The sequence below is a fragment of the Petromyzon marinus genome, chromosome 44, assembly GCF_048934315.1.
Source record: "Petromyzon marinus isolate PM22_M1 ecotype Great Lakes invasive population chromosome 44, UKy_Petmar_22M1.pri1.0, whole genome shotgun sequence".
Taxonomy (NCBI): Eukaryota; Metazoa; Chordata; class Hyperoartia; order Petromyzontiformes; family Petromyzontidae; genus Petromyzon; species Petromyzon marinus.
Genome location: NC_133710.1, coordinates 6,218,042 through 6,358,090, shown reverse-complemented (window position 1 = coordinate 6,358,090; position 140,049 = coordinate 6,218,042). Strand labels below are relative to the sequence as shown.

Sequence of the window (140,049 nt, the reverse complement as noted above, 5' to 3'; positions counted from 1 at the left end):
TGCTGCTACTCCTGATGCCGCTGCTGCTGATGCTGCTGCTGCTGATGCTGCTGCTCCTGGTGCTGCTGCTGCTGATGCTGCTCCTCCTGATGCTGCTGCTCCTGATGCCGCTGCTCCTGATGCCGCTGCTGCTGATGCCGCTGCTGCTGATGCTGCTGCTGCTGATGCTGCTGCTGCTCCTGATGCCGCTGCTCCTGATGCCGCTGCTCCTGATGCCGCTGCTCCTGATGCTGCTCCTCCTGATGCTGCTGCTGCTGCCACCGTTCACCGCAGGCGCTGTCAGCGCCCGTCACGCTGCTCGTCTCCTGTGATTTTAATAAAAAAAAAGCGCCGCCACCGCTGTCTTCGCTCCCTCTGATCCTTTCCGGCCCGAATTAATCAAAGGAAGCAAATGCGGAAGGATGAGATCAGCTCGGCTGGCCAGGCAGGGCCACGAAGATCCCCGTTTGAGTCGCCCCCCCCCCCCCTTTGCCCCCCTTTTGTTGCTCCTTTCGCGTGTGTCGGAGCACAATGAAGGGATTTTTTGTTTTGTTTTGCCGCGGTGCTCGACTGCGTTCAATGTGTCGGGCCGAAAAGGAGGAGCACAAATTTTTGTTAGTTGGCCCTGGTTACTCCGCGGCCCGCGCGCGTTGTGGAAGAGCGGCTGCCGATCGGGAGCTGAGCGTCGTCTTCCCGGCACCGATAGCGGAGACGGGATGGAGGGGGTTGGGGAGAGTTAATAACACTTCTCTCCGGCTCTTTCAGCTCGCGAGTAATAAACGCGATGGGAGATCGAGTGACCTCAAGTCTGGCTCTCGGCACGATGTGCATCGCCGCACGAATTCTGCAATTGCAAGTTTGTACCCAAGCGGGTGCATTTGCGTCGTTCACATTGCGGGGGGACTGAAGGACTTCAACCGGACGTTTATTGGCATCGATTTTTACGACGGCAAGGTCTGACAATGTATTCGGTAGTGGTGCCATTGGACGAGGGTCATTCAAGGTGAACCTGCATGTCGTCAAAAGATTTTTTTTTAACGTGAATTAAACAGACCCTATATTTTTGATCAAGGTAATATTATTCCCCGACTGCACGATCCGCATTCGTCCTATCCGCGTTATGACGCCTTGCCGCCAGGAGGGCCGATGTTTTAAGGAGAGGTAACGCACGCATTTCAGGATAAACTTTTGAACCGTTTGCACCGCCCGAATGCACCCGTTGAAAGGCGCGCGTCGCCGAAGCGTACCGATAACCGGTAAATTTCCCGGAAACGCATTTAACTGGATGCACGAAGCCTGTAAAACTAAACTATGTTTGACAGCTTTTTTTTTAATCAAAAGCGACCTGGCAACAAATGATTGCTCAACGAAGTGGCTTATCGTGTGTGCATTTCTAGCAGCCAAATATTCTCTACAGTACATGTTTCTAAATGTGGAGGTAAAAACCGGAGGACCTTGAGAAAAATCCACGTGACCACAGGGAGAGAGAGAGACACGCAAACTTCAAATATACAGCAGCAGGCTTCTGGGTCGAGATTGAACCCACGACCTCCTGCATACCAGGCGAGGTAGTTAACATCCCGCCACCGTGAAGCCCTGTATGTTTGGTAGCACGGGTAGATTTATGCACCCATTTTATTTCGGCTGCTCTTGACCGTTTCCTTCAACAGAAACTTCACCATGCGAGCACGTGCCACCGTTTACTACCATTTTGGAAATACCCAGATTGCTTTGCGCAGCCCGTGACATCACAAACACGCTGCTGTATTTGCCACTACCACTGCATCGCTGTTATAGTTTGAATAATTAGCATTTTTATTTATAGTTGTGTTTTTATAGCATTTTAACACTAAGATTATATCGCCAGACGCTGTACAGGAATAACTATTTACATGATGATGTGTCGGAAACATCAATTAGTATCACTGCAAGGACCGAACACACGACAGGAACACGTACAATAAAAACACGGTTCAAATGTATAACATTTTAAAACCAAAACATCTCCAGAGATCTGTCATTATAGAATCATCTAGAACAGAGTGCAGGTTATCCTCGAATGACCCCTGTTGCTAGACAATGGGACGCTACCCCCCCCCCCCCTCAACTCTGAGAGTCGCCACCTCTAAGGCATAACAATAACAAAGCATCACGGGAAGAATATATATATAATACCGGATAAGGAGGAAAACTAACTTGTAAACGCATTGTCTTGAGTGGTGCATCATCACGCACATTACAGAAGCTGGGGGCTTTCAATGTCCCAGGAAGACGTTTACACTTTTCACAACCCACCACCCGACAAAGTAAATTAGTAAGGTTTGTCACATTGACAAAACGTGTCCAATTAGTAACTACTTCGGCCCACCGGTGTGTTGGAGAGTAAATCCACAACATTTACAATTTGAGTACTGTCACGTTTCGCTGGTAATTACATCCAGCATCATCGGGTGATACTGCCAATTCTGGCAAAAACATTTGACAATGGGCTGAAGTAGTGACTAATTGGCAAGTTTTGTTAACGTGACAGACCTCATTGGTTGGCGGTGTCGGGTGGTGGCGGGTTCACGACACATTTATACTTACGCGAACTAACGCCAAAAAAAACCCTTTTATTATGAATAATATTGGTTGCGAAAGCCTACTAGGTGTCAAAGTGATATTTCTTCAGAACCGCTGCTGGGAGAAAAAACAAAACAACAAAGGACGATCATGGGACCTCCTTTGCCAGTACCAACATATAAGAATAGGTTTTCCCCTTTTTTTCTGGCAACAAAACAGCTGTGTTGAGATGTTAATACGCCAAACTGAAACCTTTTACAAGGAATCATGTCTGCATTAACCACAATACTTGTGGTCAAAATGCAAACAAAACACATGCCCTGATAGCATATGAAAAACATACTCAGATAGCATATGCGATCAGAGTGTTTTTTTATTGCATTCTGACCACAAGTATTGTGGTTAACGCAGACGTGATTCCTTGTAAAAGGTTTCAGTTTGGTGTTTTAACATCTTAACACAGCTCTTTTGTTGCCAGAAAACAGGGGAAAACCTATTCTCAACAAAGGACGATCCTTTGAGAATCTGTAAAAGTGGCAACCGCTCCTCATTTACATTTCATAGCACAGATGCACATACAGCCTCTCTATTTGGCAGCACTGATCGGCATAAACCCTTTACATTTCGAGGCCAGCGATACACGCCCCACGGCTGGGCCGTGGCCTCTGTACGAACGTGCGAAGACATCCACGAGATCAGTGTTCTTCATTCGTTTTGAGAGGGGGGGGATCACATTCGCCCATAAGACATCATCGGTGTGAGGGCCACCACACGTGTGAAGTCATTTGGTGTTTGACAGCAGCACGATGATGACGGGGGGGGGGTGTTTTCACTCTTTGTGTATTGTCGGGCGTGGGGGGGCGCACGTCAGGGGCCACACGAAAGGTCACCAGGGGCCACACGAAAGGCCACCAAGGGCCGCCAAATGGCCCGCGAGGACCTTGCAATGAAGAAGACTCCGTTAGAGGGACAGCTGCAGGAAGCTCGCCCCGGGCAGGGTGGCGAACTGTTCCTGCAGGAAGTCGCACTTGACTTGCGCGGCGGCGGTGCAGCCTGCATAGGTGTCCCACGGAGTGACCGCTGGGTAATGATGCAGCTGACGTTGCTGCTCGTGATGCTGATGAATCTGCTGCTGCTGCTGGTGCTGTTGATGTTTGTGTTGCTGAAGTTGCTGCTGCTGCTGCTGCTGCCGATTCTCACCCACCTCGAGCTCACAGCCCAGAGTCGGTCCAAGCCCGGCGCCGCCTTCGCCACGCAGAGCTCCGGCAGACGGAGCCCGCCGCTGGTGCCGTGCTGGTGCCCAGGGTGCGGTGACGTGCGGTTGCTGTCCGGCGGCAGCGGTGGCCAGGAGAGTTGGCGCGAGTGAGACGGCGATGGCAGTGGAGCTGGTGGCGGCGGTGGCGGTGGTGGTGGTGGTTGTGGCAATGCCAGTTGCGGGCGAGTTCTCCGCCTTCAGGCTGAGAGGCAGCTGGAAGGCGTAAACGTTGCCACTGTAACCTGGAAAGTGGGATTGAAAACGATCATCGGCTCGTATGTACCACACGGAATTCGCCCGATCTCATCAGACCTCGGAAGATAAACAGGGTTGAGTCTGGATGCTGCTTCGATAGGTGACATCCATTGCTCTCCAGGTTGTCACGGGGGGGGGGGGGGGCTGCGGGGCTCTACTACTTCGTGGGCAGCAGGGGCATTGAGGCAAAATGCATTGGAGTACGTACTGGACTGTGATCCTGTGGGGTGGAGTGGGTGAGTGAGTGGGTGGGAGAGTTAATGGGTGAGTTAATAGTTGAGTTGCTGAGTGGGTGGGTGAGTGAGTGGGTGTGTGAAAATATGGGTGGTGGTAGTGCAGCATGCTTGACGTGGGCCCTGCTGCACAGGATGAATTGTGAGCCCCGTGTAAATACACGTTCCCCCCTCTTTGCGGCTCCGCCACCTGGACCTTTCTTGCCCGCGGTGATGCCCGGTGCAGGTGCACCGCCTGCACACTCGGTGGCTACGCCCGCCTCTCACCCGTCGGCGACGCAGCAATTGTGGCGGAACCGGTGGAGGCGGCGGTGTCGTTGCTCCGGATGGGAGGGCCGGAGGAGCACGGTGTTGCGTACCGGTCAGCACGGGCGTGCGCCACGTGGCACGGGCCGAGCCGGTGCGCCGGCGTTTGCGGCACAGCCGAGCGGCACGTCGGAGGCATCGCCAACTGCTCCGTCCTGTGAATTGTGAACAATATTTTATCCCATCTGGTATTTGCGTCATGCTCACAGTGCAAGGCTGTCATAATAAAAATAAAATAGTTTAGCGTCAATATATTTACTTATGTATTTATGTTTAGTGATTTGTTTACCCTTACTATTACTTTGCACTCCAAAACTTTCTGACCCCGTGCCCCCTTCCTGGAACATGTGTGAAACAGACTTTGTAACTCGTCGGATTTCTCCTGCAGGATAAACGAAATATTCTAAATTCCATCACGACGGCGTGGCGTTTCACAGACGCGTACGCAGAGGAGCCTGCCTTGCGGGGGGCCGAAATTGTCGCCGATTGTTTTCGTTTTACACAATTAAATAATGAGTTTTTTTTTTGTTGTAAATTGGGAAAATTTGGACCGTGACTCCGGCACACATGGCCCGCTCTTCTTCGCATTGCCTCACGGGATGTTTATTGTTCACTGGGAAACCGATGGTTTTACTGAGTAGGAACAAGATACGTATTTGTATGTATGTTGAACTTCTTCCGCACCATACATGGCCCAACCGCGCTAATCGGAGGTGCGGGGGAAGGACGACAAACTAAACACAAAAAGCAGTTCTAAAGAAATGAGTTCGTCAATCTAGATTGATTTAAATGTGCATAGCTCCAGTGGCTAGCTAATATAGGAAGGAAGAGGCGTTCTAGACGGCCGCAGAAGTGCAACTGAAAGCGCTTCAAGGTGATCATAATATACAGGGTGGCCCAAAAGTCAGGACACATCGAATTGCTTCATTTATTTTAACACTGGCATTAAAACAATTTAATTAGCTCTTTAAGTTAATATTCTATCTATTATCATTAATATCAAAACATGATTGATGAATCATCAAAGGTTACACCTGTATAATTTTTTAAAGTCCTAAATTAATTTCAAAAGAAAATTCATGCGTGCATTCACGTCAATGGAAGTCTGTTTGAATGTTTGTTAAGCTAAATTAAGTAACCCTACGCGTCCTGACTTTTGGGCCACCCTGTAGAACATCGGCTGGCCTACGTCAGACGCCAGCATTCGGCCAGCAACGCTTTGCAGTCAGTTTCTGCAGAGGCCTCGAGCACGCGAAGTGAGACGTCACACTTCTATGTATTTAGTCCCAAAACATTATCCCCAATCGGGCCTATCGGCGGCAGGCCACGAGATGAATCACTCATTTGCATCTCTCGCAGAGCAGTGTGTGAACCTTCGTGATAGGGAACGGCCCACGGAAGTGGATGCCACGGAACTACCTCCGAAATACCTTCAAGTGAGCTACGGTCCTCGGGGTAAGCGGGCAGCACTATCCCACCCACTCTGCATATGAGAGCAATGCTCCTTGTATGCCCTTCTCAGCTTAGTCTTTTTTTAACGGAGTCAAGAGGTTTACTCATTGCTCTGCTCAGAACATTTTTTGTCCGTCCGTCCCAAGACACTTGATTTTACGAAAACTACAAAACCCCTTAAAACCATAGAAATAGGTTTTACCCTTTTAACTGGCACAAAAACTGACACCTTTATTCAAGGCATCATGTTTACAATAACCACAACACAAGCAGTCAAAATGCAAACAAGAGACAACTCTGATAATAATATTGGCACTGTCCTTGAAATTGTGCCAGTTAAAAGGGTAAAACCTATTCCTATATCTTGTTACTGGCAAAGGAGGTCTCATAATGTAAATGCTCACCCCGAGCCCTCAATACTCTGATAGTGCGCTGTTTTTGAGTTGTATGCCTTTTGGCGTCTTCTGGTCCAACACCAATGGAGACTAGGCTCTAAGAAATCTATCGGGGCCCGCGCATTGCCTCGATAAAAACAAAATAGATGTTGACTGTTGCGTTCAACTGCTGCGCCCGGGAGATTGAACCGGCGACCTCCGGATCGTAAGTCCAGTGCCGCGACCCATTACACAATGGGTAGCATCCCCCCAGCAACACGGAGGCTCACTTGATGGACTGGCTGCGGCCAACTTGGTTTGTTGTTATTGTAATCTCCCTCGAGGTAATTCACCCTTTTCACCCCCCAGGGCATTATGAACGTAAAATCTGAATGCGCAAATACTCTGCGGGACCTGTGTGTGCGTGTTTCTGGGATTTTAACATCCCCGAGGGGGGTTGGGGGGGGGGTAACGTTTCTGAAAAAGCGACGCCAGGCCGGCTTGTCGGCACAAAGTCCGCAGAGACCCGCGTCAAAGCGTCGGCGCTTTTTTCGCGAAAGCGTGGATTTTTTTTTTTAAAAAGTTAAAGTCTTCAATCTTGATTTGAAGCTTTCGTGACTGCAGGAATCCATACTCTTTGGTTCTTTCGGTAAAGTCACCCAAGTAGGTAGTAGAAAAATAAAATAAATCACGACGTTTCGATTGCAACACGAGCAATCGTCATCAGGTGGGACAACCACAGTAGGCCTAGCTCAGCAGTTTCTTCTTGCTGTGGTTGTCCCACCTGATGACGATTTGTTTGTGTTGCGATCGAAACGTCGTGATCTGTTATTTTTCTACCTACGTGACTTTGCCGAAAGAACCAAAGAGTATAAAATCTTCTTTGTTCATCACAAAGCAATCCTCGTTTTTCATTAAAGGTGTCGTGCGTTGATGGCCTCGGCACAACCACCAAATGATTGCTACCACAACAAAAAAGTACGTGGGGTTCTGCACTTCATTTGGCAAAATGTCAGCGCTGGGAATGAGATGGATCGGCTTGACTGACGAACATTTTTCTTGGCGCTGACTCCCCGCTGCGTGGACCAGAAGTCACGTTTTAGGTAATATACAAGGTAGCTCTGTGATATCCGCTTCTCCAGGCCTCGTGACATTACGCCGATATAGCACGACCGGGATAGCGTTGGGGGATGGGGGGAAATACCAAAAAATAAAATACGAGCAGTCGAATCCATCGATCCCGGGGATGCGTTGGGGAGAGTGGACAGGCCACTTGTGTTTCACAGAATCTCAGCGGGGACCCGGGTGTGGAGTTACGGCGCTGCGGTCTCTCGAAAACGTTTGACGCCACACACGGAAGAAAAGAAAAAACACGAAAAGATGAGAAGCCCCTTGACGATGAGCGAGGGGGTTGCGGGGTGGGAGCGCTGGCGGAGCGGCGCGCCGGGGCGATTTGACGGCGGCGCGAGTTGGGAGAGTGATGCAAGAAAGCGCGATGCCACGCCATGTCGTAAATTGTGCGGCGTTCCGGCCACGGTTGCACCACCACCACCCACCCCAGCTCCCCGCCACCACCACCACCCACCCCAGCTCCCCGCCACCACCACCACCCACCCCAGCTCCCCGCCACCACCACCACCACCACCACCACCCACCCCAGCTTCCCACCACCACCACCACCACCACCCACCCCAGCTCCCCGCCACCACCACCCACCCCAGCTCCCCGCCACCACTACCACCACCACCACCCACCCCAGCTCCCCACCGCCACCACCACCTACCCCAGCTCCCCGCCACCACCACCACCCACCCCAGCTCCCCGCCACCACTACCACCACCACCACCACCACCCACCCCAGCTCCCCGCCACCCCTTCCTGCCACCGCCACCTCCCTCGCTTGAATCACGAAACAGATGAGGTCCACGGGTAACGTTAACCGGCATTGTTGTTGTTGACACTCGGGCACACGATAACGCCACTTCGTTGAGCTATCATTTGCGGCCAGGTCGCTTATGAAAAAGAGCTGTACAGCTCAGTGAGCCTTACCTGGTAAAATAAACAAAAATATCTTCATTTATGATGATTATAACGGAGGGGTGCAATGGCGCACAATGGTTGCGACGATGATGATGATGATGACGACGCACTTGATTTTTGGATACGGAAACCCTAAGTTCGATTCCCGGCCACGGCTAACATCAGTGGCAAGTGGGGGTCCCATCCCCCTACCAAACCTTTTCACTGGCTCGCACTGACCAGCGTGGTGAAGTATGGTCAAATAAACCCCCGTAATTAAATCGACGTGCAGAGAGAGGCCTTCAATGCGAGGAGTCGCGTGACAAATCACTCCCATTATCCGCAGGTTTTCCACGAATTATTATTTTTGACCCCACGGGTCAGATGAGTAAAATAGCGGATAAGATACCGGCCCGCCATATCACTGCAGACAAGAGGCATTCTCCAGCAGACGACACCTTTTGTATTTTGAAGGGAAGAAAAAAAACGAGTAAAATAAAGATAAATATTAACAATGTGTGACGCTTTGTTCGCGTTATTCGATACAAAGAGACGTTCACGTAGAGCATCTGGAGATGCTTACAGCACACTATGCCAAAAGTATTCAGAGGCTTAATAGGGACTCCTCTACTTACGAACGAGTTAGGTTCCAGAGGTCTGTTCGTAAGTCGATATGTTCGTAAGTAAAACTTTACTCCTGTCGATTCCAAACGTGTTGTACGGCGTGTACACTTAACATGGGGAATGGCTTTAAAAGTTGCATAGTCTCCTTTAGATGTAGATACCACTGGTTGTACATGTCCTGCAGATGTAGATGCCACTGGTTCTTCACGTTCTGTAGATGTAGATGCCACCACCGCCATCTATTGCGCGGCGGTTTAACTTACGACTCTCGGTCCGGGCAGGCAACTGAACATACGGACAGGTTTGTTCGCGTCTCTGAAAGTTCGTAAGTCGAATGTTCGTAAGTAGAGGAGTCCCTGCATGAATCCACAGCCGCTGTTTCAAAGAGAGGCGTCCGCTTACCTCGCTGCGCCGTCTGCGACCGTCCGATGTCTGGCTGCATCGCGCGACCGCTCCGTCTCTAATGGGGGGGGGGGGGGGGGCACAGGGGGACCCCCCCCCACCGCGGGGCAGTCAGCGATGGCGGTGGAAACGCGACGGGAAACGACGTCACTTTTAGCTTGTCAAAACGGCGTCAACGTCGCGTCCGACGGAACACGTCTCCGAACGTCGTGTAAGTTTCCACCCCGTCCATTGCGCGCACTGTTTGCCGCTAATGAGCGACTCTTTCATTTTTTTTATGAACGAAAGAAAACAGCGAGAGAGAGAGGAAGGGTTGTGGGGATTGCGGATTTTGCGGGGGAGGTGGAGACCAGGGGTCAGGATACGATTTAGTTTGGCGGGGGGGGGGGGGGGGCGCCAACTACAAGCGGCGCAGAGGACAGGTAAAGCCAGAAGCTTGTTATCCTGAAGCTGATGATGCGGGCAGTAATGGTCACTGGGTTTATAAACTAAATATTTTTTTCCGAGGCAAGGCACGCCGAGCTCCTCCTGAAACAGGAGGAGGATTTCTCCACAGCTCTGGCTGTCGCCTGATGACGAGGCTGATTGTAATTACCGGCGAAACGCCACGGCAACTCGAATTGTACATGTTGTAGTGGGTTTACTCTCCAACTAGTAACGAATTGGCATTTTTTGTTTACGTGACAAACATTACTAGCAGGTTTAACGACGCATTTATATATACACGATCTAACCTGTTTAACACGTAGGCTTTCGCGACTAATATCATCCATAATAGAGGTTTTGTTGGTGTTAGATCGCGTAAATATATAAATGTGTCGTTAACTAGCTACTACTGGCCAAGACTAATTAGAGATTCTATCGAAATTGAAAGAAATAAAATTTATTTTAACCGCTCGGATAGCTACCGACTTAGTGCTGCGTGGAAGCGAATAATCAAATAATACATTGTTTAAATGCATGCCTATACAGGCCACCATACTTCAATGGGGATTACCATTGCTACGGTTATTTTAATACACACAATGGACAGGAAGGACAAGATCAAAGGGCTCGCAAAATGCGCATGCATCATGTACGTTGACTCAAGAGCGCAGAAGTGTGGTCACCACATCTACACCTCTATATAAGGAACGAAACAGGAGGACTTCTCCACAAATATGGCTGTCGCCTGATGAAGCTAGTTGTAATTACTGGCGAAACGTCGTACTCAGATTGTAAATGTTGTGGCTTGGCTCTCCAACACAGCGGTTAGTGCTGTACTAGTGACGAATTGGCCACGTTCTGTTTACGTGATAACCCTCACTAGTTGGCTGTGTCGGGTGGTGGCGGGTTTTAACGACATATTTACGCGATCTAACCCAAAAAAACCTCTATTATGGACGATTTAACCTAAAAACATCTATTATACACAGTGAGATATATAGTTTCTTTTTCAGAAGCGACCTGGCCACAAATGATAACGAAGTGGCTTATCATCAAGTGCACATTTATAACAGCCAAATACTCTAAATGCATGTTTCTAAATGTGGAGGGGAAAACCGGAGGACCTGGAGAAAAATCCACGCGACCATGGGTAGAGAGGCATGCAAACTCCAAATATACAGCAGGTGTCAGGGTCGGGATCGAATCCAAGACCTCCTGTACACCAGGTGAGGTAGTTAACATCTCGCCACCGTGGCACTCCCATTCATAAACGGGGACCAAATGATATGGTGCCATTTATGAATGAGGACCATATCTTTTTTTATGAATGGGGACCATATCTTTTGAACATCCAGTGTTTTGTTTCTATGTCCATAGTAGCTGAGATGCTCGAGCGATGCCAGACGGGACACGATCATTTTATTTTGATACCGAAATGAGGGGATCTTTCCAAGTACTCAGAATGGTCAAGTTCAGCATGACTGTGAGCCGGCTCATTGGAGCCAGAGCCAAGGCTCACAAATACGGGTCTAAGATTACGAGTAAGGAACCAATGGATTGTTACGCTGCCCAGCCACGGCTCCCAGTGCCCTGCCACGTCCCCTCCTGCCACCAGACCCTTCACCTGTAAAGAGCTCCATGCATGTGGATGCAGCGGAGGTCCCGTGCTCTGGCAGTGGGGCCCCTGGGTCGGGACAGAGCTGCACGGAGAAACAACGGGGAGCGAGGGACAGTGTTGAGATGATAGCGACGGTGGCAATTATCATATTGATGATGATTAAGCGTGGCGATGATCACTGGCGGTGCCAGTGGGGGTGGGATGGCATGTGCCCCCTCAATGGTCCGATCGAAATCCCTCATTTCAATCGGATCATTGGGGTTTATTAGTAATAAATCGGCATTTTGCGACCCCCACTGCCACTGTGTAGCATATTATTACGTGCTGATGATAGGACAATAGTCTGAGTCCATAATTGACAATAAGTAACGGCAAAGCAGTTACAAGTGACTCACAGAAAGCGCGATGCCGAGACGATGATGACACTGGTTATGATGATGACAGCCTTGATGATGACGCTGGTTATGCCGACGACGATGATGACGGTGTTGACGATCACAGCCACGACGATGATGATGCTGGTTATGACGATGACAGTGACGACCACAACGACGATGATGACGGTGATGACGACAATGCCGACACCTCGTGCCCTGGAGGCGCCTCTCCCCGCGCCGCCGTCGCCGTCGCCGCCGCCGTCGCCGCGTGTGCCTTGACGTGCTTGCGCAGCGAGCTGGGGTCCGTGTAGCGCTTGCTGCAGCCGGGCACCTGGCACACGTACGGCTTCTGTGGCGCACGTACGGAGAGGGGGGGTGCAGGTTGGGGGACAGGAGGCGGTGGTTGACGTAGGTCAGCAGGAGACCCAGTAACAGCTGATCCGAACTTCCTCGAGTAGCGTTTCTCAACTCAATTCATCGCAACCCCCCCCCCCCCCCCGATCCCCCAGAGTGCACCTGTGAATAAAAAAAAACCTCTTGTCTATCCACTGCTGGATGAAGGCCTCCCCATGCCCTGTCGGTCATTGGGGTTGTTTGACCATACTTCACCACACCGGACTAGGCAGGCTGGTGAAGTGGGAGCCCGGCAGGACCGACCGGTTGGGGTAGCGCTCCCGAACTGAAGTTAGTCGTGGCTGCGGATCAAACTCAGGTCCGCCGGGTTGTTCAGAGTGTCGTGATGACTACTGCGCACCACTGCTCCAAAATCTATATGTACGTACACATTCGCCGTATATATACTGTGAATAAACAAATAAAATATTAACTATAGGGGCTCCTCTACTTACGAGCATTCGACTTACGAACTTTCAGATATACGAACAAACATGGCCGTATGTCTAGCTGCCTGTTCGGACCGATAGTCGTAAGTTCAACTGCCGCACAATAGATGGCGGTGGTGGCATCTACATCTGCAGAACGTGAAGAACCAGTGGCATCTACATCTGCAGAACATGAAGAACCAGTGGCATCTACATCTGCAGAACGTGAAGAACCAGTGGCAGCTACATCTGCAGAACGTGAAGAACCAGTGGCATCTACATCTGCAGAACGTGAAGAGCCAGTGGAATCTACATCTGCAGAACGTGAAGAACCAGTGGCATCTTCATCTGCAGAACGTGAGGAATCAGTGGAAATCTACATCTGCAGAACTTGAAGAACCAATGGCATCTACATCTGCAGAACGTGAAGAACCAGTGGCATCTACATCTGCAGAATGTGAAGAACCAGTGGCATCTACATCTGCAGAACATGAAGAACCAGTGGCATCTACATCTGCAGAACGTGAAGAACCAGTGGCATCTACATCTGCAGACGTGAAGAACTAGTGGCATCTATATCTGCAGAACGTGAAGAACCAGTGGCATCTACATCTGCAGAACGTGAAGAACCAGTGGCATCTACATATGCAGAACGTGAAGAATCAGTGGCATCTACATCTGCAGAACGTGAAGAACCAGTGGCATCTACATCTGCAGAACGTGAAGAACCAGTGGCATCTTCATCTGCAGAACGTGAGGAATCAGTGGAAATCTACATCTGCAGAACTTGAAGAACCAGTGGCATCTGCATCTGCAGAACATGAAGAACCAGTGGCATCTACATCTGCAGAACATGAAGAACCAGTGGCATCTACATCTGCAGAACGTGAAGAACCAGTGGCATCTACATCTGCAGAACGTGAAGAACCAGTGGCATCTACATCTGCAGAAAGTGAAGAATCAGTGGCATCTACATCTGCAGAACGTCAAGAACCAGTGGCATCTACATCTGCAGACCGTGAAGAACCAGTGGCATCTACATCTGCAGAACGTGAAGAACCAGTGGCATCTTCATCTGCAGAACGTGAAGAACCAGTGGCATCTACATCTGCAGAACGTGAAGAACCAGTAGCATCTACATCTGCAGAACGTGAAGCACCAGTGGCATCTACATCTGCAGAACGTGAAGAACCAGTGGCATCTACATCTGCAGAACGTGAAGAACCAGTGGCATCTACATCTGCAGAACGTGAAGAATCAGTGGCATCTACATCTGCAGAACGTGAAGAACCAGTGGCATCTACATCTGCAGAACGTGAAGAACCAGTGACATCTGCAGAACGTAAAGAACCAGTGGCATCTACATCTGCAGAACGTGAAGAACCAGTGGCATCTTCATTTGCAGAATGTGAAGAACCAGTGGCATCTACATCTGCAGAACGTGAAGAACCAGTGGCATCTACATCTGCAGAACATGAAGATCCAGTGGCATCTACATCTGCAGAACGTGAAGAACCAGTGGCATCTATATCTGCAGAACGTGAAGAACCAGTGGCATCTACATCTGCAGAATGTGAAGAATCAGTGGCATCTACATCTGCAGAACGTAAAGAACCAGTGGCATCTTCATCTGCAGAACGTGAAGAACCAGTGGCATCTTCATCTGCAGAACGTGAAGAACCAGTGGCATCTACATCTGCAGAACGTGAAGAACCAGTGGCATCTACATCTGCAGAACGTGAAGAACCAGTGGCATCTACATCTGCAGAACGTGAAGAACCAGTGGCATCTACATCTGCAGAACGTGAAGAATCAGTGGCATCTACATTTGCAGAACGTGAAGAACCAGTGGCATCTTCATCTGCAGAACGTGAAGAACCAGTGGCATCTTCATCTGCAGAACGTGAAGAATCAGTGGCATCTACATCTGCAGAACGTGAAGAACCAGTGGCATCTACATCTGCAGAACGTGAAGAACCAGTGACATCTGCAGAACGTAAAGAACCAGTGGCATCTACATCTGCAGAACGTGAAGAACCAGTGGCATCTACATCTGCAGAATGTGAATAACCAGTGGCATCTACATCTGCAGAACGTGAAGAACCAGTGGCATCTACATCTGCAGAACGTGAAGAACCAGTGGCATCTACATCTGCAGAACGTGAAGAACCAGTGGCATCTACATCTGCAGAACGTGAAGAACCAGTGGCATCTACATCTGCAGAACGTGAAGAACCAGTGGCATCTACATCTGCAGAACGTGAAGAACCAGTGGCATCTACATCTGCAGAACGTGAAGAACCAGTGGCATCTACATCTGCAGAACGTCAAAAACCAGTGGCATCTACATCTGCAGAACGTGAAGAACCAGTGGCATCTTCATCTGCAGAACGTGAAGAACCAGTGGCATCTTCATCTGCAGAACGTGAAAAACCAGTGGCATCTACATCTGCAGAACGTGAAGAACCAGTGGCATCTACATCTGCAGAACGTGAAGAACCAGTGGCATCTACATCTGCAGGAGATTATACAACTTTTAAAGCCATTCCCCGTGTTTAGTGTACACGCCGTACAACATGTCTGGAATCGACAGGAGTAAAGTTGGACTCACGAAGAAATCGACTTACAAACAGACCTCTGGAACCTAACTCGTTCGTAAGTACAGTCCCTGTATAGCCTTTCGAATACTGTTGGCATAGTGCGTTGTAAGCATCGGTAACGTCTGTGAGAGAACCCCTCTTGTCCATGGTGATATCTCAGCATTGGGAGTCTGGCCAGTTGGTAGAGTGAGCAGCTCACAAAACGAAGGTTGTGACCTCAAATCCTAGTTGGCGGTTGACTCAGCCCCATCATCCCTCCGGGGTCGATAAAATCAGTACCACTTAGTGGGGAAGTCAAACAGCGGTTGTCCTGTGGACAGATCTCGCCCCCGCCATAGGAAGGTGGAATTTCCAGCACTGCTGCAGGACATCAAATGACCCCCACGACCTGTAAGGCACGGGGAAGCCCTCCTTATACTCAGAGCATAACACGAGCTTATTCTATGTGTGTATTGGTCCTTGCCATATGAATGTGGAATTTCCAACACTTACCTGTTCCTTTCACAATGATAGCTTGAAACAACAATAAGCAAACTAGAGGTTATTTACTCACATGAGCACGGTTTGGTTATGCACGGTGTGCATACATTTCAAGATACGTACATACAGTACATATTAGCACGGTAAAGTAAAAACGAAACGAAAATTAAACTATTTTATATTTTACCAGGTAAGGCTCACTGAGCGACCTGGCCACAAATGATAGCTCAACGCAGTGGCTTAGCACATGGCAATTTATAGCAGCCAATTACTCCAAAAAAGAAAAAACCTGAGGATCTGGATAAAAATCCACACAACCACGTGGAGAATATGCATACCAAATATGCACGCGTCAGGTTTGGGTTCGAACCCACGACCTCATGTATACCTGGAAAAGTAGTGAACATCTCGCCACCATGGCACCCCCAAGTTAAAATGAAACAAACAATACCCACCACACAAGGCACTCTTTTCTCACGCCTCTTGGAGCACGGGGAACCCAGATCTAAGCCCGGGCACTCATCCCGGGCCAGACCTTGGCTGTTTCCGGTCTACCAAGTCTTTCCACTGGCACATCTGAGCTGAGCCAGCGCAGGGCCCTAACGGTCTGAGTGGTTTCCCACAGGTTACTTGCCAAGCCCGCATCTCCGATTAGCACGGTGGACTACGTTCAGTGTGAAAGAAGTTCACATACGTACACACAAGCCGAGCCAATACTGAAACGTGTTACGCGGGCCTCCCAAGACATTTGATTTTAATTTGGATAGGGGCCAAGCAGGGCCAGGGGCGGTGCTAATGCCGCGCTCATTACATGTGACGTCAGTCAGGCCCCATCGGTGTCTCGACCCCTTCATTGCATGCGATGGCTCCAGCACGGCTCGGCTTCTCCAGTGGGAAAAAAAAAACAACCGAACCACACCGGGGCCGTGGCGAGGCAGCTCAGTTAGGATGTACAGTACGTACAGTGGAAATCAACTAATGAATTACACTTTATTTCCTTAAAAGTAGCCTTTCAGAAAACCCAAGGCTCCTGTACGTAAAAACGATCCTCAATTATAACATTAAAACCCACGCGATTGAAATAACACTTGGGCTGACCTGCAACGGTACATTTCGTATAATGTATTTACAGTGAGGGAAAAAAGTATTTGATCCCCTGCTGATTTTGTACGTTTGCCCACTGACGAAGAAATGATCAGTGTATAATTTTAATGGTAGGTTTATTTGAACAGTGAGAGACAGAATAACAACAACAAAATCCAGAAAAATGCATGTCAAAAATATTATAAATTGATTTGCATTTTAATGAGGGAAATAAGTATTTGACCCCCTCTCAATCAGAAAGATTTCTGGCTCCCAGGTGTCTTTTATACAGGTAACGAGCTGAGATTAGGAGCACACTCTTAAAGGGAGTGCTCCTAATCTCAGCTTGTTACCTGTATAAAAGACACCTGTCCACAGAAGCAATCAATCAATCAGATTCTAAACTCTCCACCATGGCCAAGACCAAAGAGCTCTCCAAGGATATCAGGGACAAGATTGTAGACCTTCACAAGGCTGGAATGGGCTACAAGACCATTGCCAAGCAGCTTGGTGAGAAGGTGACAACAGTTGATGCGATTATTCGCAAATGGAAGAAACACAAAAGAACTGTCAATCTCCCTCGGCCTGGGGCTCCATGCAAGATCTCACCTCGTGGAGTTGCAATGATCATGAGAACGGTGAGGAATCAGCCCAGAACTACACGGGTTTGCCAATGAACATCTGAATGATTCAGAGGACAACTGTGTGAGAGTGTTGTGGTCAGATGAGACCAAAATGGAGCTCTTTGGAATCTACTCAACTCGCCGTGTTTGGAGAAGAAGGAATGCTGCCTATGACCCCAAGAACACCATCCCCACCGTCAAACATGGAGGTGGAAGCATTATGCTTTGGGGGTGTTTTCTGCTAAGGGGACAGGACAACTTCACCGCATCAAAGGGACGATGGACGGGGCCATGTACCGCCAAATCTTGGGTGAGATCCTCCTTCCCTCAGCCAGGGCATTGAAAATGGGTCGTGGATGGGTATTCCAGCATGACAATGACCCAAAACACACGGCCAAGGCAACAAAGGAGTGGCTCAAGAAGAAGCACATTAAGGTCCTGGAGTGGCCTAGCCAGTCTCCAGACCTTAATCCCATAGAAAATCTGTGGAGGGAGCTGAAGGTTCGAGATGCCAAACGTCTGCCTCGAAACCTTAATGACTTGAAGAAGATCTGCAAAGAGGAGTGGGACAAAATCCCTCCTGAGATGTGTGCAAACCTGGTGTCCAACTACAAGAAACGTCTGACCTCTGTGATTGCCAACAAGGGTTTTGCCACCAAGTACTAAGTCATGTTTTGCAGAGGGGTCAAATACTTATTTCCCTCATTAAAATGCAAATCAATTTATAAAATTTTTGACATGCCTTTTTCTGGATTTTTGTTGTTATTCTGTTTCTCACTGTTCAAATAAACCTACCATTAAAATTATAGACTGATCACTTCTTTGTCAGTGGGCAAACGTACAACATCAATAGGGGATCAAATACTTTTTTCCCTCCCTGTAGTTTTTAATCTGTGAACGCCAGACTCAACACGTACGTTTTAAGTTATTTTTTCAGCCAATAGCCATTCGTATTTGGGGGGGTGTCCCACCACCGGCTCCAATAAAGGGCCCCCCACCACCACCACAAAATCACCATCGATCCCTCCACGCGATGGCCTGTCGTGGCGTGGGGTCGTTGGGGTCGTCGTCGTCGCCGCTGCTGCTGCTGCTGCACCCACCGTGTCCTGGTGCGTGCGCTGGTGCTTGGCGCGGTCGCTGGAGTTGCTGAAGGCCTTGCCGCAGCCCGGCTGCTGGCACAGGTAGGGCCGCTCGCCCGTGTGGCTTCGCACGTGGATCTTGAGGTTCTCCAGTCGCGAGAACGCCTTGGGGCAGCCCTCGAACTGCGCAGCGACGCAAAGGGAGCAGGGGGCGTAAGTCAGTGCCGTGCATTTATGAACGCGCAGCTCTTATAGCCTGGGCCAGTGGTTCTCGACCTTGTTTTGGCTACTGTGCTATCACCCCTTGTTGAATTTTGTTTCGGACGAGTGAGCCCCTTGCCTGACCCGGCATGGTTCTGAGAAATAAACGTATGAATAATTAACGTCAATATTTTAACCACTTGTCCATTTTGTTAGGTAATCCTAACGAGGCAGTAACTGCAACCGAATAAAAAAAACGCATTGAACGGATGCTCTACAATGCGTAATGTAATTTGTTTGTGCCCTGCTGGTTACACTTGGAAACCCGCATTGTTTACGATCAATGAGTTTAGAAAGGTTTTTAATATACCGTTCTGGGTTGCCATATGGATTTAAACGTCATCGTAATTATTTTATATTGGCAGATTCATACGTGATTATTCACCACGTATAATATAATTTCACACATTTATCAATCACCTCACGTACCCCCTGGGACATTGCCACGTTCGCCCTGGGTCCGCGTACCTCCAGATGAGAACCACTGACCGAGGTTCTCACGACCACGCGGTGTTCGTACATTGTAATCGCTTAATGTCCTGGTGCGGCCTGGTGCTGTGTTTGTTGTTGATGCCTTGCCCAAACGTGCATCTGGTGTTGACTAATAGGCAGCAATGTTTGTACTTAATGCAATTTGTACTTTATATATATGACTTATTTATTATTTATTTTTTACGTAGTGACTTGTTTACCTTTTCACTATGTTGCACGACTGTCGTGTTTTTTTGTATTGTCTGCCCTTGTAGCTCGCTGATCCCGTGCCCCAACTGGGGATCTGTGAAATAGAGCTTCACGGCTCATTGGATTCCTAATGCAGTCTATATAAAGATTCTGATTCTATTAAAGCAGCTCTGTCTTGCACGTTCTACTGAACTGGTTAAATGTCGGTGAAGAGCCTCGAACATCATGCAGCGGCAGTGAGTTCTGGGCCGATGAACCGTTGGGTAGGCGAGTGGGTAGGTGAGTGAGTTGGGTGGGTATCTGAGTGAGAAAACGAGTGGTTGAGTATGGAGGTAGGTGAGTGGGTAGGTGAGTTCTATGCCAACCGATTGTTGAGTAGGTGAGTGGGTAGGTGAGTGAGTTTGGTGGGTATCTGAGTGAGAAAACGAGTGGGTGATTATGGAGGTAGGTGAATGGGTAGACGAGTTCTATGCCAATGGACTGTTGAGTAGGTGAGTGGGTAGGTGAGTGAGTTTGGTGGGTATCTGAGTGAGAAAACAAGTGGGTGAGTAAGTAGTGGAGTGGGTAGGTGAATTTCATGGCGATTGACCGCTGAGTAGGTGAGTGGGTAGGTGAGTGAGTGGGCGGGTATCTGATTGAGTGAACGAGTGAGTGAGTGGGTAGGTGAAGGAGTGGGTAGGTGAGTTCCATGCCGACAGACTGCTGACCGCGAAGCTGCAAGGTCCACGTCTCGTTGCCTGAGTGCGCGGGACGATCACGTCGCGTGGGTCAGTGCAGAGCATCGATTGGGGCCGCTGATGCTCAAATAAGTTTCCGTGCTGCTGTGCAGCAGTGCTCCGATGTGTTTTTTTTTCCGTGCTGCTACGGCGTGTCGCGGGGCACGACGTCCGACGTTCCGCGCGCACCACGTGCCGGGAGCTTCTTTGGGAAGTGAATCCGATGAAGCAGCTCCGACCCGGCACGTGCAGCGGAACGTCGGACATCGTGCCGAGCGACAGGCGGTTAACAACCCCGAAAAGACCCGTCGGACGGCGAGTCGTGCATTTGTCTTCAATTCGGCAGTGGTTTGTCTCACGGGGAGAATTTTCCCAGTCGTAGGAATGTGGAATCTTCAATATTGGAATTCCAACAATGCCATTGCTCATTTTAACAGCAAGGCACCTTGAGTCGAGAATTTGGATTGACATCTGTTGTCATTTAGCGAATACCGCCGAGGAATAAGTAAATAAATAAATGCGCGTGCGTACACTGAAATCCTCGCAATGTAATGCGACGTAGCATTAATGAAGAGTAAACTGGATATTTACGAGCGGGGTCAATACGCCTGTGAAACATCATGGAAGGCTAAAAACGGAACCGCCCCCCCCCCCCCTAGATATGGAATGGAGCAGTAATTCACTTCCCCCGATGCAAGCCAGGTGTGCACCAGGGCTGTTTCGCGTTTAGGTGGGACAGGGGGACAACACCGCTGAGTGGAAACTGTCAGTGGCCGATAAATCAGCTCACGCAGGGGCAGCGGAGAGCGGACGAGGGAGCGAGGGTGAGAGAGGAAAGCGGAAAGCTGTGGAAGTCAAATTAAAATGTTCGTGTATTTTATGAATCCCTGCCTCCGCCCCCAACGCTTTGATTTCTGCCCCCAGGAGGAGAAGCCGGGCTCTGGGATGAGGCCGCAGGGATTGAGCGGCCGTGTGGAGCTACATCCCGAGAAATGCGCTACAGCTGCGTGGACGAGATGCGTGTGTGAACAGCGGCGCGCAGGCGCACGTGCGGTTGTGTGTGTGTGTGCATGTGTCTGTGTATGTGTGTCTGTGTGTGTGTGTCTGTGTGTGTGTGCGTGTTGTGGGGAGCGGTGGTGTAGCGGTTAGTGCGCTGCGCTACGAACCCGGCGACATGGGTTCGATTCCCGCTCACGGCCAACACCAGTGACGATTATCTGAACTGGTCCCGGGCCTCCCCTAGGTCGACTCAGCCTCAAATGAGTACCCGGTGCGGTGCGTAAACATCGCCACTGGGGAGACAAAGACGGCCGGGCGTGGTGTTAGTCACCCACACCCTCGTGTGCCGTGCCGGCCTTGATAGGTCCTCGCTAACAGCACTTGCCCCAACAGTCTGTTAAGGCTATACGGGGGGTCTTTGTCTGTGTTCTGACCACACGTGTGTGTGTGTTCTGGTGGGGAGCGGTAGCGCAGCGGTTCGCGCTACGATCCTGGCGGCGACCCGAATTCGATTCCGGCTCACGGCCAACACCGGTGACGATTGCCTGAACCGGTCCTGGGACTCTCCTCGGTCGAAAAGGAATGGCTCTTCTGATTATTTTGGTTGCCGACCCCTGCCTTGCATGCCAGCATCAAGGTCTAAAAATTACTTAAATTGGGTGAACACCACAAAGTAGCGTAGCCCCACGACCTTCAGCACCCCCCCTCCCCGCACCACATGCAGTCGACTGGTCTGTGAAACATCGCCCCTCCTTCACGGTAGCCTTGTGTTGCAAGGACGGCACGAATAGCAAATCTACTGAAGTATTATTATTGTTATTGACGAGCGATCGAGAAAGAATTGAACTCGACTCTGAGAGTTCTCATTCCGACATGCTACCTGGAAATGACAACAACATAGATAATTTTGATTTAAAGCTTCTAATTCTTGGTTCTTTCGGTAAAGGCACGTAGAAGGGAAACAATAAAATAATACAAATATAAAACAATAAAATTATCACGACGTTTCGACTGCAACACAAGCAATCATCATCAGGTGTGAAAACCACAGCAAGAAAATTTGAAAAAAGTGGCGTTTTTTTAACGTTAGCACCACGGAGAGCGATTTGGCAGTTATTCAGATGGACGAGTCCATCTATGTTCGTATAAGAGGAGGAGGGAGACGAAAATAATGGATGCGGTCTGAAAGCCACCGTAAGCGTGAACAATCAATTAAGACCCGAAATGGTTTAACAAATCCTTCCAATGATTGCTAAGCCAGAATCCATCTTCTCGGTTGAAAATGTCTCTGTGTTTGTATATGTGGATAGCCTCATGAACGAATCTCTCATGGTAGCCAGATGGCTTGCAAAGATAATATCAGTAATAAAATAACACCGGTATAACCCCTACAACAACCAAAAAAACCGCTCGCCATAAACCAAAAACACAAAAGAGAAGAAACTAATCTCCGCTCTTCCTCGAGCGACGTGAAGCGGTTGTGTCCTCTGTGATATATTGCACCGGCAAGGGCATAAATACAGCGGCAGGAATGCCGTGATTTCCTCCCGGACCCAGCAGCAGCAGCGGCATCACTCCCACATACTCTCTCGCTCGCGCGATGGATGTCTCATGCGGAAAAGAAAAAAAAATCACGAGCGCACTCCGCTCATCTGACTTCAATTTTTGGGAGACGCGGGTCCATCGCGGAACGCAACGGCACAAACCATCTCCACGGCAGCGGTTGTTCTGCCAAATTTTTGCGCAGTCGGCTCCAGATTTTTTACTACCGTGTGGGGTGTTTTTTCCGCGGCCGTGCCGCGCACGCCTCTCCGGCGTGTCCTCGGCGCTGTTGCCGCGCGTTTTGTTCGGCACACGATGTCCGTCGTTTTTCCGCACGTGCCGGGAGATATTAACTACCTCGGCAGGTATACAGGACGTCGTGGGTGCGATCCCGAACCTGACGCCGCCTCTATATTTGGAGTTTGCATATTCTCCCCGTTGTCGCTTGGATTTTTCTCCGGGTCCTCCGTTTTTTCCCTCCACATTTAGACACGAAACACGCGTTTAGAGTATTTCGCTGCCTTAAATTTTGACGTTGTCACAAGCCACTTCGTTGAGCTATCATTTGAGGACAGGTCGCTTCTGAACAAGAGCTTTGTAGCTCAGTGGGCCTTACCTGTTAAATAAAAAAAAACATTCAATTGCTGAAGAAGCTACGGGCACGTGGGTCGAAACCTCCGGACGTCGTGCCGAAGAAAACGTGGCACGACCTGTAAACGCACCGCAGAGCCATAATCAGCTCCACTTCGATTTGGTTTCCTTCCTCAAGAAACTCGCACTCGATGGATCCACCTTTGAGTTATCCACCAACTCCACATCACCACTGCTATTAGGGTATGCAGGCACGGTGCATCATCATAATCATGAACATCGGGTGGTCAACCGAGGAAATGTTGGTTGCTGTGCATAGCCGGGAACGCTAACTATGGCAGAATCACGCTTCACATGCCCGACATGGTCAGATCTCAAAAGCTAAAGAGGTTTATTGTTGGTCAATGCTCGGAATGGGAGCCCGCTAAGGCCCGCCACGTGTTGTTCGCAGTACCTTTGTGAGGTGCCAATAAATGGCAGCAGAGCGATGGATTCCGGCCACAGATGCAATTTGATTCGCTCGCTGGATTGAATTTGTGCGTAGCTTTGAGCATCACTGCCTCGTACGTGTGATGGATTTTCTCCGGGTTCTCCAGTTTCCTCCCACAAGAAGCCACTCATTTTTCGATTTAAATCTTTCGTGACTGCAAGGATTCATCTTCTTTGGTTCTTTCGGTAAAGTCACGTAGAATGAGAATAAAATAATAAATTGATAAAATAACACAATAATATTCTCACGACGTTTCGGCCACAACACAAGCGGCCTTCATCAGGTGAAGGGACGAGACTGTCTGGAGGACAGTGCCGCTTGTGTTGTGGCCGAAACGTCGTGAGAATATTATTGTGTTATTTTGTTTGATCAATTTATTATTTTATTCTCATTCTACGTGACTTTACCGAAAGAACCAAAGAAGATGAAGCCACTCATTATTAATTGAACTGACCAAGACTCATGCGAATGAGTCGTTAGATTAATCGATGCTTTGCTGGGTAAACGATTCATATTATTATCATCATCGTCGTCATCGTAGTGACCGAAAAAATACTGGCACGCACTTTTTGCGCTTTCGATTTCAAAAGTGTAGCGGTTGACGCGCTGAGCTAGGAACCCAGCGACCCGAGTCTGATTCCCGCTCACGGCCAACACCAGTGATGATTATCCTGGGCCTCCCCTAGGTCGACTCAGCCTCAAATGAGTACCTGGTGTGATGTGTAAACATCGCCACCGGGGCGACAAAGACGGCCGGGCGTGGTGTTAGCTACCCACGCCCTTCGTGTGCCGTGCCGGCCTTCATAGGTGCTCGCTAACAGCACTTGCCCCAACAGTCTGTTAAGTCTATACGGGGGATCTTTGAGAGGCATAGTAGTGCAGTTGTTTTTAAAGACGTTGTACTCACCGCAGAGAACCGTAGCTACACGACCGCACACTGTGATAGCTGCCGCCAAACTGTGCCACACGCCCTCCCGCAAGTCCTTGTGTGGACCCTCGGTACAAATAAAGTTAATTTATTTTTGTCTTTCCTCCGATTCCGTTCCGATGACGATGCGTGTGCGTCATCGGAACGGGAAGTGGTTAACGCGTAGGCTCTCACGACCAATATTATTCATGATAAAGTGTTATGGGATAGATCGCGTGAATGTAAATGTGGCATACACCCACCGATTGCAGGGTAGGTCAAGGTGGTATTTATATTTCGATTTAAAGCTTTCGTGACTGCAAGGATTCAAATTGAAGCTCTATCGTCCCGACAGTTCTGTTCTTTCACCTGAAGAAGGCTACTTGTGTTGTGGTCGAAACGTCGTGAGAATTTTATTGTCTTATTATTTTATTTTTTATTATTTTATTCTCATTCTACGTGACTTTACCGAAAAAGACAAAGAAGGTGATATTTATATTTACGCATTCTAACTCAAAAGGACGTTGTCCTTAACACTTATTTGCAATTTATTTGGAGATACCTCTGCTTCTGTGTAGGCAGTGGTGCAGGAGCACAAATAACGATGACGCTCAACGCGTTCGTCAATAACAACACCACCGTGGCCTTAAAATAAAAATATAAAGGACGACGTTTCGGGCGATGGCCCTTCTTCATAGCACATACGAATGGCCATTGTAGCACATTATATATGTTATTGTTCATATATCATTGTATATTTTTAATTCATATCATTATTTTTGTTATCTCCATATATGTAAAAGGCAAAAAGTTGTGATCATGCGTGTCTGTTCAAAATGTTTAGCGTACTTCCCGACATGCAACAAACTTGAAATTTGCCATGTGGGAACTTTCCAGACTGTACACCATGCAAAAATTATAAAAATACACTTTTTTTGGGGGGAGGGGGGCTCAATAATGCATTTTTTGCACATCAAGTGAGCTGTGACGTCAATCATGTCACGTGACCCGTGCATGTGGAAGCGTAACGCATTGTAGTGTAGTGGATAGCGCGCTGCGCTACGAACCCGGCGACCCGAGTCTGATTCCCTCTCACGGCCACCACCGGTGATGATTATCTGAACCAGGGGCGGAGCCAGGATTTCAGGCCGGGGTGACATTCAACAAATGTTAATTTCAAGAATGATGAGAGAGTCAGGCTGTTGAACCAGACGCCATCGGTTGGCGGACACACTCTGACAACGCAGTTGCACCGGAGTCCGCCAGACCGAGTGTCGTTCACTTACACGCAGAATGTCACCCCCCCTGTCACCCCCCCTGGCTCCGCCCCTGATCTGAACCGGTCCTGGGCCTCCCCTAGGTCGACTCAGCCTCAAACGAGTAACTGGTGTGGTGTGTGAACATCGCCACTGGGGAGACAAAGGCGGCCGGACGTGCTGAATCCAAGTCCCGGGCGAAGCCGGGTAGTAAAGCTAGTTATTCATATATCATTGCATATTTTATTATATATCATTATATATATATTTTCCTTTTAAGGCAGTGGCATTAACGAATGTGCTGAGTTTCGCATTGCATTATTGCCACGGCTGGGAGATTCATGCGCCTCTATGTGAGCCTCCGGGTATTAGAGTTTATACAATGCAATGTTTGTGTGTGTGTATACATAAATGCAGCGTCTCAATGTGATCGCATCTTTCTGTGAATTTGTAGGTCTCGATGTAAGTCTGTATGGGGCTCTGTGTGAGTATATGGGGCTCTGTGTGAGTATATGGGGGTTTGTGTGAGTATATGGGGGTTTGTGTTAGTATATGGGGCTCTGTGTGAGTAAATGGGGCTCTGTGTGAGTATATGGGGGTTTGTGTGAGTATATGGGGATCTGTGTGAGTATATGGGGCTCCGTGTGAGTAAATGGGGCTCTGTGTGAGTATATGGGGGTTTGTGTGAGTATATGGGGATCTGTGTGAGTATATGGGGCTCTGTCTGAGTAAATGGGGCTCTGTGTGAGTATATGGGGGTTTGTGTTAGTATATGGGGGTTTGTGTGAGTAAATGGGGCTCTGTGTGAGTATACACAACCCACTGTGGATTTATACAACATCTAAATGCAACTTCATCTCAAGACGCCTTGCAAAAACCGTCGGCGTATTTCGTTTTGATGGTGAGAAAGCTTCTTCAGCAACTGAACTGAAGCAGCACTTTGCTTTTAGAGCGAAACGTCGGACATCGTGCCGAAGAAAACACATTGCAGAGCTGTAACGATCTGTACACTTACAATAATTGTACAGTACATGTCTCTGGCATGAAGCTACGTCTAATTAGGAGACACCTACTACAACTTACATTTATATTCTGATTGTCATGTAACAAACGTCTCACAGCAAAGTTATTTAGCTTAGGGGACCCCTTGATGGCAGCTGTCCCTGTGTGGGACAAGGTGAACGCAGCACCGGCCTACAAGTGGATAGAGGTCAATGTTGTGATTGGTTTTCATATTAAATAATTGAAGTATCTCACCACCCACGCCCACCACCACCATCTTCACCACCACTGTAGAACTACCACCACCACCAAGCCCATCACCGCTACCACCATCACCACCACGCCCACCACCACCAGCACTGCCACCACTACGACCGCGACCACTACCACCACCGCCGCCACCACCATGCTCACGACTGCCACCAGCAACGCCTCCACCACCATCACTGCCACCATCACCACCGCCCAAGCTGACCGCCACCACTACCTTCCCTGCCACCACTCACCATGCACTTGTTGGGCTTCTCCCCGGAGTGCACGCGCATGTGGATGAGCAGCTTGTACCGCGCGTTGAACGGGCGCCGGCGCCGCCCGCACGCCTCCCACTGGCACGCAAACTCCTCCCCGCGCTGCGGCTCCACGTGGCTCTTCTCGATGTGGCGGCACAACTGCTCGCGCCGCCCAAACGCCGCCCGGCACTCCTCCCACCGGCATGCCTCGCCGGTTGCACTGCCGCCGCCGCTGATCGCCGGGTCCTCCGAGTCACGCGCCGCCGCCGGGAAGCCGCCCGGCCCCGCGGCGGTGGCCGCCGAGGAGGAGGAGGAGGAGAGGCTCTGGCACGCCGGGAACGGTGGCGCCGGCCGCTGGCGCTCCACGCCAAAATAGCCGGCGCCTTCGCCGTGAGACGCAACGCAAAGCCAGGACGGCACGGAAGGGCGGAGCGGCTCACGCTGCTCACCAAGGTGCCGCCGCTGATTCTGCTCATGGCGTTGCTGAAGGCTTTGATGGAGGTGATGCTGCTGGTGCTGCTCTCCAAGCTGCTGGTGCTGATGCTGGCGAAGGTTCTGATTCTGCCGCTGCTGATGATGATTCTGCTGGTGCTGGTGCTGCTGGTGGGGTTGCTGCTGCTGATGACGATTCTCAGGTGTCCTCCCTTCAGGCAGGGCACGGCGCTGACCGTGGACGTGCGGGAGGAGCGCCGACGCCATGGCTCGGCCCTCGCCGCCGTGGAACTCCGCGGAGCCGGATAGGAACCCAGCGCCGGTGGTGGCGGCGGCGGGAGCCGCCGTAGCCGCGCCCGTGCGCCGGCGCGCCGGGTGGCGGCAGCAGCAGGAGGCCGGCGACGGCGTCGTCATCCCCGAAGCGCCGGCGGTGGCAAAAGAGCACGGGCAGAGCTGGGCGGTGCGACAGCTGAGAGTGGAGACACCGCACTCTCCGGAAGAAGCTGGTGCTGCTGATGGCGGCGGTGGTGGTGGTGGTGCCACTGCAGTGGTGAAGCTGAGAAGCACAGAGTGGTCATGGTTAGCGTGCGTGCGTGTGTGTGGAGCCTATGTAAGACTATTATCGGAATCACAATATTTATTTAGGCTGGAAGAATCCGATGAAGCTCTTTTTTCACAGATATCCAGAAGGGGGAGGGCGCGCGGGGGGGGGGGGCGGGCGGGGGGTTGGGGAGGTCAGACATTTACAACAATAAACAATACAAAGTATAGGAAAGTTAAGCATAAGTACAAATCGGTCTGTCTGCTAGACTATGGGCGTCTATGTAAGTCAAGTGGCATAGTGAGGTTGGTGTGCGCACTGGAGCGAGGAATACATAATCGTCCTCCCCCACCCCCCTTTCTGTTTAATTTCCACAACTTTGTTGTGGCCAGGAACGTGCCCCTCAACACCAACCCTCTGTCACGTGGCCCTGGTGCAGTTGCACCGCCTGCCGTGCCACTGGCGTGGCTGTGCCGCGTGGTGAAGCTGCGTTGGGCCTGTACGGTCTGGCAGGACTACCTCTGAGTTAAAGCACGAATTGACTATACAGGGGACAGCCCTGCCTAAACCACCCCTCTCATCTCACTCTATTCCCCACCACACACTCTCCTAACTCTACCCTCTCATCTCTCTCAGATTCCCTCTGCGCACTCTGCTACCTCTCCCCTCTCATCTCACCGTGCACTCTCCTACCTCATATCTCAATCTATTCCCGTCGACACAATCTCCCCTCTCATCTCTCTCGAATTCCCTCCACGCACTCTGCTGCCTCTCCCCTCTCATCTCACCATGCACTCGCCTACCTCTCCCTTCTCATCTCACTCTACTCCCCTCCACGAAGTCTCCTACCTCGCACCCCCAGTTAACCCCTGCCTCGGTGGGAAGTCACTCCTTCTCCACAATTCGCCTCTCTGGTCTGGAATTCCCTCCCCCTGGACATCAGTTCACGATCCATATCCTAAATTTAGATTTAACGCTTTCGTGACTGCAGGGATTCATATTCTTGGTTCTTTCGGTAAAGTCACGTAGAAGGGAAACAATAAAATAATATAATTGGTTTATATTTTTCTTATTTTATTGTTTCCCTTCTACGTGACTTTACCGAAAGAACCAAGAATATGAACCATCTCCTAATTAAGTCCAGGCTCAAGATCTTCCTCTCCTCCTTCATCCACGGGACCATTGCGTAATTTTTTTTCACCTTTGAGTTGAGTTTCACGGATAAGGATTTGCATATTTTGCCCCAGCAAGACCGAACGCCTTAACATCACACTCCATCTCAACAATTACAATGGCCAGCTGCAGTCCAGCTAAGGGGACCCCCCCCCCCCCCCGGCAGAAGCTGTCCCTGTGCGGCACGAGGCAGCACCGACCCTGATTTCGTTGCATGCTGCGGGTCATCCAGAACACACCGTATAACAACGTTATCACGATGCAATGCCCCGATCCACGCATACGAAGGAGGCATCATCGCGGCGATACACAACTCCGCTGGCTCCTGACGCGGTTGTCCGGCTTGACCGCCTGAGTGTGAAATTGCGGTCGTCGTTCCGCATCTAACATCGGCAGCCATAGGGAAGAGAGACGATGTTGCCGGGCACCTGCATTCCAGGTAATGTCCGGCGAGGTGAGAGTGGTGCATGCCGGGATGCGGCCTGCTGTTGCCATGGAGATGGTTGCCATGCGCCGGGGAACGTGGCCGCAGGAAGGACCGGGAGGGGTCGTCCACGGTGCCCAGGCAGCTGCCTGCGTCAAACGCCAGATGGAACGATTCCTCTGGAATAGAGTTAAGAGACAAGGCAGGATTGAGTTTGATAGGGGGGGGGCTGTTATTGTTTTGCGGGGGGGGCCCTCTCTGTAAATTCAATTCCTTCTCTTGACCCTTTTATCAGCACCCATGCCCGACCCCAAACGCTCTGTCGTTATTCACCTTAGTTATTAAAATTGTACATGCGAATGGATATATATACACGAATGAATAACAATTGAAGTTGATCAGCACATCATTGGCAGTATTATGAGTATGACAAATATAGATGTTATTGGTTTGAAAACGAAATTTCCCGTAGCGTCAAAATCATGTATTTCAACCGTAATAAATCTGTTTTACATTATATTATAATGCGTTTTAGAGGGCCTTCAAAATTCAAGGCCACCAGCTGCAGTCCCTCGTGCCCCTGTATGAACCTGGCCTCGGTTCAGAGGCCCTCATCCAGCAGGGGATTGAGAAACTAACTGTATGTGCGCGTACATTTTTAAGCTACTCCTATTTTTTTTTAACCAGGTAAGACCACCCTGAGCTATGCAGCTATTTTTCAGACGCGATTGCCCAACAAAGTGGCTTATCACGTGGACATGTATAGCAGCCAAATACTCTAAACGCGTGATGTTGATTCTAAATGCGGAGGGACCAACCGAAGGACCTCGAGGATAATCCACGCGGCCACGGGGAGAGAGAGACGCAAACTCCAAATATACAGCAGGCGTCAGGGTCGGGATCGCACTCACGACCTCCTGTATACCAGGCGATGGAGTTAACATCTCGCCACCGTGAACGGGGAGAGAGAGACGCAAACTCCAAATATACAGCAGGCGTCAGGGTCGGGATCGCACTCACGACCTCCTGTATACCAGGCGATGGAGTTAACATCTCGCCACCGTGAACGGGGAGAGAGAGACGCAAACTCCAAATATACAGCAGGCGTCAGGGTCGGGATCGCACTCACGACCTCTTGTATACCAGGCGATGGAGTTAACATCTCCTAGCCACCGTGAACTATTGCCACACATCTCCAGAACGTGTTGATCCTAAGGAGGTCCACCCACCTTTCGGCCAGCAGTCAGCAAGACCCCCAAACTCCTCCTTGGGGGTCTTTGAGGGGTACGGGGGCAGGGTGCGGAACGCGTGTTCCATGATACGGGGGGGTTGGAAGTGTGGTGGGGGGAGGGGGTGCAGAGCCCCCCACTCAACCCCCCGCTCGCCACTCTTCCCCACCAAGCCTTGAGGATCTCTCCCCTTGTCGACCCGAGAGGTCTCTCGCTACATCGTTCCGCTCTTCGAGTTTGTCCGTGAGCGAGCGGTAGCCCTGAAATAAACCACAACGCAGGGTTGCCGTGATGAGAGAGCGTGATCGCTGGACTAACGGAGAGTGCTGTGGTACTTGATTGTTAAGGACTGTGCTCTGGCTTTGACCCGAACCAAACAACAAAATAGCCCCAGCACAAAGCCTATCTTGAGCCAAAACCGCCCCCTATAGCCATAACAACAGCAGTATATCTAGCGCAACCCCGCACCTCCGATTAGCACGGTTGGCTACCTACGGTGCGAAAGAAGTTCAACATACACACATTGCCTAACCCTACATTGAACCCGAACCATAGGCCTGATCCAACCCCACATCTGACCCTAACCCTCATGTCGAACATCAGCACCTACCCTGTCATTGACTACATCTCTAACCTGAGCCCGAACTAACCCTAGCATAATTCAAACCAATCACTCCCTAGTCCTAACCCTGACATTAACCTAACCCTGCCGATGACCATATGACACGGAATGTGCCCGAGTTTGTCAGGTCTCGAAAGCTAAGCAGGGGTTGATCCTGGATAGTGCTTGCATGGGCGACCACATGCACGGGTAGTATGCAACAGGTTTGGTATCGGCTGCTACTGCGGGGATATATTGTGGACAGCAGCGGACAGTACAGCAAAGTACACCGTTGTACTTGAAATTTTAGACGAGTTGATTTTTTAAAATATATATGAGTGAACATTGAAAAAGAATAACGTCTGTGCGCATGTACGTTGAACTTTCTTTCGCACCGTACGTAGCCAACCGCTCTAATCGGACGTGAAAGTGATAAGGTGTGCCACCATATCTTGCCGTGCGGACTTTAAGCCCCATACACAGTAGCAACATGTGGTGTATTACTTTGGTTTGAGAAGTACAGCAAGTAGGTTGACGATTACTGACACCCTCGCACGTGTACATGGAGAAGCCCATGTTGTCAATCCACCCATCCAAGCAACAACCCAGGCTCAACGCTGCTTAGCTCCTGAGATCGGACGAGATCAGGCGCATTACTCTGGTTTAGATGAAAGAAAGTGTCGTCTCTCCGTGTCTGTGTCTTGTCTCAAGAAGAACTTACCTGCGGCGGCTGTGTCGGGAGTCTCCGCGTGTCTGTGTCCTTATCTACACGTGCGTCTCCTCTAGGAGATCACGTGAGTCTCCACACGCGCCTTCTTCACCTTCTCTCACCGTATCTTGGACTCCTTAATCCCCCGGTGTCTCCACGTGTCTCGTCTCTCGGCGTCTTCACCTTGATCCCGCCCTACCTAATTTGTGTCTCCGCATATCTCACCATCTCGCCGCGTCTCCAGCGTGCTTCTCCACGTCGCCTCTCACCTCCTCAGAACCCCCATCACCTTCTCAGAACCCCCATCACCTCCTCGTGTCTTAAGATGTCACGGTCACAAGAGGACAAACGCGCCGGCGAGTACGTCAAGTCCGAGTTAAACTCCCCGCTTCTGTTTCAACTCGTTGTCTCCCTCTGCGCCTCCTCCATTTGTGTCTGTGGGTGTCTGTGTGTGTGTGAGTCTATGGGTATCTATGTGAGTCCATGGTTCTCTATGCTGGTCTATGTGTGGGTGTCTGTGTGTGGGTGTCTGTTTGTGTGAGTCTATGGGTATCTATGTGAGTCCATGGTTCTCTATGCTGGTCTATGTGTGGGTGTCTGTGTGTGTGAGTCTATGGGTATCTATGTGAGTCCATGGTTCTCTACGCTGGTATGTGTGTGTGTCTATGTGTGGGTGTCTGTGTGTGTGAGTCTATGGGTATCTATGTGAGTCCATGGTTCTCTATGCTGGTCTATGTGTGGGTGTCTGTGTGTGTGAGTCTATGGGTATCTATGTGAGTCCATGGTTCTCTACGCTGGTATATGTGTGTGTGTCTATGTGTGGGTGTCTGTGTGTGTGAGTCTATGGGTATCTATGTGAGTCCATGGTTATCTGTGCTAGTCTCTGTGTGTGTCTATGTGTAGGTGTCTGTGTGAGTCTATGGGTATCTATGTGAGTCCATGGTTCTCTATGCTGGTATATGTGTGTGTCTATTTGTGGGTTGTCTATGTGTGTGAGTCTATGGATATCTATGTGAGTCCATGGTTCTCTACGCTGGTATATGTGTGTGTGTGTCTATGTGTGGGTGTCTGTCTTTGTGTCTGTGTGTGTGAGTCTATGGGTATCTATGTGAGTCCATGGTTCTCTATTCTGGTCTATGTATGTGTGTCTATGTGTGGGTGTCTGTGTGTGTGAGTCTATGGGTATCTATGTGAGTCCATGGTTCTCTATGCTAGTCTCTGTGTGTGTCTATGTGTGTGAGTCTATGTGTCTCTATGTGAGTCTATAGGTGTCAATGTGAATCCATGCCTCTCTACTGTGAGTCCATGGTTATCTGCATAGTGAGTCCATGGGTGTCTATGTTTGCATCTCTGGGTGTCTATGCGAGTCCATGTTCCTCTATGCGAGTAACCGCGGCACACTATTGCGCGTCTCTGTGCGAGTCTGCGGGTGTCCGCGATGCCAGTTCGCGGTTCTCTGCACAAAGTCTGTGGATCTCTACGCAAGTCAACGGACGTGAGTCTCTTATCCCGAGCGATTTGTCGCCGAGTAGACCTCGCCTCTCTCGCAGCCTGCACACCCCCCTCGCCCCTCTCTCTCTCTCTGCCCCACGGACTCCACCAACAGCCTGCAAACAGCAACACAAAAAATCTAACTCCCCCAAACCTTCCACGTGCACAACCCCCACACCGTCCCCCATGGGGCTACACGGTTCATGGATCAGGGTAGTGGTGGTGGTGGGGAGGAGGGACGCGTGGGAGTGATGTAAAGCCAGCGGGTCGCGAGGCGTGAACTAATCAATCAGAATCAGATTTTTAAATGTGTACTAGTGTAATTGCCCGTCATATGACGTGTTCATAAAATATAAATCTAATGAAAAATGCTTAAAATGTTAAGACTGTATTGGATTTTTCTTTGGTTCTTTCGGTAAAGTCACGTAGAATGAGAATAATAATATTATTCCAAAGAAGATGAATCCTTGCAGTCACGAATGCTTTAAATCGAAATGTATTGGATTTATTTGACCAAACATTTCTCTCTGTATATATTTCACATTTTGTGTAAACTGACGATCGTCTCTCAACAGTTTTCAGTGAGATAAATCTTGTTGTTGAATCAGCACTGTGAAGACAAAGCAACAAACGAATAATGATCTATAATACAGGATTTTTTTGGGTTAAATCGCCTAAATATAAATGTGCCGTTAAACCCGCCATGCAATTTTTTAATATTTAAAATTGCATGGCGCGCATGAAAATCCACGTGGCCTCCCCAACGGTACACGCAGCGTACAGAGAGCGGCAGGCGTTAAGCACAGATCACCAACAGCAAATGTGAATAACATCCTGAAGGAATCCGATGAGCTATGAAGCTATTTTGCAAATATGTTCAGTAGGGGCACGGGGTCAGAACGTCACAACAACAAACAATACGAAAACACGATAGGAGTACAAAGTGTAGGAAAGGTAAACACACCGTAATTACAGTTTTTTTGGATTTGGTCGCGTAAGTATACAGCGAGGGAAAAAAGTATTTGATCCCGTGCTGATTTTGTACGTTTGCCCACTGACAAAGAAATGATCAGTCGATAATTTTAATGGTAGGTTTATTTGAACAGTGAGAGACAGAATAACAACAAAATCCAGAAAAAACGCATGTGAAAAATGTTATAAATTGATTTGCATTTAATGAGGAAAATAAGTATTTGACCCCCTCTCAATCAGAAAGATTTCTGGCTCCCAGGTGTCTTTTATGCAGGTAACGAGCTGAGATTAGGAGCACACTCTTAAAGGGAGTGCTCCTAATCTCAGCTTGTTACATGTATAAAAGGCACCTGTCCACAGAAGCAATCAATCAATCAGATTCCAAACTCTCCACCATGGCCAAGACCAAAGAGCTCTCTCCAAGGATGTCAGGGACAAGATTGTAGACCTACACAAGGCTGGAATGGGCTACAAGACCATTGCCAAGCAGCTTGGTGAGAAGGTGACAACAGTTGGTGCGATTATTCGCAAATGGAAGAAACACAAAAGAACTGTCAATCTCCCTCGGCCTGGGGCTCCATGCAAGATCTCACCTCGTGGAGTTGCAATGATCATGAGAACGGTGAGGAATCAGCCCAGAACTACACGGGAGGATCTTGTCAATGATCTCAAGGCAGCTGGGACCATAGTCACCAAGAAAACAATTGGTAACACACTACGCCGTGAAGGACTGAAATCCTGCAGCGCCCGCAAGGTCCCCCTGCTCAAGAAAGCACATATACATGCCCATCTGAAGTTTGCCAATGAACATCTGAATGATTCAGAGGACAACTGGGTGAAAGTGTTATGGCCGGATTAGACCAAAATGGAGCTCTTTGGCATCAACTCAAATCGCCGTGTTTGGAGGAGGAGGAATGCTGCCTATGATCCCAAGAACACCATCTCCACCGTCAAACATGGAGGTGGAAACATTATGCTTTGGGGGTGTTTTTCTGCTAAGGGGACAGGACAACTTCACCGCATCAAAGGGACGATGGACGGGGCCATGTACCGTCAAATCTTGGGCGAGAACCTCCTTCCCTCAGCCAGGGCATTGAAAATGGGTCGTGGATGGGTATTCCAGCATGACAATGACCCAAAACACACGGCCAAGGCAACAAAGGAGTGGCTCAAGAAGAAGCACATTAAGGTCCTGGAGTGGCCTAGCCAGGCTCCAGACCTTAATCCCAAAGAAAATCTGTGGAGGGAGTTGAAGGTTCGAGTTGCCAAACGTAAGCCTCGAAACCTTAATGACTTGGAGAAGATCTGCAAAGAGTGGGACAAAATCCCTCCTGAGATGTGTCCAAACCTGGTGGCCAACTACAAGAAACGTCTGACCTCTGTGATTGCCAACAAGGGTTTGCCACCAAGCACTAAGTCATATTTTGCAGAGGGGTCAAATACTGATTTGAGTTATTTCCCTCATTAAAATGCAAATCAATTTATAACATTTTTGACATGCGTTTTTCTGGATTTTTTTGTTGCTATTCTGTCTCTCACTGTTCAAATAAACCTACCATTAAAATTATAGACTGATCATTTCTTTGTCAGTGGGCAAACGTACAAAATCAGCAGGGAATCAAATACTTTTTTCCCTCACTGTACATGTGCCGTTAAACCATCACCACCCGACACATCTAATTAGTAAGGGCTTATCACGTAAACAAAACGTGCCAATTAGTTGCTACTTCAGCACACGTTTACGCGATCTAACCCCCCCCCCCCAAAAAAAAAAAACACGTGATTATGAATATTATTAGTCGCCAAAGCCTACGTGGTCAACAAACCACTTAAGATCATTCAACAACGAGGCTGTTCGGATAGACGCGGGGTGTCCTCCACTGACTTAGTCCTCCCCCGGTTTAATATTCGGGGAGTTTAAAAAAAAATCTTTATAAACTGTGCAGTCACGTACCGAGCCAGGAAACTCAATGCTAGCGCACTTGGGGGACCGAGCGGCTCTCTGTGAACAATCTCCTGGTCTTTAAGAGCAACCGGTGACGCAGGCGGTGAATCTGCGAGTCCCGTTGCAAGTCAGCCTGTGTCTCTTCCGCAAGCCTATATGGGTTTGTTTACGAGTACGTGAGTCTCTCTGTGTGTCTATGGGTCTCCACGTTGCGTCTCTTGGCACCCAATTGGACGTCTGTGGGCCTACCAACATCCACGTCGCACCTCCGATTAGCACGCTTGGCGACGTACGGTGCGAAAGAAGTTCAACGTAAATGCACGTCACTCTGCATCTCAAACGACAGGGCCGCGTGAGTAACACCACCGCCCGATGCAATGATGCGCCGCTAGAATTTGATACGCGTAATCACAAGGCTCTTTCTGAAGCCCGTTACCTTCACAACTCAACCGCCAGACCGACGTAAGAATACGCAACAACGCATTCACGCAAAAGCCACACAATTATTACCCTCGTCAAGTTACTCCACCGGAATAAACACGCGGCGATCGTAGCCACCCGACTGCGGGGCTATGCCCATTCGTGCCGTGTCACCTCGGGACTTGGTCTGGGGCAGCTGCCCAAATTGGCGGTCGCCTTTTTAAAATGCGTTGAGACGAGCGGGAGGTGACGCACTCTGAGACGACGCCTCGGCGTAGAGAACGCTCCGTCGGACACAGATCGTCACCATCATCAGCCGGGATCGATCCGCTGCTGGATGAAGGCCCCCTCAAGTCGCCACCACACACACAACAATAACCTGGAGGTGGTTGGGAGTGTTGGTGGATCACACAAGAGATTAACCTGTGCCGTGGACAGGAAGGCACAGCCTGCGGGAATCAGTACAGCAAGTAGATTGTCGATTACTGACACTCTCGCACGTGTACATGGAGAGCCCCATGTTGTCAATCCACCCATCCAAGCAACAACCCAGGCTCAACGCTGCTTAGCTTCTGAGATCTAACGAGTCCAGGCGCATTCTCGGTGATGTGATCCTAGGCTCGCGCGGTCTGATATTCATCGTGACCCCTAAACGTAACGGCCACACTGACCCGATGACTCCTAACAAGAGCCAATCCAGTTTAGTCATCGTGAGTACATAACATGTCGTTGCCCACAGCTGCCCTTGGCTCGGTGGCACAGGGATGGCGTTAGTGGTGTGGAATCTGCTAAACATTGACTGCAACCTGTTGGGGTGGCATTGCATTGCAATGAGCTCATGCACTCACTTAATGGGAATCAATCATTAACGCATTATTGCGATCTGGTGGACAAAGGGTCATTGTCTGAAAAAAATATATGCACCGTGCTACAATAGGCAGTAATAAGTGTGAGCGTGCGTGTGTGTGCGCGCATGACTGAGCTAAATAATTTAAAGGTGCCTCTGGCTCCAACTATCAAGGGTTCGAGTCCCACTGCAAACCACATTCCACCATTTAGGTCATTCAAGATCAACCGTCTAGAGGTCATCAAGGCCAGCAGTACTCTTGGGTGACCAACTATTCCCTTACTCTGGCTGTCTGAGCCTCGGGCATTCAACAACAAATCTAGCAATGTCAGGAGCTGGCTCGTTGACAAGAATGTCACTGTGGCGTGAACACTGCACCCTCAGCGTCATACGTGTGTGTTCAGCTTGACTGTATACGAGCCACAAGAATGAATGTGTACAGTATATTCACAACCCGACTGCCAATCCACTGCTGGATGAGGGCCACCCACGAAACTGATCACAGCAGGTTGAACGAGGCATAGTTTCGTGGCTTTTGTGACATTGCCCTCTGCTGCCCAACACATAACCCCTGTGGTTTGTAATATGCAACGGTGAAGCTAAATTAAACTATTTTATTTACCAGGTGAAGAAGCCCACGCAGCTATTCGCTATTTATTTCAGAAGCGACCTGGCGGCCTGGCCACAAATGACAGCTCAACCGAAGTGGCGTATCATGTGTTGGCAGTGCGAACAATCAAGTACAACACAAACTCAACAAACGTATCAACAACCCTGCCCGAAAGAGGATTCAATAAGCAATTTGTGACGTTTCAGGCAACAGCCATTCTTCATAACATCTCTCCGCTATAGTGTTTCTTTACTACGAAGAAGAGTTATTACCTGATACGTCGGCTATTATTTGTTCTACTCTAGGGTAATGTTATTGACGAATGTGTTGAGATACTGTTAAGGCATCTGAAGAGGTAATTGTTAATACCTGTCCAAGGCAAACCAGGCAAGCCATAGCAATTTCTGTTACCCTTGTAGAGCCAGACTAGGGCACTCTGGTGATCTACCCAAGGCCCATCAATACGGTCCACGAAGGCTGAGGGATTCGGTAGGAGAAAAGACGGATGACGCTGTCGGCGACGTAGTGGGCTTGAGGCGACGCAAATCGCGGAGAGGTGTTCACTAAGTGACGACGTATTTGCGAAACGACGTAAAACGGGGTGACGTAAATCGGAGCATTACTTTACTCGTGGCCAGACTCGTGGCGAGACCCATCCCCGCCTGCATACCAATGAGAGACGTGATGGTGATTACATTGGTCGCGAAAGCCGACGCTTTCAAGAGACATGATGTACCTGTTGCCATCTAGAGGCAACAACCGGGTAAATGTACATTTTGCAAGCAAGGACTAGGGTACGTGTGAAGCAATTTATTCAGATTGTTTGTTATATATTTACCCAAAAAAATCGAACTGACCAAGTTTACAAAACTAACTTTAAAACGTGGTTGGCTGCAATGTAACGTATGATAAAAAAAACCGCGTGGCTGAATTTTATTTATTTATTAAATAGTAGCACCACTCAAAGCAATGCCAGCACAGGTTGAGGCTAAGCCAGGCAGCATGCGGCTCCGTAGCTGCATGCTTCTCATTCAGGAACTGCTTCGTCACATCTTCTTGGTTCTTTCGGTAAAGTCACGAATAATGGAAATAAAATAATAAAAATAAAACGTAATAAAGAATAAAATTCTCACGACGTTTTGACCACAACACAAGTAGCCTTCTTGAGGTGAAGGAACAGAACTGTCGGGACGACCTGGTCACAAATTATAGCTTAACGAAGTGGCTTGCCATGTGGAAATGTATAGCAGCCAAGACTCTAAAAGTTGAGGGAAAACCCAGAGGACCCGGAGAAAAATCCATGCGACCACGGGGAGAGAGAGAGACACCGCAAACACCAAACATACAGCAGGCGTCAGGGTCGAGATCGAACCCACGACCTCCTGTATACCAGGCGAGGTAGTTAACATCTCCTAGCCACCGTGATGATGATGATGATTAAAGAGAGACACGTAAACTCCAAAAATACAATAGGTGTCAGGGTCGGGATGGAACCCACGACCTCCTGTATACCTGGCGAGGTAGTTAACATCTCCTAGCCACCGTGGCACTCTCTCACGGTCCCTCAATGTAATATCAGAATATGTATTTATACTATAGGAATCCGATGAGCCACAAAGCTCTTTTTCACAGATGTCCAGTAGTTTCTCACAGATGTCCAGTATTATATAATATGGATCAACAACAACAACAGCCGATATTCGCCACTCAGCGGCGGTGGCGTCAGCACAGCGCTGGGTGCCAGGCTAGGTGCGCGTTGAGGTTTATCACGTGAAGTGTGCAAGGCTCGCCGACAGGACAAAAATACTGCGGCCGTTGCCAATTAAATTGGCGCGCATCTGACGCCGTTGTATTCTTCGTTATTTTAATTTTGTTAAACTCACCACTTTCTTCAATAGCAAAGCACTGTGCGTGTCGCCTTAATAATAAAGGTTTAGAGAACAGGCGACGTTTCGGGCAATGGCCCTTCTTCATGGCATACTTATTAATCGGGTTTTCGTGACAGCACCTCCTGTGCGGTTATGTAATGAGCGATACATATTGTAGAGTTAGGTAGATAGAAAAAATAATAACAATAAAATAATAAAAATAAAGTTAATAAAAAATATCACGACGTTTCAGGAACAGTTCCCGATCGAAACGTCATGATATTTGTGTTCACTTTATTTTATTATTTTATTGTTATTATATTTTTTTCTCTATCTACGTGACTTTACCGAAAGAACCATAAAATATTAATTCCTGCAGTCACGAAAGTTTTAATACAAAATAGATTGTAGAGTTACAATGCTTATTTTGCGGTAATGCTCTTGAGGAAATATTTGCGTGATTTTCATGCGTTATTAAAGTTACCCTACTTGTACTCCATAAAAGTCAGAACAGTCTGGGATGAAATTAGACAATTTATGAAATCGCGTACATTTGTGAGGAAGTCGATATCACTATAATCGCAGCATTGTGGTGTAACATTTATATCATGCGGCATCGCTAATATCGTGTGACATCGCTAAAATCGTGTGGTATCGCTAATATCGTGTGACATCACTAATATCGTGTGGTATCGCTAATATCGTGCGGTATCGTTAATATCGTGTGGTATCGCTAATATCGTGTGACATCGGTAATATCGTGTGACATCGCTAATATCGTGTGACATCGCTAATATCGTGTGACATCGCTAATATCGTGTGGTATCGCTAATATCGTGTGACATCGCTAATATCGTGTGACATCGCTAATATCGTGTGACATCGCTAATATTGTGCGGCATCGCTAATATCGTGTGACATCGCTAATATTGTGCGGCATCGCTAATATCGTGTGACATCGCTAATATCGTGTGACATCGCTAATATCGTGTGACATCGCTAATATCGTGTGGTATCGCTAATATCGTGTGACATCGCTAATATCGTCTGACATCGCTAATATCGTGTGACATCGCTAATATTGTGCGGCATCGCTAATATCGTGTGACATCGCTAATATCGTGTGACATCGCTAATATCGTGTGACATCGCTAATATCGTGTGCTATCGCTAATATCGTGTGACATCGCTAATATCGTGCGGTATCGCTAATATCGTGTGACATCGCTAATATCGTGGGGTATCGCTAATATCGTGTGACATCGCTAATATCGTGCGGTATCGCTAATATCGTGCGACATCGCTAATATCGTGTGACATCGCTAATATCGTGCGGTATCGCTAATATTGTGTGGTATCGCTAACATCGTGTGGTATCGCTAATATCGTGTGGTATCGCTAATATCGTGTGGTATCGCTAATATCGTGTGGTATCGCTAATATCGTGTGGTATCGCTAATATCGTGTGACATCGCTAATATCGGAATAGGTTTTACCCTTTTAACTGGCACAAGAACTGACACCTTTATTCAAGGCATCATGTTTGCTAATATCGTGCGGTATCGCTAATATCGTGCGACATCGCTAATATCGTGTGACATCGCTAATATCGTGCGGTATCGCTAATATTGTGTGGTATCGCTAACACCAATGGAGACTAGGCTCTAAGAAAAGCTGTCTCGGGTGTGGACCAATCAAATTCAAGGACAGTGCATATTATTATCAGAGTTGTCTTTTTGTTTGCATTTTGACTGCTTGTGTTGTGGTTATTGCAAACATGATGCCTTGAATAAAGGTGTCAGTTCTTGTGCCAGTTAAAAGGGTAAAACCTATTCCTATATCTTGTTTCTGGCAAAGGAGGTCTCATAATGTAATCGCTAATATCGTGTGACATCGCTAATATCGTGTGGCATCGCTAATATCGTGTGACATCGCTAATATCGTGCGACATCGCTAATATCGTGCGACATCGCTAATATCGTGTGGTATCGCTAATATCGTGTGACATCGCTAATATTGTGTGGTATCGCTAATATCGTGTGGCATCGCTAATATCGTGGGGTATCGCTAATATCGTGCGGCATCGCTAATATCGTGTGGTATCGCTAATATCGTGCGGCATCGCTAATATCGTGTGACATCGCTAATATTGTGTGGTATCGCTAATATCGTGTGGTATCGTTAATATCGTGCGGCATCGCTAATATCGTGGGGTATCGCTAATATCGTGTGGTATCGCTAATATCGTGTGACATCGCTAATATCGTGTGACATCGCCAATATCGTGTGGTATCGCTAAAATCGTGTGACATCGCTAATATTGTGTGACATCGCTAATATCGTGTGACATCGCTAATATCGTGTGGCATCGCTAATAACGTGGGGTATCGCTAAAATCGTGCGGCATCGCTAATATCGTGTGACATCGCTAATATCGTGTGACATCGCTAATATCGTGTGACATCGCTAATATCGTGTGGTATCGCTAATATTGTGTGGTATCGCTAATATCGTGGGGTATCGCTAATATCGTGTGGTATCGCTAATATCGTGTGACATCGCTAATATCGTGTGACATCGCCAATATCGTGTGGTATCGCTAAAATCGTGTGACATCGCTAATATTGTGTGACATCGCTAATATCGTGTGACATCGCTAATATCGTGTGGCATCGCTAATAACGTGGGGTATCGCTAAAATCGTGCGGCATCGCTAATATCGTGTGGTATCGCTAATATCGTGCGGCATCGCTAATATCGTGTGGTATCGCTAATATCGTGTGACATCGCTAATATCGTGTGACATCGCTAATATCGTGTGACATCGCTAATATCGTGTGATATCGCTAATATCGTGTGACATCGCTAATATCGTGTGACATCGCTAATATCGTGTGGCATCGCTAATATCGTGTGACATCGCTAATATCGTGTGACATCGCTAATATCGTGTGGTATCGCTAATATCGTGTGACATCGCTAATATCGTGTGACATCGCTAATATCGTGTGACATCGCTAATATCGTGTGATATCGCTAATATCGTGTGACATCGCTAATATCGTGTGACATCGCTAATATCGTGTGGCATCGCTAATATCGTGTGACATCGCTAATATCGTGTGACATCGCTAATATCGTGTGGTATCGCTAATATCGTGTGACATCGCTAATATCGTGTGGTATCGGTAATATCGTGTGACATCGCTAATATCGTGTGACATCGCTAATATCGTGTGACATCGCTAATATCGTGTGGTATCGGTAATATCGTGTGACATCGCTAATATCGTGTGATATCGCTAATATCGTGGGGTATCGCTAAAATCGTGTGACATCGCTAATATCGTGTGACATCGCTAATATCGTGCGACATCGCCAATATCGTGTGGTATCGCTAATATCGTGTGGTATCGCTAATATCGTGTGACATCGCTAATATCGTGTGATATCGCTAATATCGTGTGACATCGCTAATATCGTGTGATATCGCTAATATCGTGTGGTATCGCCAATATCGTGTGACATCGCTAATATCGTGTGACATCGCTAATATCGTGCGACATCGCTAATATCGTGTGGTATCGCTAATATTGTGTGGTATCGCTAATATCGTGTGGCATCGCCAATATCGTGGGGTATCGCTAATATCGTGCGGCATCGCTAATATCGTGTGGTATCGCCAATATCGTGGGGTATCGCTAATATCGTGCGGCATCGCTAATATCGTGTGGTATCGCTAATATCGTGCGGCATCGCTAATATCGTGTGACATCGCTAATATTGTGTGGTATCGCTAATATCGTGTGGTATCGTTAATATCGTGCGGCATCGCTAAGATCGTGCGGCATCGCTAATATTGTGTGGTATCGCGAATATCGTGTGACATCGCTAATATCGTGTGATATCGCTAATATCGTGTGACATCGCTAATATCGTGTGGTATCGCTAATATCGTGTGACATCGTTAATATCGTGTGACATCGCTAATATCGTGTGACATCGCTAATATCGTGTGACATCGCTAATATCGTGTGACATCGCTAATATCGTGTGGTATCGCTAATATTGTGTGGTATCGCTAATATCGTGGGGTATCGCTAATATCGTGTGGTATCGCTAATATCGTGTGACATCGCTAATATCGTGTGACATCGCCAATATCGTGTGGTATCGCTAAAATCGTGTGACATCGCTAATATCGTGTGACATCGCTAATATCGTGTGACATCGCTAATATCGTGTGGTATCGCTAATATCGTGCGGTATCGCTAATATCGTGTGACATCGCTAATATCGTGGGGTATCGCTAATATCGTGTGACATCGCTAATATCGTGTGACATCGCTAATATCATGTGAATCGCTAATATCGTGGGGTATCGCTAATATCGTGCGGCATCGCTAATATCGTGTGGTATCGCTAATATCGTGCGGCATCGCTAATATCGTGTGACATCGCCAATATCGTGTGGTATCGCTAATATCGTGTGACATCGCTAATATCGTGTGGCATCGCTAATATCGTGTGACATCGCTAATATTGTGTGACATCGCTAATATCGTGTGGTATCGCTAATATCGTGCGGCATCGCTAATATCGTGTGACATCGCTAATATCGTGTGACATCGCTAATATCGTGCGGCATCGCTAATATCGTGTGGTATCGCTAATATCGTGTGGTATCGCTAATATCGTGTGGTATCGCTAATATCGTGTGACATCGCTAATATCGTGTGGTATCGCTAATATCGTGTGACATCGCTAATATCGTGGGGTATCGCTAATATCGTGTGACATCGCTAATATCGTGTGGTATCGTGAATATCGTGTGACATCGCTAATATCGTGTGACATCGCTAATATCGTGAGGCATCGCTAATATCGTGTGACATCGCTAATATCATGTGAATCGCTAATATCGTGGGGTATCGCTAATATCGTGCGGCATCGCTAATATCGTGTGGTATCGCTAATATCGTGCGACATCGCTAATATCGTGTGACATCGCCAATATCGTGTGGTATCGCTAATATCGTGTGACATCGCTAATATCGTGTGGCATCGCTAATATCGTGTGACATCGCTAATATTGTGTGACATCGCTAATATCGTGTGGTATCGCTAATATCGTGCGGCATCGCTAATATCGTGTGACATCGCTAATATCGTGTGACATCGCTAATATCGTGCGGCATCGCTAATATCGTGTGGTATCGCTAATATCGTGTGGTATCGCTAATATCGTGTGGTATCGCTAATATCGTGTGACATCGCTAATATCGTGTGGTATCGCTAATATCGTGTGACATCGCTAATATCGTGGGGTATCGCTAATATCGTGTGACATCGCTAATATCGTGTGGTATCGTGAATATCGTGTGACATCGCTAATATCGTGTGACATCGCTAATATCGTGAGGCATCGCTAATATCGTGTGGCATCGCTAATATCGTGTGGTATCGCTAATATCGTGGGGTATCGCTAATATCGTGCGGCATCGTTAATATTGTGTGGTATCGCTAATATCGTGTGACATCGCTAATATCGTGTGACATCGCTAATATCGTGTGACATCGCTAATATCGTGCGGCATCGCTAATATCGTGCGGCATCGCTAATATCGTGTGACATCGCTAATATCGTGTGACATTGCTAATATCGTGTGGTATCGCTAATATCGTGTGGCATCGCTAATATCGTGTGACATCGCTAATATCGTGTGACATCGCTAATATTGCGTGACATCGCTAATATCGTGTGGCATCGCTAATATCGTGTGGCATCGCTAATATTGTGTGACATCGCTAATATTGTGTGACATCGCTAATATCGTGTGACATCGCTAATATTGTGTGGTATCGCTAATATCGTGTGGTATCGTTAATATCGTGCGGCATCGCTAATATCGTGTGGTATCGCGAATATCGTGTGACATCGCTAATATCGTGTGATATCGCTAATATCGTGTGACATCGCTAATATCGTGTGACATCGCTAATATCGTGTGACATCGCTAATATCGTGTGACATCGCTAATATCGTGTGGTATCGCTAATATTGTGTGGTATCGCTAATATCGTGGGGTATCGCTAATATCGTGTGGTATCGCTAATATCGTGTGACATCGCTAATATCGTGTGACATCGCCAATATCGTGTGGTATTGCTAAAATCGTGTGACATCGCTAATATTGTGTGACATCGCTAATATCGTGTGACATTGCTAATATCGTGTGGCATCGCTAATAACGTGGGGTATCGCTAAAATCGTGCGGCATCGCTAATATCGTGTGGTATCGCTAATATCGTGCGGCATCGCTAATATCGTGTGGTATCGCTAATATCGTGTGACATCGCTAATATCGTGTGACATCGCTAATATCGTGTGACATCGCTAATATCGTGTGATATCGCTAATATCGTGTGACATCGCTAATATCGTGTGACATCGCTAATATCGTGTGGCATCGCTAATATCGTGTGACATCGCTAATATCGTGTGACATCGCTAATATCGTGTGGTATCGCTAATATCGTGTGACATCGCTAATATCGTGTGACATCGCTAATATCGTGTGACATCGCTAATATCGTGTGATATCGCTAATATCGTGTGACATCGCTAATATCGTGTGACATCGCTAATATCGTGTGGCATCGCTAATATCGTGTGACATCGCTAATATCGTGTGACATCGCTAATATCGTGTGGTATCGCTAATATCGTGTGACATCGCTAATATCGTGTGGTATTGGTAATATCGTGTGACATCGCTAATATCGTGTGACATCGCTAATATCGTGTGACATCGCTAATATCGTGTGGTATCGGTAATATCGTGTGACATCGCTAATATCGTGTGATATCGCTAATATCGTGGGGTATCGCTAAAATCGTGTGACATCGCTAATATCGTGTGACATCGCTAATATCGTGCGACATCGCCAATATCGTGTGGTATCGCTAATATCGTGTGGTATCGCTAATATCGTGTGACATCGCTAATATCGTGTGATATCGCTAATATCGTGTGACATCGCTAATATCGTGTGATATCGCTAATATCGTGTGGTATCGCCAATATCGTGTGACATCGCTAATATCGTGTGACATCGCTAATATCGTGCGACATCGCTAATATCGTGTGGTATCGCTAATATCGTGTGGTATCGCTAATATCGTGTGACATCGCTAATATTGTGTGGTATCGCTAATATCGTGTGGCATCGCCAATATCGTGGGGTATCGCTAATATCGTGCGGCATCGCTAATATCGTGTGGTATCGCCAATATCGTGGGGTATCGCTAATATCGTGCGGCATCGCTAATATCGTGTGGTATCGCTAATATCGTGCGGCATCGCTAATATCGTGTGACATCGCTAATATTGTGTGGTATCGCTAATATCGTGTGGTATCGTTAATATCGTGCGGCATCGCTAAGATCGTGCGGCATCGCTAATATTGTGTGGTATCGCGAATATCGTGTGACATCGCTAATATCGTGTGATATCGCTAATATCGTGTGACATCGCTAATATCGTGTGGTATCGCTAATATCGTGTGACATCGTTAATATCGTGTGACATCGCTAATATCGTGTGACATCGCTAATATCGTGTGACATCGCTAATATCGTGTGACATCGCTAATATCGTGTGGTATCGCTAATATTGTGTGGTATCGCTAATATCGTGGGGTATCGCTAATATCGTGTGGTATCGCTAATATCGTGTGACATCGCTAATATCGTGTGACATCGCCAATATCGTGTGGTATCGCTAAAATCGTGTGACATCGCTAATATCGTGTGACATCGCTAATATCGTGTGACATCGCTAATATCGTGTGGTATCGCTAATATCGTGCGGTATCGCTAATATCGTGTGACATCGCTAATATCGTGGGGTATCGCTAATATCGTGTGACATCGCTAATATCGTGTGACATCGCTAATATCATGTGAATCGCTAATATCGTGGGGTATCGCTAATATCATGCGGCATCGCTAATATCGTGTGGTATCGCTAATATCGTGCGGCATCGCTAATATCGTGTGACATCGCCAATATCGTGTGGTATCGCTAATATCGTGTGACATCGCTAATATCGTGTGGCATCGCTAATATCGTGTGACATCGCTAATATTGTGTGACATCGCTAATATCGTGTGGTATCGCTAATATCGTGCGGCATCGCTAATATCGTGTGACATCGCTAATATCGTGTGACATCGCTAATATCGTGCGGCATCGCTAATATCGTGTGGTATCGCTAATATCGTGTGGTATCGCTAATATCGTGTGGTATCGCTAATATCGTGTGACATCGCTAATATCGTGTGGTATCGCTAATATCGTGTGACATCGCTAATATCGTGGGGTATCGCTAATATCGTGTGACATCGCTAATATCGTGTGGTATCGTGAATATCGTGTGACATCGCTAATATCGTGTGACATCGCTAATATCGTGAGGCATCGCTAATATCGTGTGACATCGCTAATATCATGTGAATCGCTAATATCGTGGGGTATCGCTAATATCGTGCGGCATCGCTAATATCGTGTGGTATCGCTAATATCGTGCGGCATCGCTAATATCGTGTGACATCGCCAATATCGTGTGGTATCGCTAATATCGTGTGACATCGCTAATATCGTGTGGCATCGCTAATATCGTGTGACATCGCTAATATTGTGTGACATCGCTAATATCGTGTGGTATCGCTAATATCGTGCGGCATCGCTAATATCGTGTGACATCGCTAATATCGTGTGACATCGCTAATATCGTGCGGCATCGCTAATATCGTGTGGTATCGCTAATATCGTGTGGTATCGCTAATATCGTGTGGTATCGCTAATATCGTGTGACATCGCTAATATCGTGTGGTATCGCTAATATCGTGTGACATCGCTAATATCGTGGGGTATCGCTAATATCGTGTGACATCGCTAATATCGTGTGGTATCGTGAATATCGTGTGACATCGCTAATATCGTGTGACATCGCTAATATCGTGAGGCATCGCTAATATCGTGTGGCATCGCTAATATCGTGTGGTATCGCTAATATCGTGGGGTATCGCTAATATCGTGCGGCATCGTTAATATTGTGTGGTATCGCTAATATCGTGTGACATCGCTAATATCGTGTGACATCGCTAATATCGTGTGACATCGCTAATATCGTGCGGCATCGCTAATATCGTGCGGCATCGCTAATATCGTGTGACATCGCTAATATCGTGTGACATTGCTAATATCGTGTGGTATCGCTAATATCGTGTGGCATCGCTAATATCGTGTGACATCGCTAATATCGTGTGACATCGCTAATATTGCGTGACATCGCTAATATCGCGTGGCATCGCTAATATCGTGTGGCATCGCTAATATTGTGTGACATCGCTAATATTGTGTGACATCGCTAATATCGTGTGACATCGCTAATATCGTGTGGCATCGCTAATATCGTGTGGCATCGCTAATATCGTGTGACATCGCTAATATCGTGTGACATCGCTAATATCGTGTGGTATCGTTAATATTGCCAGGTCCTCCTCGCAAAAGACGTTTTAAACTCAAGGGTTTATATTCTTGGTTATTTCGGTAAAGTCACGTAGAAGGGTAACAATAAAATAATAAAAATATAAAAACCGCCACTTTTTTCAAAATTTCTTGCCGTGGGTTTTCACACCTGATGATGATTGCTTGTGTTGCAGTCGAAACGTCGCGAGAATTTTTTATTTATTATTTAATTGTTTCCCTTCTACCGAAAGAACCAAAAATATGAATCCCTGCAGTCAAGAAAGCTTTGAATCAAAATTCAAGGGTTTATTTTTACCTGGTTAAATAAAGGTGAAATGAAATAAAAAATATACAAAAATTGCGTGGTATCGCTAATATTCGCGTGGTATCGCTAATATCGCGTGGCTTTTGCTAATATCGTGCGATATCGCGATACGGGCGATATCGCGATATCGCGATACGGGCGATATCGCGATACGGGGCGGTGTTTGGCGCCGGGTCCTGCAGGCAGCGCGCGGGACGCCCCAAGAGGCGAGGACCCCACCGAGCAACATGGCGGCCCGCAGCGGGAGCGCGGCGCGGTTTGAATGAGGGAAGCGTGAAGAGGCCGGAACCTCACCTCGTCTATCTCCTCTCTTAACGCCTCTTTGTCTCTCTACCACCTCGTCTCTCTACCCCTCGCCTCTACCTCCTCGTCTCTGCGCCTCCTCGTCTCTCTACCACCTCGTCTCGTCTCACATCGTCCATCCACGTCGTCCTCAACCATCACCCCGTCCCGACACACCTCGTCTTGGACTAGTACTCCTCACCCACCTCGTGTATCCACTCACCTCGTCTCTCTACCCCTCGCCTCTACCTCCTCGTCTCTACGCCTCCTCGTCTCTCTACCACCTCGTCTCTACCACCTCGTCTCCCCACGTCGTCCTCAACCATCACCTCGTCTTGGACGAGTACTCCTCACCCACCTCGTGTATCCACTCACCTCGTCGCCACACCTCTTCCTGTATCCACCTCGTCGCTACGCTCACTCTACCTCGCCTCTTCGTTTCTCTTCCCCCGCCACATCCTCGTTTCTTAATCTCGTCTGAAAATTCTACGTTGTACCCGACCCCCCTTCTTCTCCACACACCTCGTCCTGCCCTCACCTCGTCTATACCAACTCGTCGCTTCCCCACCTCGTCTCGTCCACTCGTCACGTCTCGCCGCCGCGATGGGTGCCACGAAGCACTGGTTTTTGCAGAGGGTGAGAATTAACAATTCGAACGCGGTGTGACTATCCCATCTCAAGAAGCGTCGCAATGCTTTTGCCATTCAACAACAACAGCAACAACAACAAAAGCAACGTTTAAAACCGCGCCTGCGTCACGTCAAATGCATGTTGAACTTCTTTCGCACCCTACATAGCCAACCGTGCGTGTAACAAAGGTTAACAACGGGCCGAGTTGTTGGACTCGGCTGTGAAGTTGACGGCTCGTCTCTAGATCTGAAGCTTTCGTGACTGCAAGGATCAATACTCTTTGGTTCTATTCGGCAAAGTCACGTAGGTAAAAAAATAAAAACAAAAATCACGACGTTTCGGCCACAACACAAGTAGCCTTCTTCAGAACTGTCGTCCCGACAGTTCTGTTCCTTCACCTGAAGAAGGATACTTGTGTTGTGGCCGAAACGTCGTGATTTTTGTTTTATTTTACCTACGTGACAGAACTCTGTCGTCCCGACAGTTCTGTTCCTTCACCTGAAGAAGGCTACTTGTGTTGTGGCCGAAACGTCGTGATTTTTGTTTTATTTTTTACCTACGTGACTTTACCGAATAGAACCAAAGAGTATTGACGGCTCTTGTGAGTCCCCCCCCTCCCCCCCCCATGAGCGGGTCGTCTTGCCGGTACCCACCGGAGGTTTCGTCACTAAACCCGGCGACCCGAGTTCGATTTCCCATCACGGCCACCGAACATCCAGTGAGGAGTATCTAAACCGGTCCTGGGACCTCCCCCTAGGTCGACTCGGCCTCAAATTAGTACCTGGTGCGATGTGCAAACATCGCCGCTGGGGAGACAAAGGCGGTCGGGCGTGCTTGTTTGGGCCACCCACCCCCTCGTGTGCCGTGCCGGCCTTCGTAGGTGCTGCTCGCTGACAGCGCTTGCCCCAACAGTCTGTTTAGGCTACACGGGGGATCTTTGTCTTTTGCTGTGTATGGGGAGCGGTAGGGCAGCAGTCTATGAACGGGGCGAGCCGAGTTCGCCAACACCGGTGACGATTATCTGAACCGGTCCTGGGACCTCCCCCTAGGTCGACTCGGCCTCAAACGAGTACCTGTTGGGATGTTTTAAGCAGCGCCACTAGGAAGACGAAGGCGGCCGGGCGTGATGTGCGGGCTACCGACTGACTTCCTCGTGTTACCATGACGGCCTTCGTGAGAGTGCTCGCAAACAGCACTTGCCCCAGCAGTTACACGGGGGCGGCGGGGGGGGGGGATAAATGTCTTTGATGTCGTCCCCTCTCTCCCCTTGCTTCTCCGCGTGCGTTGCAGGAGCTCCGCTGGCGTGTGGCGGCCGCGGTGGCGTGGGCCGTACTGATGCTGCCCGCGTTCACCGCCGCCTACCTGGCCCTCGCCCGCCTCGACCCCCTCCACCCCCTGCTCTGGGTCGCCGGTCAGAGCAACCCCGCGCACTCTCGCACGACCCATTGTTTGCGAGCGCCTATTGTGTGGGAACGTGCTCGCTTGTGGCCCATAAGAGGGCGCTGCGGTGACGAGATGTTCGTCACCTCGCCAGGTATACAGGATGTCGTGGGTTTGATCCCGACCCCGATGCCGGTAAATTTGGAGTTTGAATCTCTCTCCCCGTGGTCACGTGGATTTTTCTCCGGGTCCTCCGGTTTTTCCCTCCACATCTAGAATCAAAGTGCGCTTAGAGTATTTGGCCGCTCAAAATTTACACGTGATAAGCCACTTAGTTGAGCTGTGACCTGTGGCCAGATTGCTTCTGAAAAAGAGCTAGATAGCTCAGGGGGCCTTACCTAGTAAAATAAAAAGTTGGGTTTAGACGGTTGGGTAAATGGGTTTGGGCAGGACACGTCGCTTGAGTCAAGTTATTTACAATTGAGACGGTGGCCTTGCCCTATTTGTATTTATAATGCTGAGCAAGTGGTGGAGATTCAACATTATTATGGTGGGGCCAAGGACAACCACTGTTAACTTTCCTACCAATGAAACTAAACAAAAACTAAAGCATTTTTTATTTTAACAGGTAAGGCCCACTGAGCTATATGGTTCTTTTTCAGGAACGACCTGGCCACAAATAATCACCCAATGAAGTGGCTTATCACGTGGAAATTTCTAGCAGCCAAGTACTCTAAAAGCATGTTTCTAAATGTGGAGGGAAAAATCCGAGGACCCAGACAAAAATCCATACAAATTGGGGAGAACATGCAAACTCCAAATATACAGGGATCATCAGGGTCGGGATTGAACTCCCGACCTCCTGTATACCAGGCGAGGCAGTTACCATCTCGCCATCGCGGCATCCTGTTGCAACCTTGCGATTGGGAGTCTCTCGCCCTACCGCTGAACCACCTTGACACTCGGCTACGATGGATGATAGCTGGTAGCCGAGACAAATGACTGAGTGGCAGCCAAGGGACAGAATGCACGGGATTTTCGAGCATAGCAACTTAATGCTCTCAACCCAGACACCAATGATTGCACACACACTAACCCATATATTTACGTGATCTAACAAAAAAAACCCCCTCTATTATGGATAATATTGGTCGCAAAAGCCTACGTGTTAAACTAACCCATCACGTTAAATTTGGCTTTGCACTTAAATTTACTCAATTTCTGTCTCTTATAATTTAAAATACTCTCTTGGTTTAATACGACAAACAGTCCGTGGCATAGCAGGTGCGAAAGTGCTGGCCTCTACTGTGTTGATGAGACGTCACTTGCAGAATTTGTTCCCTGATATCTACTTCCACGGGTCGTTGTATCATGGAGGTACTTGCTGCTCTACAAGAGTTCCGAACCGATTCTTTGTATGATGACATGATGCTGACAGCACAATCTGGATAAAGTTAGAGGGGAGGGGGGGGGTGGGTATTTCTCCTTGACAAAATTTGCAACAAAAAGAAACCTGAGTGGCATACTGAACGTGGTGATTTTTTTTTAATCTTGGCCCAAGTGCCATTAGTGTTGTGGCATCACAGAGTGAAAGAGAGGGCGAGTGCTCTTGAGCCTTCCACACCCTCGTACGCCGAGCATCTCCATCACTATCGGAGCTCCTGTTCACTCGGCGCCACTTGACTCCGTGGTTTATGGAGACTAAAATGGGTGCCGCCTTTGTTCCTGCTGCATCGCACGTGTACGAGAGTGAGTGTGTGTGTGCAGGCCACTCCACCCCCTTGTGTGCCATGTCGGCCTTCATAGGTGCTCGCTAACAGCACTCGCCCCAACAGCTTGTTAAGGCTACACGGGGAGTCTTTGTGTATGTGGGTAGCGGTGGTGTAGTGCTTAGCGCGCTGCGCTACTAACCCGGCAATCGGTGTTCGGTTCACGCTCACGACCAACACTGGTGACGATTATCATAAGCGGTCAATGGCCTCCCCTAGGTCGATTGGGCCTCAAATGAGTGTGTGGTGTGTAAACATCACCACTGGGGAGATAAAGGCGGCCGGGCTTGGTGTTGGCCACCCACCCCCTCGTGTGCCGTGCCGGCCATCATAGGTGCTGCTCGCTAACAGCACTTGCCCCAAAAATCTATTACAGGTTATACGGGAGATCTTTGTTTTTGGGGAGAGCGGTAGTGTTAGTGGTTAATGCACCGTGCTACAAACCCATAAACCGTGAGTTCACTTCCTCCTGGCCACAGCAAACGTCAGCGACAAATGTCTCAACCTGTCCTGAGCCTCCCTAAGATGGACTCGTCTATAAATGAATATGTGGTGCGGTGTGTTAAAGAAACACAAAACGTCCGCACTCGGGATAGAGAGGTGGCAGGGAATGGTGTTGGCCTCACCACCCCCTCGTGTTTCGTTCCGGCCTTAATAAGTGCTTGCCAACAGCAATTGCCCAACTAGCCTGTTAAATTTCACCTGGGCTATCTTTGTTTGTCTGTTTCTGAGTTATATCTATGTGTGTGTGCGTGTATATATGTTTAGCACAGTAGAGAGCGCAGGTGGTTTATCTAGCATTCACCTGAGTCACTTAACCCAAAGCACCTGGATCTCAAAGTACACCTAGTCTGGCACAAGTACCATGGTGACACCTCTGCCATTTAGTGGCCAATGGCAGTTCATGCACATGTCTGTGTGTCTGTGTGTCTCTGTGTGTGTGTGTGTGTGCAGACACCCTGAGTGAGCTCGCCAGCTCCCACGTCCTATTCACCTTGACGCTGCTGTCGCTAATGCTGCTGCTGGTGTCGGCGTTCGACTCGAGGAATTACACGGGTCAGCCCCGGCGTCTCCCGCCACAACCGGCACACCTCACGAGGCCTCCCTCGCTGCCCCCTGCCTCCCTCCGTTTCCCAGAGAACTCCCGCAGAAGCATCTATTCGGAGGGAAGAGGGCGCCACGCTGGCGAGATGTTAAACTACCTCACCTGGTATATGGGTGGGAGGTCGTGGGTTCAATCCTGACCCTGACGATGCCTGCTGTATGTTCTCCTCGTGGTCACGTAGATTTTTCTCCGGGTCCTTCGGTTTTTTCCTCCACACACGTTCGGAGTATTTGGCCGCTATAAATTTCCACTTGACAAGCCACTTCGTTGAGCTATCATTTGGGGGCCAGGTCGCTTCTGAATGAGAACTTAATAGCTCAGTGGGCCTTACCTGTTGAAATAAGAACAGTTTATAATTGTTTATAGAGTCGACCCACTGCGACAATTAAAACGTGGGAACATAGTCCTCGCCAAAAAAATATCCAATGGGAATTACACAAAGCGTCAATTAATGCCCACTGCTGGCGGATCCCCGCTCACAGGCCAGGTTCTGAGTGACCTTGTCTTCACAGGCATGGCTGCAACTGGGGGTTCCCTTTAAATCGTTTGACATGTGATGTAAGTTGTAAAAAATAATAATAGGCTTTTACCCTTTCCCAAAATAATACAGGAGGTGTTAAGATGTTCAAACACCAAATTGATACCTATTGCAATGCAACAAGTATGCTTTACCACATGCTTGTGATAAAGCATGCAAACGAACAAGCTTTGACAATGTATGCATTGTTTTTAAAAAATAATTTGCCTACACCAGAAACAGCCTCCTTTTTTGTCTTGACTCACCACCAGTGCTAGACCAGAGAACAACGCCAACAGGCGAACAACACAGAGGCAATGCAAATATCAAAGCATTGGTAGCTTGGATTGAGCGGTTGAGCCTGTTCATTTTCCGTAATTTTGATACCGGTGTAGTGACGCACTTTATTTAACAAGCACCATCGGGATAGATACACACCCTACGTGGGTGAACACTTATAATTAAGACCGTCTATTGTCGGCGGGCGGTACTACTTAAAAGAACAGTTGGTAGGCTGTCTGACTAACAGCACTCCGGAATGGTGAAGACGGAGACGACGTTGAGGAGATGGCGACGACGATGAGATGGTGACGACAATGGTCTTGAACAGCCACGACGGGGATTCCACTTCCAGCAACAGCCCCGAGCTCCCGCTCAGGGCCCCCTCTTATGCTCCCAGCGTGGCCTTGCTCCGCCCCGATCACGCCCCTCTTCTGGAACCTACTCGCGGATTCCCGGCACTTTCCTGATGGGCCCCTTCTTTGATCTTTTGCCTAGATGTCCCCCTCTCGTCTATACTGTGGCCTGCTGGCACGAGTACTTCCGTACACCGCAGTTACCCTTTTCCGCCAGCAGCCTGCGCTATACCGTTACACCGGCATAAAATGGTCCCGTAGATTTATGTATGTTGAACTTTTTTTCGCGCCGTACGTAGCCAACTGTGCTAATCGTAGGTGCAGGTATAGATAATTCATCATTGGTCATGAAGGTGGCTCGGCCCAAATGGGTGGACAAGCTTTGCTCCATCTCTTTCTTGCTCTCTCTGGCTCTGCTCGTTCACTCAATTCTGGGTTTTCAATTAAATTTTACAGAAGAAACGAATAAATTCTTCAAGACCGTAAGAATTATCCCCGAAATCTTGAATGTGAGAATTAGCCTTCCATCTTTTCTTAGAAAGTGGTTCGCTATTAATTTATCCTGTACAGTACATGTAGTCGTTTTTAAAGTGTTATTAAACGGTCAATATTGAATTGTAGATGTTTTAGTAGTTTGTCAGAAGCTCATCACACGCCATTTTGAACATATACGTCAGGTGCTAATTCCTTGTAAATGTCGTTCATCATAATTACTTATACGTTAATTAATTATTTGCGACATACTGAACCACCCCCCCCATAACAAGAGGCTGCGATCACAATTAGTCCAGCTTCGAAATGATTGATCGACTATGCATGTCGCGCCACACGTGGAACCTATAGAGGCCGTAGCAAGCGACCGCCCACCCCCAGCCACCCCCCCCCTTCCCCCCTCCGTAGTAGCAGACTTCTGACGCTTGCTCCCCTGCCTCCCCTTCCTCCCAGTGGTGGCGCTGGTGCCGTGCACGCCGCTGGGCGCGCTCGCCGGTGCCGTGAGTCCTCACCGCGTGCTGCACTGCGCCGCACACACTGTGGCCGGCCTGCTCGCCGCGTGGTGCGCCGTCCTCACCGCTGGTGGCGCCTACCGGGCGCCGAGCATCACGTGCGGCGCGCAGCACAGGCGAGTAGTGGCGGGGGGGGGGGGGGTGGAGGAATTGGCCCCTGCCGTGGGAATGTGGAATTGTTGAAAGGTGGTTTGGTGCTGTTGACGGCGAGGGCTGCGCCATGGCCCTTTGAGCGAGGAGACGTTTTTTTGATTGTTTACTATTTTTCCTTTTCTCCAATTTTATACTCAAGTAAGCTATTTTTTTTTATTTTACCCGGTAAATCCCGCTGAGCTATATAGCTCTTTTTCAGAAGCGCACTGGCTATCTGAAATGATAGCTCAACGAAGCGGCTTATCACGTGGAAATGTTTCGCAGCCGAATACTCTGAAGGCGCCTTGATTTTAGATGTGGAGGTGAAAAACTGGAGGATCCGGAGAAAAATCCACGCGACCACAGGGAGCGAGCGAGAGAGAGAGAGAGAGAACACGCAAACTCCAAATATACGGCAGGCGTCACGGTCGGGATCGAACCCACAACCAGGCGAGGAAGTTAACATCTCGCTCCATGTAAATTCGTGATGGTGGCGTGATGATGCAAAGGATCCATTTAGACATCTCGCAGAGCAATGCAACCCCCTCCCTGTTTGAGAACAAACCACGGAAGTTGATATAACAGAGCTACCCCTGAGATCCCTTCAAGTGACCCCTGGTCCAGCGTTTTCCCCGCTCACCATGGCACTGAGAGTAATGTTTGCGCATCACCGTCAAACCATTATTTTAAATATTTTCATAAATCCGCACTTTAGCAGCGTGGTGAAGTATGGTCAAACAACCCCCATGAACGACGTGTCATTTTTAAAAGGTGATAAAGATGCGAGCCTGTAATCTTATCACTGTCACCCCCTTCACACTTCTTTTGTGTGCATGCATGCATCTCTTGTGTACTTGAATGTGTGTTTATCCTAGTGTGTGTGTGTGTACGTGCATGTGTGGTGAAATGGGGAGAAGTAGGTGTCGTGGTTGGCACGCTCCCCTACGAACCCAGTGACCCGAGTTCGATCCTCGCTCACGGCCAACACCAGTGACACGTATCTGAACCAGTCCTGGGCCTCCCCTAGGTTGACTCAGCCTCAAATGAGTTCCTGGAGCAATGTGTAAAACATCGCCACTGGGGGAGACGAAGGCTCGCAGGCGTGGTGCTGACCGCCCTCTTAGGTGCTCGCTGACAGCACTTGCCCCAACAGTCGGTTAAGGCTACATGGGGGATCTTTGTCTTTGTGCTGCAGCCCTGTTGGCGAGTGCCTGAGCGAGCGACACCTCTTCGTGCTGCTCTTTGGGGGCTTCGTGGGCGCCACCTACAGCTTCCTCTACTTCCACAGCCACATGTACTACGTACCGTTCCCCGCCATACAGGTGGCCCCCATCGCACCCACCCATCCACACATCGCACTCCGCCTGCAGTAGCAATGATGATGTATGGGTGTTTTTTATTCATGTTTTTATTGCGGTAAGCACACAACGCCCGGTTCAACGCGTCAATGGTTTCTGGGGGGAGGGGACAGAAAAAGCGAGGGGGTAACTTTCACCGCTTGGTCGTGCATAGGTGGTGGGGGGGGGGATGCCCGGTGCCCTCCTTGACGGGGTCTTCCGTTGGGGGAGGAAGTGGGAGTTTATACATGTGGGGGGAGGGAAAAAAGGGGCGGGTGGAAGTAAATATGCATGTTGAACTTCTTTCGCACACCGTACGTAGCCAACCGTGCTAATCAGAGGCGCGGGAAGATTTTGGCGAATAATAATGATCTTGTTCATGTACAGCCCCTTAGCCTAACCGGCTTCTTTGTGCAGCAGGAGAACGCGCTAGCTTGCAATGCAGCCCAGTGTTTCGTGTTCTCGTTTAAAGACACAAACTCCCCCCCCCACCACTGTGCAACCCCTTTTTGCAGCATGCAGCATGGGGAACACACACTCGGTTGCAATCGCAGCCTGGTGTTCTTTGTGTTTTTGTTATAATACGCAAACCCGTCTTGCTAGTTTTTTTCGCAGCACGCTGCAGAAAAGCACACTCCCAGTCGCAGTTGAATCCCAATGTTCCCTGCCTGCCTTTAATGATACAAATCCTAGTGCCAACTGTGTTTACAGCACGCGGATGCGTTCTCAGTTGTAATGGCAGCCCAGTAAGTGTTCCATTTCTCCTGTGTATGCATTTAAAGACTTTACGCTGTTTGAGTCATTTTTGCAGCATGGCGAACGCACCTTATCAGCTGCAATCACATCCCAGTGTTCTTTGCCCGATGTGTATTCTTGTTGTTCAAAAATGGCAATCCCCCCCCCCTCCGTCCCCCTTCCGCACCACCCTTGCTTCGCCATCCCGCAGATGTACAAGTACCGGCGATTCCGAGCGCTGCTGCCACGCATCCTTACCCACAGCGCCGCCCAGTCCCTGCGGCTGCTGCGCTACTACTGCCTTCTCTACTTCCTGCTTGGTACGGCGGGGGAACACGGCGGAGAAGTCAACTGCGTGTGGCGAGTCGCACAGCGTGGTTGGCATAGGGCCCTGGTGCAAGGCGTCCAGGAGTTCAATAAAAACTAAGACCTCCACGTTCGGACCAATTTTCCCCAAACTCCCACCAACGTCTTGGTAGGCCGCCACGGCCCCCTCTGGCCCTAGGCCCTGGTGCATTCGTGCTGCCGGCACACCCCTCAGCTACTGGACATTTGTGAAAAAGAGCTTCATAGCTCATCGGATTCCTCCAGTATAATTCAATATTATGATCCATAGCTAAGCCACTGCACATGGCATTCGTCAATTAAAAACACCCTTTGTGGTCATCACTGTAACTATTGTATGTATATGTGTTTAACTTGTTTTGCACGCTACGTAGCCATCCGTGCTAATCGCAGATGCAGGGAAAGTACAACAAACTAGCACAAAAAGCACTTCTAAAGAAATTAGTTTTCAATCAAGATTATTTAAACGTGCATAGCTACAGTGACTTCCTAATATCAGAAGGAAGAGCGTTCCGGACGGCCACAGAAGCGCATCTGAAAGCGCGCGATGTAGTGAGGATGGTCAAGGTCAAGAGGTCATCATTGCCAGTCTTGTTGATGCACTGCACCACCCCCTGTCATTGGCTTTAGGTCTTTGTTTTGTTTCCAATCAAATTGTCTTGAAAGTGTCCGATCCTGTCAGATCTCGGAAGCTAAGCAGGCATAAATCTGGTCGGTATTTGGATTGGAAGAGACTGCGCTACCCTGTGAAAATGCACGTATCAGAGGGAGTGATATTCGAAGGTTCAGATAGTCGGGCTAGAGTGATAAGTTAAAATCACCAGTTGCTGCTAAGTTGTACAAAAAAACAACCGCTGTTTGTTTTTTGTTTTTTCTAGGCAAGTGGCCGCGAGGGTGGGTCATGGCAGCATTTGACCTCCACCTGGACAGGTGAGAGATGTCCTGTCTTCTCGTGTGATTCTGAGCGAGTGGGAGGTGAGTTGGCGAGTGAGTGAGCCCATGGCTTAGATCGGAGGGAGGGAGAGTGGGTGCATGAATGCCTGGGTAGATAACAGGGTAAGTACGTGAGTGAGCAAGTGAGAATGGCTGGGTGTATGAGAGGGTGATTGAGCAAGCGCGCAAGCCAGTGAGTAACTGACTTTGTAGAGGTGAGAAGTGAGTGGCTGGGTGAGTGATTGGCTGGGTGGGTGAGTGATCGATCAAGTTATTGAATTGTTGGTGGGGAGCCTGAGTGGATGATTGAGTGAGTGAGCAAACACAATTCCTGTGTGTGACGGGTGGTGAGTGAGTGACCGATTGAGTGAATGGAACCTGGATAAACTGGTGGCTGTGATGGGAATCAAACCACATGTCAAGCACCATGCTTCGAGCATGTGATAATTTTAATCTTGTGTGCTTGAGTACGCGCGCATGCATTTGTGCTTGTGAATGCGTATATGGGTGCGTAGTGGGCGTGCGTGTGTGGGTAGGTGTCGAATAAATGCTGCACTCGGGGAGTGGGCTGTGTGTATGTGGCACAGTCGGGGGCGCACAGGTGGTGCATCTGCCAGTCGTCTTAGTCAACCCATGGCACCTGGGTCTGTCCCGTGACCTCCTGCCAGCGGACATTCGACACTTCACGTGACCTTAAAGTGCACATACTGGAACAAGCGTCATGCCGGTTGTTGTTACGGAGCGGTAGCACAGTGTTGTGGTTCGCGTGCTGCACCACAAACCTGACAACCTAAGTTCGTTCCCCGCTCATGGTTAACATTAGTGGGGAATATCCGAACCTACACGGTGCGCCATGCAAACACGAGAACTGGGGAGACAAAGGCGGCCAGTGGTGTGGTTTCTGGCCACACCAGCCCTCGTGCACTATGCCGGCCTTCAAAGGTGCTCGCTAACAGCACTTTTGGCCCAGCGGTGTATGTAGGCTAATCTGTGTTTGTTGACAGTTCGGTGTCGAGGCTGGACTCTGTGAGCGGCTTGCTGGACGTGCCCCTGCTGTACGAGACGTGGCTGGCCGGGGCCTTCGTGCTGCTCACCTGGTACCTGTCCTGGGCCCTGCTGCGGATCTTCTCCACCGAGGTGAGAGCCCCTTTGCTCCCCTTGTCATCACGGATCCGTACACCTTTTGCTCCGCTGCTCGCCACCGAGGTGCCATGATCATGGAACTGCTTCTGGCAGGAGAAGACTCGACACGCAAAGCACGTAAGCTGTCATATTGTAGACGAACACCTTGTCTGTGTGCCCCGGGCTGCCCCGACACATTTGTGAGGACATGTGGAAAGTTCGAATGTGTTAACTTTTATAGAATGACAATTATCCTAATATATAAACACCCTGGTCTGTGATTCTGTCATTTTGTCATTCTGTGACTAACGTGGCATGGATTGGTTGAAGTGCGTCACGTGACCGGGACCAAGCAGCCAAACCAACGCTTGGCGGGGCTATAGAGGGGCGGGTGAAAGTCTGCATCGAACCAAACCCCCAGCAAGGCCATCTACTTAACGACGAGAGGAAATTCACACGAAATGTCGTTTTCAATTAAGTATTCCAGATGTAAAATGATATAAGCTTTTCGTGAAGTAATACAATTATCTAATTCAAAACATAATACAATTCAAAATATGTTTCATTTTAAAACTTCAAAACGGAGCATCGGGTGCTTGCGTGAATGTGTTGTTCGCGTGCAAATTTTTTCATGACATTCCTGGCCGAAGGCCGTAAATGTTTGTGAGGGGCGCCACAGGAGCCTCCGAACAACCCCTAGTTATTCAGAATGCTTTTTACTCAAGACAGCCTCACTGACCGTGAGTCTCATTACTTCTTTCAGGAGGGAGGCCTAATCACTTTTTGCAGTTGAGGGCGATGATCGCTATTCTGTTTCCAAATGACCAGATTTCGGAGTAATTTTTCAAATTCGGCAAATTTAGACCGTCAGTTGACGCCAGCGCACGTGACGTCACAATACATTTTTACATTTGCTGTGGAGCAGATGGCTTATGTTTTTTTTTTACAGTTAATACACAACCGCAGTATTAACCAGGGTGGCCTGCCGGCTTTGAGAACGCGAACCTCTGCAACGAGCGGCGATAGCGCCACAGCTCGACCATGTTTCAGCAGTGCGCGCGCGCGTGTCCTGAACTCGTCAAGATGCATAAACCATCGCCACACGAACTCCGGTCGTCCTCGCAGCGGCGTCTTTTGGCTGGCCATGGAACAAAGACGGTGGTGCAGCGCATCAACAACACTGGCCAAGATGACCTCTTGACCTTGACTAACCTCACTGCATCGCGTGCTTTCAGATGTGCTTCTGCGGCCGTTTGGAATGCTCTTCCGATATTAGGAAGGCAGTGGAGCTATGCACTTTTAAATAATCTAGATTGAAAACTCATTTCTTTTGAACTGCTTTTTGTGTTTAGTTTGCTGTCGTTCCCCCGCACCTCCGATTATCACGGCTGGCTACGTATGGTGCGAAATAAGTTCCAACATACATGCGTGCATACATCTGCACTTGTTATCCCCACCGTGCCTCCCCTGTGCCCACAGCCCCACGTCTTCTTTGTGGAAAGCAGCTTCCCAGAGGAGGCGGAGATGTGTCTGCCTGCCGTCCTGGCCTCCAACCCCCCGTCCATTGTGAAGGTGAACCGGCCCCGCCAATCTACAGCACTCTCGCCTGGGCCATACCAACCGGGAGGGACGGGGTGTGGGTGGGGGGGGGCGAGAAGAGGGTTGTGACACCATTCGTGATTGATGCACATTACACCGGGTTCTCAAGTGTAGTGAGTTTATGGTCTCAGCCAGGTGACCAACGACTGCACACACAAAAAAAACGATGGCATACATTTAGCGTCTGTGATTATTTTGGCTAAATTGCAGCTCGGAGAATTACTGATTATATTTTCGCTGTCAGGCGAAAAACATTACTCTCTGCTGCATGATGTGTGGGAAAGTGCCGCAAAACTACTGCGTGTGATCAGAGGCCAATCTCAAAAAGGTAACTCCTTGACATCCGCTGCCACGAAGGTTCGCAGTGCTTTGTGGGAGTTTCAAATGGATTCTTTGCCTCTTGACGTGACACCTAACGATGGCACAATTGGGATGAAATTGTGGATAAAAATTCAATGAAAATATGAATTGGATCAGGGTCTGTAGAGATGCTATATACATAATTTTAACACGTAGGCTTTCTCTCTGGCTGTCGCCTGACGAGGCTAGTTGTAATTACTGCCGAAACGTTGCACTCAAATTGTAAATGTTGTGGCTTTGCTCACCACATCAGTGTGCTGTACTAGTAATGAATTGGCATGTTCTGTTTACATTACAAACCTTACTAATTAATTGGCTGTGTCGGGTGGAGAAGGGTTTTAACGACACATTTATATATTTATACGATCTAACCCCAAAAAAAACCTGTATTATGGATGCTATATACATCTTAATAATTGTTGTTGTTTTACAGCATCTGGCTCTCCAGGACTTGTCCATTCTGGCCCAATATTCTCCCGGTCGACGTCAGCAGATATTCAGTCTGAGCCAGCCCGGTTAGTGTTTCACAGCACTTACCCTCACCACTCCCGCTGGTCATGGAAGCTGAGTGACTTGGTTAGCTCCTGGCGTTAGCGGGTGAGTGCGCGAGAAGAGATTAGTGAGTGACAAGAGGTGTGTGATAGCGAACGGTTGGCCCTGTAGGTAGGTAAGTGAGGAGATGGGAGGGTTCAAGTGTGATGCAGTGAGAGTGAATGAGTGAACAGTTGAATGAGTGATAAACCTAGTGAATGTGTGAGTGAGGGTGTTCACGTGTGATATGATTAATAGCTAAATGAGTGATTGTGTGGGTGAGCGAATGATCGACTGAATAGGTGAATAACTGAGCGAGAGAAAATACATTTGGGAGGTAGTTATTGAGTGAGCTTGTGTGGGTGAGAAGATTATTAACCAAGAGGGCGGTTGAATGAGCAGGTGAGAAGGTTCATGTGTGAATCGGTTGGTGAGTGATTGAATGGTCCCCCCGCGGTGGCGAGATGTGAACTACCTTGCCTGGTATACAAAAGGTCATGGGTTCGATCCCGACCCTGACGCCTGTATATTTGGAGTTTGCATATTCACCCTGTGGTCACGTGTATTTTTTTCCTAGTCCTCCGGTTTTTCCCTCCACATTTAGAAATATGCGTTTTGAGTATTTGGCTGCTTTAAATTTACACAAGGTAAGCCACTTCATTGAGCTACTGTTTATGTCCAGGTCACCTCTGAAAAAGAGATATATAGCTCAGTGGGCCTTACCTGGTAAAACTAAAATAGTTTAGTTTAGAATGGATTGGCGAAATGCAAAATTAATTAATGAGTGAGTGTGTGGGTGAGCAGATGATCAATCACCTGGGCAGGTCACATGACCCTCTTTTTCCCCAACCCGCGTGCGACGCAGGTGGTCGCCCACACACGTGGACGATGGTGAGCTCCACGTGCCTCTCCCTGCTCACCGAGCTCGCTCACCGTCTCGTCGCCCGCCAGGATCTGCCCACCAACCAGCTGTCCAAGGGCGGCCTCCCGGGCCCAGACGCTCCTGACCAAGCCTGCCTCCCCGGTACCCAATAACAACAAACAGCAACAACAATGCTCGCGTTTAAAATGGTGCTCCCGTAACGTAGCAAACGTCTTGGAGCGTTATCCCATACATACGGAAGAGATGGAATCCACCCTTTGCCGCGCAGCCTTCTCCTGGCGAGCCCAGGGTACAGCGAAGGTCTTTTTTTTTGTGCGATCGCAGCTTGTGATCGTTACCGGTGCCCTCCGCCCACCGACCTACCGACGGTTTCCTCCCACCGCAGGTTGCACACCGCTGCACATGCCGCACGCCGCCAGGATGCGCCCCCTGGTGCAGCCGCTGCCCCCGAGCGTCGCGGGGAGGCTCGGCCCTGCCCAGGCCCCCTCCACTCCGGCCGACCTGCGCCTCCCGCCAAGCCCGCCGTTCACGCCGGACTTGGGTGGCGCAGACATGGGAGCCGGTGGTGGCGTCGGTCAAGTAGGAGCGGTGATGGAGTTGCCGCTCAGGCCGCAGCTGGATCTGGGCTCGCCCTGGCACGGCGCGGTGCAGAGTCCCCACCTCATGCGCCGCGGTCCCCGGCTGTGGTCGTCCACGTCGCCCGGTGAGCAGTGGGCGTGGGACGAGCCGCGGTGCGACGGTTTGTGGTGGGGTGAGACGTTTGTGCGATGGTTCGCCGTGGTCGTGGTTTGATTCCGTTTAGGATGCCTCGTGACCATCATGTGACCATCCATTGATGGGACAGTTCTCAACGTTTGACGTTTCGTGATGTGACGAAACAAAACACTTCCTGAGAAATTCGACATATATCCTATTGTGTACATCATAAAACAAATATACTTGCTCATCTTGTTCAATAACCGTATCACGAGCCTTAAGAATAGAACTATGCATTAATGATGCACTTCTTTCGCACCATACATAGCTAACCGTATTAATTGGAGGTGCAGGGGAATGAGAACAAACTAACACCAAAAGCAGTTAGAAAGAAATGAGTTTTCAATATAGATGATGTACAAGTGGATAGCCCCAGTGGCTTCCTAACATCAAACGGAAGAGCATTCCAGACGGCGGTGGAAGCACATCTGAAAGCGCCCAATGCAGTGACCGTCTTTGTTCGATTGCTGGCTAAAAGCCGCTGCTACTGCGAGGATGACCGGAGTTCACACGTGATGGTTTATGCTCCTTGATGAGGTCAGGACACGTGCGCGCACACGGGCACTGCTAGAGCATGGCCCCAACAGTATGTAGCCAACCGTGTTAACCGGAAGTACGAATGGATGCGAATGGATGGATGTATCCTCGCGCCAATTGACGCATGGTGGATTAACTTTTTTTCTTCCCCCCCACCATCAGGGATGGCCTTCATCAAGGGATCATTCGCGATGGCTGATGATGAAGGTGGGGACGAAGTCACGTGAATGCAGTGTTGCTCATGTGCTGCGCTGTCCGCCCCCTGGCCCGTGCTGTTTCACGCTTTTAGTGTCGTCTCTGTTGGCGACGCCGCCGCTGCCGTCTCAGTCGCCGCCCCAGCAGAACACCGCAGCTCCTGATTGGCTGGGACAAAAGTGGGATCAGGTGACCATTGTGTGATTACTTAACGCGTCGTTGTCTTGGTTTTGAAATTAAAATGTCGCCCGTAATTACAATTGCTCTCATCTTTTAGCTCAACCTCTCGTGTCTGTCCGATATAATTGGGGAGCTTCATTCATGGGAAAAGCGACTTTAAAGCAGGGGTGAGGAACCTTTTCCCTACTCGGGGCCGAACAGGGCCACACGTTGACTCATGCTCTTCGGTCACCGCAGTTGCTGCAAGAGGCCCTTGCAGCGACAGAAGCACAACTTTGCTGCCCAAGTTCCAAAATATTCCCCCTCTTGAACCTTTTCAGTGTGGCCAAGATGCTCACAACGATGAATGTAAATGTATGTATGTATGTTGTGCGAAAGAAGTGCATAAATGTATCACATCCCATTACAGTGCAACTCATTATTTTCCCAGTAATCCCAACACGAGATATTGCGCGTGCCAGATGATTGGTAAACACAAACGGCTGCAAAGTGGCTAATCGCAAGAACTCTAGTTTGCAAAACACAATGAGTGAACAACCACCGTTTTTTTTACTGACAGTTTCTGCTGATAATATTTTTTTACCGTTTTTGCTTTTGTCAGGTCAAGAACTACGGCAGCAAAGTTTGGCCAGTGTCATATTTCGTGCACAAGGTAAGGTTTCTTAGAGGATCATTGTTGGCAATCTGGCGACCCTGCACTGAGCTGCTGGCATGCCTCCGACGCGAGTTTGAAGCTTCCTTAACGTGCGCTTGGACTGGAATGTCACGGTCAGCGTCCGTCGTGGTTCTTCGGCAGAACGTCGACGCAACGGACGTCGTACGTGTCCAGCCCATTGCCAATCCGCCAAAAACCGGCCAAATCCATCATAGGGCTGCCCAAGACCTGCTTACGTAATCCGGCGCACAAAACAAAAATCGCACAGTAATGCATTCTGCCCGGACAGCCTAACCCGTTGGCTCTCGTTCCGCTAATTAAATACTTCCGAAGACAACTGCATGTTGGAAAGTGTTACAGGAAGCGTTGCACAATATCTCGGCGTGTGCGCGGGGTTCCTAACGCCTCGTTTGTTTTTGTTCTCCGCTTTTCGTGCGTCAGCTGCCGGAGTCGTCGAGCCAAGCGCTGTTTGCCGACTGCCAGGCACACATTTGGGCGCTGGAGGGTACGAAACCAGCCCGCCCCCCCATCCCCCTGCGTCGTTCCTCCACCACACTCCCCTACACCACCCCCCCCCCCAGCTCGCAATACTCACCGGGCACACACGCAATCGCCTGGCGCGTATTTTTTTTCTCTTGTTTGCAATCATCTAAACGCAGTTGCGTCGTGTGGCAGATCGTTCATGCTGCACGCAAGTCTGCGTACAGCCCCTTTGTCCGTCCGCCGCTGGTCCACTTCGTCGGGGTTGTTTAGACTGTCTCCCCACGGCGGTTAGCGAAGGTTCACGAAGTCGTGCAGCGTAAGATGTGGGAGCATAGAAGTCGAGTGCAACGGTCGATTTTGCCACACCGCCCTCTGCTGCTCACCACGTAGCTCCGCAGCCTGTAAAACAGACTCGAGGCTGTTTTATGGTTGTATTTATTTTTGATGAATTTTGAATAACTGAGTGGCAGCCAAAGAGAGGGAACATGCCCAAAAGGACCTCCGCTGTGGAGATGGAACAGTGACATCGGCTTGTGTGCAGGTTCTGGATGGATTGTCGCATCGTGGAACCGCACGGTACTGCAACAGCTTAGGAACGCCTTCATCCAGCAGTGGGTTGGTCATGGCTGATGATAATCATGGCTAGTCGATGAGGTAGAAACTGAGGGAGATGCCGCGTTTAATGCACTATGGGTTATTTGTACCACCGTTGGTGGCCGAGCCGAGAGCATCTGCACGTTGCACGCAACACCTTGGTTTAATAACGAGGCAGTTGAATCCTGGGATGGAACCCAAGATTTTGGCGTTGTTGGCCGAATACTCCGACACGGCCATTTTGATCCCCCTTGGGAGACTCTGAGCCACATTTGGTGCGTTTCGAAGCACCGAGCCCAATCGCGCGTGGGTGGTTGGGAGGGCGTTACTGTAATACATATGCGCACATCTAGGCAGGGGGTACAAAGGTGAAACCACAACAGCAACATGGGTGGAGCGGTGGCGCAGAATCTCGCGCGCTGCTATGAACCCGGCAACCCGAGTTCGAATCCCAGCCACGGAAAACAATGGTGGCAAAATGATAACCAGAACCGGTCCTGAGGAAACTCTTCACCTACCCACACTTACCAGCGTGGTGAAGTATGGTCAATAAAGTCCCCATGACAGACACGGCGATGGCGAGGACTTTATCCGTCACTGGATTGCCAAATGGCCTGTACGTTATATATTATTGTGAAGAACAACATCCTTGTACACATCCTTCATGCGTGTGTCGCTCGAGCGTGTTTTAGAGCATTCGGCTGCTTAGAAATGTCCACGTGATAAGCCGCCACTTCGTTGGGCTATCATTTGTGAGATTCATCTTCCACGAAGCTGCTCGTGATCCACCCTAAATCGCATCCACTGCACAAACCATGGCCGTAGGTGCGGATACCTGATGATGCAGAAATGGAAAATTTTCAACTCTCCAGTACTGTGTGACTGGCCATCCAGAACAAGACCGTACAACGTATAACGGCGCAATGCCCCAATCAACAAATACGAAGGAGGCATCACAGAGATGACACTCTCTGCTGCTCCTGACGCGGTTGTCTGGTTTGACCACCTGAATGCAGTTGTTGCTCTGCATCTACATCAGCAGCCATACGGAATAAGAATGTATCTTCTGAAAAATAGCAATATAGTTGAGTGGGCCTTGCCTGGTAAAATAAAATTGAAAGTTTTCGGTTAGTTTTAATAGTGTGCGTCGGTGGAAGTAACTAATACGGATAAGATTTGAGATGGTTATTCTGTGAGTGCAGACGCTGCTGTGGTGTAACGGTTAGCACGCTGGACTTGCAAGTCGCACAGATGGCCGGTTCGAATCCATCTCCAAGCGCTGCAGTTGAAACGATGGTGCAAGTGTCTTAAATTCTTCCCCCGACCCCCTCAGATCTCTCCACCTATCAAGTATAATCAGGTACCACCACAGTTCGTGGATCAGCAGGTTACGTGTGGTATGTACGTATGTACGTTGAACTTCTTTCACACCGTACATAGCCAACTGTGCTCATCAGAGGTGTGGGGGGGGAGGTGGACAACAAGCGAAACATGAAAACGAGTTATAAAGAAACGAGTTTTTAATATTGATTTAAAATAACGTCATTTGCCTCCAAATATCGGAAGGAAGAGTGTTCCAGACGGCCGCAGGGGTGCATTTGAAAGTGCGCGATGCAGCGACCGTCTTTGTTCGATGGCTAGCCAGAAGCTCTTGGCTGCTGCGAGGATGACCGGAGTTTGTGTGATGGACTATACTCCTTGATGAGAAAATTCTCCTTGACGTGGTGGAGTAAAGTGTGAGCGCACCCACCTCTTCCAAGATGTCTGGTCAATGTCAATAATTAGGCCAAACGCCCTCTCGAGAGGGTCTTTCGAGAGTTCCTTCTAATGGTGGTTCTTCGCCCAGCAGTGGCGTGAGCGAGCAAACGCAGGGCTGCACCTTTGACTTTTATGCCGTGACTAAAACCTGCTCTGACTTCACGTGTTGTCTCGGGAAACAAGTGGTACGTTGTAATCACTGCTAAAGCTCGTGAAAAAACGAACCGAAGCCTGGAAATTAATAATGCGCATTGTAGTTGGCTTTTCAAATGAATGACGGCACGAACCAGAGGAGTGTTTTCTTTGGCAGTCAACGCTGCCAACAATGGCACATTGTCTCAACAGTTTTGCCGTACAGTGTGTGTTGTGCCGTGCAGCGCCGCACACAAGTAGATGGATTCCTGTATGATGTGGAGCCGTGCGTGGCTCGCGCTCCGCGTTACGGTCTCGGCCACCTGGGTTCGATTCCCTGCCATGGATAACCATCAAGTTTTAATTTTCAAGTGCGGCCTCTCTCCGTGTCTGGCGAGCCGAAAATGATTTTCGCACCTTGGTTACAACATCAAGTGTACTACTGACTGGCTCAGTCACGTGTCACCTAATCTAGTCTGCTAGGGACCTAGAAAAGATTTCCGCACTCGTTGCACCACATCCATCTTCTTTGGTTCTTTCGGTAAGGTCACGTAGAATGAGAATAAAATAACACAAAATTCTCACGACGATGCACCACATCCAGTTTACCCCCTCGCTATTCCTGCGGCTAGTAGTCATGCGCCACCTACGTTTAGGGCCTTTATATTAATCTTTTAGTTTTTGTTGTTGTGCTCAAGCACCACCACGGATCTCCCTTGGGAATAGCAGGGCAACTAGCTAAAGGGGATCGTCATCCGTGTGACAAATAAAATAATCTTAAACCCATATTGGTCTGTCAGCGATCTGGAAAATATTCAGTGATAAATTAAACTCTGGATAATATCAATGGCAGATCCTGGACTCTTTTAGGTTGCATCAGCCTTACACGAGTACCTGCTGCTATGTGTAAACATCAGAACTGGAGAGACAAGGTGGCCAGGCACATCACCTGACCGTATGTGGTGAGCGGCCTTCATAGGTGCTCGTTAAGAACTCTTGGCTACAAGAGAGATCTGTCATTGTTTGTGTGTATATATGTGTGTGTATGTTTAGTGGGGAGCGGTGGTGTAGCGCTTAGGGCGCTGCGCGATGAATCCGGCGACTCGAGTTCAATTCCCGCTCATGGCCAACACCAGTGACAGTTATCTGAACCGGTCCTGGGCTTCCCCTAGGTCGACTCGGCCTCAAATGAGTACCTGGTGCGGTGTGTAACCATTGCCACGAGGGAGACAAAGGCGGCCAGGTGTGGTATTGGCCACCCATCCCCTCTTGTGCCGTGCCGGCTTTCATAGGTGCTCACAAACAGCACTTGCCCCAACAATCTGTTTAGGCTATATGGGTGACCTTTGTATATTAGTGTGTGTGTGTGCGTATATGTGTCTGTGTGTTTGACGATGAAGCTCTCTCACATCTGGTGGCTGCATCGATCACCGAGGACAGGTTTGGGGTGGTGCAGACGCGACTCTCGGAGATCCTGAATGCCATGCTGGCCCTGCAAGATGTGAGTCACACCCCACAATTCATCCATTGAAGCCAATCCCTGTCAGTGAATCGCATTTCACCAGTACGTCAATGGCATGTGTGACATCACCACGTCACCCCCCCCCCCCCCCCATACTCGCTCCCTTGGCCCCCAATGCAATGCCGGATGGACTTGACGATCACTTTAGCACGTTAGCTTTCGTGACCTATATTATTCATAATACAGTTAAAACCTTGGATTGCGAGTAACTTGCTCTGCGAGTGTTTTGCAAGACGAGCGAAAATTTGTAATAAATTTAACTTGATAAACGAGCGAGGTCTTGCAATACGAGTAGTACGTATACGCTTTTGTCTGCCAAGCGTCACGTGATCACAACTGAGCCGATGGTTCTTCTCTCTCTCTCGCTGCGGGATTGTGGGTAATCGTTTCTCATGCTCGGTCTCAGTCGGCGTGCCTCACTCGTATAGTCAACATCCGTGCGAGCGTATACTGTTTACTATAGTGTTGTGACCACGTGTGTGTGCGTAAAGCATTTTTTTTATTTTGTGTCCAAGTGTAGTGACTGTTCTTTAGTAACTGTACTGCAACAATGGCCCCCATGAATAAGGCTGTAGCAGTGCGAGCGATTAATCTGTTTAACGACAATGCAATGTCACATTTCCGCGAAGTCCTCAAAAGGAGGCAAAAGCAAGTGTCATTGGATAGGTTCCTTGTTAAAGTCGCACAAAAAGACAGATTCCAGTGAGCCAACAGATAGCAGTGGTTCCGTTAGTGACAGTGAAAGTCGTCCTACACAATAACCCTCCTCTCTCTCGTCTCTCTCACACCAGCCACGATTAAATTTAATTAATAAATTGTATTACTTTATATTAAATTTAAATAATACAAATGTAAAAAGGTATTTTGTATTAATCATTTTTATATGAATATTTTTGGGTTGTGGAACGAATCATCTGAGTTTCCATTATTTCTTATGGGGAAATTCGCTTTGATATACGAGTGCTTTGGATTACAAACACGTTTCCGGAACGAATTATGCTCGCAATCCAAGGTTTTACTGTACATGTTTTTCGGTTAGATCGCGTAAATATAAATGTGTAGTTAAAGCTGCCACCACCCGACACAGCCATTTAGCAAGGTTTGTCACATAAAACATGTAAATTCGTTACTAGTACAGCACACTGGTGTGTTGGAGAATAAACCCACAACATTTACATTTCACAATCACTATTGCGGTCTTCAAGATCCTCCATGGACTTGGCAATTTCTACCACTCCCCTCTCAACTTAATCTACTCCGATCCACGTGCTCGCCTACCTCTCCCTCATCTCATTATATTCCTCTACACTCTCCCACCTCTCCCCTGTCATCTCACTCTACTCCCCTGTTTCAGTACAACATCTTGAGAATTTTGTCTTCTTTATATTTATTCGCTGGTGAGCAGGTCATGTGACGACACGTACCCACCAATCGCAGCCACTGGAATTCAGAACTTGACATTACCGCCCCTCCCTCATCCCAGCAATCTGCCACCGCCCTTGGCAAATACCTGCCGTGCCTACGTTGCCGAAAGCTGGCACTGCTAGGGCCCTCGCCAGTGTTGGCCATCACCTTCCTTTCCACATCTTTGTAGCCCCGTGCCAAGGGGTCCCTCCAGTCCATGGGCCTCTGTGCAGTTGCACCGCCTGCGCACACTCGAAAGCTGCGCGAGAAACTTTAGAAGCCGGATCCTCCGTTCTGCCCGTGACCTAACCTCTCGTGTCCTGACCCCTCCCCCCCCCGCCCGCAGGCCGTTGACCGCCATTTCAAGCTGCCGCAAGCGCCGAACCGCCCGGCACGACAGGCGCACAGCCTGGTGGACTCGTCGCACAAGAACCTGCGCTTCGCTCTGCGCGCCGCTCTCAAGACGGCGGTCTACCGCGTCGCGTCCACCTTCGGCGAGCACCTCAAGTGAGACCAACAACTTGGTGTGCCCTCCTGTGTGGCACTCATCGTCATCATCATTAGCCATGATCTATCCACCAATAACTTGGTGTGTGCCCTCTTGTGTAGCTATTCATTATTATTATCATCATCAGCCATGATCTATCCACTGCTGGATGCAGGCCTCCCCAAGGCCTTACCATCTCTCACAGGCCTGTGATCTTATCTTATTTTAATTTATATCGCGCCTTGAGCAAGGCGCTGAACAAAGAAGTAACTATTTGTACAGCAGAAGTGTGATGAGATGAGGCGAGTTGACAAGAAGGATGTTCGTACATGAGTATGATGATGCGTGAAATAAACGATGATGACAGTGGTTAATGACGACCGAGTGTGATGAATGGGCAGGGATGTTGGTCAAGGGGATGACGGTGTTGATGATGGGGAAGGGAGGGGGAAGAGGCGTTTGGGTAAGCTTGGGGAAAGTTAGTGAGTTTTAAGTAAAGAGCAAAAAATGGACAGAGAAATGTATTCATAATATAGGTTTTTTTGAGTGAGATCACGTAAGTAAATACTAATGGATATTGGTCGCGAAAGCCTACGTGTTAAACAGTGGCACTTATTGTTTGATATGTGTGGACAGTTTTCCCGCACCTCCGATTAGCACTGTTGGCTACGTATGGTGCGAAAGAAGTTCAACATACATACAATGCGGCAGTCCATCTAGCTCCTGCACACGAACTGATTTGATGGCTCCGTCTCCTGTTGTGGATGTTCTCTCGAGCGTGTTCGCCACTTCTGGCTGCCACTCCATCGTCCTTCACCATCGCCAGCCGCCATCCTTTTTCGTGACGCGTCCCACCCATGCCCCCTTACCTTTCTTGACGGACAGTACGACGTCTCTGACTTGCGTTGGCACTCTTAATTCATCTCTTGCCCTTCTATCTCATGTAATTTCAAGCACACGTCTTCTCCATGCTTTGCACACTTTTAAGATTTTGTTTTCTATTTCCTTCGGCAATATCCATGTTTTTGATCAAAGTAATCGACGGTAACATATATCCATGTATGTTGACCTTCTTTTGCACCGTACATAGCCAACCGAACTGCGCTCATCGGAGGTGTGGAATAAAAAAACAAATGTAGGATAAGAAAAACGTCCTGCTTTGTGCACATCGCTACTTTGCTTTTCATCATTAATTTCAGTTTCCCAAAAGCACTCCAACCTGCTCCTGTTTCCACCTCTGTTCCCTCCCTTTGCAGCTCCGTGCAGGTGGCTCCCGAGTATCGGCGAAGGCTACAGATGTTTCTGGACTACAAGGAGTAAGGTGCCTCTGTGCATCCCACATTGAGGCGTTGGACCGGCTGTACGGATAGAGATTTTTTGACGATGGTGGAGGTCACTAACGATGAATATATCACCCCTTCCTGCCCTCCACCCCCCCCACCATGTCTCACTCACCGACCCCCCCTCCCACTCTGCCGCCCACCCCTCAGAGTGTTGGTCACAGCCAGCAGCTCGAACTGGGCTATTGAATTATTTAAGTCAGTGATTACTCTACCGATTGTTGTTTCAATTTATCCAGCTAATCAGAAAGCACAAAAATAATTGGTGGGGAAAACACAGTCTCGCCTCTGTGCCCGTGATGTGTGGGACTTGGTGATGACCGGTGGGTATCACCAACCCTGTCACGCTGGCCGTGGATTGTGGGGTTTCTCGCCTTCAGAAAAGAAAGCTGTTGGGGGGTAAGCTGCCATTTTTAAAGGAGCCTTGGGTAATCGACCACGAAAAAAAAGTAGTTGATTAAAATGTTTTCGTCGATTGAGAGCCGTTTGATTGACGAATCCGTCCCAAGCCGCCCCCGCGCCAGCAGCTCGCTTGCTGCTGTGCACCACCGCGCCACCTCCTGGTGTGGATCAATGTCACCGCCACAGGGCCTTCTCTGAGCCTCACCCACTCGCAGGTGTTGCTTGTTGAGGTACGATTCTCCTGCTGTTCCTACGAAGTCTGGAACTGGCTTCCCCTAGCGATCGGTGCTGTCAACTCCCCCACTTCTCTTCATGTCCAGACCTTATCTGCCCATGACTTACTGCCAGTGTCTCAAATAAATATGCCCACGTTCTGTACAGTATCTCGAGATGCGGTTGTATTTAGAATGCACCCATGTATTGCATAAGCGTGTCTATAACTCTATATAGTTATTTGTATGACTTTACGTAAGTACAGGTTCAAGACCTTTTCTTTTATTTACCTGTGGCTGAACGCCTCTACATAATACATGTCTCTATATGGCGTCTTCCAACGCGCTCACATATAGAAGCATTTAAAGCCACATTGCGTTATGCTGTAATGGTCAGGATAAGTTTTGGCCTGTGTGTTGTACATCAACCCTACCCATTCTTTGGTAGGGTTGATGTAGAGTTAAGCTTGTATGGTTCAGGTTGGTAGTGTCCGTAGGTCTGTACTTGATTACTAGGCTTGTGATGATTTTGAGAATAAAATATAATTTCATCATGACTCTCACATCTAATTCTGCGCGCAGGAATAGAATATGTAAGATTTATGCAAGTTCTAACTAGATGAATGGAGTGAATTCGTTCAAAACGCATTATTTACAGACAATGCTCGATAATCTGGCCAGATTTATGTGGATTGTACATTAATCATGCTTATACTCACCTTTGTATGCATGGTGGTTTAATTAGTGCGAATGAAGTTCAACATCCATCCATACATGCATAGTAGCTGCTCCTCACTCATTGGGGGTCAGCGTCTCAGTGCCTGAGTGACTGCCAACATGTCAGTCCGTACACTGATAATAAAAACAATTAACATTCTACATTTTATGTCTTACTCCCCCCCCCGCCACAACCTTTCTACATTGGTAAGCAATATAACATGCTTTCACAGCCTAATTTACACGCATCTTGTGCTATCCGCGGTTTTTGTATTATATGGGGCCACCCATTCTGGCCGACAACCCCGGATATTCGAGAGTTGACTGTAGAATAAATGAGACCGACGATGCAACGTTGACAAGTAAAAGGAAATTATTCTCGAATTGAATTGTGACCCCCACGTCGTTATAATTCATATCATAGATACGAATCGTCGCCTGCCGACTGTTAACAGCACATTCAGATTTCAAGTATTATTTCTAAACGTGTGGATCCTGTTTGTCGAGTGAGCATGCTTCCAAACCACTCGTCTGACCTCCAAAAGCCAAGCAGCGTTCAGCCTTGATAGTGCTTGAATGGGTGACCACAGGACGTGTTATAGGCTGCAAGGGTCATGTGGTGGGCAGCAGAGGGCAGTGGCAGAAAAATTAATTGTGCCTTACAGTTGCTGGCGTTACTGTGCGTTCCCATCTGTTGATGGCCCTTAATTTATCCAGGCATGGGCCAATTGAGATTCAACATCTCTTTTGCAATTAGGGCTCTTGGTAACTGTAGCAACCTAGCAGTAGTTGCCTTATTATTTTGGGTTTAATGTAAAACTTGTGTCTTTGGCTGCAACACAGGAATAACATGTCTACTCTTTGTAAAGTTGATGTCACAGGTTTGTGTGAAATCTCCTTGACAACGAGTGATGGTGCAAAAAGTTAACAAATGTCTGCGTAAATGTACATATTTTTTGACTTGTCAGATTTTTATAAGCTTTGCAGGGTCCCACCGTGCGATGCCATTTTTGGGTGTCGTACATCCTCCAATGTCCATCTAACGAGAGATGGACACGAGATGGACACGAGATGGACAGCGGGAACGGTCATTCGTAGAGAAAGATTGAGGGTTCTGCAATACCGAACTTGTGACAGTAACAGAGCTCATTGGCCACTTGCATAAAACACTTAAGTCACGGGTGGCTAACCTTTGATTTACCGAGGGCTGTTCGAACTTTCAAATCCCTTTCGTGAGTAACCACACATTAGTCGATACTGAAGTTAGATTATGCGAGGGCTGTGTACATTTAATGTCCTTGGAAATACTTGAGAGGCAAGAGGTCACGTCGCCAAACATTATGAACAGCGCTGGCAGGAGCTTGATAACGTTTTGCCTTGGACACCCACTTCGTTGTCGTGAAGGTGTTTGCAGTGATGGTTAAACAATGTGTTTTTTTGCACGTTTTGAATCTCAAGGTTTCGTTGGTCCAACGTTCCATTTTTTTTTTTTTACTGGGACGTGGTCACGGGCGGTATGAAAAATGTTTCATCTCGACAACAGGCCCATACTTCCCCCTCCAAATCATTACTTTGATTGACATCTTTAACTGGTTTAGTAGCTAAACTGAGAGGGGAATTGCACTTACTGTGTTTTATGCATGAGGCCACAATGTTTGATGGACTTTCAAAATGAATAAGCGTGGGACTTTATATTCACGTGTTTCACGAGGAAACATTTGTATTAAATGTATTTCTGTTTATTGTTGGTCGGTTTTCAATGCCAATATTGTTTCATTTTAACTCTTTACTCCCACTTTGACTAATAAACATTGCTATAATGACCATTGATTGAAATGTAGTTTGTTTTCATTGTACTGTTGCGATTAACATTCGTAAAGATGTGTTTTGTATCGTGCTGATGAGGGGAGTGGTGGCGCATTGGTTAGCACACTGCGCTGTGAAAAATGGACCCAGGTTCGATTCCATGTCACGGAAAATACATGTGGCGAGTAATATTTGAACCGGTCCTTAATCAATCCTCATTGACCAATTTGGAAAAGTTTATGGACCAACAACCCCCATGACAACCAAGTTGTGAGGAAGACGACTATCTAAAAGTGATAAGCTGCTCAAAGGAAAAAACTTGACTTCGTCAACAAATAACGTATGAACCGTAATGTGTATTGTACTTACTTACTGAAGCGTCGTTTTAATAACTTTATGAATTCAATCCCTACTTTTAAAAAAAAACTTCAACGTATGGCATATTATATTCTTGGTCCTTTCGGTAAAGTCACGTTGAAGGGAAACAAAGTTTCTAAAGTTGTAAAATTTGGCTAAGTTAAATAAGGTTAGAATAAACCGTGTAGAAATGTCACTTAGTTGGACAACCGTTTATTGCATTAATTTAAATGGAATGTTAAATGTGTTTTCAATCGTAAACGAATTCGACAAATTATCTAGTTGTGATGCTGCTGCTGTTCGCAGTGGCGTACAATTAACAACTCAACACACTCGTCGTCAACGACACAGCTTTAAAAATATATAATAGGCGACGTTTCGGGCAACGCCCCGTATTTCAAGGCAATATTCTTGTGTGGAATTTTTTTTCCTCTCCTCGAAGGGGTTGCCTCGTGCGCGCCCACGCCGCCCTTTTCCCGCCAAGTGTCACCTCCCCCCAGCCCCGCCCCTTCCCCCCCCCGCCAGCCCCGCCCCTCACCACCTCTCGGGGTTCCCCCTCCCACCGCACCGCACGCGCCACCCTTCTAGGGCACTTAACGATTCATCGAATACATAAATATAATTGATTCCTCACGATCCGTGCGTCGAATCGCGCGTGCAAGCGGCGACGTGCAGCGTTTAAAAATAAGCCCATATCACTATTGTCGTGCCGCTGTAATATAACTTACAGTCCGTTGAAGGGATACATTATTTTTTTTGTTTGCACGTAAATTTAAACGCGTTCAACATTTTCTGCGTATCGATTCCGTCCGTCTTAAAGGATTTGTTCGCGGGCGCGCGGAGTCGATTACGAAAGGAATTGCTTACGTCGCCAGCCCTAACCCGGCCCCCCCCCCTCACCACGCCCCCCTCACCACCCCCCCCACTCCCCCTCCCTTTCGCCACGCATCACTTCCACTCACGTCGCGCAACGCATCCGCCGCGCCGAAATAATCCCGACGCCCCGCCGCCGACAAAACGACGACGGGGCGGCCCGGCGAGCCGGGCGACCGCGACGTTCGACGCCCGCTGACCTCGCGGGATTATTCGACGCGTTCGGATTGAGGCGACGGGCGCGGGCGGTTCTGGCGAGTGCCCGCGCAAGGGTAGTGAGGAGGCGCGCTTATAGCAACTGTTGCCTGGAGGAGGGCTCCATAGCCACCGTAGTCGTGGAGACTGCGTAACCAAGCCGTCACATCCCAGGTGATTTTTTTTAAAACCGCGGCGGTTTTGCTGTGGGGGTTTTTTTTCTCTCTCTTCCCCGCTTTGCTTTAATTTTTGTATTCAACAATTCTCTCTCTCTCTGTCTCTGTCTCTCTCGTTCATTTTTCTCGTCGTGGGGTGGTGGGAGGAGGCGCCGCGGCGGCGGCGGCGGTGGCGGCGGCGGCAGCGTCGGTCGGTCGAGCGAGCGGCGTGAAACGATAGAAATGAAACGTCAAGTTGCGTGCTGTCGCCGCGAATCGGAACGACGCGATGGTGGGTGGAGGAGGAGGAGGACGGAGGAGGAGGCCGCAACGGCGGCGGCCTCCTCCTCCTCCGTTGTTCGGTGCAAAATGGCGGTGGGCGCTGCGGGGTTGAGGAGGGCGCTCGGCTCGGCGCTTGGAAATGGGGGGAAAAAAAAGCAAAGCGATTCGGTCCCCGCCGTTTCTTGCTAGGAGGGGATTTATTTTTTTCTTCAGTTAGATTTGTTCGTCGGTCGACGTGAGGGCGCGAACGTCGAATGCTGACGAAGCCGAGGCGCTGGCTCGGCGATGGAGGGGGGGTTGGGGTGGGGGTGTTTTTGTTGTGTTGGGTTGTTGTGTTGTCGCGCGCGGTGGGTTGTTTGATGGTGTGGTTGGACGATGGTGGTCGCTGGTGGTTGTTGGGGGGGCCTCCCACAACACCACCACCACCCCCCCTCCGTGTGTTGTTGTTGCGACGAGGGGCAAGGTGGCCGCGACTAGGCCGCGGGCGTCGACGCGTTACGTAGCGACCTCGCCGCCTGCCTACGACGCGATTAATCGTTAACTATTATCGTCTTTGCGTCTGCGAGTGATGTAAACAGCGAGTATTTATTGTTTCGGTGATGACGCCCCGTTGGTTTATGGCGGGCTTCCCCACGGCCAAGTTTTGGAAATTCCACGTTACCATGGCGGAAGCTGGGTCGCGCGATTGCTGTAAACTTCGTAAAGTGGTGCTCGTTCTTGCGATCCCCATCCCCGAAGGATGATGATGGTGATGATGATGTTAGTCGACCCTCGGGGCCCGTGTTGTGATTGCGCGTTGACCAGAGACGACACTTGGTCGTGTTAATGAACTCGTAGCCGGATACCCCTTGATTTCTGTCGGCTGTAGTGTCACTCTCCACGCGAGGCGAATTACTCGGTTCACAGATGTTGGCGGTATATTTGTAAATGTCTTAACGCTAGACTTAAAACGATGTGTTATAACTTTATGCTGCCCTCCGTATACCTCTATAAGTGAAACCAATCAACCCGCGTGCAATAATTTTAGTTTTAAGTTACAAGCGTAGATGTGAGTAGGTTTGTGCCAAATGTCATTGTGCGTCCGTCACTCAGTCACAATAGTCCGTATGTTAGACTATCCTGCCGCAATGATTATTACTAGCTGATTAATTAGGCATGGGCTCCGTTACTATGGTCCTGTTGACAGTGTTAATTTACTAAGATTATACTGAGACAACAACTATGATAGGTGGAATTTAAAAAAACCGAACGGATTCGCTTGGTAATGTTTTCAAAACTTGTTTCTACCTTCACACGGTGCGTTTGTGCAAGCGCCTTCGCGTTGAAAATGCCGCTAATAATTAAATGAGTCGGGTGTTTACGTCTCGTCTGTAAGAGGTTTAAGTTCTGACTGCGTTTCGAAAGCAAGAGTGAAACGCTGTGATGCACCTGTTTGATTTAAAGGTGTGAGACGCGCAAGCGGACTGTGCGTGTGCGGGCGGTACTGGCACGTCCGGGTTTAGCTTTGAGACGTTTGCTGTCAAACGAATGTCGTTTGCATTTAATGTTTAATTGCAGCGTTCTTGCCGTGATAGGATGCGAAGTTTTTAACTGTTGCCTGCTATTATTTTGAGTCACGGAGTCCTGCTACGTGCTGTCTTGGCGACTGGATAAGTTGCACCGCTTTAAGATTAAGAGATGGGGAGAGAAACCAAAAGCACTGTACAGTTCAGCCCTTTAATTAATCCACTGCTGGATAAAGGCTTCCCCGCGCCGTGTCGATCAGCGGAGTTTGTGGGTCCATATTCCACGACGCTAGCCAGTGTGGCATCTTGAAGGGGTTGTTTGGAGCAGGACCTCAAGAGATATCCCTTGCCACTCATTGCTACGATGAGCCGTGGCAGGGAATCGAACTCGGCTCACAGGATTCATCGCGCGCTAACAATTGCGTCGCGACCCCTCCTTCAAAATGTAACTCGTCCAAAGCCATCCCAACAATGCGTGGCACTGCTGAAACAAGTTCTTGAGACGTCTTCTCCTTCGTCGTCGTCGTAGTATTATTTCTCGAGTAAATAAATGACTTGTAATCACTTGGTGCTTTGTTGCCGCTATGCGTTTTTCGTGCCCGCCGCAAGCACCTGTTGAATGAGAGAGACAAACGCGGCGGGGACACCTGATCGCCCTCCTGAAGCCGACAGACTTGGGGGGGGGGGGGGGGGTTGGTGGTGCCGCCTACCCCCCCGTCGTATTGTCCGCCGGTTACGCGGTCATCCCCTCCGTCCTTTTTGACGGCTGTGAATTTGAGCTCCCCTCGCTTTTAAGCGTTGTGCACAAACACGACTGTTTATCATCTGTCGATTGCCCTTTGCTTAAGCGGGTGAAGATGCATTACATCTCTTGCGCAAAGTCGAATATATGGCAGGATTTGGTTGACTGTGGTAATAAATGGCGTGTAAGTGCATCGTGTGTTAATATCTTTAGCTTTCTTAATTGGCTTTGTGTTTTTAATGTTTTTGGTACTTTTTGAAATGTAAAAGCACTTATGAAAGGCACGTGGTTTTATTACTTTTGTACCATGTCGGCATATAGGAGTATGCGATGCGCTAATAAACCTGTATGAAAATAGAACTGACTTTGGTGCTAATATGCTTATTGTATAGATGTTATAGGGTTTAGATCGCGTAAGTTAGCAACACACATTCGGTTTAATCTCTTTTGCATTCAAGCCCCCTTCGTCCACGCGCTTTCCTGTATTGTTCTCGCAGTTATCCCCCCCTTTGTAGAGGCGCATTGCCTTTTTGGGCCCTTCCCCCCTCACCTGCCCAAATAAAGGACTGGCATCTAAAATAAAGTGCGAGTGATTTGTGCAGAGCACACGTGTGCAGTAACATGCAGCACTCGAGACGCGAGCAGTGATTGCACCTCAAATACAATAGCAGTTCCATTCATTTTACCCAGGGAAACATCACTGAGTCATAAGCCTCATTTTCAGTGTGGTTCTGCATCCCAATGCGTCCCAGTGCAGAACCCCGCATCCCAATGCGTGTTTTCCATGTGTACCCAGAGAAAACCCTCCGTTATCCTCTCCAAATACTCAAAAGTTCCGCACAGATTCAAGATAATCCTTTGTAAAGTACTCCCATATTATGGAGTAATGCTTATTTTACAAATCTCCCCTACGAGATACTAATAATCGTTAACCTTTTAGACTGCCATTTGATGATTTAAGTTTTTAAATCTTGTTTTCTTCTCAGCATGTCGCATATCGTTTACATACACATGCTAGAAAATACATAATGGTGAATATATACACATCCCCATTAATAGGGTATTCTTTAAAGTGTATATAACACTTCCTTACAGGCTTACACTGTAATAATTATACCATATTATGCAGCAATGCCAAACATCACACGCTGATGAGTGGCCGCTGGAAATGGTGATACCCGTTTTGTTTAATATTGCATGAGGTGCGTCTGAATAATATATGCGCTTATAATTTCAAGACCAGGAGCACTAGTGCACACTGCCAGGTGTTGTGCTCGTAAATTAAGAGGAGGTGGGGGGGGTGGTTAGTTTTGTAAATCTCAATTGAGAGGCGAGCAATATACTTCGAGGAGTATGTCCAACAAGTGGCATTAAAATACCGCAACGCCGTATTTGCGTTCAAAGCCTGAGTGTGGGGAGGTAATTTAGAATTTAAAAAAATCTCCCTCCCAAGGTGATTGGTGGCACATAATAGCACTTGCTTCTTATGCATGCGTTGCGCGGACCGAGCATCAGCCCCTCTGGCACAGTGTGAAGAAGAGCGGCGGCGAGTTGCTGGAGAGACCAAGATGTGAGTGGGCCTAGCAGCAGAAATGCTATGGGGGGGGGGGGTGTGCGGCTGAGTGTGGGATGGCACCATTCCTTTTTGTTTACGGGTGTTGCCATGGAGACACACCCCCCCAGTGCTGCCGTGGGAACAGAAATCCAAACAGGGAAATTATTAACACAGGGCCCCAACCACGTGATTCGCGCACTGGATGCTTCCAGCGCCTGGTTGCCGTTTCCTAGCAACCATTGTGTTACTCGACAATTAATTTCGAATTGTCAAGTTGCCGTTGTTAAGTGTGCGAGTCGTCGCTGTGTCTGTGAGGCGTTTTAATTTGTCGAATTATTAAAGCTGAAGAATTATACTGTTAATCTTTTGGGTTTTTTTTAAATTTCAGGAATTACATTTTTCGGCTGTCTCTGTATCATAGCAGGGCGAGTCTTCTTTCAGCGACTTTGCATGTCACAAGCATGAGGTTTAAGTGAATACAGCTGCTCCATTGTTTTTAAGCTATAGAAAGTTGGTTGCTAGGCAGCGGTTGCCTAGCGAGCATTTAATTGGCAAATCCCCCCTCTTGCACTTGGAATTGGAAAGTAATAGAATGGAGGCTTGACCAAAAGCCAAGCTTTTATACAAAAGCCGCAGCTGGAAACACTCGGCAACAAGCCTCTGTGTATGCCGATTGTGCTCCTTTCTTCTCATTTAATTAGCTAGCGCGGCACTCGTCGCATTAAATCTCTGCAGTGGAACGGGGCCCGGGTTTCCTTCAATGAAGAAACTAATTTGAAGCGTTATCATAATGTCCGCGGAATTTTTCTTAAAAGCCACGGGTCCAATCAAAAAAGTGAGGCGTAATGCGGTTGGCCTCTGGCAAACTTTTGTTTGAGGCATTACGGCGACCTGCGGCGGGCTTCAGAGGCGGTCACGCCGTCCTTGCGACACAAGAAGCTACATTTGTGTTTTTCGATTAATAGAACGTGGATTACTTGCATATTTTGAGCGGCTGATATTACCCAATGGTTTTTGCCACCGAATGCATGCCATCAGTGGATGTGTTGATTTTACACAGTATGCTGTTATAATTATTGCCATATTTTAGACGTGTACCATATTAATAAGCAAATGGTATGGCATAATGCAAAATTAGCTTTGCTTTTTAAAGTCATACCTATATATACAATTTTGATTTAAAGCTTTTGTGACTTCAGGGATTCACATTCTTTACCGAAAGAACCAAGACTATGAATCCCTTCTACGTGACTTTACCGAAAGAACCAAAAATATATATACAATGTTAACTGCCAATATTTTGTTTTATTTCAAGGAATTATATGAGTTAGTAATTACATTGTGATGATTTATGAAATGACAATATGGCCATGTGATGTCTTCTGGTTTATTCAGTAATAAAATATTACCAGGATTATGAATGTTTTTTTGCTCTACCCTGAATACCATCTACTTTAGCTCATATTTAGGTTCTAACAAGGTAAATTAGCTGTTGCATAACATGCATTACATTAAGAGCCAGCTCTCCTTTTTGATGGTATTATTAGGCCTTATGTGTATACTCAATGCAAAGAAATGTAATTTTCTTTTGCACATTTTTTTGCTCAACATTATTTCCACAATGCATACATATGGGACTTATTTAGGTCTAAACAGATTTTTGCACATACAGCCCTTGTCAGTCCGCTCCTGGATGACTGTCCTCCCTGCTGTAATTAATTTTACACCATGCTGGTAACGGGGGTTATTTGACCATTCTTCACCACACAAGTCAGTGCAAGTTTTTTGAAGTTCTGGAGCATAGTTGCACTGCCTTGTCCTGACAACATAACCAGACAACAGCCTGTTTCAGAAATGATAGTGATCCATCCCAAGCAGTATTTCCCGGCTCAACCCTACAAACCTTTCGAAATTTGATGATGATTTTGTCATAAGCCATGTACAATTATCATTGCATTAAATAGTGTTACTTGCATACGGCTTTTTAAGTGTAACTATTCCCTCCACAAGTTAATCTGAAGTGAGACGTGTGATTCACACACTTGGTATTTATGGTGAAAAAACAATATTTACGAGTTTAAATGAATGTGTACCGAATTTATTTTCATCTACTAATGATGCACCTTAAAAGCATGTAAATTACATGATTTGTCACTTGACATTTCACTAGCAGAATGTGCTGAATAGAAAAAATAATGGCACATCTGCACTGTCAAGAGTTGACTTGTCCTGAATCTATCACGAACACTGTTGTTTGTGGTTTCTCTGGGCCCCTTGAAATATGTAATGAGTCTTGTTAATAGATAAAAAAAATTATAAACGTGGAACTGTACCCACAGTAATGCATACATTTGTTTGGCCACTTTTTTATAACCAGCTAAAAAAACAGCAGATGCATGACAAAAAAATCTAAACATTGTGCTTATGCCAAGCCAGTTTTTTTTTATTTGTAGCATCCAAATGTCCATTTCGTTACATCGCTAAATAGTGCTTGGAAAATCTATGATGAATGTTGCAGATTGCACAAGTGCATGGAATGGTTTATCTGTCGTTCCACACCGCACTCAAAGGAGACAAAAGGAAGACGCCTCTTCAAACGGGGTGGGGGGTGGGCTTACATTTTTCTCGAGAAATTTAGCAAGAACAATGCAGTATAAAGCCTGAATAGAACTCTTGGCTGTTTGGTATTTATACTGATTAGCACAGATTAGGTAAATTGGCTTCCAGGAGCAGCGCGGCTCAGCGAGTCGTGTTAAATCCTGTTTAAAATGCCATCTGCTGTAATTAATTTTCATAATGCTGTGGTGTGATTTTGGTTCACCATGGCTTAAGCTTTCTTGGTAAAAGCATCTACGTCCATTTGTTGTGCTCTAGATGAGATGTGCGTGTGGGTTGGGAGTAGCTGCTGCTTAATGTGCCGTACCATCCCATATTAAACCCAGTGAAACCTTAATGGCACAATACAATGCATATTGGTGAACTAATAGGCTGTATGTGAATGGGGAGAGACATGATTTGTAGGGTTTTTTTTATTTTAGCAGGTAAGGCCTACTGGGCTTAATCTCTTTTTCAGAAGCGACCTGATCACAAACTATAGCTCTACTGAGTGGCTTATCACGTGGAAATTTATAGCAAGCAAATACTATAAAGTAATGTTTCTAAGTGTAGAGGGAATAACCGGACGACACGGAGAAAAATCCACGCGACCACGGGGGGAGAACATGCAAACTCTAAATATACAGGTGTTAGGGTCGGGATCGAACCCATGGCCTCCTGTATACCAGGCCAGGTAGTTCACATATCGCCACCGTGGCGAGTTGAACAGGTCAGGGAAATAAGTAAAACTCTGCTGTAGTAAAGTAATATTTTGCAAAGTGAAAAATCAGAAGACAGTGTCCACAGCCAAGGAAATTGAGTTACAGACATTTAGAGCAGTATTGGGAGAAGGGGTCGGCTCCCATTGAGTGATTGTTGTTTATAAAAAGCCTTAATTTGTTGGGAACAGTGAGCAAATAGCTATGGTTTACTTGATATAATTGGCATAAAAATATGGCAATTAACACATGTTGAATATCATTATCCGTAATACCAATTGTCTTACTGTCATGCATTTGTGAATCTCAGTTGTATGATAATAATGTGTATGAATCCGGGAAAGCATTGGAGTTACGTGTAATATATTTTGTTAATATGAATATAAAACCTTATGGAATGGCAGTATGTACCTGCACAACAGAATAATTGTGCGTGATGCCACATTGCTTACAATATTCAAATTCTAACATCTGGTATTTTGTCCTAAGCACAAGGCACGGACATTCGTGCAATTTTATACATTTTTAGTACATTTCTTAGACTTGACACACGCAAATCTAAATAATGAACACCATTAATGTGTTATCAATACGCTACACAGCTAACTGAATTATTAAACAACGCTTTGTAAGTAAATTTAGTTAAATGTTGTGCTGGTTAACGCTCTCAAAAGGCTCCCCCCTTGTAGCGGCGTAAACGCCGCCCTTGGTAAAAGCCACACAAAATTCCCAGGTGAGAGGGGTGGTGTTTTTTTTCCGTGACGAGCTTTCGACAGGGCTGCCACACACCGCCTTACGGGATCACTCGCAAAAAAAAACGAGAGAGAGGCAGCGGGCGCGGACAGCCTCTCAGCCACTTACCCACAATCCCCAGGGGGCCTATCTAGCAGGCGGTAATTACGGCGCTGCCGTCTGCACAGAATTTGTGGTTCTTAATTTCACCGCAGATGTAGAGGCACGAAGAGCGGGCACCTGGCTCGCGTTTTTATTTTTTATTTTAAAAAAAGCACATCTTTAAACGATATCGCTGCCCGCGACGTCGCGCCATGGAACTTGATAAGTGCGATTACGCTGACGGCGACGGAGCTGAATACAACCCTTTCCCCCGGCATCCGTGAGTCCTTATTCCAGTATTGCCGGTTTGCGCCTATTGGTTAGGCCGCTTGGCTCTGTGTGCACGGAATGGCTTTGTTACCGTTAAGGTTGCCATGGGGTCCTGGCGTTACCATGGCTACAACCTACAACACGTTTAAATCGTTGTTTTTTTGGAAAGGTTGTGTGCTTTTAAATTTAGCGTAATTGTGAGGCGGTTTATTGTATGACCTAGCCTAAGCATATTTATTGTGCAGTACCTATAAAAGAAATATGTCGTCGAGAAAGACGCGATTGCATAACAAGCCTCCCGTTACTGATGCTGTGTTTTTTTGCTTTGTGTTGTCTTTGCGAAGGTCCTAGCAAATGGAGACATGCACTTAAGAGAGGTGTAAATGAATGTATATTCAAATTATGGTCATTTACCTTAGTGTTATAAGCGATGTGCATTTGACTAGTGTGTACTTTATAAATAAGCACATTTCAGTCGATTTGCAATATGTGAAATAATCAGGGTGTGAATTATTTTGGCACATTTTTTGTTTCCACTTCGTACTTACTATAGTTAAAATCATTCATTTGAACAACCTTTTAATTCTCCATATTGATGTTCATATGTTCTTGTGTCATTACCATGACATAGAAATTGTTATAATCCTATGTCTTAGCTTTGGATAAAATGTTACGTAAACATTTTGAGATGGTAATTAATTGTTTTATTCCAAAATCTTTCCTTGCCAAATACCGGTATATTATTTTACTTACACCAGGCTGCATAGTTAGAATTGAATGCTGCCTAAATGAATTGGAGATCAATTACATTAAACAACTTAAGTTTCAAATCTAAACAAATGTGGACTAAGGGAACGTTTCCTTCAGTTGTTTCACAAAACCAGCTACAGGTGTCCACCTCATATAGATGTACAGTATCTAGCACAGCCAAGTCATTGCCTATTACCCATCAGATTTACTCTGCTGACATGAGTGAAGCTACTTTTGCATTTGATGTTATAGAAAATTGTTGTTTTTGCTTGGTTAAGCATAGGCTTCCAAATGCATTTAATCAGAATACTCATAGATTTATTGACCACGTGTTTTATAATGAAAACAGACAGCTGTCTGTCTTTATTATTTGATCACCTCCAGGCCACTGTAACAACACACATTTTGAGGAATGTGTCTATAGTCACTATATTTAATCCACTTGTATGCAAACACTATGCTTACATTTCTCCCATTCACCATCCCACCACTGAAGAGGTCAGCACGCCCTCAACCCCTGCCAGAGAGCATGTTCTTGTATTTGATTAAAACATGTTTTTAATACACCCTGTGATGTGACATAAATATCCCAGCAATACACCTGGTCACAATGAGGTCTTGTTTTATCGGCTTTGTGACGGGGGTGATGACAGTGCTGCAATTAACACCAAGTCGGTAATTGGCCGCCGCTTTTCGAGCTGCGTTTTCTGCAGTGCTGACTGCAGCACACATTTTACCGCGTGTTTGCCCATGTACGGGTGACGCTATCAGATGCTCCTCTGCTCCTCGGGTGATGCCACCATCTGCTCCTTTCACCTTTCTGTCCCCATCCCATACCTCCTTCCCTCCGTCCTGCCCGCCTGTCCGCCCACCCACCCGTGAGCGCAGTGTCGTGATGGCGACGCAGACGTATGTGACCGAGCTGACGGTGTCCCAGCCGGCGCAGCAGCAGCAGCCCCAGCAGCAGTACGTCCATGTCATCGTGTCCGGTGAGTGCCCTGAGGCTCGGGCCCAAAATGCAAACCCTGGGATGATGACCCAGGAAGGACCATTTTATCATTGCATACAACTCCTTCAGTGATTTTTTTTATACATGTACAGTACGCAAAACTTTTGTCAATCTGCTGCTGGATGAGAGCTTCCCTATGCTGTATAGGTCGTGGGGGTTATTTGAGCATACTTCACCACACTGGTCAATGCAGGTTTGTGAAGGTGGGGAGAATAAATGCTGAGGCATTGTACAGTGCAACAATTATATACTTTTCTCACTTTGCCGCTGCCCACAATGTAGCTCCACGGCAGCCTACAACACCTGTATTATGCATAGTAGTCATCCCTTCCAAGCACTCTAGTTGAAGCCTGCTTAGCTTCAAAATTCTGACAAGAGTAGTTGTGATTTAGTCATAGGCATTTCATTAGTCATTTAAAAGAAGTATAAGTTAGGGGAAATGTACACGTAAAGGATTGTGTGCAACCAGTGACAGGGGTGTAGCCGAGGGCATATGTGGACATTGGCATATAGCAACCTCATTAATGAATTTTTTGGCATATACAGTAAAACCTTGGATTGTGAGCATAATTCGTTCCGGAAACGTGTTTGTAATCCAAAGCACTCGTATATCAAAGCACTCGTATACATCAGTTGTGATCACGTGACGCTCGGCAGACAAAGCGTATACGTACTGCTACTCGTATTGCAAGACCTCGCTCGTTTATCAAATTAATATTTATTTTAAAATTTTGCTCGTCTTACAAAACACTCGCAGACCAAGTTACTCGCAATCCAAGGTGTTACTGTATTTCATTTGTTTGAGCAAATGACGCAGGCACAATAAACCACCATATGACCACTTCCTAAAGAAATATATTTTTATTGGTAAAAATATTAAGCCGTAGTCAATGTTGATGAAAAATCCCAAACATATCATGATTGGGCAATTCCATCCCATCATTGGTGACAAAACCATCGGCCCACTTTTGATTACCGATTTTCCCAAATAAAGGATATTTGGCAACACTTATCCTCGGCCATATGCAATGAGCATTGTGAGTGATGTGAGGTGGCAGCACAGGTGATCCGGTCCTGCTTTTGGTGATTTCACGCTCAATGGGTGTACCCATGAACAGGTAATTTAAGCGTGCATGGTTTATTCTGTGAGAACAATAGCGAGCGTGTGATCTTTGGTTACACCTCTATTGGTGCTGCCTGTTGTGGGAATTGTTTTGAACCTTGTAACTGCATCACATTTGTCCTTTCGTGAGCCGAGTATCGATCACACCTGTGGTGTCCGTAATATAAACCTGAGCCCAAAGTTTCACTAAATGATTATCTGATGCTTGTAAACGTGTATAATAACTTTACATGTATCCCTGAATAATTTTGGGAAATTTTAATTAAGGCGTTAATGTTTTGAAATACTATGAACGTTTAGCTTATATCCTTGCGTTGCATATTTACTCTAGCGTTTACGTTTTATTCAACATGTGGTACGCACACCTGTAAGTCTTATTTTGACAGCAAGGGTTGGTGGATCACGTTCATTTGGGAAACTGCCAATCCTGCTTGGCTAAGAGGTGGCAAATATATAGCAGTACAGCCAAGAGGCTTCTCAACCTGTCTGTGCATCAGGGGCAGAGCCAGGATTTTGACTTTGAGGGGGGCTGACTTCAATATTCTGAGATATCCAGTGTAATGTTTTCCAATGGGCGCCACAAATGTATAAAACAAATTTTATTGGATTTGAACGCGGAGTTTATTAATAGGTCGGAGCCGCTGATGTGGCTAATAAGTTCGATAAGTTCGAAAGGCTGCCACTCAAGCAGCCTGCAGGGCAGCACAAGGTGGCAGCCTGCAGGGCAGCACAAGGTGGCAGCCAGCATTTTGCAGCAGCCGGATATCCGGTTATCCCGATTATCGATTTTCCCAAAATATCAAGGGGGGCTGTGCCTCCCCCAGCCCCCCCTGTGGCTCCGCCCCTGCTGTGCATGTATTTTGGTGTTATCCCATATTTATGGGTTTTCTCTAAATTATATTTTCCTTCGACATGCAAAATACTTCTTTACTCAACAAATCCCTATGCAGGACCCTCCTGGAAAGATCTTGGTATTTCGCGAGGCTTTCCTGGATAATTAAATTACACTTATATAATTAATATATCCAACTGATACTATTTGCAGTACCAGTGTTATTTGGTTTGTGCACCATTACTCATTTGGCATCGGCTGCAGCTATGCTTGTTTGTACGTAAGTGTAGGGTGCACTTGTGGCTTTACGGATGCACTGTGCACGGTTTTGTTAATGCGCATAAGAAGATGCCGTTAATTGGCATCCGTACAGTCTCACCCTGCACAGGTGATCTCGAGCACAGGTCTCATTGTACAACAGATGGGGTTATTGTGATGTGTGCACACTTACTTGTGCGAGAGTGCGCGGGTGCACGCCTGTGTGGGTGAGTGCATGTTTGTGCGTGTGCGAGTATGCCCGTGTGTTTCTTGCAAATAATAATGCATTGGTTGACGTAGTGTGCTGTGATCTCAGTGACCTGGGTTCAATTTTTGCACATCTGCAGTGTCATTGGAAAATGAAGGACCGGAGGCTGTCCTGGAACTCTCCTATGTTGATTCAGATATAATTGAGAACCTGGAGCAGTGTGAAAACACTACCATTGGAGAAACAAGGGTGGCTGAGCATGTTGTTGGCCACACGCTGCATCTTGCGCTGTGCAGACCTGAAGGACTATTCAACTGAGAACATAAATTGGTATTCTACAAATGCTTGTCTAGGCTGTCTCTCAGGCTGTGCTATATGTTAGCGAGCAGAAATAAACTTTAAAATTACATTGAAGCACGTCATTTTTGCACTTTAGCAATGTCACTGTGAGCACATGGCAGTGATTTTAAAGTGAAACATTTCATGATCAAAGCCTCAAACTCATGTGTGAGAGCACAGGACACGAGGTACCTAGCTGAAAGATAATAGCTGTTTGTTATTTGGGTTGAGCCATCTTTCAAAACACTAACAGATATTTGCCTATAAACACTTGTAAAAACTGTCTTAAGGCTAAAAATATTAATTTCTTTGTGTTAGTTTTGTGCGTCTATGCGGATGAGGTGGCACAGGGGTGTGCGTACTGTGCTCTGAACCTATAACGGGGGTTTGATTTCTAGTCTTGGATATCAGTGGCAAGGGCTATCTAATCCTGTCTTGGGCCTCACCTAGATTGGCTGACTCGTTTCTGTGTGTGTTGTGGTCTGTCTGTATGTGCCTGCGTGTGTTTTTTGGTGTATTTTGTTTGAGCAAGTGTCTGCGTATTTGTGAATTTCTGTGCGAGTTGGTCTGTGCACTGTTTCAATTCCAGTAACAATGAGTTAAATTTTATGCAGAGATATTGCTACTTGAATTTGTGCAGGGCCTCCCCCTTGGTCAACTGAGGCCTAAATGAGTACCTGGTGCTGTGTGTGAAAATCAACCCTGACAAGGCAAAGGCTGTGTTCTACTGGTCACACGACTTTTTATTGTACAATGCCAGTCTTAATGAGTGCTTGCTAACAGCACTTGCTTCTAAAACCTACAATGTATATGTTGAACTTCTTTTACACCCTATGTAGCAAACCATGCTAATCAGATGTGGGGGGGAGGACAACAAACAAAACACAAAAAGCTCTTCTAAATAAATTCGTTTTTAATCTAGAATTAAAGGTGCATAGCTCCAGTGACTTGGAGAGCATTCCAGATGCCGCAGAAGCGCATCTGAAAGCGTGCGATGTGGTGACTGTCTTTGTTCTATGGCTCCCCTTAAGCCGCTGCGAGGATGACTGGTGTTTGCATGATGGTTTATGCTCCTTTACGAGATCAGCAAGGTATTGTGGTTAATTTGTGGCAAGCGCTTTGTGTGTAATGAGTGCGACCTAAATCATGGATCTTTGTGTGTGTGTGTGCACCCACACGTGTGTTGACTCCCCAGAGAGCGGCATGCAGGCGACTGCCTCCACCTCGGACTCGGCGCGCTCTGTGCCGCTGCAGGTGTCCTCAGCTGGGCAGCCCCCAGGGGCTGCACAGGGCGTCCAGCAGGGCCAGCAGCAGCAACAGCAGGTAGATAGTGCCTGGCAAGGGACTCTCTGATGGGATCTGGCTGCCAATAACATGGGGGGGGGGGGACAGGCTGTGGGATGGTGTGCTGTCATTCACATATGCGCCCATAGTTATGATCGGTAATTAGAATACAAATGTAAAGGTATTGTTTTACTACAGATTCAGGCACTGGAGTATCATAATCATCATCTCACAGGCAATGCCAATGCCAATCTACGACTAGTACAGGGTTCCCTCGCTTTAAGCGGGTTCGGTTTGTGTGATTTCGCGTATTTCTGCCCAAAATTCGCGATATGCAGTTTGAATTTACTCATGCATCTATGCGGTCTGATGTAGGACAGCGTTGTATGCACTACTCGGCAGGCAGCTTGTCTTGTGCGGTTTTTCTTTGTGAACCCTTCTTATAGAATGTGTCGACCACATAAAGCAAGGGAAACCTGCAGTCGTAGTACCTGCAGCTCAAATATCAATTCACACCGTGTCAGTTCTGGAGGTTGTTTAATCATACTTCATGGCCCTGTGATGTATAAGCACCAAATTAATTAATCACTTTCAATATTAAATGCGCCTTCATCATCATCATCATCTTTGATCAAACCTCTACTGGATGAAGCCCCCCCAAACCATCTCCATCCCTCACAGTGCCTTATAAAATAAAATCCATGAACACATCCTTACAAGAGACATATATCATAGGCTATTGTTTTTTAAAATGGCCCTTCATTGTCTAAAATGTCAGCCTAGAATAGATGTTTCTTGTAAAAGGCAGTGTTGATGTTGAAGGTAGTGAGTTAGTTTCATCATTGATCATTACTGTACACCGCGCTGTAAAAAAATCCAAGATCGTTATTCATTTGAATGTGATCCATGTCTTTTTTATTATCTATTTTATTCCTTTTTGCCTTGTCATGTTTTAACAACTCCCAGTGGCATTAAACTCAGTGCAGTAAACGTCACATCACCGCTTTAAAGAACATCACTGTGCACGAAGACCCTTTGTTGAATAATTGTGATTGAGACGTAATAATAATGATCAGGATGTTTACGAGTAAAATGCCACTCGCGTTCATTTGTGCATTTAAACAGCATGTTATATAGTTGAAAAGTTAGTTTACCGAGATAGTGTTAAGATGCAATTACATAGTTTGCGTCGCTTTGCAGTACGGTTAACTTATTAAGGAGCACCTTCTCACTCTGGCTGATAATTGTGAAATGTGCGTCAACAATGAAGCAAACAATTTGAAAATTTACTTTAGCCTTTTCATTATTATTAATATTGTGACAAAGTGTCAATAATGTTGATGTAAATAAATAACTGTTGTAATTTGTTTTTAAATAGAATACAACAAAAAATATTATTTGCGTATTTCTTGAAGCTAAGTTTTGTGCTACCCACTATCTCTGTTTTGGTTTAAAGACGTAATCTCTATTCCTTTAGGTGTTACTGCAATTCTATAATTTCAAGTCAAAGTGTCTCCTTGTTTAAACTCACAATTGGGTGGCACTAACTTGTGTTGTTCCTGAGCCAGTGTTAAATATTGCTGGATCCTGTGGTGAGGGAGAGTTTCTCCTAATGACCGAAGAGCACGATGATTCATTATTCGTCCAGGAAAGCCTCACTGAGTTTCAAGACTCTTTTCGATGTTCGGAAAATTCCTCACTGAGTTTTTTTTATATAAACGCAAGAATGGGACTTCTCTGTTGTATAACTACTACCACTACTGAGCAAAATGAAGTAAATATTTCACGTTTATCTTTTGTTTTTTTTTAGTTGAGGGCAAAGGTAGTCTTTATTCGTCTGGCATATGCATTCATGGTAATTATGCGAAGCTTATTGTGTCAATATAAAAAAATAAAATGTTTTATCGCCACGGAAGTACACAAACTCAGCTCATCATCTGTACAGAGTCGATTAAGTGAATACGGCTGTGGGAAGGTAACAGTGGTACCCCTCTGGGATAGACTCATTTTCGCCCGAACAAATGTGGACTTTGCACCACTTGGCTCAGGGCTCTAAGCAGGAGCACCACTCCACACTCACGTGAGCGGGGAGACCACTGACTTTTTTTCGAATCGCACAAAAGCATGCCTAACGCGTGTCGTTATCTGAACGTAATGTGCAGAGGCTGGTGGTGCAGACGTCCACACCTCCCCAGAAGTCTACGCAGCCCCAGAGGGTGCAGGTCCCGCAGCAGGTACATTGGCGCCCACACCCAAGCCCCCCACCCCAGTATACCTTGACTCGTGTTTACAAAAGGCAGGTTGCTCAGAATTTTTGTGGTGAAGAGCCAAATTTATGAACAAAAGGGCTAGTAATTTTTCTCAACAAGTGCAGAAATATTCTGTTTTCGTGAATTGTAATACAATTCAAATAGAACAGTTGAAAAAAGTTAGTGCAGTCAGTACTCGGACAAGCATCTTAGCTGCACTAACTGGGTACTAGATGTGAATATTTTAAACGTGGAAACACTTTTCAGAAACACAGTGAGCCCTAATTATTTATATTTTTGGATAACGTTTGTGTTATTGTGTGGCCCGCCAAAGGTATTTGAAAGTCTCATTTGGCCCTTGGTAAGGAAGAGATTCTCCACTCGTGATTTAACAAAGGGTGGAGATGGTAGGCGGAGTTGGAAGTCGTCTTAATCCTGGGGCCATGAGGCCTGGTGTTCAGGAACAGCTGCTGCAAATTCCAATTCCACCAATAGTTCTTGTCACCTTTAGAGTAAACCTTGGCGAGAGATGATTAATGATTTTCTTGTTTTATAAAAAAAAACTAACTGCAAAGCCGCCTTTGTGTAACGCTTAAAACCGCAAGGCACAATTTGTTTAGTTTTTATAACTTTCTATTTTGTTCAAGAGGTTTTTCCTCGCCAACAATGTTTGTTATTTGAAAACAATTTTTTGGCCTCGTTGCCCGTGAATGTTGTAGTTTTCCAGCCTCTTGCTCTGCGGAGGAAACTTGCAGTTATTCCGGTCCGAGTGTTAGTGATCCGCACGTGTTTTACAAGTGACTCGAATTCACTCGAGTGGCCGAAAAAGCACAGGAAATGTGCAAATAAATAAACAGTGCGTCGAGTAGAGGGTACGGTATGCTCATTAAAAGCAAGACCAACATTTCCAGTCTAAAACGCCACATCATCTGCTGCGCTTCCTGTTTCGTCGATTTTAATTCAGCTTTGTTTACTTTTCCTGGCACACATTCACTTAAGTCGGTGGTCACGTTTTAAAGCAAAATGGAAAGAAAAAAAATTGTTCTGGCAAGTGGTTATGATAAACCACTGCAGCCTCGGCAGACGGGACAGTGCATTCAAAGCGGATGAGTTGCACGGGCTGTACAAACCCCCCTTTGACCTAAGGAAAAGTTTATCTTGTGCGTTTGCTGTTATCTGAATGGAGGATGTCCGTTTTCAATCGTGGAGTCATCTAAACTTGCATGGGGCACGCAGCAGTTTGGTGGCAATGTTACTGCTGCTGTTACAGGCCAGGCATCCACAACTCTTTGGCTGGTGAGCTACCCTGGTTTGCACAGAATGTGCGTTGGGGCGATGATGTCGCTCGAGTGCCTTGTAAATTTGTAAGATTAAGCTTAACATTTTGATGGAGATGTTGGGTTGTGTCTTGTGTCATGAAATCGATGCAACTGCATGCAAAAAAAATGTTCTCTGTGAGGAACTGGTTCAGGTGCCCCCACTGCTTCACACTGCTGGTTTGCCCGCGTGTTCCACAGACGCTCCTGCGGTGCCGCATGCTATGCTGTGCTCGGAAAATACTGCCAGAAGCAGGAGGGGATTTTTTTCAAACGTTAAAGGACCTTATTGAGAGCTTGTCCTCGTGTGCGCGTGTGTGTGTGTGTTGCGCACGGTGTGCAATGTCGCAGGTGCAGGTGCAGCATGTGTACCCCAGCCATGTGCAGTACGTGGACGGCAGTGACCCGGTGTACACCAATGGGGCCGTGTGAGTGCTCTTGTCCAGTGGACCGCAGTGCCTGTGGGCTACACCTGCACACAGACACATACTCTACAGACAAAATCTAATGGTAGCCAGAACATTTTTTGTGTTTTAACATAATTGCAACGTCAGTAGGAATTGAATCATCATTTTCTATCATGATCAGCCATTGTCTGTTTACTGCTGGATGAATACCTCGCCCCATGCTGTTCCTTTATGGGTCTGTGTTTGGCCTATTAATCTCAGTCTGCACATGAATTAATCCCTTCACTCCATCTCCACGTTGGTTATCCTCGTGGGCCATTCCATCGCTAGTTTTGGTTATCAGCCACCATTCCTTCTTGGTGTGTTATGTCCAAGCCAACTTGCTCTTGTTATTTCGGTGTGTCTGATTGTATTTATTCCCTGGTCCACATGCTCTGTTTCCTATCCCTTTAGTGTAATACCAAGTATGCATCTCTGCATGATGCTTTGCACACTTGGCAGCTTATGTTTCCATTATGGTGTAAATAGGATTTTTAGAAGTGATTTATTTATCTTGTTTTAATGACGAGTGATGCAGGAATGTGTTCCGTGTGCTTGCACTGCAAGTGGGTCATCACGATGCTACATTCCTTGCTTAAAAGTAGCAGGAAGTATCCTCAAAACTATTGATTGAATGTTGTGATATTGTAATCAAGGTTATAGTAAATTAATCTTGTTTTTCAAAGTTACGGTCATATGTTCAACCACTGCAAATGTACGTTTGTTGGTTTCAAGTTTCATTTATTAGGTATAGCCCTGTGAGCCATGCGGCTCTTAAGTCGGGTGCAACCGCAACAAACAAAATTTGAACACAGAACATCTTAAAGCGACAACGCGTAACAGAAACATTCTGGAATAAACCAGCAAATATTCCACACAAGCAATACAGAACATTCCTATCATATATTGACTATTCACAAATTTGACTTGACATTTTTGTTCACTTGGCGGTGGTATACATATCTGTATATAAATATTACGATATAAAGTATTGAAAATTTTTTTGTATAGTTTTGTGCCGTTTGTATATTCAAATAACTTAATGTTGTTTTATACAATGTAAAGTACGCATAAAGTTAGTGTTGAGCTTTTATCACTTTTATAGGCTTGATGTGTGTAAGCATTTGTGCATACAACGTTGCACAGCAAACCTACAACTATTTGGAAAAAGCGATGCTATTCCAACTATTCACACATGGGCCCCCTGACATTCGGGAAAATGGAGGTTACAGTAGCTGTGTTTGAAATGTTTTCGATGTAAGTGGTGGCCGGGATGGCTTCGAGATCAGAGTGCTGAGCTCGCACCACTCAAATCTTGGGTTTGAACCCAGGCAGCCACAGTAGTGATACTATTTAGCTATGCAACCGAGAGATAATGGGCTCAGCCCAGTCATCATTGACAGTACACAAAAAAACTTGCATTGTTTGGTTTTTCTCCTAATCTGGTTGCCAGCTCTGAGAATTTAAAATATTGGTTTAATTGTCATGCCACCAACGTTACTCTTTGGCAAAGTAGTTGCGAATGTGTTGGTCCCTACTGAATGAGCCCTTGAGAAGTTTTTTTTTTAACATCGCAGAGGTAGCTCGATGATATTGTTTTCCACGGGTCATCAAATTAAAAGGGCTGTTCTGCTCTGTAAGAGATCCAAATGCAGACCTCGACTCGTGCTGTGACAACGATGGTACAATCGGGATAAGACTTGGGAGGGGGATGGGGGAGGGAAGGAAAAACAAAAAAAAGGAAATTAATTGTTAGATGTTTGGTTTGCAGGGACAGTAAAGGCGATTTGCTTTGCTTGTGGGCGAGCAGGCGAGCAGCATCCTACCCTTACAGTGAGGCCCAGCTGTACGGCCAGGGAGAGGGCCCTGTCTACTACGACTCACAGGTACCAATGTGTGCAGCGAACAAGCAGCAGCTGCTGCCTTTATTATTAGGAAGTTGCATCACAACACGATCGAGCTGTTTTATATAACAGTTCTCCAATCTTGTGAAGTGTCTTACCACTCATTATGAGCATGGGGTATTATCGTTGTTCATCTCTGTTTATAGCGCTGATCAGCGGTGAAAGTGACTGGTATAGAAACAATAAGTTCAGGATTAGACGGTGAAAATACTTTCTGCAGTCGTGACAAGTTCAGTGGTATGGAGTCATCTTATTTGCAATGTTCTTCAAAGGTTTTTCTTTAATATATCTTTACTGCACAAGTCTACATTGTAAAATCAACTTCAGATTCACTTGAACATCAGAGTTTTGTCCCTAACATATGAGCCATGTTTATTTTTAGTGTTTAAAATGTGCTGTGGTTGTTTTCAATTGTGTACAATGCAATGTGAACCAAACATTATATTACCATAATTACATAATTGTGTATTGACTTGCTCTCTGTAAGTACTTAATAAAATGTTTTAATGTGCACCTCTTGCAAGGTTGGCATGTAAAAAAACCTTTTCATCAAAGGGTAATTGTATAGCCACATTGTCTCCCTGCTCAAAAGAGCATTTTAGAGGGCTCATCTCTCTTAGCAGCCCTGAGCCAGTGGTGGACATTCCGCATTCCTATGGTAGGACTACACTGTCCATAATACAACCTCTGTTGGCATCCTGCAAAATTATGATACTCGTATCGGTGATGCTGAAGGGATGGTTATGATGGTGATATTGTGTTAAGTCTACCTTCAAACGAAATTTGATCTTGTGACTTTTGTACAACTGGCAGGTTCTAACCACAACCTAATCTTGCCAGTGCATGGTAATGTTCCAATTCACAAGGCATGTAATGATTCTAGATCCATTGAGTGTAGACAATTATTACACTCGTGATGCATGTGTTGTATTATAGGCGTAAGTATTCACTATTGTATATATATACACAACTCGCATGGGAGGCTGACAAAAAAGGGCTCTACGTGTATTTGTGTGCCGTGGGAAGAGTGACTCATTTCGCCCCTGCCCCCTAGGGCCGTGTCACGACGCAGCTGGGCACCGTGGTCTCATCACATGGCCTCATGAGCACAGGCGGCAGTGGCGGCGGCAGTGAGATGGGAGCAATGGGGGTCGGCGGTGGGCAGGTGCTCACCGAGGCCGGGGGTGCGTACCTCATCCAGACGATGGACGGCTCTGGGCAGTCGCTGAGCCAGGCCACACGCGCCTCGCCTGCCACGGTGAGAGTCTGATGGGATGTTCCCGCTCGGGACGGAGGTGTCAGGAAAAATCACGCAGAAGCGCCAAAGTCGAGTGAGCAGATTTACTCATGGCATTTGGGAGTAACAAGATGCACTGGTTCTGCCAAGCTGGTGTGCGAATAGTTCACCTGCTGTGCAAAGTTTGTTCAATACAATATCATGGTCTTTTTTTAGCCTTCACTGTAGTTAAAAAAGTAAATGCTAGAGTGTTTCCCCTGCTCAAACAAAACAGGGCAGTACTAGTCTATTGTCGGCTTTGAGCCAACCATTGGCGGAAGTTCCACATCGGCATGACAGGTGCCACCCTCTCTAAAACCACCACTGTTGGCATCCCGCAATGTTGCGTTACTTTTACTTTATTGACTCAAGTGGCTGAGTTGACTCCCCCCACTACGATTTTCATTGTATGGCTTTATGAGTTGAACACAATCATGTATGGCACTGCACCACCTGGCTGATCTGTAAGAAAGTCAGTCGGTAATTAAGTATGTCAAAAACTTGTACAGAAAGGCATATGAAATAGCTCCGAGGACAGTCCCCTTGTGCCCAGTGTCTTTGGTAATTCTTAAATGATTATTTCAAGCCGTAATTTTATTTTGGTGTTTCTGTGTCTTTTGCCTCTTGATCCTGTTATTGGCGAGTGTCACATACATTTTTCGTGAAGCCTGTTGCACACGACCACCTTTAACCGACGCTTGCCCTCTGAATCGCTATTCGTTTTATTTTTACATTTTATAGCAAATATTACGTAAAGTCGAATTAATGTTCTTGTAAAGTAATTTATCATTGTGAATATTGGCAGAAGTCCACTTAACTCGTGCACTGCTGGTGGTTGTTTAACACGTTTCACTCACTTATTATTTTCCTGAGTGTGTATGGTGTATGTGCAGCTGTGACTTAATCAGTAAATGTGAATTTTAAAAAGTCCTAATGTTGAAAGTCTTCGCACACTCATGAAAATAAAATTTGTGAATTACGCATTTAATACAATATTTGCTTGCTGCTTGCTTATAAATACTGTATTCAGCAAAACTGTGGTGAGCCTCTTTAAGCACTTGCGATTCTATTGCCTCTTATTTTTTCTTTTATTTTTATCTTTTGAGTTTCCAGGCAGCGATTATTTTGCTCAATTAATTGGTCTCTTTGCTGACAAAGCACGTAGGCCCACAGCCCTTGTCCCTGGCTTTCTGAGCTGCCTGTGTGCCATCTCGCCATCAGATTGAGTTGACGTTTGAGACCCTGCAAAGCTCTGAGGGTTTCCCGAATCAGCAAAGTTCTCTGCTAAACCACCATGTAAGTGTCCACTTTCTCTCTAACCCCTTCTCTTTTTGCTCTGAGCCTTTCTGCACTCCTGTCCTTTTTTGGTTTTGCCGATTTTTTTGCATGCCACTTTACACTAGTACCTCTGCTTTGGATTGAAATGGCTTTTTTTCGCAAACATTGCATCGCGCAGTCTCAAAGGTTTTGCTGGTTTTTTTACATGTTAACTTGGTGGTGCCCATATATTCACCGCCATCTCGCCCTTTGCAATCTGGTCATGATCCCCCATGCAAAGCCAGTGTTAATACCGTGTATAAGTCAGGAGAGGTGGCCATTGGCAGAAATTGGCAGCTTAGTGGCTGTGGTTGGCGGTGCACCGAGATCAACGATATTATGTTAATGTGTTATGTCGAGCGCTAAATCCCTGCCCGTCTTGCCATCTTAGTGGCAGTCCGTAAGCGACTGTGTAGCAGATGGTGGAACGGACCAAAATGCAACGTCAAATAGGACAGAAAATGCTGTGTTTAAACAGTGGGGATAACAGGTGTGAGTTAAACTGCTCCACAGTCCTATGCCGGCGAGGCCCAATTCTTATCACATTCAACTAGAAATGGAGTTTCTCGTATGCTGTTTTGCCTGTTTGTTACACCTCATTGACCTTACTCGCACACGTGGCATTGGATTCACAAATTACTGAAAATATGAAAAATAATCAGTGATTCGGTGATGCTAATGTCATACAATTTTATTTGTGCGACAGCAGCAACAGTTGAAACTTGAATACAGCCTGATTAATTAAGTACAATTTCAAGATGAAATACAGGAGCTGCGTTGGCTGCAGTGCAGAAGCACAAACTGCAAATTACTTTAAACTGAATAGCACTGTCGTCAATGGTGCTTTCGCTCGGCATGTTAGCTTGTGACAATATATCGTTCATTTATGAGGCAGAAGGATGAGGAAGTGTTTTAATAATGGTGGTAAAGTATTTGTTATCTGTCCTCCTTTTTATACGTTGACCGGTCATTGGTGTCAGAACCCAGATCCAAGTGTGTTTACCCATTCTTTTCAAGGCACAGAACCATCTGTGGATATTTCAAGAATGCACAGGAAATCCCATTTGAATGGCTCTAGTAGCCTAAAGTAATCACAATAAATTACAGTCATAAAACCAACACGTACAGTGAGTGGAGCCAAACAGTAAGTTGAAGTAAAATCGTGTGTTGGGTGGCAGTGTCATGTTAAAATATTCCTCGTGATGAGCTATCGCATTCATGGTTATCTCCAAATGAGGTAGGATTAAATGGCTGCAGAATATTAATGGGATTTGAAAATAACAATTTAGGTGGGGGGGGGGGAAACACAACCAATAATATTCTGAGATGGTGCTGGCATGGATTCCATGTGCCACAAGAGCCATTGCTGCTGTCACAGTCTGTCTTCATCAAAGTTTTTTCAACGTTTGTTCCCGCTATTGTAGTTTATCTGCACAGACCAGTAGATGAGGCTAATATTGGCTGTCGCAAGAGGCTGCACCAAAATGTGCGAGTGCCCTCGTTCTCAAACACAAGCCAATTGTAGCCGCCTTGTGTCATGCCCATGCAGTGAAGTAGTAGCCATAGACGTTTATTTATCACCAGGTAAGAGCCCATTGAAATCCGAATTCTTGTCTTTCAAGGGAGGCCTGGGTATGAGTTCAAGGGAAAATTCCAAAAGTATATACAAAATAACACGGAATAAAGACACTGTAAGAAACATTTTCATACATAAAGAATCATTATAATAAACCTCATGGGAAACAATACAACTGGTACAGGTTTCTTCAGTTTTGCCAACTTGGATATGTAATTTGTTTTTCCGAATGCAAAAAAAAAACATGCGTAAGCCTGTCACATGACGAAGGCTCGTCCGCTGTTCCTCGTAATGACACATCCTTGTGTGTGTACTCCCCGCCTCCCCCCCTTCCACACGCACCGGCACCGTCGGCCACAGGTGCAGTGGCTGATCGACAACTACGAGACGGCGGAGGGGGTGAGCCTTCCGCGCTGCACCCTCTACAACCACTACCTGCGTCACTGCCAGGAGCAGAAGCTGGACCCCGTGAACGCAGCGTCCTTTGGCAAGCTCATCCGCTCCGTGTTCCTCGGCCTCCGCACGCGGCGCCTCGGCACCAGGTCTGGCGCCGCCGCAAGATGGTCTGGGGAGTGGGCCACAGCAGGCAGTGTTGGGGGGGGAAAAAACGTACACGCATGTTGTCACTTATCAGATACATACTCTGTAATGACTGGGCATGTAATGATTTGCACCAATTGCAATTTAGTAAATTGTTGTAATTTTGACTTGTGGTTGGAATCAATAATTGTATTTTTTTCTCTTGGTATTGTCGTAAATTTAGCGCCACTCGTGGCTGTGTAAGGTTTATGCAAACCGATTACATGCACCCTCCATACGAATTGAAATTAATAGATAGATTCTTGTACCCAAAATGTGCTACATGTATTCTGAGCATAATAAAATACGAATCGATGCATCATTTCACGCGTAGAAATCACTTCTTAAAATGAATCACAAGTTGGGGTTGTAATTCATTTTTAGAAGTCATTTCTGTTTTGGCTTGCTCTTTTTGTGAAAGTAGCATCTCTGGATTGCGCTGATCTCACTTACCACTGTGCGCGTTGGCAGAGGTAACTCGAAGTACCACTATTATGGCATCCGCATCAAGGCATCATCCCCGCTCAACCGCATGCAAGATGACCACCAGCACGCGGCCCTGAGGCAGCAGCCGCTCATCCAGAAGCAGCGGTGCGGACCGTACTCACACCCACCTGTAACCACGGCCACATCGCAAGCAGGGACCTATACTGCTCACATGGAATGGGGAACATGATCCAATACATTCTAAGCACAGGGCCCAGGGTCCACTGTAAGATGCACTAAAAGGTCCACGAAAGGTTATATGGAACTATCCCAACTGCAACCCACTATCACAACTGCAACCCACTTATAAGTTCCACCGCCAGTCATGTGGGGCTAACAAGGACAAGTCTCACACAGGTTCCACGGAGCTCACATATAACTGGCTGCAGGCATCCAATACAGGTCCATACAGCTCACATGGCACCGGCTAACCAGGACTGCCATAGTGTGCCCAGCACAGAACTCGCCACAATGGTCACCACCGGTTCCATGGGACTGGGTAAAGAGTCCAACTCAAGTTCACACAGGGCCTGTACCGAGTTGACAAGGGATGGACTGTGAGGCACAATTAAGATCCTGCACTTGACTCAAGGTCCTCTAAATATGATGTGGGTTGCAATTCCCTGATCCAAAAAATACAGGTGTGAACAGGTTATAGGAATAGGTTTTACCCTTTTAACTGGCACAAAAACTGACACCTTTATTCAAGGCATCATGTTTGCAATAACCACAACACAAGCAGTCAAAATGCAAACAAAAAAGACAACTCTGATAATAATATGTACTGTCCTTGAATTTGATTGGTCCACACCCGAGACAGCTTTTCTTAGAGCCTAGTCTCCATTGGTGTTGGACCAGAAGACACCAAAAGGCGTACAACTCAAAAACAGCGCACTATCAGAGTATTGAGGGCTCGGGGTGAGCATTTACATTATGAGACCTCCTTTGCCAGAAACAAGATCTAGGAATAGGTTTTACCCTTTTAACTGGCACAAAAACTGACACCTTTATTCAAGGCATGTTTGCAATAACCACAACACAAGCAGTCAAAATGCAAACAAAAAAGACAACTCTGATAATAATATGCACTGTCCTTGAATTTGATTGGTCCACACCCGAGACAGCTTTTCTTAGAGCCTAGTCTCCATTGGTGTTGGACCAGAAGACACCAAAAGGCGTACAACTCAAAAACAGCGCACTATCAGAGTATTGAGGGCTCGGGGTGAGCATTTACATTATGAGACCTCCTTTGCCTATATCTTGTTTCTGGCACCTATATCTTGTTTCTGGCAAAGGAGGTCTCGTAATGTAAATGCTCACCCGAGCCCTCAATACTCTGATAGTGCGCTGTTTTTGAGTTGTACGCCTTTTGGTGTCTTCTGGTCCAACACCAATGGAGACTAGGCTCTAAGAAAAGCTGTCTCGGGTGTGGACCAATCAAATTCAAGGACAGTGCATATTATTATCAGAGTTGTCTTTTTTGTTTGCATTTTGACTGCTTGTGTTGTGGTTATTGCAAACATGATGCCTTGAATAAAGGTGTCAGTTTTTGTGCCAGTTAAAAGGGTAAAACCTATTCCTATATCTTGTTTCTGGCAAAGGAGGTCTCATAATGTAAACAGGTGTGAACAGTTAAACATTTATATTATTTGGTTCTTTCGGTACAGCCACGTAGATAGACAAAAAAAATATGGATTCCTGCAGTCACAAAAAGCTTGAAGTCAAGAGTTAAACGTTTATTTTATATTAAAAAAATCTTGTGGGATTATCTTCTTCTTACACACGTTTGTCCCACTCATGTCACCTTCCGCTCCTCGGACCACCATGTCCACATCACCCCACCTCTTTTTCTGCCTTCCTCTTGATCTCTTTCCTTCCACTTGCATCACTTGCACCTTCTGACCCACATCATTTTCCTGCTGTCTCTCCACATGCCCGAACCACACCCACAGCCTTTTCTCTCTCTCATCTCTGTGATTTCTACCACTTTGAGTGTTCCTCTCACTTCTTTTTTTCTCACCCTATCCTTCCTTATTAAACCCACCATCCACCGCAACATCCTCATCTCTGTGACTGAAACAGTTTGGTCCTCCCTCCTTCTTGTGCCCCAGCACTCGGCCCCATACAACAGCACCGGCCTCACCACCCCCGTCTTGTAAACTTTTCCCTTCAACCAAATTGGGGGACCCTCTTATCGCACACCACACCAGCCATCTTTCGTCATTTTAGCCATCTTGTTCTCATCTCTCCTTCTCGTGATCCATCAGCACCACATCGTTGCACCCAGGTACTTAAACTTGTTCGTCTTCATTAACTGGTCACTTCCAATTTGCAATCCTCCTCCTGCATTATTTCCACTGAAATTTTCCACCATATACTCAGTCTTTGTCCAACTGAGCCTCAACCCATTCCCAATTCACAAACCAGATTTGAGAAACAAGTAGTATACAAATGTTACAGGGACCTAAACCATCTCGCTTTAAATATTGATTGCTTAAATTGTTTTCTGTGTCCAGTTAAAATCAAGTATTATGCCCACAATTCATGCACTGATTTAGTGCCTGGTCTTATTTTGAAAGTGGTGGGGTCACCCTGTGTTTCGTTGCACACAGTTTCAAGCCAACAGCAAAGGCGGACGGAGTGGGCGAGGCGCAGGGCGTGGGGCCGCATGGTTCGGCTGAGCAGGCTCTCGTCGCTCAAACCCAGCAGCACCAGCAGTTCCTAGGTAGAGTAACACCCCGGTGGTTTATGTCGGGGATGCGTTCCTGAAATAGGCGTGATGACGAATATCGAAACGACGTCAATCAAAGCAATTTCCAGGGGTGGGTAGTGGAGGCGAAGGCCGAGGCGGCGAATACAGATAGGACGGACGATGCTGTCCGCGATGTAGGTGTGTGTTGAGGCGACGCACATCGGGTAGCGGTGTTAATAAAGTGACGACGTATTTGCGAAACGACGTTAAAGGGGGAGACATAAATCGGGGTATTGCTGTACCAGACGATAATCGTAGAGAATTAACATTTACTGTAATAATGTTAATAGCTGCAATTTAACGGTCATTGATGCTGCAATGCAGTATTTTATTGAAATAGTGGGGGAAACAAATACAGATTTCCATTTGAGTTGACTACTTTTAATGTAAAATTCTAATAAAATTTAGAAGCATATTTAGCATTACAACAATGGCATTTCTTTATCCTGGCAAGCCTCGATGAGCCTAAAAACTTTCGAGGATGGTTCTGCATTCGATTATTATGCCAAATATTTTTTAAGGTGTTATGCCACATATTTTTTTGTGAAGACTTTTAAATGTGGAAAGAAAGTGGAGTGCCTGGAGAAAATCTACGTATACCAGGACATAACACTCAAGGTCTACACAGAAGGGTTCAAGAATCCACTTTCTGTGCTATCATCCTCCTGGCCACCTTGAAGCCTAACGGATTTGAGAATTTGATAAATTATGTGATCAACCAATCTTTGCTTTCCAAGCACAGGCGCTCAATTTTAACTGCAGACATTTCACCCCACGGAGTAGCGCTGTGTGCAAACTTCAGCCTGTGGGGGTCAGAGCCAGGTTGCCTGTAGCTGTTGTTGGTTTTGTTGTGTTTTTTCTTTGGTTGTGACTCTTTGTGGCTGGCACCCCTGCCCCCCACAGATGCGTCACGGGCACTGCCGGCGTTTGCAGAGGTGGAGTGGGGGGACATCACCTTCCCGCCGGGTGTCTCCATTGAGCACGTGCGCACGCTGCAGACGCTCTACCGCGAGCACTGCGAGGTGCGCGCCAGAGGCACTACAGCCCTGTGTGTCTATGTGTAGGGGAGTGGCAGTGCAGTGGTTTAGTGAGCTGCGCTGTGAACTCGGCGGACCCAGGTTCGATTCCCGCGCACGGTAAACACCAGTGACAATGATCTGAACAGGTCCTGGACCTCCCCTAGGTCGACTCTGCCTCAAATGAGTGCCTGGTGCAGTGTGTAAACATCGCCACTTGGGAGGCAAGGGCATGGTCCTGGCCACCCATCCCCTCGTGTACCATTCTGGCCTTCATAAGTGCTCACTAACAACACTTGCCCCAAGTCTATTCAGGCTATATGGGGGATACTCTTTGGTTCTTTCGGTAAAGTCACGTAGTTAGAAATAAATTAAAATAAAACAAATCACGACGTGTCGATTGCAACACAAGTAATCATCATCAGGTGGGAAAACCACAGCAAGAAACATTTTTTTGCTGAAGTGGGAGAGAGAGCTGCTGTGGCAAGAGGTTATATAGTTAAGAAGGGGGGAGAGAGAGAGGGGGGGAGTAGGGGAGCGCTGCGTGGACGCTAGGAGAGGGGACGTGAGGCTGCGGGGGGAAGTGGGCGGGGCTGGAAGTGGGAGGCCGAGAAAGCTGGGGATGCGGGGGGAAATTAACTCGGAAAAATAGACTAGTACCCAGCAGATATGATAGACGCATCCATAGAGCAGTTATGGGTTTACCTGGTTAATAACATCCTTCCAATGATTGCTCAATTTGTATCCATCTTCTCGGTAGAAGTTACGTCTATGTTTATATATCTGGATGGCTTCATGAACAAACCTTTGATAGTCGCCCGAAGGTTTGCAGAGTACCTTGGTCTCGGAAAAAACAATATGCCAGCCCACAGCATTATAACAATGGTCAGCTACGGCAGAGGTATTGGTTCTGCCGTGTTTGTTTTACATATGTGTAGCCTCCTTGTCACTCCATCGTTAACTGTTCCCTCATACGTTACTGCTTGTTTCCTCCACCCCTGTTGAGGGCTCGGAACTACTATACTGACGGTTTTGTGTCATCATTGTGTTCAACTACTACACTGCAGGTCAAAACACAAATGTTGCTCTTTTGGTCCTTGAACCGCTCAACTTTGGAATTCCCTCCCATCATCTCTTCCCAATTTCTTTAAACCTTGCTCAAGTGGCTACTTACTATATCTTCAGCAGTGCTGTTTGTTGCTGGCCTTTTGGCATGTTTGATCCTTTGGGCCTGTGCTTGGCAATCGTGACTCAAAAATATATCTTTGTGTTGGTCGGTGCCCTGCCCTGTGAATCTGGGCCACCTGACTTTGATTTCTGGCCACCAAAGATGGGACTGTGGTATCAAAACCTGTTCTAGGGCCTCCCCAAAGTCGACTCTAACTATAAATAAGTACATGGTGTGGTGTGAAAACCATCAGCACTTGGGACACAAAGGCAGCCAGTCACAGATGTTGGCCACATCACTATCTTGCGTGTCGTGTTAAGCCTAATAATTACGTGGGTGCTAACAGCGCTTGCCCCACAGTTTATAAAAGTATGCACAAGGTGTGTGTTGTGCTGGTGTAGATGAGCCATTGTTGCTGGTGTGCGCACCTGTAACTTCCAGTATATTTGAGGCCACGAGCAGTGAGTGAGATGAGTGTTGTGTCTTCCTCTTGCAGGCCATCTTGGACATCGTGGTGAACCTGCAGTTTGGGTTGATTGAGACCATATGGCAGACTTTCTGGAGGTACAGCCCTCCGGATGATGATGATACTAGCATGGACGTACAGCACAGGCAAGTTTTTTTCTCATAGACACCATATATGATAATATATCATGGGACCTCCTTCGCCAGTACCAAAATATGAGAATAGGTTTTCCCCTTTTTTCTGGCAACAAAACAGGTGTTAAGATGTTAAAACACCAAACTGAAACATTTTAGACCAGAGGATGCCTCTGGTCTAACACCGTTTTGAGACTAGGCTCAAAAGAAAGCTGTCTCTGGTGTGGACCAGTCAGTTTCAAAGACATTGCATATTATCAGAGTACGTTTTTTGTTTGCATTTTGACCACAAGTATTGTGGTTAATGCAGACATGATTTCTTGTAAAAGGTTTCAGTTTGGAATTTTAACATCTTAACACCTATTTTGTTGCCAGAAAAAAAGGGGAAAACCTATTCTCATATAAGGAAGCCTCATTGGGTCTCGAGGCTCTATTTAGGGGGGTATTGTAATGAAATGTTTGAAAATCGGAGTGCCTCAAGAAAGCCCACCACACACATCATACATGTCATTAGATAACATGCAAAGTTGTACACATGTCGCACTGACATGTTGTGTAAGGCAGTGGCCGAAATAAGATAAAGCCAGCACTATCGGAACCCATTTCATGGTGATGCATCTTTGTGTATGCTATGATGATGAATCAGAATATTTGATTTTGCAAAGTAGCAATATGATGAACTAAGTTAGAACCCACATTTAATTAGGGTTTTGTGACATGATTGGTGATCAGGCTGGGATTATCAACTTGTTGCACATTGACCTAGAATCATCATGGGTGTCTGAAACAAAGCATTCTCACCCAAGATCTCAGTGGTGCTCTGACAGGTTAGTTTTCAGAGCCACTAAGCCATCTCAAATCAACCAAACTTAATGTTTTTTTTGTTTGTTTAGTGATTGGTTGCTGGGCTGAAACGTCAACTCACTATGTTTGAGAACTCTGTTTAATCGCCTGCAGACTGACACATGCTGTGGAGGACCAGACTGGATAGAAACCTGAGGGGGGACTAAACAATGCAGATGATAACGTGGCCTTGCTCAGCCAAGTATGCATATGTTAGAAGGTGAAGAAGATTGTGGGCAGCTAATACCAGCACTCGAACCTACAGTGAGGGGAAAAAAGTATTTGATCCCCTGCTGATTTTGTACGTTTGCCCACTGACAAGGAAATGATCAGTTTATAATTTTAATGGTAGGTTTATTCGAACAGTGAGAGACCGAATAACAACAAAAAAATCCAGAAAAATGCATGTCAAAAATGTTATAAATTGGTTTGCATTTTAATGAGGGAAATAAGTATTTGACCCCCTCTCAATCAGAAAGATTTCTGGCTCCCAGGTGTCTTTTATACAGGTAATGAGCTGAGATTAGGAGCACACTCTTAAAGGGAGTGCTAATCTCAGCTTGTTACCTCTATAAAAGACACCTGTCCACCGAAGTAATCAATCAGATTCCAAACTTTCCACCATGGCCAAGACCAAAGAGCTCTCCAAGGATGTCAGGGACAAGATTGTAGACCTACACAAGGCTGGAATGGGCAACAAGACCATTGCCAAGCAGCTTGATGGGAAGGTGACAACAGTTGGTGCGATTATTTGCAAATGGAAGAAACACAAAATTACTGTCAATCTCCCTCGGCCTGGGGCTCCATGCAAGATCTCACCTCGTGGAGTTGCAATGATCATGAGAACGGTGAGGAATCAGCCCAGAACTACACGGGAGGATCTTGGCAATGATCTCAAGGCAGCTGGGACCATAGTCACCAAGAAAACAATTGGTAACACTACGCCGTGAAGGACTGAAATCCTGCAGCGCCCGCAAGGTCCCCCTGCTCAAGAAAGCACATATACATGCCCGTCTGAAGTTTGCCAATGAATATAATGGTTCAGAGGACAACTGGGTGAAAGTGTTGTGGTCAGATGAGACCAAAATGGAGCTCTTTGGCATCAACTCAACTCGCCGTGTATGGAGGAGGAGGAATGCTGCCTATGACCCCAAGAACACCATCTCCACCGTCAAACATGGAGGTGGAAACATTATGCTTGGGGGGTGTTTTTCTGCTAAGGGGACAGGACAACTTCACCGCATCAAAGAGATGATGGACGGGGCCATGTACCGTCAAATCTTGGGTGAGAACCTCCTTCCCTCAGCCAGGGCATTGAAAATGGGTCGTGGATGGGTATTCCAGCATGACAATGACCCAAAACACACGGCCAAGGCAACAAAGGAGTGGCTCAAGAAGAAGCACATTAAGGTCGTGGAGTGGCCTAGCCAGTCTCCAGACCTTAATCCCATAGAAAATCTGTGGAGGGAGCTGAAGGTTCGAGTTGCCAAACGTCAGCCTCGAAACATTAATGACCTGGAGAAGATCTGCAAATAGGAGTGGGACAAAATCCCCCCTGAGATGTGTGCAAACCTGGTGGCCAACTCCAAGAATCGTCTGACCTCTGTGATTGCCAACAAGGGTTTTGCCACCAAGTACTAATGTCATGTTTTGCAGAGGGGTCAAATACTTATTTCCTTCATTAAAATGAAATCAATTTATAACATTTTTGACATGCGTTTTTCTGGATTTTTTTGTTGTTATTCTGTCTCTCACTGTTCAAATAAACCTACCATTAAAATTATAGACTGATCATTTCTTTGTCAGTGGGCAAATGTACAAAATCAGCAGGGGATCAAATACTTTTTTCCCTCACTGTAAGAGCTTCGTGAAGCTAACTTTTAACGTCTCTCTAACACGAGCCACTGGTGCTTTGTTTTTTTGTTTCTGCAGGGAGAATGGCTACGAGAAGCGCCTCCCAAAAGGGGCGCTGGCGACACTGTGCCGGTGGGAGCCGGTCATGAAGTGGATGCGGAGCTGTGACTACCTGCTGTACCAGGCACTGGTGGAGGTGCTCATCCCAGACGTGCTACGGCCCATCCCCAGTGAGTGCCGTTCACCCAATTTCCGCTCCCACCCCTCTCCTCGTCAAAGTGCTGGCGCAGGGCCTGCTGTTGTGAGAGGTTTTATTGCGGCTCCTGAAAATTTGTTGTACGATGAACAGTTCTGATTTTGTGGCATTGTCTGTGGAGTTGTTTTTGTTTGTTTCCAAATTTTGTGATGTCGCCGAGAGTTTGTTGTGGCCCTTATTCGCAAGCATGTGTTGTCAACTGTGACATTTATTTACAGATTTGTGCTGTTGATAAGCAAATGTGCAGACCGTTACTTTAACACGACACCATCATCATTCTCTAGTGACGTTGCAATAAAAGTATGACATTCAAACTACAGTGGCATCGCTGGAGCGTTAAGGTAGCATGCCTAGTGGTGGAGGGTGGCGCAGCTATATTGAAACAAAACTCAAAACATAAACCATACCACAGAAACATTAAATCCTGTGTTTTGTTTTCTGCACTGCTACGTTTTACACACATGAAGCCAACTTTTGTGGTGTTGTGAGGTTTTTTTAAAAAGTGATTTTGACGAAGGCTGGGCTGTTTGCTGCAGGTGCCTTGACACAAGCAATCCGGAATTTTGCCAAGAGCCTGGAGGGCTGGCTGGCTACGGCCCTGAGTGGGCTACCCCAGGAAGTCATACACGCCAAGGCAAGTGGGAGTCTAACTTAGACTAGCTTTTGCATTGTTTGGTGCAGCTGGTCCACCATCACAGACACAATTATTATTATAGAGATGTCCAACCAGGTGGTACTGTGATCAGAGCACTGGACTCACAGTTGAGAGTACAGGTTCAAATCTTGGTCGGGAGTTGACTTGCCCACGTAATTTTAGGCTTGATAAAAAGAGTTTCTTCGTAGTAATTGTCCTATGGGATGCCTACAGGAAGACTAGCTTCCATCATGGCAATGTGGAATTTCCACCATTGCCTCGGGACTATTAACTTTGATGAAAGCTGCCCCATGCTCATTCAAACTGGGGATCCTTTGACCTTTTAATTCTTTATATTTTATGGAAACGCATCTATGTTTTAGGCCAAGGTTTTTTAACTAAAATTGTTCTGGTGGGCCACAATAAAACTTAACGTGTGTTGGCGGGCCACTTGATGCCATGTGGCATATGTACAACCATTATGACAACACATTATCATGATATCGTGTCTGCATGAAACCGCTCAGCTATATTTCTTGGCTTCTGATCGCTTGTTTATCTTGCGCTCATCTTGCTAATATTTCAGTTGTGAACAGCTCTCATCTCTACCTCTTGTTTAGCTTGCATTCATGGCACTCATGTATCACTTTATGTCTTAGTGAACCATATCTCTCGGCGGGCCATAGTTCTTCGGGCCACTTCAAGAGCCTTTAAGTCACATCTGTCCCACATGCTGCCAGTTGATGAACCCTGCTTTAGGGTACACCTTTTCCCTCCTCCTTGAAAACACTCCATCCTTAAAGTTGCACATTCCTAAACATGTGCAATTTCTCCCATGGACGACTCAGAGACAGCCTTCATGACTGTAAAATTATAATCCACCTTATCGGGGCAATGAAGTGCGCAGAGAGCTGCGTACACACACACACGACATTTTTTTGGGTGTCACAGCAAATTGGCTACCTCCTACTTATGGCCATAACAAAGGGGGTTCATGTCACGTCAGAGCACTGAGCCTGCACCCCCTGAGAATTTGGCTTGAAATCTGGGTCTCGACCAAGCGTTCTAAAATGGTGCTCTCAAGTGTAATGAGGTGATGGCCTCACGAGAACCTGGGTTTCAGCCACTGGCGATTAAACTGGGTTTTCCACTATCGTGAGTCTATAATTTCACCTGGATAATCTATTCTTGCTCTCAGAATAAAACTATATATATCATTGCTATTGCAAGAAGATGCACAGCAAGTGAACATAAGCGGAAATTGAAGGGAAACTCGGGAAGTAAGCGTGTGATGTTATCTTCTCGAGGCTGATGCTGCATCACTTTGTGCAAGCCTGATTGTAAATCTCCTCTTATGACAATATGATGCCAATAGTAATATCGGCATCATAATTTTGGGGGAAAGAAGATTTCAAAGAATGCAATAATAATCGTCATTGCCATATGTGGAACAGGTGGCGGCGGTGAGTGCCTTCGCTCAGACACTGCGGCGCTACACGTCGCTGAACCACCTGGCGCAAGCAGCACGGGCTGTTCTGCAGAACACTTCGCAGATCAACCAGATGCTCAACGACCTCAATCGTGTCGACTTTGCCAACGTGCAGGTGCCTGCCACGCCCGCGCATTTACAAAGTCCTGCCTCGGCATTTTCTGGCGCTACAAAGCGAGATGCTGCTGCCGCCAGCAGCAACGATATGGAACATAATACGGTTCACATTAGGTTGTACAGAGGAGAAAGGTAGCATGGACAGGACCAAATACAAGGTGTTCACTCCTGTCTCAGAATTGTAAAATGTCATTGGATTGTGGTTGCAGAGACCTGCATTGTTACACGTCCAGGATGTGTTAGTCATTGAGAAACACTTTAGCTTTTTGTACATATTTTTTATGTCGGTACCTCCCTCAATCCCATCAATATCCAGTCCATATATCGCACCATCTGCCACTGCAGGGAGGAGTCGACAGAACAGAACATCTTTGTTTCAGAAGAGGGTAACTTAGGCTCGTGACGAACCAAAATTCTGGCATTGCTTCTGTGCTCTAACCGTGTAGCATAAGAGGAGCGTATAAGCTTTAGCTCATTGTATATGCTTCTTTTTGTAGGTTGTTTATATTAAAGGTGATAGTTTTTTGGGCCTGTGAACAATACAACATTTACGTTTCTAGCAGGGCAATTTTATTAATGGGAATGGTTATAACATTTATTTGATTCTTTCATAAAATACTACTTTTCAGTACCATGAAATATATTTTTTTGCAAAACGGAGACAAATTACGGAGACGCATCTAGGTGCACAGATGTGGGGCAGGGTTAAGTGTTGTGAGAAGTAAGTAATGAGTGAGTAGATATGGACACTAAATATACAAATACATACTGTATGAATTATTTTAATTATTTACGAAGAAAATAACTCAATTAGTCTGGGTACTCTTTTTAAATAGGATCTGCATTAGGATGTTTGCCTAATTAAGATTAATTAGTGTATGCTATGTGGAAAGAAGCTGGGAAAATCGGAGAAAGCTCACACATACAAGAGATGATTAATTATCAAAGTGTTGCATAGCTCAATTCAGTTCACTGAGAGATCCATTAATAATCCAGGTTTTTTGGGTTAGATCACGTAAATATATAAATGTGTCGTTAAACCCGCCACGATCCGACACAGTCAATTAGTAAGGTTTGTCGCATAAACAGAACATGCCAATTCGTTACTAGTACAGCACACCGGTGTGTTGGAGGGTAAATCTACAACATTAACAAGACCCATCAACTTCAACTGCCCATTGTTGTACTGCCATCTCCTGGTCATCTCGCAGCCCGCAGCCTCATTCCTCCAAAATCCATTCAAGCACTAACCAGGTCAGCTCTCCTTAGCTTCTGAGATCTCATGAGACAGCCACATTCAGGGCAATTTGGTCATAGGCATTCATTCAAAGTTTAACGTAAATCACAAGACATTGGTGAATGTTTTGTTAATATGTCATAAATATGCACTGAAAACGTAAACCGTGATAAAGTATTTTTTACGGAACTTCATGTCCAGTTGAGCGGAAGCTCAAATAAAATAAAAGCTCGCCATGTTTGCGGCCCTTACTGTTCGACAAGAGACTGTCTCCCACTATTGATATTCTAAACTGAGTGCCGTACTATTCGTAGACAGATCAGGCACTCGGAACGTGCATTCCTTTGAATAGCATTACGTGTTTGGTCTGATATCGACTCACGGGAGGAGTCGTCTACAAGTTGGGTTTGACGCGGGGACAGGGAGGAAACACCACTGCGGAGGCAACAGCGGCTCACTTGTGGGGCTGTTTATTTTAAGAAGCGCTCTCACGCTGGGCGGTAACGGCACACTCTGTGTTTCGCAAGCTCGCACGTGCGTGCGTGCGCGCGTTTTTAAGCCCCAGTTTGTGTTCTGCCGCCTTGAATGCTCTTTCGTGAGCAGATTCGGTGATTCTGTGCGCGTCTTGCACGCACAAGTGCGTTTGCGCGTGTGTGCTTGTGCATGTGTGTACGTGTGTGCATGTAAGAATGCAAGTTTGACTTTGGTGTGCACCAGGAGTGCAGATCTGCTTTTTTTGGCAATCGTTACTGGAATTTTACTCTGATACTCTAGAGGAGGCTCATAAAACATTCCCGGAATAATAAAGTCCCTCTGCGCATGCGCACCTGTTCCGAGCTGGTGACGGGGTGGAAACTTTTGGGGCTATTTTCGATGCTTGAAGCTGCCCAAATGAGCTTTCGGGCCAACAATGCATTGCATTCCTCCATCTGTCTCTCCCAGTGCTCTCTTTCCACAGTTATTTTATTAAATGCTATATATATTTTTAAAGATCTGAGTTGTGGGAGTTTAGCTAAGAGAGCCAGAACAAAATCTATTTGGCACTCGGAAATTCGGGCATTGTGGGCAAAGGAGTCGCCAGAAAGAGAGAATGCTTGTAGAATAGAGGCGAGGGATTGGAGATTGTGCATTATTAGATCCAAACAAATGTAATCCTTCCTGTAGTGAATCTTGAACATCCATTATAATGCATAATGGTGACTGATGAAGACTATGATCCGCTTACGTGGTTAAAGTATCTCATTTATTCATATATAGGCTGGCGCTGCGTTCACATTCCAAGCCACATCGCTTGTGTTCATCCATTACAATTGTTATCGTGCCTTGTGAATTTGGCCATGCCCACATCCGCCGGTTGGCACTGGCGCTCCGGCACTGATGGCGTGTGGAGGTCATTGCTCGACAGCTGGCGGCCCCGTGGGTGGGTGGGTGGGCAGGCGGTGGCCGCACACCCAGTACACAGTGCACAGTGTGGCTTGTTAGCCTTTGTGCATTCACACGCGCTCGACAAAGGGTGTCAGTGTGCGTGTACATGTTTTCGCGAAGCGTATTGCGGCCCTGTGCAGCGTCTGTTGAGGCTTTTCTGTGTGTCGCAGTGTGGCACGGGCAACGGATACTCTTGGCTTTTAGCATGGGGGTGTGTGCTAGAGTGAAGATCGGGTCAGAACTGTGCAGCCCTTGGGTATCGTAATGTTTGGTGTGGTCAAAATTTATGGATTTTTTTTTTATGAAGAGGGTATTATGGCCAGTACAGTTGAATGCCGCCTCACCATCACTTCCCTATTTCTTCCAAATTTTGTTTTGTTTTACACAGTAAAAATCTGTCTTCCTGAGGTCTGCTGTTAGTCTCATCACCGCCATCTGGTCATCGGTATTCCCCTTGACCAGATTTTGGGTTCCCACAATATTGCCTGTGCCAGCAAATGATAACCCTCCTAAAAATGAAATGTGAGGCAAACAAATATTTTAGGCTTATAAAATAAGTTAAGGTTTAGTAAATTTTATTTGAAGGGAGACGACACAAAAATAACATGGTCGAAGCATCATTAATGAAAATAAGACTTGTGGGTTTACCCTTCACTGTAGGTCAAACTGATGTCAGAGCATAGCTATTTATATCCGATCAATGTGATTGTCCACCAGTGTTGTTCAAAAACGGCATGTGCGGAGCGTCGGAACTCAAGAGTCGTCCACCGATAAAGGATGTACAGTTGCTGTGTGGCGCAGTAGAGTGCTGTAACATGTCGGGCTGAAACAATTTAATTCTGAAGCTAGCCTGGATGCAAGCTGTGTTATTTTTTTTGTTACTCCTCCCATTAATCAGGAAATCTTGCAGTAAAGGGAATATCATTTGGGCTCGGCGTTGGGGCACATACACCTATGGTTTATTTCTTTGAAGATAAGGGGTGGATCATGCAGATGTATTTGCCTCCCAAATCTGTTGGTTTGCATAGTGGCCAAGAGATGGCAGCACAGCACTTGGATGTGTGAACCCATCTCTGCGGACCTCAGAGAGAGTGTCATTCCCTTGTATGCATGGGTGGTTATTCTGGGTACTGTGGTTTCTATCCACGTGTGAAATGTCCCTTCGTGAATAGCTCGCCATTGTGTTTTTGTGCTGCACCGCGTTATTGGCATATCTGACTTTTTGCTCCAATTTCTGAGAGCTTGAAGTGCTGGGAGCGAAACGCCGGACATTACAACCTAAAAAGATTGAGGTTTCCAGCCCAGCTGTGAAAACCTTCACATTACTCGTTCTGAGTGGAACTGATCAAGCGTCCAAATGTAATATCCTCAATGAGGAGTCTTGAGAAACATTAAAGCTGTCTTGTATTAAAAAATACAATGAATTCTTGGGGTACACGCCGCATTAGGTGACGTGATTACGCTTAGACGAGTGGAGATCGTATCACTTATTTATTGTGTTTTTCCAGAAATGCCTCAACTGAGTCTCATGACAAATTTTCAGAAGAATCCAGCCAAGTTTTCACCTACACAATAGCCTACCCATTTCAGATGACGTCGCACAATCTCTTAACGTCCACCGTGGAGCAGACGGTGTGTATTAACCAGGACCGCCTGCCGAATTCGAACCGCGAACCTCTCCAATAAGCAGGGAATGCGCTTCCAATGGTCCGCGTTACCGCTGGGGCCGTCTTTACACCTCTACGTGTCTTGTGTGCAGGAGCAAGCGTCGTGGGTGTGCCAGTGCGAGGAGGGCGTGGTAACGCGACTGGAGCAGGACTTCAAGGTGACACTGCAGCAGCAAAACTCACTGGAGCAGTGGGCTGTGTGGCTGGACGAGGTGGTCACCACCGTGCTCAAACCACACGAGGGCAGCGCCAGCTATGCCAAGGCCGCGCGCCAGTTCCTGCTGAAGTGGTCCTTCTACAGGCAAGTGTGGTTCTTGTACGGGTCGCCAATGACTGGCCAAGAAAACGCCACCGCAATAGAATTGATTCTGTACTTGGGATAAGTATCCTGCCCTTGGAATAAAAAAAAATATATATCGGTTTGTGATTTTCAAGCGCGGAGTGTGTAAGAACGCGCAGCTCTCTTAGGTGGACCAGATCACTTGTAGGGCACTAAGAGGTAGCTCTGTGATATCCACTTTGTTGACTGTTATGAAATACGAAGGGCTGCACTACGCTGAGCGATCCAAATGGATACTTCATCTCATGACATGACATGGGCAGCACAATTGGAGTAAAATTGGCAGAAAATGAGATGTACAGTCATACCTCGTTATACGACCGCTTTGGAATACGTCGAATTTGGTACACATCGTGTTTTGACGAGAGAAAAAATGTCTTGGGATACGACGTCTTGCTTGGGATACGACGCGCTTGCTAGAACTTGTATGGGTCGGGATGAGTCACCGCGTACCCGCGTCGACCCCGTTCACGACTTGAGACAAAGCGCCGCTCCTCAGTCTGCCTGTAGATCTCGTTCAGTGCACAACCCCCTTGCTGTAACTCTCTGTGAATTTTCACGTGATTTTTGTCATTTTAATGTATGTATGCATTTTAGTATTAAGTAGTGTCTACATTATGTTATACAACCACATTAATGTATAATGTGCCATATAAAATATAATTTCTTATTCTCTGGAACGGATGATTTCCTTTCCCTTTATTTCTTATGGGAAGAATTCGTTTGGTTTACATCATTTTCGATGTAAGTCCTACCTTCTGGAACGAATTAACGACGTGGTACTGTATTGTTAACTCCTGCCCATCCTTTACTTGAGTTATTTTTACGTTGTTGGTCACTATGCTGGCCATTGTAGGCATCGGTCTGGTACTTGGCACCAGGAGTGAAAAAACAAACTTTACCTCTGATGAAAAACCAAATACTTTGTAGATTAACCTGGTATCTGTGTGTTTGTTGCACAGTTCGATGGTGATCCGAGACTTGACCCTGCGCAGCGCGGCGAGCTTTGGCTCCTTCCACCTCATCCGCCTGCTCTACGACGAGTACATGTTCTACCTGGTGGAGCAGCGGGTGGCACGGGCGCGCGGGGAGACGCCCATCGCCGTCATGGGCGAGGTGAACACCGGTGGAGTGACCGATGACCACTCGTACACGCGCACGTGACCTCGTGGTGGTCCAGTTTTTCCCTACACGTCATAGACCAGGCGTGGCGAATCTACAGCTAACGGGCCGGATACGTCTCGCGACTTAAGTTTGTGTGGCCACAGGAGGCCTTCCGCTTCGGAATGGTCCACAAACGATATTTTTCCATCAGTGCAAGCATCTGAGCTGCCCGTACTGGACATCTGTGAAAAATAAAGCTTCATAGCTCATCGGATTCCTCCAGTCTAAATAAAGATTTTGAATATGATATTTTCGATCTGGAAACAGTGTTTCTAATTTTAGAAAGGCATTCTCACTTCTGCCACTGCAAGAGGCCCTTGCAAATAAATTTTATATCTTGTGGTAGTGCTGGCGAGACTGACTAGCTCAGTCGTGGAGACTAATTATGGAGTAAACATGCCTGATAGGGCATCCACTGTGGAGATGAGGTGATGGCATAAATTCACGGGCGAGTCAGTCTGGCATGGGCAAACTGTGAGAGGTGGCGATCATGACTAACGATGATAGTTGATGAGAGACGTTCACTTGACTGGTAATAGCTGGCATCATTGAAAATTTAACCCTGTGGCATAGTTGCCAAGAGTAGGCTACGGAACGACACTGCAATAGCACAAATTGCAAGCCTTACACTGCAATTACAGCTTATATACAAACGTTTATTTTAAGAAAACGTCTAAAAAGCTATTTTTTTCATCAATGCGAAATAAAAGAAAGCCTTTTAAAGTTCCAAGTGCTTCTCACAAAAGTGGTGCTTTTATCTCAGTCCATTTTCACTTATTTCTGTATAATGGAGAATAACAAGGGCTGAGAAAAGGCAGCAGTGACGCTGAGCATGCATCTAGAGGTAATGCTGTTTGTCTGCTAATCACTGCTGTGTGGCATGTGCACATATAAGCTAACGGTGTTTCTTTTTGGGTTTGTATTTCAGTTTGCTGACCTGGGATCAGGATTCTTGTCCTTGAATGGGATAAAAGGTAATACTGCAGCCATGGCAGGAACTATTGTTTGGTTTAGTTATTCTTATTTTGAGTAAAGAAATAAAAGGAAGGTATCTATTTCTTTTAGAGGAACAGGCATTGTGTGTTTTTCTTTTAGACTGCAGTAAAGAGACAACTCGTGTTTTCACAGTGGCTTAATGCAGCTCGTGAACTCAACAGTAAGCTAATAGCTTATGATTTACTTAACCAATATATGCTCAGGACTGAGTTGAAATGGTTATAATGCGAAGAGAATTCCCACGTGCCGCAAATTGTGTAGAGTTTTAAAAGCTTATATTGTCATTAATATGAGTCTCCTTTTTTTTAATTGAAATCCTGCAAAAGGGCTTGGAGGGTGTATGCGGACGATGCTTGAATTTCATGACCGGATAAGTCATTAACTTGAAAGTTAAGAATGAAATGTGGCAGGAATTAATTATAGACATAATCAGTATGAGGAAGTTTTGATGTATTGTAACGTGTGGAGAACAGAGGGCAGATTACCAGAGACATGCATTAAAGTGGCACCCGATGGTCAATGGCCAAGGGAAAACCTAAAGCCGCAGAATGGTTGTAGACTCAGGGGTGTCCTTGAAAGATATGTAAACTGCATGACGGCTGTGTACCAAAGAGAAGACCTAAATCCAAATGCTAGCTTAGAGAATTCACGAACAGATTTTGGAATATCTGGTACGAGCTGTGCATCATTCACAATCTGGCATAAGGCAGGAAGCAACGGTGATTACATTTCGATCTTGAAATGTTTGTGAAATGCAAGCGCTGACTAGCCTGGCAAAGGAAAGACACTTAAACCTTCCCGCCCTGCCTTCCCCCCTCAACATGTGAATCTTGTGTTCCACCCTCTCCCCACCCCCGTGCGTGCACGGCGTTCCCTCACGCAGACCGAGAGGCCAGCCAGAGGGACTCGTGGGACGAGGTGTCGGTGGAGTCGGGTGAACCGGCACCCAAACTGACTCGCACGGAGCTTAAGTAGGAGATGGAAAAAAAGAGCGAGAGAAAGAGGCAGGGGAAAGGTGCGGACAAAGACGGCGGCTCGGAGGACGAGAGTTTATCCAGCGTGGCTGCGACCCAACGCTACGTTGTTGTGTGTCTGTGGAAAGGGGCAGTGGGTTGAATTTGCCCGCTGCAGCTCCTGTTGCTGGTGGTGTACAAAACCTAAGACTGCGGCGAAATTCTTTGTGGCATAAGTAGTGTGGGCTGATGACTGCTGAACGTGTACAGTGCTGAATATTGCAGATGTTTATTTCGCTTGCTCTTCATTTTTTATTCATTTATTTTTTAACACAGCCTCTTTGTTATCAACATATTTTTAAAAAGATATTTAATTCTATTGAAGGCTGGCGTCCTTGTAACTCAATTGTTAAGAGATCCATGTAAATGTTTGAAGTGTGAGTTTGTGCAGAGTGAGCGATCCGGAGCCGAGGGTGGTGGTAAATGTTGTGGATGATGTAGACGGCAGAATGTCTGCAGAAATAGCAAGTGCATCAACAGACACGCACCATTCGCCACTTCATCCCTAATTAAGTTGGTTTTTAAAACTTATGAATGGTGACAGTCACTGTGTTTCCCCTTACAATATTACAAACACATGGTAATTTTGTACAGATTTAACTGTGGGTGAATTGCAGTTTTGAGTCAATTATATTTTGATGTGGCGTTGTCAGTTTAATTAACCGTGTAAATGCGAACGTGTCCTTTGTCTCATTATTCTTTTGACTGGTGCCTGTAAAGCAGCATCGGCCGCCCCGGTGAATGCTCGCTACATTTGCTTATGCAACACTTGTGTGCCAACGTGGACAGCTCGTATAAATCCTCGTTTCCCTTTCACAAAGACGCGATGGGCACGTTTGCCGTCTCCGAGCGACCGACGTATCGACAAGATTCTTGGGACGCTCTATCGCATCGAACACGCTCCGATCGGCAGCACAAAATGGACACAGTTGTAAGAGCCGATCGATCGACACACGACACATTGGGCCTCTTAAGTTGCATTTGGGACGTCCTTCATCCTTCACAGCCGCCCCATTAGACTGCTTGCTGGAGAGTGTGCTCACTATGGTAGCAGTGTGAGGAATAGGTTGCGTGGCAGAACCGCCCATCCCGAGCAGGCTTCTGTCCAGGTACATGCCTGGATTCTCAAGGCCACTGATTATACTTTAGCCACCATGGTCTTAGCCTTGTCAAAGCTGTCAATCTGGCCACACAGCAGGGAGGTGTTGATGCTGTCTGGTCAGTCTGGTGTTTGTGGTGAAAAGGTGGGTGTTTTGTGTACGTGTAAGCTCGTGCTCGGCGACACATCACGTGCACATTACAATTTGACATTTAGCTTGACAAATTGTACCTTGCCCTGACACGCTATAAATATCAGACTGGTTTGGCATCTTTGCAATTGAGCCACTTTGAAAGCTACCACGGAAGTTATTGATCTTGGAGTGGAAAATAAACGTTTAAATGCTGCCTTTGTTTCATGCAGTGGGGGGGGGGGGGGGAATAAAAAAACAGCCAGAACTTGCATCACTCCGTTTGTGTCAGTTTATTGAGACTAAATCATTAAATGATAAACGCCAAGATGCCGTACCAGTAGAGACCAATAGGTGTGATGGAAGAAACACTCGTAATCCTGCACTGTGCATTTACAGCATCCTCATTCATAGCCACCAGACGACAAAAGGCAGATGTGGCTTTTAATATATATCAAAACTGTTAAGCACACTTGGCTACTCTATAGTTTAACCATTATTAGGTGTAATACTAATTTTAATCCTTTATCAAGGAAGGCCTCATTAAGTCTCAAGGTATTTTTGGGCAGTCCTATATTGGCAAGTTTAAATTACTAAGTTTTTTTTTCACGCGAGAGGAAACTAAGAGTATCTGGGAAAAAAAACCCACCATATTAGATGACACGATTCGCTCCTGTGAACAACTATCGTGTCACTACCGAACTTCCCCCTCCCCCAGGTCCATCCCGACCTTTTTTCTTGTGTTTGTGAGAGCCAGTGGAGTCTTGTCGGCAGAAGAAACATGTAAATGAGACGTCAAAAGTCATTGTGAACAAAGGGGGTTGTTGATGGGAAAATATTGGAGGAGTCCAGTGAACTGTTTTTTTTTTATCGGGCTGTGTTGGCAAAGTGCAGCCTTTGTGGGCAGGTCACAATTTGGCATTACTGATGTTTGCAAAACAGGCGTTCAGATATTCTACTTTGTTTAATCGAAAGGGAGTTGTGTTGCCTCTTAGGTTGGGTGGCTTTTAGAGGTAACTGTTAAAACAACTTTTACTGTGGCATTGACGTTGCAACTCTCGGCAATGCGTTGCATCTCAAGTGACAGCAGCTGCTGCTACTATGAAGTTGGCCCACACTGCGGTTGTGTTAGTAGCTGCACCGGCACGTTGCTATGTTGGCATTTTTCGGGATGAAATCGCGATTGTGGTGAATGGAGCTTGCGCAAACAGCGGGGCATAATGAAGCAGATATAAGGTCGTCGTGAGTTTGTTCATTTTGGTTTTATTGCCTTTTTGTTTCTTGACAAAGTCCGTTTTGTGCGTGTTTTTTTTATCCAGGCAGGTGCTTAGGCATTTGTGTGTGTGTTCATGGCCAGCTCCAGTTTGGCAGCAGAGGTCTCACTCCGAATCATTCGAGCGGCATTATCTTTTATTGTTACCTGGTCTGTTTAACACGTAGGCTTTCGCGACCAATATTACCACCACCCGACACGGCCAATCAGCAAAAAAGTGTCACGTTGAAAGACAAATAGTTCACTACTTTAGCCCACCGGTGTGTTGAGTGAATCCACAACATTTACAGTTTGAGTACGACGTTTCGCTGGTAATTACATCCAGCATCATCGGGCAATTCGCCAGAATGGTAAAGTCCTCGCTTGCTCCTGGTCTTAAATAGAGCAGCAGGGTGACGTCATCAACTCATTTCAGGTGCAGTGATTTGAGGCGGAGGGGGGTATTGTAATTATATAATCGATTGGTAATCAGTCAATGGTTATGATTAGTAATGAGTTATAGATTAGTAATTAGTTGTAATGTTTCTTAAGTTTTGATGTGATTTCTCTATTCACTAAGGTTCCAGTGAACGAATCGCTTAAGTTACTTGATACACTAGTAAAGAATACAGGTTTACCAAAAGATATTCCGAAACTTGCTGACCATTGTTTAAATAACACTTCTTATGGAGAGGGGATTTCTTTAAACAAAAGGAAGGAGCAGCAATGGGCTCTCCTTTATCCCCTGCTATAGCAAATTTGTACGTGGAAAACTTTGAAATAAGAGCACTTGCCTCGAGCACATTAAAACCATCTTTTTGGTTTAGATATGTGGATGACACTTTGGTTGTCTGGCCACATGGTAAAGATACACTTAATGATTTTCTAAATCATCTCAATGCACAAAACCCGGCCATCCAGTTCACCATGGAAATGGAGGTGAATAACACACTCCCGTTCCTAGATATTTTGCTTGGACATGGCCTAAACGGTAAAATAACACAGCGTTTACAGAAAGCAAACGCACACTGATGCCTATCTGAATGCAGATTCGCATCATCATCCAGCTCAGAAATCCTCTCTTATCAAGACGCTCACACATCGGGCTTTAACAGTGTCAGATGGTGAAAGTCTAGTGAGAGAGATCAAACACGTTAAAGAAGCACTACGACAATGCCTACAATAATGCTCAAATTAACAGAGCACTGAATGGCAAATCACGATCGCAAAGCAATACTGCTGAAAGCGATCAGATTGTTAAAACAATAAAAATTCCATATATCTCAGGAGTAACTGACAAATTAGCCCGTGTTTTGCAAAAGCAAAACATTACAGTAAGATTTGGTACAGTACACAAAATTCAAAAACTAGTATCCTGCACTAAAGACTCATTACCTAAATTATCAACAGAAGGTGTATATCGGATTAATTGTTTGTGGCAGATGCTATATTGGACAGACAGGACGTAACATCAGCATAAGACTAAAAGAACATCAAAGAAATATCAAATTATCTCAAACACAACTGTCGGCAGTGGCAGAACATGCTTGTCAACAAGGACACTCAATTGATTTTGATAACGTTGAAGTGTTGTGTAAAACGAATTATTACTGACAAAGACTAATTAGAGAATCCATTGAAATTGAGAGGAATAGAAATAACTTTAATCGCTCTGACAGCTACAGGCTTAGTGCGGCTTGGAAGTGTATTATTAAATAATACATATTACAATTCCTTATAGGGGAAACACATACTAATTAACGGATTACTAACGTAGCATAGAATCACAATAAGACACATTACAATTAATTACTAATCTACAACTCATTACTAATAACCATTGATTACTAATCGATTATATAATTACAATACCCCCCCTCCGCCTCAAATCACTGCACCTGAAATGAGTTAAATGATGACGTCACCCTGCTGCTCTATTTAAGACCGGGAGCAAGCGAGGACTTTACCATTCTGGCGAATTTCCGGATGATGCTGGATGTAATTACCAGCGAAACGTCGTACTCAAACTGTAAATGTTGTGGATTCACTCTTCGACACACCGGTGGGCTAAAGTAGTGAACTATTTGTCTTTTGTCAACGTGACACTTTTTGCAGATTGGCTGTGTCGGGTGGTGGAGGGTACGACACGTTACCTGGTCTGTTACTCCACATAAAGCTTTGAGTCTTCTCGGCCACAATTATGCCCTCCCTTCTATGATTGCGTAATGTGGACCCCTCTGAAGGAACCTCTGCACTGATTTGAAACATTCAGACTGGCCTGTCTACGATCCAACCTGGGTTTCACCAGGATGGATTGTGTGAGGAGCTCACGAATCTTGTAAAGATTTGGACACATTCCCATTGTTGAGCTCCAGCAGGCAAGGCTGCGTTGGCTGAGTCATGTCGCCCACATGCCCAGCCACCGCATTCCCAAGCAGCTGCTGTGGCCGGAGAGGGGCTAAATGGGCACAGCACAGGCATCGAGAAGAGATGGTCTTATGCGGTACAGGAGTACATGGAGCTTTGTGAACTTGCCGAAGACTGGTACCAGCGGTATCAAGATCGACCTCTATGGAGGAGGCTCGTGAAAGACGCTATTGGGCAGTTAGTGGCAGTCGCCGTCCAACAACAGCGAAGGGCAGAGGGGTGACACATACGAGTGGAGCGCCGTGTGGCTAAAATGCAGCAAGTTGCCACAGTAGGCAGCACACAGAGTGCATCTGCCAGTCATCTCGGTCAACCAATGGCACCTGGGTCTATCCCATGAACTGCAAGCCAGCCTTTGACACTTCACGTGGCTACAAAGTGCACCTGTCCTGGCACAAGCGCCATGGTGATGGCACTGCCACTTAGTGGCGAATGGCGGCTGCTTTTTGTTTAAAATTTATCCCACACAAAACTAGCATAACATTTTGGCACATAATTGTAATTAAATTACCCGCACAATGTATTTTCATTAACTCAATATTTGAATGTCAAGTATGGAGACTCATTCTTGTCATTCCAAGAAATAGGTTCCCTCAATACTTTTTTTACAGAGGGGTTTTAAAAATGTATGACGTGAATATGCAGCACAGCTGCAAATGTGGATGAAAATATTTTTTCATAAATGCTTTTGCAGTATGATTAAGCATTTTAGAGGCAGTTGTGCATGATCAGGGTTAGGAAATAGGTGGGATGGTTAACTGTCTGTACTGTAATATACACTGGAATTATGGTATTTTCGTATGCTTTAGTCAAACTTTATATGTCGTGTCGAAGACGCTAGTAAGTCGCGAAGGCGGCGCGCGTCTGGAAACCTTTCTTGCATCGGAAAATGTAGGATCTAACAAGAACACCAAATACTGTGTCTTGACGGAAGACTTTGAGATGCATTTGCAGCCAGCGGTCACGTTAATACCCTCAGCTTGATTAAACAACCTAAATGCATGGCGGTTCGGTTTGGTGGAGAGCTGTAGATTTATATATTACGTGTGCGGAGATATTTTACAAACGTTTGACAAATTTTCTAAAATGTTTATTTTATGTAGTTGGAAGTAATTGCATACAACGTGTTGGAAACTGTAAATATATAAAACTCGTAAATGTGGTGTTGGCTTTGAAGTGTTTTTTGCAGGAGGGGAGCGGGCGGGTTGGGTTGTCTGTGCTAGTTTACACGTGAATTGTAAAAAAAAGTAGAGTTTCTGCACTTGTGTTCAGTGTACATTTTTATATAACGAATTCGATAGACTTTGGGACTGAAACATGCTTTTGCTGTAGTGACGACAATAACATTTAAGATGACGACATTATGGGCGTTTTATGAGCGGTCACAGCCCTGCCTTTCAGTGCCTTGCAACAAGCCTAAAATAGATAAGCGACACACCAAGTGTCTTAAACAGAAAACCAACCTCGTGCCTTGTTTAAGTATCACTCCCCCGCTGATTCCTGCAATTCACATTTCGACAATATCTTAACCGTAGTTGGTGTCGCTCAAAGACGCCACCAGAAATACAAACGGCTCTAATTTTGTAGTTATGCACACAGCCTGTGTGTCTTTTGATCGCCCCTAAACGCGTTTTAAGGTTTCGTTAATGGGGAAACATAATTTGATCGCGCGTTCAGACCGGCTCAAGTGATGTCTGCCGTACTTTATACGTCCAATGCAATAAAGCATCAAACTTGTGTGGGACAACCTGGAACATGCGCAGCATAGATTTTTTGAATAGAAGACAAGACCCGTTTACTTTTCAGGGTGTGTCATTAATCGCGAGTAGTGCGGGTCCGCAACAGGGAGAAATGTGTGGCCAATACTGCGAGGGTTCCATTTGCATTCATGTTGTTTCCTTACAGGGACCCTCGAAGCACTGAGCTGCACTTGCAGCCGGCCGTGCGATTCCGTGCTGTGCGTCGCAGGAAAATAGGTCTGCAAACCGGGGGGGGAGGGGTGGGTGTAAAATCGAGGGGACTCGTGTTAATCCAATCTGATACGATTCGCAAATAATTGAGCCTTGGCTTCAATTAACCCCGTGGTCTATTGCATTTAAAATACTTCAATGAGTGATCTTATTCAGTAGAAGGAGTTCCACTTTAGGTGGTTGTGTCCCGTCACTGTGTTACAAGATATAGGAAACGTGTTTCTGGCGGCGGCGGCATTTGCAGCTCAGTGTTCTCCGGAACCATTTTCTGCAACGGCACATGGTAATAATGCAAATGGCTATGTTAAATTCATGACAATACGTGTATAGTTATGAAGTTGTGTGCTTAATGTAATTTTTTTAGACGCAGCTGTTAAGAAGCTTACATGCTCACCAGTACTTGCACGTAATTGGCTGGAATCCATCTGAGTTTTTCACTATAGTATGAGTGGCAAAGTAAGGACTGATTGTAAAGTGTGGTTATAATTAGAGATGTAATGATTCACTCCAACTACAATGCATTGTCACAATTCAAATGCATTAATGATTCCCATTGTGTTAGATGGAACAGATATTGTATAAAATCTATAAATGTTTATGAATCGCAAATGATAAACTCACGCACAATGCAATGTATGTATCGCTCCCGAAATATTTTAATCGGTGAATCGTTACATCTTTACTCATAACGCGATTTCATGGAGCAAGCAGCCTGGCGATTTGAAGGGAATTCCAACTACTGTGCAGACTCATATCCTCAAACAAATGCAATAAAAGATGTTTCTCAGTCGCATAAGCTCCGGGCAGATGTAGCGGCTGTGAGCACTAAAGGTGAAGAGCGAACAAAATGTGAAAAGGCCACATTGGGAGCGATCGTGAGGAGGAGCACACTGGCCATTCGGACATTAGCCGTGCCCCTAGCCAACTGGACCATAACCCTGCACAGAACCATAATTTTCAACCAGACCGTAGCCCTAACCAGCCAACCGATCCCTTTGGCTACCTTTAACCCTCACCACACCAGTCAAACAAATCCTTTCCCTACCTCTATATACTTAGACTATTCAACCAGATCGACCCCTCCTCCAAACTACATTAGCCAACCCAGACACTTCAGACTGGTCCCCCAGACCTAACCGTAATCAGACCCTGAAGACTCGCCCAAACCCCTTAACGCAGTGGTTCTTAACCTGGGGTGAATGCATCTCCTGGGGGTACGAGATGCCCTTTCTGAGAACCTTCGGGGGTGCAGGCTGCAGTGAAGGTTAAGAACCACTGCCTTAACGCAACCTAGCCTCCTTTTCACTTTTTGTTCAATTTTCAGTTTAGCCATTTAGAGCTCGCGGTGTCATGGTGAGATGGCTGTTTTGAAACTAAACAAAGTTGACCTCACGTTTATATTATGTAAAGTGTGCTCCGTTGTGTGGCTGTACATGTGTTTGTCTCCAATAATAAGTCGTTTTGTATATTATCGGCATATCGCTGTGCAAGTTTGTTTGTAACTCTGTTTATTATGAGTCGTGAGAAGGTGAGGGACGGGGTAAGTAGATAGTTGGGTGTGGGCTTCGATCGGGGGCGTGGAGTGACAGCCGTGGGCTCGGAGTGGGGCGATGCAACGCAACATTTGGGCACCACGGTGGCTAGGAGATGTTAACTACCTCGCGAGGTATACAGGAGGTCGTGGGTTCGATCCCCACCCTGACGCCTGCTGTATATTTGGAGTTTGCATGTTCTCCCCGTGGTCGCGTGGATTTTTCTCCGGGTCCTCCGGTTTTTCCCCTCCACGTTTAGAAACGTGCGTTGAAGAGTTTTTGGCTGCTATACATTTCCACGTGATAAGCCACTTCATTGGGGCTATAATTTGTGACCAGGTCGCTTCTGAAAAAAAGCTATATATATAACTCAGTGGTCCTTCCCTGGTGAAATTAATTTAAACAAAATAGTTGAAAATCGGTCAAGTCACCAAAGAATTGTCACCTCGATACCCCTTCAGTGACCTCTGTACCACGCAAGAGGCGGAAGCATTTCCCCCCCATCTGCTCTGCTGCAGAGAGAATTGGTCATTACATAACAGTAACAAACAACTGGGTTGAGACCATCAGCCCCCCCCCCCCTCCAATTTGAAACCCAGATGACGACATCGTCTACTGAGCGCTTGATTCATTAAGCATCGATTGATCGTATTGAGTTCAGTACAGGAGTCTTAATTCTCCTCGATCGTTTAGTTTCACGTCGATATGCATAGCCCCGTTAACACGAAACCGTTTTCACAAGACGATGGTTCTTCAGCATGAAATTAAATAAGTGCCAAAAGGAATTAAGATGCAGTCATCAGTGATTGGCCAGCATTTGGATTGAACAGTCTGAGGTTTCTTTCAGCTTATCTGGTTCATGCATCATTGTCCCTGTAACATGCAATAGTAATCAATAGATCCAGACTCATTAGCATATAATGCAATGCGTCTGATAAGTGACCTGGATTCAGTAGTTTTAGGCTGGACGGCATTTGACTAATTAGTCGAGGGCTACTTAAAATTTGATTCGTGATTCGCAGTATCATTGCCATGTTCAATAGATCCGGCTTCTTTAGCTCAATGCGCCTATGCAAGTGGGAAATTGTAATTCAGTAATCCTAGACCGGCTAGTTAACATTGGATTCATTATTCCCTAGTGCGCTGACAAAATAAAAACGTTGCCCACCCCAAATGTATCCAGATTGTGCTGAGACGAAGAATCCTTTCAACCTTCACAGACTCGTCGTTAACATTCAATGGGATCAGCAGCCATGGCCCGTATTTTTAAAGTCAGACAACCCAACACGGACATCTCGGTCAACGTTGTCGGTAACGCACCTGCCATGTGATGTGGTCGTCCCGCCGACCCCAGGGCTGGCCGACATCCCTTTAAATCGCACCCATCCCTCCTCGCAAGGCGAGACATACAGATACATTAAAATTCGACTTTTTAGATTTGAGTGTCGCATTTTGCGCACCGGTGACGTCACCTCTTCGAAGCGTTTAACGGAAGCCGGGGGCGCTGTCCAACCGCAGTGATATCATCATTAGCCCCCATCACATTAAGGTATTTTAGTATTTGACAATGTAATAACTAACAAAGCAGCTTAACCCTGGGTGGATAGCCCCGGACACCCAGCCTAGGTAGCTGGCCGCAAGAGGAGGGCGAATTGTTTATTGGGTGGCCGTCTCGTGGAACGTTAATTCTTAGCCAATTAGACCTCGGGCTCATTTACATTTAGGTCAACAAAGATGTTACCGTATTCTCTGGATTATAAGACGCACTCCCCCCCCCCCCCCCCGTATTTTAAACCAAAACTTGGGAGGGTGCGTCTTATAATCCGGTATGTGTAACTAGATTTTTTTTATAACGTGTTCACCGGGCGCACGTTTGGTGGGTCCATCTTGCTTTTCGGAGCGTTTTCTAATCCATAGTTATGACGGTAATAGTCTGGGTGTTAAGATGCATTGATATCGAGTCTCAAGCTCATAGGATCGAGCGCGCGTGTAACATGAATCGATAAAATGTTCGACTCGTGTTTCTCCGTGAATGGATTTCAAGTCATCCTGCAAGCCACTATTGGCGCTCCCATTCACGGCGTTACATTTAAAAGCAAACAAAAATAGCATTACTTCTTGAATGGCGAAACAGTGTGATCGCGATCAATAATTACAATCTCCCGGTGGACTGAGGCGGGAAGGGATGTAGCTTCGACCTCCGAGGTATCAGAAATGACTAAATTGAGAAAGCGGTGTCGCTTTAAAATCAAACAAATTGCGTTGCAGCGCCCTCCAGTGTGTAGGTGGGTCCCACACAAATTTGATTTTGGTTTTGCCAATCGAGAGAAAGAAACGAGGATAATTAATTGTAAGAGGATGCTTTTAGTTGCTCGGTTGTCTTTCGTCACGGAATATAGCAGATTATAGTTCGCTGGACTGTGTAACTAATACTCTGTTACTGTTAGCGCTCACACTTGCAAAAGGTATTTTTTTTACAACATATAATTAACATCGTTATTCGCGTTGAGGAGTGGCGACCTGGCGGGGCCGCGGCGCGTAAACAAAGTGAAACACAAATCTCACACAAACTTGTATTTGTACTATATATTAAAAACCATTGCCACGCGCACACACAGACAGTCTTAGGCATATACATAACTATATATAGATATATATACACTCTGTTTGCTGGAAATCGATTTTTTTCTTTGTCTAATACAAGTGCACTTGCTAGCAGATCTCATGATGTTAGTCTTGTCCCTTATTGTAAGCTTCGTGTCCACTGCGTGTTATTATTTTGTGTCTACAGCAAAACACCCAAATTCTGACCCGAGGAAAACGACGATTTGTGAGTTAGGAAACAAGCGATTTAATTTAAAGCGTGTCGAGCTGTCGGCGTGTGTGTGTGTGAGCGCACACATCAGATGCAACACAATTAAGGATTACATTTTTTTTGGCTTAGTTTCTTTAACTACGGTTTTTTTGTTTCAACATTAAAACATGTTCGGTGCCTAGAGTTGTGTTTACCCTATGAGAGGGTCTTTTCGTTAACCTTTTACGTTTGATGAGAGAAAGCATAGTTTTATTGTCATAATTGATTTTTTTGCAAAGTGATGCCTTTTACTATACCAAACATGCCTGTACATACGTTTTGTATTGCAGTCCCATTGTGTCACTCATGCGTTCCGTTGGCTCGTGGATGTTATGATTGTTATGTTTTTTTGTATATTTATGAAGTCTGCGCTTCAGTAGTGTGTGTGTGTAACAGACTCGAGAGTTGGGGGGAATGCTTTGTTGACGGCTAGGCGAAAACGATTAACATTTCTACAGACGCATTCCCGTGTTGGTGGAACAAGTTGTTTCCGCCGATATTTGCTTAAAAAAAGAGAGAGAACCACATCACCGATGTTTCTACCGATTCGACAGTTTTTCTGCCTCCAATTGGCACAAACACAGATTCCGCCAACACATGAATGAGGTTTCTAGTGTAGTAGAGACGCTTTTATATCACGCCCATATATGAACTTGATTTTATAAGGTCTGTGTATGAATCGTGTAGTTACGTTTGCTAATATATACCAGTAAACTCTGTACAATATTAAGCGTGCTTCATTTGCATTCCCTTATCCACGTAGAATATTGCAACGTTTGGCCAGGAGATGGTAATGCCGAGTGTAATGCATTGACTATTTTTTTTACCAGTCAAGGTCCAATGAGCTATATAGCTCTTTTACAGAAGCGACCTGTCCACAAATGATAGCTCAAACAAGTAGCATATCATGTGGATATTTATCGCAGCCAAATACTCTAAATTTGTTTTTCTTACTGTGGAGGGGGAAAACCGGAGGACCCGAACAAAAATGCACTCGACCACGGGGAGAACTTACAAACTCCGGATATACAGGCGTCAGTTCTGGATCGAACCCACGACCTCCTGCATAGCAGGCGAGGTAGTTAACATCTCGTACGCGCGTTGGGTTTATTCCGGGTTCGCAGGTTTCCATTCACATGCAGCAACTCATTTAACATCCCAATACAAGGCCCTCCTGACGACGTGTCTCGAGACTCGGTGAGCTTTGCTGGATACAATTTTGGCATGATTTAATGAGGTCACCCGCTGGACTAAATTCTGTCTTGTGATAATTATTATTAGTCATCTTACAAAATCCTACAAGACCTACGTCACATGTCAGCGAACTGAAGTAGGAAGCGTAACTTTTATTAAATATTGTAGATAATGCACGGTTAAATATACATAACGCACTAAAATAATAGACGTGAAGGGGAATAGCATTTTAATAAAAAAAACTCTGCATGTTTACAACCAATCTCAATACATTTATTATATATTTGAACATACTTCTCACTTTGTCCAAGATAGCCGGTCAGATATGCTCACAACATGCAATGAATTAGCTCTGTATCATTGCAAAATGCACGGTGGTGTCTATACATTGATCACCATTTGCAGTAGCATTTCCATTGTACACTGCCATTTGTGCACAGCATATAACAAAGCCCTATCGAGTGCAGTGGATAGTGCACTCCGTTATGAACCCTACGACCTGAGCTAGATTCCTGACCATAACTACCACAACATTAAGCACCTACCTCCTTTCTGTGAGGCTCAACACGAATATTGCTCTAATTTTTATTTGCTTCAATGCCGTACTTTTCATTTGTATTATTTCCCTAACATTTTTTCAAACCTCTTTATCGCAAACGAGAATATCCTAGGACCCCGAGCTCTCACCTGGTTAAACAAATATAACTTGATCATTGGCGCGTGAAATTTGAATCGGTCCTAGGCCTCCACTTTCACCAAGACGCACGAACCTGCGTGGTGAAGTATGGTCAAACAATGCCAATGACCGACGCGGGGTGGGAAGGCATTTTATCCAGTAGCGGATTGACGAAGGGCTGTGCAAATGAGATAAACCCGCTGATCTGCTAATATACCCCAAGCGATGTGGGATTTATTTTCGTGGCGACGACCTTATTACGTAACTTTACTGGAGCCTGAATTCCACACGTGGGCACAGAGGCCCCTTCAGGCTAAAATGAGACGGTGATGTCATTTTTTCCGACCTTTCACAATGTGTAGACCAAAGTAGATTTTGTTATGTCTTCGACTGCCTATGCGCGGTACGAAATGTAATATTTGCACATGTGCGCTTCATAGAATACTGTATAGAGTGGTCCAGATGTCTTGTGACCCCCCCTCAAGTAATTGACCCTTAAAAATTCCCTTTGCACATTCTTTCGTATTTTTAAATAAACCTTACTTTAAAAAAAATATGCTCCAGATGTCTTTTGACCCCGATTGAACTCTTCAAAACTGAATATTTTTAAAAGTAAGCTTTATTTAAACACATGAATGTGGAAAGGGAAAACATGTTTGGGATCAATTGATTGGGTGTCACAAGACATCTGGAACACCCTGTATTCAGCACATTCTTCAACAACACTGCCTTAAAAGAACAAAAATACATAATAGGCGACGTTTCGGCCAATGTCCCTTCACTATGTACGCGCTATTAAGAAAAGGAGTATTGCCCGAAAACGTCGCATGTTTTTATTTTAAGGCACTTATTGACAAACATTTTTCGTTTTTGCAGCAGCACCCACACCAGTTTTATCAAATACAGTACACCCGACATAAGCGCACTGTATGAAGTGTAATAATCGGTTGATCTGTCCACTGCTAGATGAAGGCATTCCCAAAGCCGTCACTCTCACTTTCGTGAGACGCAACAAACAAGCCGTGTAGTTCCATGTCTCTCTTCTGGCTAACGACTCCGCATTTCAGTGTTCTTCACTCATTTTCAGAGGTGGGCCACTTTCGCCTATAAGACATCATCAGTGTGAGGGCCGCCACATTTGAAGCCATTTGGGGTTTGACAGCAGCACGATGATGGGGGGGGGTGTTTTCACATGTGTATTGTCAGGGGCCGCACGAAAGGCCAACAGGGGCCCAACTAAAGGCCACCAGGGGCAGCACTAAAGGCCACCAGGAGCCCTACTAAAGGCTACCAGGGGCCCTACTAAAGGCCACCAGGGGCAGCACTAAAGGCCACCAGGAGCCGCACTAAAGGCCACCAGGGGCCCTACTAAAGGCTACCAGGGGCAGCACTAAAGGCCACCAGGAGCCCTACTAAAGGCTACCAGGGGCCCTACTAAAGGCCAACAGGGGCCCAACTAAAGGCCACCAGGGGCAGCACTAAAGGCCACCAGGAGCCCTACTAAAGGCTACCAGGGGCCCTACTAAAGGCCACCAGGGGCCGCACTAAAGGCCACCAGGAGCCGCACTAAAGGTCACCAGGGTCCGCACTAAAGACCACCAGGGGCCGCACCAGGGGCCCTACTAAAGGCCACCAGGGGCCGCACTAAGGGCCACCAGGGGCCCTACTAAAGGCCATCAAGGGCCGCACTCAAAGCCACTAGGGGCCCTAGTAAAGGCCACCAGGGGCCGCACTAAACGCCACAAAGGACCGCACTCAAGGCCACCAGGGGCTGCACTAAAGGCCACCAGGGGTCACCAAGTGACCCGCGGGCCTTTCAAATCAAGCACACTGCCGGCAGTTGGTCTCGCGAGACCTCTACCAGAAGCGGTAGTTGCTCTTGCAGATTCAGAAGCGAGAGATGCCTGGGGGGAGGGGGGGACGCGTGGTGGTCGCGTTTCCGTGGTTGGGCATTGGCGGCGGGGGTGCTTGGGCGGAGTGAGAGGAGGAGAGAGAGGATGGGGGGCGGGTTTAGGGGGACTGAGGGGAGGAGGAATCGGGGGGAGGGGGCGGTTAGAGGGGAGACGGATGGGGGGATGAAGGGGGCGGGGTTCCGGGTAAGTTAGGGGGAGGGGCGGCGTGAGTGATGGGTGCGGGACTCTGGGGGAGGGGGAGTGGGGGATGATGGGGGCGGGGTTCCGGGTGAA

At 46.8% G+C, this 140,049-nt stretch overlaps 3 protein-coding genes across 10 annotated transcripts; 2 read left to right on the top strand and 1 right to left on the bottom strand.

Annotated features, from left to right (window-relative positions):
- Window positions 1-888: 888 nt before the first annotated feature.
- Window positions 889-34,310, bottom strand: LOC116951958 (uncharacterized). Of its 2 annotated transcripts, none has more exons than XM_032970880.2 (10): window positions 32,644-34,310; window positions 31,322-31,581; window positions 30,097-30,271; window positions 27,520-28,510; window positions 18,590-18,751; window positions 12,091-12,231; window positions 11,512-11,587; window positions 9,462-9,519; window positions 4,552-4,745; window positions 889-4,038 (listed from the first exon to the last, which is right to left on the bottom strand). In XM_032970880.2, exons 2-10 carry the CDS (start codon window positions 31,407-31,409, stop codon window positions 3,503-3,505), a joined length of 2,421 nt encoding a protein of 806 aa, XP_032826771.1. In that variant the 5' UTR covers window positions 31,410-31,581; window positions 32,644-34,310; the 3' UTR covers window positions 889-3,502. The 2 variants fall into 2 exon arrangements, with proteins under 2 accessions (XP_032826771.1, XP_075930088.1); XM_076073973.1 differs by having other exon boundaries at window positions 3,660-4,038; window positions 4,644-4,745.
- Window positions 34,311-50,823: 16,513 nt separating this feature from the next.
- Window positions 50,824-79,148, top strand: NDC1 (NDC1 transmembrane nucleoporin). The gene is made up of 18 exons (XM_076073896.1): window positions 50,824-51,563; window positions 52,848-52,968; window positions 55,661-55,762; window positions 57,909-58,129; window positions 59,227-59,421; window positions 60,383-60,491; window positions 61,395-61,446; window positions 62,454-62,586; window positions 64,051-64,143; window positions 64,964-65,045; window positions 65,927-66,085; window positions 66,330-66,647; window positions 67,527-67,621; window positions 68,214-68,264; window positions 68,709-68,772; window positions 72,635-72,735; window positions 74,507-74,667; window positions 75,904-79,148. Exons 1-18 carry the CDS (start codon window positions 51,531-51,533, stop codon window positions 75,965-75,967), a joined length of 2,154 nt encoding a protein of 717 aa, XP_075930011.1. The 5' UTR covers window positions 50,824-51,530; the 3' UTR covers window positions 75,968-79,148.
- Window positions 79,149-80,409: 1,261 nt separating this feature from the next.
- LOC116951959 (transcription factor RFX3-like) lies at window positions 80,410-136,723 on the top strand. 7 transcript variants are annotated; one of them, XM_032970885.2, is made up of 20 exons: window positions 80,410-80,723; window positions 90,845-90,945; window positions 94,921-95,048; window positions 97,172-97,243; window positions 98,926-99,002; window positions 100,792-100,906; window positions 101,979-102,182; window positions 103,422-103,496; window positions 105,454-105,635; window positions 106,144-106,263; window positions 108,771-108,883; window positions 109,814-109,932; window positions 111,591-111,706; window positions 114,470-114,621; window positions 115,184-115,281; window positions 116,736-116,885; window positions 121,309-121,517; window positions 122,519-122,672; window positions 123,649-123,694; window positions 124,600-136,723. In XM_032970885.2, the coding sequence occupies exons 2-20, from the start codon at window positions 90,852-90,854 to the stop codon at window positions 124,689-124,691; spliced, it is 2,316 nt and encodes a 771-aa protein (XP_032826776.1). In that variant the 5' UTR covers window positions 80,410-80,723; window positions 90,845-90,851; the 3' UTR covers window positions 124,692-136,723. The 7 variants fall into 7 exon arrangements, with proteins under 7 accessions (XP_032826776.1, XP_032826777.1, XP_032826773.1 ...); XM_032970886.2 differs by lacking the exon at window positions 80,410-80,723 and adding an exon at window positions 80,745-80,996; XM_032970882.2 differs by lacking the exon at window positions 80,410-80,723 and adding an exon at window positions 81,017-89,216 and having other exon boundaries at window positions 101,997-102,182.
- Window positions 136,724-140,049: the final 3,326 nt, after the last annotated feature.

Coding starts and splice junctions, on each gene's coding strand:
- LOC116951958 (XM_032970880.2), bottom strand. CDS start 31,409: ATGGAACACGCGTTCCGCACCCTGCCCCCGTACCCCTCAAAGACCCCC. Junction 30,272..31,321: donor TGCTGACTGCTGGCCGAAAG/GTGGGTGGACCT, acceptor ACTCTATTCCAG/AGGAATCGTTCCATCTGGCG. Junction 9,520..11,511: donor ATGCATGGAGCTCTTTACAG/GTGAAGGGTCTG, acceptor CCCCCCCATTAG/AGACGGAGCGGTCGCGCGAT.
- NDC1 (XM_076073896.1), top strand. CDS start 51,531: ATGGGTGCCACGAAGCACTGGTTTTTGCAGAGG. Junction 65,046..65,926: donor ATTCAGTCTGAGCCAGCCCG/GTTAGTGTTTCA, acceptor CGTGCGACGCAG/GTGGTCGCCCACACACGTGG. Junction 74,668..75,903: donor ACCTTCGGCGAGCACCTCAA/GTGAGACCAACA, acceptor CTCCCTTTGCAG/CTCCGTGCAGGTGGCTCCCG.
- LOC116951959 (XM_032970881.2), top strand. CDS start 89,149: ATGGAACTTGATAAGTGCGATTACGCTGACGGCGACGGAGCTGAATAC. Junction 102,183..103,421: donor CACGCGCCTCGCCTGCCACG/GTGAGAGTCTGA, acceptor TCTCGCCATCAG/ATTGAGTTGACGTTTGAGAC. Junction 123,695..124,599: donor GTCCTTGAATGGGATAAAAG/GTAATACTGCAG, acceptor TCCCTCACGCAG/ACCGAGAGGCCAGCCAGAGG.